Genomic DNA, 121,470 nt, shown 5'->3' on the forward strand with positions numbered 1-121,470 from the left:
TTTGTTTGAAGGCCAGAAGTGGGGGTCTAGGAAAGATTTCTTTCAGGATGGGATCCCCATCAAGGATGGGTTATAGTTGTTTAATGATACCCTGTATGAGTTCCAGCCTGGGGTGGTAGGTGACAGCTGGGAGTGGTAGTTGGAGGGGGGTTTATTTCTGTATTGAAGCAGGTTCTCTCAGGGTATTTGGGTGGCCCATTCCAAGATGTGATCTACTTCTCTGGCGGAGTGTCCTTGTTTGATTAAAGCAGATTTAAGTGTGTTAAGGTGTATATCCCAGACTTTCTCCTTGCTTCTGCAATATCTGAGTGTCTGGCTGTAGATAGCAGATTTCTTATTGTGTTTGAGGTCTGGATCTATGAAGGTAGGTGTGGTGGTCTGTGAGTTTCTTGTATAGAGTTATCTATAGGGTTTATTGTTGAAGCTGATTGTGGTGTCCAGGAAATTGATATTAATGTAGGAATGTTTCAGAGAGAGTTTAATGGACAGGTGGTGGTTTAGAAGTTGTGGTGGAAATCTATGAGCTGTCCGTCCAGAGGATGAAAATATTATTTATGTATCTCAGGTATATGATTGATTTTGTGGTGCATTTGTCCAGAAATTATTTGTGATGGCCCATGAAGAGGGTGGCATATTGGGGAGCCATCCTAGTACCCATGGCTGTTCCCATTGTTTGGATACAATGTTTGTTGTTCAGTGTAAAATTGTTATGGGTGAAGATTAAATGGATGAGTCTGGCAAAGTGTTTGGGCTGGATACCTGAGGGTTGTCTATTGTCTTGTAAATATTTGAGGCAGGCAGCTATGCCATCATTGTGAGGGATGTTAGTATATAGGGAAGCGACATCCATGGCAAGGATGATGTTCTGAGTGAGGTTGTTAATATTGTGGAGTTTGTGGAGGAAGTCAGTTGTGGTCCTGGAGGAAGCTGGACCTTTGTGTGGTGAGTGGTTTGAGGATAGTTTCTATGAGTTCTGATCTAAGTTCCCTCTAAACTGTGTGGCTGTGCAGCTGCCTATTAAGCACTGTGCAGGTGCTCAGGGCTGTGGTGGGGGGAGATGCCCAAGCCCCAGACCTGCTGTGGCATCCCGCTCCCCCAACCCAGTCCCCCAACCCAGCCTTGGACTGCCACAGACTGGAGAAAGGAGCCCCTCCCCCAGCCCGACTCTGCCGAAGCTGGGGGACAGGCGCCCTTCCCCCAGCCCCTCCCCAGCCCGACCCTGCCATGGCCAGGGGCCCCTCCCCAGCCTAGCCCCGGACCTGCCGGGGCCAGGGAACTGGTGCCCCTCCCCCTCAGCCCAGGTGCTGCTGCAGGGAGAGAGAACTGGGGGGGGGGAGCCCCACTGCATCCCAAATCTCTCATCCCCAGCCCCACCACAGAGCCTGCACCCCCAGCTGGAGCCCTCACCCTCCCGGCACCCCAACCCTCTGCCCCAGCCCTGAGCCCCCTCCCACACTACGAACCCCTCAGCCCTACCCCACCACATGAATTTTATGCACACCAATATGGAGGTAATATGTCACACATCACCTCCATATTCGTGTACATAACAAAGTTCATTCTGCACATGGGTGGGAAAAATTAGAGGGAACACTGGTCCTGATATTCCTTCAGTAAGAGTGTCGTGGCCAAATATGATGCGTCTGTCTGAGATCCCTTTTTGTGTATCTTGGGAAGCATGTTGAAGGTCCGTGTGGTGGGTTTGTGGGGGATAAGTTTGTAGAGTTTCTCTTGGAGTTGTTTGGGAAAGGATTTGATGATATCTTTAAGTTCATGGATAAATTCTGATGTGGGGTCTTCTTTAAGTTCTTTATAGTAGGTGGTGTCAGAGAATTGTCAGTTGGCCTCCTTAACCGTAGTCATCATGGTTGAGGACTACAATGGCGCCCCCTTTGTCTGCTGGTTTGATCACTATCTGGTGGTTAGATTTCAGGGACCATATGGCTGTCTTCTTGGTAGTGGAGAGATTATGGTGAATGCGATGTTTGTTAAGGACTTCATAGTCAATTTTTTCCCCTGAAGCAATCAACGTAATGATCAAGAGTGTGGTTTCGTCCATTCTGTGGTGTCCAGTCAGATGATTCTTTTTTCTTATGACTGTTGGTGGGAATGTGGTATTGTGAGTGGTGTCATCATTGTTGTGAAAGAATTCTTTGAGGCAGCGACAGTGAAAGAATTCTTCTAGTTCTCCACATGTTAGCAGGTATCAGGTTCTGTAGTGAGGCAGAAGTTCAGTCCCTTAGACTGAGATTTTGAGAGTACAGATAATTCAACGACAGTGAGAGGTAGTCTTGATTAAGTTGATGATGTTTGGGTATCATACAGTGTCCATGTGGTGAGTACTGGTACCATGGTTTCTCCTGGAGGTGGTGTTCTGTGGGTTGTCGAGTAGTTGTTGTTGGTTCCACTTTTTGTTTTCATGTTGGACGGCTGTCATCAGGGGTTTTTTTCTTGTTTTTAATTTCTTGCATGATTTCCAGCTAACTTTCCCTTTTTTTCCTCCAGTGTGTGGCAGCATGTGATGATTTCTTGTTTGAGGTGGTCACTTCTGGGGTGTGTTAGGTGCAGTAAATGATTCCTCAGTTTTCTCTGAAGTCTGTCTGCAGAGCTGTTCAGCATATCTGGAGTTGTATGTACTGGTCAGAGGATTATATATGGTGAGACTGCTGGGGATGATGTTTTGTTTTTTGCATTTTCCCAGGAGTAAATGTAGCTGATAAGTTTTGCTTCCTTTTTTTCATGTTGTGAAGATTCCATTTCAGCTGGCTAAATGAGATCTCTTCTATTGTTGTATGCTGTGTAGTTGTAACCATGTTGGTCCCATGATGTTAGGGTGACAAGAGACAATATATGTTTTATTGGGCATTGTGTGAAGAAGTACTTCCTTATGTTTGTTTTAAATCTGCTGCATATTAATTTCATTGGGTGTCCCCTCCTTCTTGTGTTATGTGAAGAGTAAATAGCATCTCCTTATTAAGCTTCTCCAACCATTAATGATTTTATAGACCGTTAACATATCCCCCCTTATTGTCTCTTTTCCAAGCTGAAAAGTCCCAGTCTTTTTAATGTCCCTTCATCTGGAAGCTGTTACATACCTCTAAGAATTTCTGTTGCCCTTCTCTGTACCATTTTAAATATATCTTATTTGATATGGGGCAACCAGAACTACCTGCAGTATTCAAGGTATGGGCATACCATTGATTGATATAGTGGCATTATGATATTTTCGGTCTTCTTATCTATCCTTTTTCCTAATGGTTCCTAACATGCTGTTAGCTTTTTTGACTGCTACTGCACATTGAAGCAGATGTTTTCAGAGAATTATCTAATGAGTTCAAGATGTCTTTCTTAGGTGGTAAGGGTTAATTTAGACCCTGCCATTTTGTATGTGCAGTTGGGTTTATGTTTTCCAATGCGCATCACTTGGGATTTATCAACACAGAATTTCATCTGCCATTTTGTTGTTACAGTTCATACTATTCCTTTATTTTTGGACTTTAATACCCCAGAAGGGGTTGACTTAAAAGGTGACCAGGCCAGAGGGTCAAGTCAGGGGAAGAGGCGGACCACAACAAGACAACCAGAGTGGCTGTGATCATGTGGTGCCAGATGTGGGGGAGAGGGTAGCTGCTACACCTCACCCACCCACCAGGAAACACTCCAGCAGTGAGTCCACTTTTTTACAAGCACGTACTTAAGTAGATTAATAGAGAATAGCCTTCTCCCACAATGAAAAATCAAAGCCTTTTCCAGCGACTGTTCATGAACTTTTGCCATTGCAGCCACTCTTTTAGACCTGAACAAAAGGAAAATGCCATGTAAACTGACTTTTATGCCCATGATCACGAGTTCTGTTCTTGACAAATGTGATGCATATAATTTGGGGGAAATGCAACTTTAAACCAATTTAATGAAAGGGGACGGGGCATCACATTGTTTACATCACTAAAAACTATTAGTAAAGGAAATATTTTATGCTACTGTAGAGATAATAGATTACAGCATGGGCACTCCAAAAACAACTTTGTGTGAAGTTTGGGTCAACTTTTTTTAGTTGAAGCCAAGAGAAGTTTTGTCATTGATTTCAGCGGGACCTCGATTTCACCATTTATGTAGATAAGAACATGATGGGGGGTGGGAGGAAGGAGAATGTACCTTGTTTTCCTTTTCTGATTAAAATGGATGACTAGGGCTAATGTCAAATTATAGGCAACAATACTCCTACAAGACTATGACACTACAGAGGTTAAAAAAAATACCAGCATCAATGGGTTCTTCTGCAGAAAGAGACCTAAATTCAACAGAACCTTCTGGTAGCCTGGAGCCACTAACCAGAAGGAGTATGGAAAAAAGGAGGGAGGTGCGACGGGCAGGTGCCTCAGGACACTGTGCTGATCGCATGCTGCTACCAAAGATATTTCGGAGGCCACTTTGTATTTGAAAGGAGAGAGTTAAATTAACAGCTGCGTTGGCTGTATACTAGCTGCACAATTATAATATGGTCTAAAAGGGTGGCACTGGCTGCTTACTGGGCATAGGACACACCCTGTCCTGTTACTGAAAACCACTGGTTGCAGCTGCTATCAGTCAAGTACCTCCCCTGTCCGCCTCCTCCTTATTGCTATTGCAAAGCCCTGGGTCCAGCCTGCAGCGCGGGACCCCGAGGGCGGGGACCGGGGCAGGGCCCAGTCCTGCTCTGCCGGACAATGTGCAGGCCAATGATCCACTGGGCTGGACCGCATGCGGGGTACCCAGGGCCCCAGCCGCCTTCTCCCTTAAGCCCTGGCCTTCCCCGCCTCTGCGCTGCGGCGGTCGGTCCCTCCTTCGAGGCCGGGCGCCTCCGCCCCTGCCCCCGCTTGTACTCCCAGCGGCCCCCGAAGTGCGAAGCACCAAAACGCCTTCCCTCCCCCCGCTGCGGTGGGAGGCTGAACCGCTCGCTCGCTGATTGGCTGGCGGTGATGTAATGGGCGAGCACATACGGGCATTTTTCATCACCTCTCCAACCCCTGTCTCCCCTTGCAGCTACCTGGGGAGGCCACCCTCTCCGCCTCCCGCGCAGCCAATCACAGGGCAGAGCGCTCTGCCGTTGGGGGTGGGGGGAAACGCTTGCTTGTTTTGTCAAAGCCGACTTCGCTCTCGCCGTCTCCTTCGCCTCGTCCCTTCGGAGGAGTGATTGGCAGGCATGCAGCCCAATGAGAGCAGGGATATTACAGCGACGTACGTGCCCGCCCTTTAGCCAGGCCGCTGTGAGGTATGGAAGGGAGATGGGATGTAATTGGACTGACAGCATGAAGAGCCTATGAAGTGTGGGCCACCAACGTGCTGTGTGGGAGGAGATTGGTGTTCGTGAAAGAGGCTGCGGCGGGAGGGGCGGTGGGTTTAACTGACAGCGACGCCCGTCAATCATGCCCAGGCTGCAGTGCCCGGGTAAAAAAGTGCGCAGAAGTAAGGAGGATGACAGGAGAGGCACTTGATTGACCGTAGCCGCGGCCAATAGCTTTCAGTACTAGGCTAGGGCACACGGCTATTGCCATCTGGGCGGGCGGAGAGAGGATGGGGCAACTGGTGAGTGGCAAAGGGGTTAACCAATGCCGCTTAGCATATGTGCAGCAGGCAGGCGTGTTGGCCAATGGGAGTCAGGAAGAGGTGGGATTAACTGAATGGCAGACATGATAGCCAATAGAATGGGGCTGCCAAAGTTGGGTTCCGAGGCCGGGCTGTTGGGGGCGGATCATTTCGCCCCGCACCCCGCCTTCTGCCTGCTGACGTGAGCGGCGGGAGGGGGAGGGCCCAGCATCGGGCGCTGGGAGAGGGGTTCCCAACATGTCGGTGCTGCTGGTTGCGTTCGGACTACGCGAGCGGGCGGCTGTTGCGGCGGGGGGAGGCCAACCCGGAGCGCCCGCAGCGTGAGACCCTGCCAGCCACACCCCACACCGGGCCAGGCCGGCCCTCGGACACCGGGGCACAAACGCTGCCCGCGGCCAGGTACAGGCCAGGGCCCGACTCGCCTCGGGGGCATTGCGAAGTGGGAGGCCTCTCCGCGGCGCCGGGAGCCCTCTGTCTGCGCGTACGGGGGGCAGGCGGCGCCTCTGCGTGTGTAGGGGGGAAGGGGACCGGCAGGCGGGGCCTGTGCGTGTGGGGGACGGGCAGGTGGGGCTGTGCTCGTGTGTACAGGGGGTGAAAAGGGAAGGCGGGCCTGCGTGTGAAGCGGGGAGGCGGGGCCTGCGTGTGTATTGTGGGAGGGGAACGAGGAAGGGGGCAGGAACGTGTGTCTGTGTTATAGGGGCCAGGCGAGGTCTGTGAGTGTGTATTGTGGGGGGAGTATGGGGAGCGGGCAGGCGGGGCCTGTGCACGCATGTACCGCAGGGGGTAGGGCAGAAGGCGGGGTGTGTGTTTTGTGGGAGGGATATGGGGAAGGGTGCAGGATGTGTGTGTGTTAGGGTCAGGCAGGGCCTGTGTCTGGGGAAGGCGGGGCCTGTACGCGCACGTGCGTGTACTGGGGAGATATGGGGGTGATAGGCAGGGCCTTGACCTGTGTGTGCTGGGACGGTGGGGGGCATGCGTGCAAGCCTGTATTGGACGGGAGTAGGGGGACAGGTGGGGCGTTTCTATATGCACACGTGTATGTGTGGGATAGGGGATCTGTGTATATTGGGGGGTGGGTATGGTGGCATGTGGGCCTGCGTTCCTATATTGGGGGTGCTGTGGTAAATGGATGGTCTGCGCAAGCATGTGTGTATGTGCAGTGGGTGGGTCGGGTAGCAGCTGGGGGGGCTTATGTGTCTGTATTGGCAGGTAGGGTGGCAACTCGGGGGGGGGGCTGCCTGTACTAGGGGGGCAGGTAGGGTAGCTACTTGGGTGGGGCCCACCTGTACTGGGGGGAGGCCTTCCTTGTGCCTGTACTGGGTGGGGTAGGGTGGCAACTGGGGGGGCTTGCCTGCACCTGTACTGGGGGGGGGGCCTGTTTGTGCCTGTACTTGATGGGGGGGGGGTAGGGCAGTAGGCAGGAGAACTTACCTGTGCCTGTACTGTGGGGTGCTGCCTGCGCCTGTACTCGGGAGGGAGGTGGGCAGGAGGACCACCTGTACTCAGGAGGAGGGCCTGCCTGTGCCTGTACTGGGGTGGGGTGGAAGGGCCTGCTTGTGTGTGTACTGGAGCGTGGGTCTGGTGGCAAGCGGGTGGGCCTGCGTGCGCTTATATTTGGGGGCGGGTAGGGTGGCAGGCAGAAGGGCCAGGGAGTAAACAGAGCTGTTTGTGCATGTGCTTAGCGGATAGGGGGGAAGTGGCCTGCATGTGCACTGGGGAGGTAGTAAGAAAGGTGGCAGGCAGGGCCTGTGGGTGTATTGCGGGGAAGGGTCTGTGTGTTGGTATTTTGGGGGGGGGGAGCTGGGGCCTGTTCCTGTTTTTTTGAGGGGGTGATGGAATGGGTAGGCAGCGGGAGGGCCTGTATGTGCCTCTACTGGGGGGTGGGCAGGGCGGCAGTTGGGAGGCCTAGTACAGGCAGGCGTGTGTATGTGCATTTGGGGACTGCAGGAGCAGGTGTTGCCTGTGCATGCGTGTGCGCATTGGAGGGGTGGGGGAAGTGTAGGCATGGTCAGTGCATGCCTGTACTTGTTTGGGGAGGCAGGGGGTAGGGGAGGAGGTGGAGCCTGTGGGGGTGTGTGCATGCGCACATTTGGGGAGGCTGTGATGGGGGGAACGTGGCACCTGTGTGTCAGTGTGCGTTTGGAGGGGGCAGTGAGAGATGGGGCCTGTACACATGTGTCTGTGTTTTGGAGGAAGGAGGAGGGGGTGCTGTGGTGGTGGGAGTCAGGGCCTGTGCATGTATTTTGGGTGTGGGACTGTGGTGAGAAGTGGAGCCTGCACATGTTTTGGTGGAACAGCAGTGGCTACAGGCAGGGTCTGTGTGTGTCCATGCATTTCAGGTGCTGCTGGTGGCTGGCAGCATCTGTGCATGTGTATACGTAGTGGGGGTCGTGGCGACCTGTGCATGTGCGTATTGGGGGGGTGGTTAGGGCCTGTGTGTGTGGCGGTGGGGTAGCAGGCAGTCGGAGCCTGTGTGTATGTGTGGGAGGAAGAAGGGGCATTTGATAGTGAGGCTTGAATGTTTGTTGGGAGGGGAGGTTGGCAGGTTAGGCCTGTAAGTGTACTGAGGTGTGGATAGGGGGAAAGTGGCACACCTGCCAGCCTGTGTTTTTACTAGGGGTGGGAGGGTAGGAGGAAGGGTTTGTGTATACTGGGGGTGAGAGTTTAGGAGGAAAATGGCAGGCTGGTTGGCTGGCCTGTGTGTGTATGGGTGGGGGTTAAGGGGAAGGCAGCAGGCAGGCATGTCTGTTTATAGGCAGGGAAAGTGACTGCCTGGTTGGTAGACAGGCTGACTTCTGATGTTTTGGAGGGTGGAGGAAAGTGGCTGGTGTGTAGGAATGCCTGTGAGTGTATGGGGGTGAGGTGGCAGGGAGGTTGGCAGGCATACCTGCAAGTGCATGGTGGGGGAAGGGGGCTGGCAGACATTGGGAGAGAGGAGGAGTAAAGTGGCAGACAGGCACAATAAAAATCAAAGATGTTATTTAAATTGGATAATTTTTGTTTTTAATTTTATAATTTTTACTTTTAAAAAGCAAACCTTTTTTAAAATAAAATCTGAATTTAATACAAAATGGTAAGGCCTGAATTTTATAACCTGTTAAAACATTTAAATGAAATAAATATGCTGAATCTATGAGCTTCTATCAAAAACTTTGAGTTAAGAGGTTTTTTTTTCTGTATAAAGAAAGAATCGGGAAAACAATTTAACCTTTGAAGTCAAGCTTTATAAATATGGCACAATGGGTCATGTAGTGTATTAAGGGCTTGTTTTGTTTAGTAAGCATACATTTTATGTCCTGTTTGGTATATTTAAATTCCAGTTACCATCCTAATGCAGCTTGCATGAGCAGACACTTAATTATATAGTAAATAAGCAGTATATCGTTCACAGTTTTCTAGCATACTAAGTGTACAGTTAATAAGAATCTGAAAATATTACGCTATGTGATTGCGTAAATAAATGTATATAGCTATAGTGTACCCTCCTAGGTAGCAAAAAGAGTACCAAATCTAGTGTAAAGGCTCTGTTTAGTTGTAAATCAACATGTATTAGTGGTTATATCAACCAGTGAGAGTGCACCTTTCTTTAGAAAATTACTGAAGTATAAATGAAAAGACTGATTAAAATTTATTTAAATTTAGGGTTTCTACTTGGTGATTTCCATAATTTGTCACCGACTTAAATCAATCCGCCCTATGGGCAGGCTTCTGTTGTATGAGGTGAGGGAAAGGAAAGTGGAAGGTAGGCTTGTGTGTGTATGCGGGTGGAAAGGTAGCAGGTAGGCCTTTGTGTGACTTGGGGTGTAGGAAGTGACAGGCCTCTGTAACTATTCCGTGGGAGGAAGAATTGTTGGGGGGGGTACTGATATGTAGGCAGGCCGGCCTGTTTCTATTCGGGGGGTGGTGAGTCAGGTCTGTGTATGTATTGGGGGGCCAGAGGTCATAGGAAGACAGGCAGGCATGTGTCTTTATTTCTGGGGTTAGATGGCTAGCTGACAGGAAAGCAAGGCAATCTTGTGTGGTTTTGGGTTTTTTTTCGGGAGGTGGTGGCAGTTAGGCAGGCAGGGTTTGTGTATGTTTTCTTTGGGGAGTGCATTGTGTATCGAGAGAGGAAAGGTGACAAGCAGGCAGGTCTGTTTGTGTATTGGGGTAGTAGACAGGTGATTTATGTATTGGGGGGCAGATGACCGCTGAGTATATCGGGGCAGAGGCAGAGATGATGACAAAGCAGGCCTGTGCATGTCTGGGTTGGAGTGGAGGTGGCAGAGAGGCAGACTTCTGCGTTTTTTCTGGGGCGATGTGGCTGGTAGATAGGCATGTCTCTGTATTGGCAGTGGTAGGAAGTCATGCCTGTGTTTGTACTGAAAGTGATGGAGATGGCTGGTAGGCAGGCCGGTCTGTGTGTGTGGGTGGTGGGATGCCGTAGGAAGGCCTCTGTGTATTGATGAGGTGGCAGGCAGGCCTGTGTGTATTCTTGATTGGCTGGCAGGTAGGCTTGATGGGTGATGTGTCTTTTGGGTGGTGGGCTGGGCTGTGTGTGGTTATCGGGATGGTAGCCAGGCTTATTTTGGGGGATGGCAAGGAAGCAGCTGTGGGCTGTGCTGTGCACAAGCCTTGTGGGGGCAGGAGAGAGGAATTGGTGGGTGGACAGGGTTGTGCGGGCATTGATATAGGGGTAAGGTAGACAGGGCTGTGTGAGCATTTGGGGCTGGGTGGAGAGGGAGGACTAGATGTGCATTTAGGACTGATGGAGGGGATGTAGTGGATAGGTGGGCATTGTAGTTGGGGGAGAGGGGAGACAGAGGGTAGGCTGGGCTGTGTGTGGGCATTTGGGATAGGAGTGTGCTGTGTGTGGGCATTTGGTGCTGGGGGGAGGGGACAGGCATTTGGGGTGGGGAGGCAGGTGAGCCTGTGTGTATTTTGGGTGGAAATTGAAGACAGGTTGGTGTATTTTTTTTTTTATTGGGCTGAGGACATCTGGCAGGCAGGTAGGGAAGCTTGTTTGTGTATTTGGGGAGGAGGCAGGCAGTCTGGTGGGACCTGTGTGTGTATTGTGAGATGGGGTGGCAGCAGGGGAGTCAGGGGTGGGTCTGAGTATGCCAGAAAACATGCACAGGCCTGCCAGCCTCCCCCTCAATACAGTCTGTAGTGGGTAGGCAGTGAGACTGGCTGGGCCTGTGTAGGGGATTTGTGTGGCTGGTGGACTTATGCATGTATTCTGTGGGGGGCAAGATGTGGTAGTATGGGTCTGTGTGTGCGCTTTTTAGGGAGGAAGTTGGGAGGTGGTCAGATTGCAGCCAAGCAGGTGGGTCTACTTCTGGTGGATTGAGGTTCGTGGTTCTTTTTCATGCCTGATGCGCGTATGGCCAACCATCCTCCAAGGGAGCTGAATTCCATAGAATCTGGTTCATGGCCTGTACAGTAACCACTCTCACCAAGCTGTCTTTCCAAATCTTGTCCAATAATGCCAGCCTCTATATGAACACTTAAGTTTTTCTCATCTATCCAGAGAATTTGATTTATTTTTTATGTATCCAATGAAACAATAGTTCTTCTCTCATCTGCAGGACATTCGAGAGCACTAGAAACACTTGTTCCTCCACCAAATGGTATTATGCAAAGATTATATTTGCAGGCTAGTTCCACAATTTTAACTACGTCATCATGGCAACCTGGCCCATACAACTGTATCGGGAATTCGTTTAAACATTCCTTCGCTTAGCACAAATATCTCGTGTAGGCAGTGACAGGAGCTCTGAACACCCTATGTTCTGCTTCCCATGAATATGAAATTTTAGTGGCTCTAAGATTTTGAAGAAATTTTTCATTTAAAATAGATGGGGCAGGCAGGCTAGTCTGCCTGTGTACTGGGTGGTTAGAGGAGTTGGCTGGTAAGTGGGGCTGTGTGTCTTGGGGACAAGGAGAGGATCTGGGGGACATGAGTGTTTTTCAGGGTGATACTAGGAGCTGGGAGGTCTGTATTGTCCTGGGGAGGGGAGAGAGGAGGCCTGTTTAAATATTGGGATAGAAGGGGCAGCTGGGATGCCTGTGTGGGGGAGAAGAATTGGGGGAAATGTCTATAGCATGGGAGTAAGAACAGGAGAAGCTGAAGGCTTATGCAGGTTGAGAAGAGGGAAGGAAGAATAGGAGAAGCTTTGCGGGAGCAGTGGCGGTTGTGAAGTGGGTGAGTTAGGAGAAGCTTGTGGGTGACTGGGGTATGTATCGGGGGAGGAGAAGTTGGGGGTGCCTTGTGTGTATATATTGGGAAAGCTGGGGGAGGGCTGTGTGTATTGTGTTACCTGCCTTGGCTCCATGCCGCTCCCGGAAGAAGCCAGCACCATCCCTGCAGCCCCTGGGGAGGGCGGAGGCAGGGGGTCTCCGTGCGCTGCCCCCATGCCAACTCTGTGAGCTGCAGGGGCAGTGCTTGCGGGAAGTGGTGCGTGGAGGCCTCCTGCCTAGGAGCCGCTGCCAGAGGTATGTGCTAGTTGCTTTTGGGAGCCATCCGAGGTATGTCCTGCCCCTCTCCTGCCCCAGCCCACACCCCTGCCCACACCCTGCATTCCCTCCCAGAGCCTGCAACCTGCATTCCCTCCTGCTCCAGCCGAGAGCCTGCACTCCTTCCCAGAGCCCGCACACCAATGCCTTACCCCAGCCTGATGAAAATGAGTGAGGGTGGGGAAGAGCGAGTGATGGGGGGTCAGGGCCTCAGAAGGGGCAGGACAGGGGCAGGGTAAGGGTCTTTGGGTTTGCGTGATTAGACAGTTGGCAACCCTGAGGCATGTATATTTGTATATGGGGGCTGAGGAGAGAGTTGGAAATCCTATGAGCGTGTTATGGGATTGGGTGTCAGATGGATGGCTTATGTGGCACGGTGGATTGATTTAAATCAAAGCAATTTTAAATCACCGTTTTCCATCTTGTTTTTGCATTTGAACTTTTCCTAAAGAAAGATTGATTCTCATTGGTTGGAAACCATTAAGACATGTTGATTAGCAACTAAATATAGCCTTTTTGCTTAAATGTAGTAGTTTTTTTGGCTAACTAAGATAATATATTATATCTATTTTAAGCAATTATATAGCTTATGTACATTTATTCAGATTCTTAATTGTGGTTTTTTAGTATGTTAGAAAATGGGTTCTGTTTGGATGGAGATTTGCATTTAAAAATTCACAAATAGCATTGAAAACTTTTTATTAAAGTATCTTAAATGTGCTGTTTACATAAGGAAAAAAATAGGTTTATCAAAATGTGTTTTGTGTTTAAAACAGTCTGCCTTATTAAACAAAAGAAGTATTATCTGTAGGTAGTGAGTTGAACTGATTGTTTCCAGTCACCATGTCCTTCAGAATTTTAGAGCTGATAGGTCTCATCCTGTCACACACTTAGGGTATGTCTACGCTACGAGATTAGGTCGATTTTATAGAAGTCAATTTTTAGAAATCAGTTTTATACAGTCGATTGCATATGTCCCCACTAAGCTGCCCATTGGAATTCTGGGTTAAGCTCCCAATGCCTCATGGAGCAAAAACATTGTCGCGGATGGTTTTGGGTACATGTCGTGAAAGCAACGCAGACAATCGTTTCATGCCTTTTTTCGTGGGTTACCCATGCAGACGCCATACCACAGCAAGCATGCAGCCCACTTAGCTCACCGTCACCACTGCTGTTAGCATTGTAAACACCTCGTACGTTATCCTGAAGTATATGCAGAGCCGGGCTAAGAGACGCCAGCACGAGGAGGATTTTGATGAGGACATGTACACAGACGTTCCTGAAAGCACAGGATGTGGCAATTGGGACATCATGGTGGCAGTGGGGCTGGTTGATACAGTGGAATGACAATTCTGGGCCAGGCAAACAAGCACAGACGGGTGGGACCGCATAGCGTTATAGGTATGGGATGATTCACAGTGGCTGCAAAATTTTCGCATGCATAAGGCCACTTTCCTGGAACTCTGCTTTCCCCTGTCCTGAAGCACAGGAATACCAAGATGAGACCTGCCCTGATAGTTGAGAAGTGAGTGGCGATAGCCCTGTGGAAGCTTGCAACGCCTGACTGCTACTGGTCAGAAGGGAATCAATTTGGAGTGGGCAAGTCTACTGTGGGGGTTGCTATGATCCAAGTAGCCAGTGCAATCATTGACGTTCTGTTATCAAGGGTAGTGACTATGGGAAATGTGGAAGTCATACTGGATGGCTTTGCTGTAATGGGGTTCCCTAACTGTGGTAGGGCGATAGATGGAACTCATATTCCCATCTTGGCACTGGACCACCTTGCCAACCAGTACGTGAACCGCAAGGGGTACTTCTCAGTGGTGTTGCAAGCACTGGTGGATCTCAAGGAACGTTTCACTGACATCAGCGTGGGATGGCCGGGAAAGGTGCATGACGCTCACATACTTAGGAACTCCGGGCTGTTGGAGCAGCTGCAAGAAGGGACTTACTTCCCAGACCAGAAAATTACCACTGGGGATGTTGAAATGCCAATAGTTACCCTTGGGCACCCAGCCTACCCCTTGCTCCCATGTCTCATGAAGCCGTACACTGGCAGCCTGGACAGTAGTAAGGAGCAGTTCAACTACAGGCTGAGCAAGTGCAGAATGGTGGTAGAATGTGCCTTTGGACGTTTAAAAGCTTGCTGGCGCTGTTTGCTGACTAGGTCAGACCTCAGCGCAACCAACATTCCCATTGTTATTGCTGCTTGCTGTGTGCTCCATAATATCTGTGAGAGTAAGGGGGAGACGTTTATGGCGGGGTGGGAGGTTGAAGTAAATCACCTGGCATCTGATTTTGAGCAGCCAGACACCAGGGCGATTAGAAGAGCACAGCAAGACGCGCTGCGCTTCAGAGAGGCTTTGAAAACCAGTTTCGTGACTGGCCAGGCTACAGTGTGACTGTGTGTTTCTCCTTGATGCAATGCAAACCCGCTCCCTTTGTTGATTTTAATTCCCTATAAGCCAACCACTCTCCCTTCTTCGAAATAAAGTAACTGTTTTGAAACATGCATTCTTTCTTCATTAATTTAAAAAAAAAAAAAATAACGGGCAAGGTAGCCCAAGTGGGTTGTGGGGAAGGACAAGGCCACGTTGTTTATTGTAGCCACACTAAAAATCAAACTGTTTGAATGACAGCCTTCTGTTGCTTGGGTCATCCTCTGGAGTGGAGTGGCTGGGTGCCTGGAGCCTTCTGGCCCCCCCCCCCCCACGTTCTTGGGCATCTGAGTGAGGCGGATATGGAACTTGGGGAGGAGGGCATGCGGTTATACAGTGGATACAGCGGGGGGCTGTGCTCTTGTTGGCTTTCCTGCAGCTCCACAGACGCTTCATGATGTCCATTTGCTCCTCCGTTAGCCTCAGCATTGCATCCTGCCTCCACTCTTCGTGCTCACTTAATTCTTTCCTGGCCTCCGCCACTGAATGCCTGCATGCATTAAGCTGTGCCCTATCAGTGCGGGAGGACTGTATGAGCTCGGAAAACATGTCATTACGAGTGCGTTTGTTTTTTTTTCTTTTCCCCCTTCTAATCTGCTATAACCTCTGGGACAGAGATGATAGGGGGAGCGTAGAAACATTTGCACCTGGGGGGAGATAAAAAGGGAGAGTAAAATTTAAGATGATACATTTCTGAGACCAAAAGGAAGACTCTTTCATAGTGAATCAAGCAATTCACAGCAGACAGCAGTCTCATTTTGCCTTTTATATTGAGCGCCTGCGGGTATGGTGACACCACACACGGATGGGCAACAGAATTCGGTTTCCAGGCAGCCGTGGTAAGCTTTTTGGTATGTGGGGTTGGCTTCTTACGCCTACATAACATGGGGGAATGTTTTGAAACTGAAGCGCTCTCCTTTCCCAGAGTAAGAAATAGGTTGGGTTTCGCATTTAAAAGGAGGGCCTGCGGTTTTCAGGTGGATGTGCAGCACACATGTACCCCCACCCCGCCGCGTGGCTATTTTCTGGGATGATCCCTTTTAGCCAAGTGCAAGCTGCCCAGCATGAACAGGGTCCTTTTACTGTTCCCTTACAAAAATTCCCCTATTTCAACCAGGTGACCATGAATGATATCACTCTACTGAGGCTAACACAAAGATATAGACCGAATGTTACTTGAATGCAACCAAAACCCAGGACCATTCGCTGCCATGCTTTGTGCTGCAATGATTCCAGAATACTTGCTACTGGCTTGGCGTGGTAAAGTGTCCTACCGTGGAGGATGAAATAAGGCAGCCCTCTCCAGAAACCTTCTGCAAAGGTTTTTAGAGTACCTCCAGGATAGCTTCATGGAGATGTCCCTGGAGGATTCCCATTCCATCCACAGACACGTGAACAGACTTTTCCAGTAGCTGTACTGGCTGCGAATGCATCCCAATTCTTCAGGGCAAATCAAACATTAAACACTATTGCTCTTAAACCCTGTACTGTAGTTACAAATGTGCACTCACCAGAGGTGCCTTTTCTAGCTTCAGGGTCGGGGATTCCGCCTTGGGAGGGTATTGGCTCCAGGGTGATGAAAAGGTCCTGGCTGCCAGGGAGAACAGATTCACTGCTTGCCTGCTGCGCGTTCTCCTCCTCCTGCTCCTCATCCACAAAATCCTTCTCCCTGTTGTGTCAGACTCCCAGCTTGCAGTGTCCATGGACAGTGATGGGATAGTGATAGGGTCCCCCGCTAAAATACCATGCAGCTGATCATAGAAGCGGCATGTATTGGACTCTAACGCATGAGATTTTGGCAAATTTTGCATTTCTTCTTTTAGATCAGAGTTCGGCCTACACAGATGCTTCTCCCCATACAGCAATCCGATCCAGTGTCTCCTTTTCGGTCCCTGCTGGAGCTCGTTTGCGGTTCTGGGGGCACTGCATGGTCACCTGGGCTGCTGAGTTTGCCACACTGTCCAAACAGGAAATGAAATTCAAAAGTTCCCGGGACTTTTCCTGTGTACCTGGCTAGTGCATCAGAGTTCAAGGTGCTGTCCAGAGTGGTCACAATGGAGCACTCTGGAATAGCTCCCAGAGGACAATACCGTCTATTTGCGTCCGCACTACACCAAATTTGACCCAGCGCTACTCCCCTCATCGGGGAGAAGTACAGAAGTCGATTTTAAGAGCCCTTTAGGTCGACGGGATGGGGTTGGTTGTGTGGATGCAGTCATTTTTAAATCAACCTAACACGGCTAAATTCGACCTAACCCCGTAGTGTAAACCAAACCTTAGACTTGGTCTATCCTACAGAGTTAAGTCAACATAAGCCAGCTTATGTTGCCCTAACTATGTCAGTGTCTACACTACAGCCTTGCTCCTGCCAATGTAAATGCCATAGTACACCGACATCATAATTGCACCTCCATGAGAGGCATAGGGCTTTTGTTGGTGTAGTTAGGGCAATGCAGTATCTAGGCATCAGCTGTTGGCTGTCTTGTTGGACAGCTGGGAGCAGGGAGGTGAGAAGCCTGTGGGACAGCTAGGCTCCTGGTGGAGAGCTGCATGGTGGTGAGAGCCAGGGCTCTCTTCAGTTGGTGGAAGCACTCTTGGTAAGGACACGCACCACTGACAGAAAGAGGGTAGTGTGGACATCAGCCACCGCAGTACTTACTGCAGTGGCTTTAAGCTAACCTAACATAGGTTGACTTAATATTGTAGTATAGACAGGCTTTTAGTCATAGATAGGAGTAAAACAAGCTTTTTTGTTTTTCCAGTTAACAGTTGGTTTCTTAACTTTGAGTCACAAGTTGTTGAACTGAATTAGTTAAACTGAACTGAAAAAAAATTCCTTCTGCACCTGCAGAGGAGACTACTGCTGTCAAAAATTGGTTTAGCACTTTAGCAAACTCAGGTTCCAGGTGCTTAGCCAATTACTTCCACCAGGTCAGTGATTTGATTCTCTTTAAAACATTGATAGCAAACATGCTGCTCAATATTTGAAATTTGAATGATTTTAATAGATTATAGGTTTCAGAGTAACAGCCGTGTTAGTCTGTATTTGCAAAAAGAAAAGGAGTACTTGTGGCACCTTAGAGACTAACCAATTTATTTGAGCATAAGCTTTCGTGAGCCTCTAAGGTGCCACAAGTACTCCTTTTCTTTTAATAGATTATGAGTTTAGGCCTACAACATAGGTTGTCATACTTCAAAAATAAAGTTTAAATTAATTTGTTTTAACTTTATTTAAAATAGATTTTTAAATTAAAAAAAAAGCCTTTACATTTTTTTGGGTGAAAAATCATTCATTTTTATCCATCCTATGCATGTGTGTATTGAAATGATGGGGCTGGGAGGCCTTAGTAGTTTTGTCTTCATCAGGCAAAAGGTGCATGCTTAACTGGTGTTAACTAACAAGGTAGAAAATTAGCAGAGATATGGCAGTTTGTATCCTTCACAATGTAGAAGGTTGGGGTAAATCTTATGCTCTCCCATAGTCCTGACCTCAACCTGTTAACACATGTGAAGGCTACAAACTGTCATGTCTTCACTAAGAGTTGTACTCCTGGGGGAATTCTGCACCAAAAAATTAAAAATAAATTATGCACACAATAATATTTTAAAATTTTGCAAAATTCTGTGAATTTTATCTGTCAATAAATAAATGTCGCTCCAGCATGGCAGTGTGGAGCACAGGTCACTGGCTGCACTGAAGTGGGAGATAACTCTGAAGCCCTCACTTCCCCTTGTACAGGGACTCAGTGAGGCTGCACCCAACCCTGACACACAGTGCAAGGGCTGGACCTGGTCCAGAAACACCCTGGGGTCCTGCCCCTCTCCACCCGGTGTGGGTGGGCATGCTCATCCCAGCAGGATCCACATGTGGAGGGGCTTAGTGTGGGGGAATCTCGGTGTGGTGTGAGGCAATCTGGATGTAAGTGGCTCAGTGGGAGATCTGGATGCACGGGGGCTCATTGGGGGTTCTGGGTGCAGGGCCAATGGGACTCTGCAGGGGATCCAGGGGAAGGCGGTTGGGGCTCAGAAGGGAGGTCTGGGTGTGGGGAGATGGGGCAGAGGATTGGGATGGGGGGGTGGGCGAGGGCTCTGTCTGGGAGGATGGGCTGGCTAAGGGGTTTGGGGTGCAGGCTGCCCCAGGGCTGGGGCCAGAGGACCCCCCCCACCCATCCCATCCCTCTCCCCGTCGGCAGACGCTTCAGGGGAGAGGCACTTATCTTCTGCTGGCAGCAGCCCTGCACGTCCCAACTTGCACCTCTCCCCAGTCCCCACGCACTCCCTACCTCTCTCCTCTCCAGGCCACTGTAGCTGCGCACCTACATGGCCCCTTTATAGCCTGCTGCGCATCTTAGAGTGAACTTAGGTGACATCATTTTGACAGCCATATGTTTCACCAACAAGGCTGGAGCATTTATAGTTACCACACAGACCTTTGCCCCTTGAGCTAATGGAATAACTGATAGGAATAGTAGGTGGTTGTCCTCTTATGTGGACCAGCAGTAGAGGGGCATGGGACACTTTGCCCCAGTGGGTTTCACAGATATTTGCTGAAAGATGAAGAGATTCAGGAATCTTAGGTTATTCAAGGAAGTGTACTCTAGTGGCCACAGATCTTTCTACCTATTCCCCTCAAGCTTGACCCCTCCTGGTTCAATCCTTGCAACCTATCCCAGTCTCGTCTCTTCCACACTCCTAGCTCTTTGTCCTGGTTGCATTCTCATTGCCTAATCAGTCAGTCTCTGATGCTCAGACTTCTCAGCCCAGTCTCCCATACAAGTTCTAATCGTATACATTCAGATTTCCCATCCAGTTTCTCCCTACTGTGCTCCCAGTTTCAGTATCCTTGCTTAGCCAGTCCTTGTTCCCCACACTCCTTCCAGGGTCTTCATCCAGTCTTTCCCCCACCCTGGCCTCTAGTTGCCTCTTCCTCCACTTAACTTGTATGTCCCTATTGGTTCCCAGTTGCTTCCTCCTTGCTCCAGTAGTTCCAGTCTTACCTTTGGCTCTTCATCTGATCTCAGCCCCTCCCCCCACTCTCCTCTCCTTGTCCAGCTAGTCTCGCTTTTATCCCTTCTGCAGTTGTCAGGCAGCTTGTGTTAGCACAGGGGAGAGATGCTTCCTGCTCTCATAGTACAGGGGAGAGATGCTTCCTGCTCTCATTTCTGGTGTCTGGCCCAATCTGCAGAAGCCCAGAGCTGTAATTGCAGGGAAATTGCTGTTGAGTTCTGGGCTGGAGCAGGCCCATTGTGGACAGAATCTTGAGGAAATTTAACTGTGAAGCTCTAGCAAATTGCCACTGAACAAAAGGCAACTGCAACTCATTTAGAGCTTATTACTGTGCCAAATGTGGGTGAAGTTTTATGGGGCAATAAAATACACATCCCTGACACAAAGCATGGATGTGGTAGAGCTTCTCAAAGAGAGTCATCAGAATTTAACATGGGCAAAACAATGTGTTTTTTCTGAATCCTATTCTCAAATGGCTTAATTGTTTTGGTTGAAGTTTTGAATTCTAACCAAGGCAGACACCTGACATGGAAAACTTCTCTCCAAATGGTTAGTGTTTGGCAAAATTATAAGCAATTGAAAGCAGGATATTTTTAATGGGAAGTGTGGGGCAGTCTTAAGTCAGTGCTACCAGTCCTGCTTTAATATGATTATTGGTGAAGCTGTGTGGCCATGTGTGGTGGAGTTGGGAAGTATGTGGGGGAATTTGTGGGCTCTGAATGGGAATCCAAGAGGGTGAGTTGAGAGACCATACTCCATACTCCAGGAAGAATACAAATTTATGAAGTGCTGCCAAGTGTGATTGCACAAGAAATGAAGAAAACTGAAAAACTTTGTGCAGGGAGGCAGAAAGGTAGAGTAGGGGACGAGATGTTGCAATTCAGGTCAATTTCAGTTCAAATTTCTTTATTGGCATGATAGGATATACAAGCACTGTCAAAGTATTGCTACTTTAAATTCCACAAAATCCTTTTTTTGTCAGAACCTTGCTGAGCCTCTGTAGACCATTAGCAATGCTATATGCATTTTTGTCAAAGATTTTTGAACTAGATACTACATTAAGATCCTGCTGGTGTAAAGATTTAGTCATTACTAAATATGGAGAAACAGTTTTCTGTTAAACTAATTGGAGGCATTAAGTCAAGAGAAGTATATCTTAAATTGGATAGTACTATCTGGAACATATATTAGATGCAATATAAATTATTTAAATCAGGAACTGTTAGATTGATAAATGCTGGCATTGTCAGGAAATGGGGTAGCAGTTTGATTCATGTGATGTGGAGTTGCCCCAATATTATTCGATTCTGGAAGGTCAGAAGTAATAACTTTTATATGTCATCTGACATTGTGCTTAAAGGAGAACATGCTATTTTCTGGTTAGTAGAGAACACTTGGCATCTTTTTTTTTCCAAGAAACTGTAGCTTTACAGAGCTTAGAGACTTACACTTCAGTATTAGAAATCAAAATCCAGGTAAGTGACTGAAGAATGGTATACAGATATGTCTGCACTGTCTGAGATGGAGAGGATGACCTTCTGTAATAAAAATGATACAGATCAGTTCACTGACATATGGACAGCCTTTACAGAAATGGTGAAATAAGTTAGTGTGTGACTTTGTTTGTTTGAGCGCTGATCCCTATGTGTATTCCACAGTGGGTAAATATGTGCTCAATGGGCCTGACAAGATTTTTCTAACAAGTAGCGTCAGTTGGTCCACGCTTGTGCAGTTGCTTCCCTGATGCTTCATACCCCAGGTATAAGGAGTGGTGCAGACCAGCACCTTTCCAGTTCCTCCTTACTGCCTCATGACGTAGGTTGGAATCCTCCAGTGTCCAGAGCTGATCCTCTTCAATGTTTTTCTTGTAAATGTTTAAAAGTTTTATGTTTTTAGTTTAGGCTATGTGTACATTTAAACTGTTACAGTTGCACTGCTGTAGCACTTCAAGGTAGACACTACAGCATTGGAAGGCTTCTCTAGTCACTGTAGGCAAATCACCTCTCTGAGAGGTGGTAGCTAGGGTGTTGGTGCTGTTGACAGTTAACTATCTCTCTCGGGGTGTGGGTGGTTCAGACCTCTTAAAGACGTAGCTATACCAATGTAACTTTTCAGTGTAGACCAGTGCTTAGTTTAAATCCTCACCCTAGGAAATCTTCTGATTCCTTGGGGCAGGATATAGATTGTCCTCTGCCTTCCAGGGTTTAAGAGTTGCATCTCCTGCTCCTTTTTGGTCAGTGACAACCACCACTGCTGCCTCTGTCTTTCAGAAACTCATATCTCCACTAAGGCTATGTCTACAGTAGCACTTTTGTCGTTAAAACTTAAGTTGCTCAGGGGGTATGAAACAGCCCCCCGACCGACATAAGTTATATCAACAGAAGTGCTGGGATAGACAGCACTATGTCAGCGGGAAAAGCGGTACTGCCACTAGTTGGGGGTGGTTTAATTATGCCAACAGGAGAGCTCTCTCCCATCAGCAGAGAGCTGCTACACTGGAGACCTTACAGAAGCACAGCTGCAGAGGTACGGCTGTGCCCCTGTAAGGTCTCTAGCATAGACATAGCCTAAGTGCAGTATCTGCAGCTCCTTTCCCAGCTGAATCTGGCAGGTGTGAGAATTCAGACTTTAGAAGCAAGCACTTAATGAGGCCTCAGTCAGATAGTTGGTGAGATGCCTCATACTTGAACCTGAGACATCGAGGAGTGCACCTCATAGTCTGATGTCTGACTCAAGAATGGGTATGGTTAGAGCGAAGGACCCTTCATTTCTGCATTCTCATGAAAGTAAGAGGCACTCTTATAAACATAAGAGTTGATTCCCTTCCTAGATCTTCTAAGAGACGGTCTCTCCCCATGTCCAAGTCAAGTGAGTTTTCTCACCCAGGATTCAAGGACTTAGATCCTCTTAAGCTTTGTGACTGTGATCAAAAGGTGCATAAGAGCAAGGCTCTTTCAGCCATTCTTTGCATAAGTAGCACCAACCTCAGTACTAAATAAAACCAAGCACCAAAGAGCCGAAGGACTGCCAATCTTTGGTGCCAACAATAGCCATGTGGATGGAGGCTCCGTCACTGGCGATGCTGCCACAACTCTGGAAGGAATCACTGACTACCAAGAGTTTCTTTACATTGACTCTAGTGGCATGGGGCAACGAGATTCAGCATTTAAGGCTCAAACATTCAACACCACTTCAGAGGATATCTTCATTCTCCCAGACTCTCATTCCCTCTTGTTGTCTGCACCGACCCTCACCAGTGAGATTCTAATCCCAGGGAGAAGCTCATCTCCCATTCCATTCACTGGCAGCAGCTTCCCAATACCAGTACTGATGGCAATGCCAATGGAACTGGACCCAACCTTTTCATCTTCTGGAGAGTCTGATGTTCCAGTGGATCCATCTTCCCCTTCACCAAGAGAGTTCAGTCTGGACAGAGGTTCAAGAGCCTCCTGCTTCCAGCCTTGTCCCTCCAAGTGGGACCCCCCTTTCAGGACCAATGGCACCTGTGACACTTTATGTTGGGCTCACTGGGGGCCACGTGACTTGTATGCACGAAAGCATGAGTCCATGTAATCCCAAAGGGAATCATATCACTCTCCCCTAAGTGATCAACCAGGGAGCCTCCTGAACCTATGGAGGAAGTCAAATTTGATCCACTTGTACCTCCAGTACTGACATGTCATCTTCCTTGCCCAATGAGGTGATTGTTCCAGTCTGGCTTTCTGCTTCAGATTACCATAAACAGTTACAATAACTAATATGGAGTATAGCAGAAGAGCTCTAAATCCCTTAGAGTAGACCCGGGACTTGCAACACAGGCTCTTGGACATACTACAGCCTATACGGATCTAGCCAAATAGTACTCCCAGTTAGAGGCCATATTGGAACTGGCAAGAACTGTATGGTGTGTATATATAGCCACTTCTGTCCCTATCCTTTAGAGGATGGAGAAGTGGTGTTTGTTCTTGGCTAAGGGAGCAGACATCTTGTTCTCTCACCATGCCCCAAGCTCCCTATTCATCCAGGCAGCCATAGAAACGTCCAGACAGTAACACCCAGGGGCCACCCTGGCTGACAAGGAGGCCAGAATTTTATACCTCTTGGTGAGAAAGGTATTTACAACTCCTGGGGGAATTCTGCACCAAAAATTAAAAATTCTGTGCGCAATATTTTGAAATTCTGCATATTTTATTTGTCAAAATAACACACAATATAATCATCCCAATTTCAATTATTTTGGTAATTTATTTCAAAATACTTGTCAGCAAGTATGTCTGTAACAATACAGACAAAAAAAAAGAGGTAATGTATTTTTAACAAATAGATTCCTTATGAGGCATATTAATACATAACTTGGAGTTATTCATTTATATTAAATACAAAAACATTTTTTCCTTCACCCTTCAGAAGCAGTGCAAAGGCTTGGGGGAGTCATGGGTAATGAAGGAGCTGAGGGAGAGGAAAGGAGCTTGAGCGTGAACCTGGAAGGTTATTGGGTGTGGGTGGGAGAAATATGGAACTGGTGACTTTTTTTGTTTTGTTTGGTGGGGGGAGGGATTGCTAGGGAGTTGGGGAGCCTCCCCCATGCAGACCCTTGCTGACCGCAGACCTCTCCCATTCAGTCAGGCACATTTGCCCTGATCCCCGTGTGTCCCTGCAACCCCCATCCCCAGGTGGCCTCATTCAGCCCCTGGCTCAGTGCTGTCACCCAAATAGCTCCTGAGCCCATGCCCCAGCCCCTTAGTACCCTAGTATGTGATTCTCCAGCAGCCCTGGGTGCTGTCTGTCCTCATCTGGTTCCAGGGCTGGGTGCTGTGATGTCATCCAACTGGGTTCTGGCAGCTGGGTGTTCTGGTGCCACGGTGACTTCTGATGGGTGAAAGGCAGAACTGCAGCACTTCTGACAGAATGTATTTTCTGTGTGTGTGTGTGTGTGTGTGTGTGTGTGTGTGTGTGTGTGGGGTGGGTGGGAATTCTACGCCAGATTGGAATTCTGCGCAGTGGTGCAGAATTCCCCTGGGAGTAATTTGGTTCCACCAGCCTTCAATTTAGAATCTCCCACTATGAGGCTCTCCTGCCAACATGATTTTTTTAAAAACTACTCCAAGTTCATGGACTCTAAAGAGAAGTTGTCCAAGGAAGATAGGGCCTGATTTCAAGCCCTTATCAGTGAAGTAAGATTGGTGGCAAGAACCTTGCTACAAGCTGCTGTTGACTCTGATGCTTTAGAGTCCATGGCGAGAGCTATAGTGATGTTCCAGGAATCTTGGCTACTCTTTTCAGGGCTTCCCAGGGAGATATAGGACACACTGCAGGACTTGCCCTTTGATGAAATCTGCCTTTTCATCAGAAGGCAAACTAGCCTTTGCATTTGCTAATGGACTCCAGGGAAATTGTCCGCTCACTGGCCATATATACACATCAGCCCCGAAGAGGAATTACTATAAACCTTACAAGCTGAAGTTCTTACAGCAGTTGTACTACCAATGTTCTTACGAGCCACATCACAAAAGGCAGAGGGTACAAAAATTCAGATACGCTTCCCCGTCTGCCTCTGCTGCAACTACCCAACCTCACCCTCCAACCAAAAGATGCTTTAGATTGGATGCTTGAGAGGTGCAAGCCAGTTTTGATGCCATCTCCACCTGACTCCCAGATCCACTTTGGTGAACGCTTGACACAATTTCCCCACTATTGGAGGGCAGTAAAGTTGGATGTTATCCACTCTGGATACACCATTGAGTTTCTCTCCCCTTCCCTCTTCAGGGTCCTCTCTTGTGAGGAGATCCTCCTACAGGAGGTAGAATCTTTCCTACACTGGGAAGCAATAGAGCGAGTAACCTTTCAGCATAAAAGAAATGTGTTTTGCTCCAAATATTTTCTAGTCCCCAAAAAGACAGGAGGGTTCAGACCAGTCCTCCTCCAACAACAACTCAGTGTCCTTATTCTCAAGATAAAGTGCTGCATGCCAATTTATTGGCATCGATTATACCATACCTAGAAAGACGCGTGGTTCACAGCTTTCAATATGAAAGATGCCTGCTTTCACATAGATATTCATCTTTTCACCAGAAAATCACTATCAATGCAAGGTACTCCCATTCTACCTCGCCGCTTCACCCAGAATCTTTACTAATATGTTTTCTGAAGTAGCTCCACATTTCAGATGGGACAGTTCCACCATCTTCCTGTATCTAGATGACTGGCTTCCTACAGGGACATGTGCAAAAGTCCATAGCATTTACCTCATTGCTGCTCCTTCTCCTAGCATTTCTGCATATCTCCGTGAACATAGAGAAGTCTACTCTGAGACCCAGATTATAGATTTAACAGGGCTAAGGTTTATCTCCCTATGGACCGATTCCAAGCTACTGACAGACAGAGCAATTTATACATAACCCTTGGACATCAATCCGGGTATGCCTTTCCCTCTTGGGTCACATAATCTCATGTATCGAATGATGATATTTGCTAGATTCCACCTCTGCTGCCTGCAAGCTTAGCTTTGAACAGTATATATCTGTGGTCTCCAACCTCTTTATGCACAAGATCACTTTTTGAATTTAAGTTCAACCCAGGATCTACCCTGCCCCTTCCTTCAGGTCCTGCCCTGTTCACTCCATTCCCTCCTCCCTCTGTCACTCGCTCTTCCCTATCCCTCAGGGGGTTGGAGTGCAGGAGGAGGTACAGGCTCTGGGCTGGGGCCAAGGGGTTTGGAGTGTGGGAGGGGGCTCTGGGCTGAGCCTGGGGCAGGGGTTTGGAGTGCAGGAGTGAGGGTGCAAGCTCTGGGAGGGAGTTTGGGTGCAGGGGTCATATGGTCACACTGCACCTAATCTCAGAATCCACTGGACATTTAATAAGTTTTACTTTTTATTAGTGTCATTTGTTTATAGATCCAAAATCCTTCAGGGATTGTCACAAATCAGTGTAACATTCTCATCTGTGGGGTGTGCATTGGTTGAGCCTGGGGCAAGGGGTTGGGGTGCAGGAATGAGGGGTGCAAGCTCTGGGAGGGAATTTGGTACAGGAGGGGGCTCCAGACAGCGTGTTGGGGTGCGGGAAGGAGTGTGAGGTGCAGGCTCCAGCCGGGAGTTGCTTACCACAGGCAGCTCCCAGTCAGCAGTGCAGCGGGCTTAGGCAGGCTGCTTCCCTGCCGTGGCCCCATGCCGCTCCTGGAAGCAGCTGGCTGCTGGCACGTCTCTGCGGTCCCTACGGTGGGAAGCCGCTCTGCGCATTGCCCCCAGCACCATCCCCGCAGCTCCCATTGAGCCCCACTGCACCAGATTGAGCTTGGCTCCTCAACTGATTCACCTGGAGTGGCACTCAGGCGAGCTCGGAGGGACTTGGGGCCGTTCGGTCAGGATCGGAGGTGACTTTTAGCAGCCCGGAGATCGCGATCGACTAACAGAGGCTTCAGGATCGACCAGTTGATCGCGATTGATGGGTTGGTGACCACTGGTATATATGCTGAGTAAACCTAGCATAAACTCTGGAGTGACAATCCCCATCAGATAAGGATCTTCTGACCTACTGGAAGGATCTGGCACAAGTGTGAGTGGGCATTCCTTTCTTATCAGCTGTATCTGACAGAAGGATAATCAGAGATGCCTCTTTGTTAGGATGGGTGGCTCACATGGATGATGGTATGGCAGAGGGCACTTGGATTCCCTGGGAAACAGGTGTTCACGTAAACCTCCTGGAACTTGGAGCTGTCGAAGAAGCATGAAGGGCATTCTTATAATTAATCCAGTGTCACCACATTCTCATAATGTCAGACGATATTACCGCAGTATTGTACGTAAACAGGGAGGAGTTGCAATCCATTCACTTCTCTGTAGACGTGACCAATTTATGGAACTGGTGTATCAAGAATCACATCACACTGTCAGCAGCATACCTCCTAGCAACCCAGAATTCACTGGCAGACCTCTTCAGCAGGCATTTTGTCATGGACCACAGGTGGTAATTGTACATTTTGAAATTGAAATTGTTCAATTTCAGTGTTGAACAGCATCTTTTCTCAGTTGGGATTCCCTATCTGAGACCTGTGTGCCTGTCAGAAAAATAGGAAGCGCATCATATGCTGTTCCAGGGGAGCTCAGGGCCAGTTCTCTAGCAGTGATGCTCACCTACTTCCTTGGGCAGACTGCCTAACTGTGTCTTTCCTCCTTAATTTACTGTTTCGAGTATTATGGAACATTCAAAATGACAGCACACAAGTCATTTTCATCATGCCCACATGGCCCAGGCAGTTCTGGTTTCCAGTTCTCCTGCATGTCAGCCCGACTGCCCATCAGCATTCCTTCCTGCACAGACCTCTTGACTCAAGAGACTGGCAAGATCAGACATCCCCAACTCAGAAGCTCTTCACCTCATGGCTTGGTATTTGGATGGGCATCTGATCTAGAATGTTCCTGTTCCCAGGACACGTAAACTGTCCTTACTAGTAATAGGAAGGACTCAACTTTTTTTTTTTATCTTGAAATATGGAAGCCCTTCTCTATCTGGGCCCAGCACTTCCACCTCTCCGGAGTAATCTCTGGCTGTGTCCTCCTTTATGAACTGGCACATCTTCCTCCCCCACATGGGGTATGGGCTCGCTTTATGAGATCACAGGCAGCCTCAGCAAAATCACTCCGAAGAAGTACCTCTGCTTGACGTTTGCAATCAGCAGTGTGGAGTTCCGTCCACATATTCACAAAACACTATGCCTTGGTCCAAGCCTCCTTGACCTTTTGCATCCTTTTGAGACAACGGTTTTGCAAGCTGCTATACCACTTGCGTCTTTGCACTCTCCTTCTCTCTCAGTATTTCTAGTGAAACATACATAGGCACCAGCCCTCAAAGAAGGAAAGGGCAGTTACTTATCCATTGTAACTGGAGTTCATCAAGATTTGTGGTCGCTATCTATTCCACTATTCATCCTCTTTCCCCTTTGCTTCAAATTCTCTGCGAGTCACCATAAGAGGAGAAGATGGAGACTTATGAGTCTGCGCCACTCCTTTTATTTTTGATATGGACTATGGCGGGAACAACTACACAGGTATGGACCAGTGCACACTACTTAGGCATGTGGAGTGCATGCTTACCTGCAGTGGAATACAGATAGGGATCACACATCTCCAAGAAATCTAGTTACAAAGGGTAAGTAACTTCCCTTTCTGATGCCCTCTCCCATCTTTCTTTTCTGTTTTTCCCTTTTTGTTTCCTCTCTTTTTATTGCCTTTTATATCACTTGTATTTAATTTTGTGAATAGAAGTTAATATGAATGATAGTTTTATCATCTGTTTGGTAACTTCCACTGTAATGTTTGTTTTATTGAATTTTTAACATAAAAGATGTGTAAAGACGCTCGAATACATCCGACAAGATATGTACAGTTCACCCAGGAAGGGGCAACATACTGTTTGGAGTCTGATTCCCCCTTTGTCAGTTTGTCAGCAGTGTCTGTTGCTGGCTGGCAACAAGATTGCTACATACTGTATTGTGATGCCATCCACTATTTCTGCATAAAAATAATTTCCATGATTATTCCTGGGGGAATTCTGTGCCAAAAAATGAATAATTCTGTGCTCAAGAATTTAAAATTCTACATATTTTACTTGTCAGTTACACAATATAATCATGCCAGTTTCAATTACTTTGATAATTTATTTCAAAATTTCTGTCAAATATGTCTAACAATATAGACAACAACAAAAAATCAGGAAATGTTTTTTGCAAATAGATTCCTTACTAGGCATATTAATACATAACTTTGAGTAACTTATTTAAACTACAATACAGAAACGTGGGTTTTTTTGTTTTTTTTTTGTTTGCTGTTTTTTTGCACCCATCAGAAGCAGTGCAAAATCTTGGGTAAGTCAGGGTAAGGGAGGAGTTGAGGGAGAAGGAAGTAATTGCTGAGAAAGAGACTGGGAATGAACCTGGAGGGTTGTTGCTTGTGGGTGGGAGAAATATGGAATAAGGAGTTTTTGTTTTGTTTGATTTATTTATTTATTTTGAGGGGGGATGGATTGTTCGGGAGTTGGGGAGCCACCCCATGTAGACCCTTGCTGACACCTGACTTCTCCCATTCAGTTAGATACATCTGTCCGCACCCCCCCTTCCATGTGTCCCTGCATCCCCACTCAGCCACCCCCATCCGCATGTGGCTCTTCACCCCCTCTCGCATTCAGTCCCTGCCACAGTTTGTGTCCCCCCCCCCCACTAGCCCTTTTGAACCCCAGTGTGTGACACCTCACTCCCCCCCCCCCCCAGTAATCCTGTGTGCTGTGATCTGTCTGTCCCCCCTCCTTGCTTGGCCCTGCCGGCCGGGCGCTGTGAGGAATGCATTCTCTCCTCCCTGTGTACTACAGACTGCTACTGCTGGTGAGCCAGCTGTCTCTGATCTGGTGCCACAGCAGTCCCTGGTGGGCGAAAGGGGTAACTGCAGCGCCTCTCCAGCAGAATGTATTTTCTGCAGACATTTTTTTGTGGGGACATGAATTCTGTGCGTATGCAGTGGTGCAGAATTCCGCAGGAGTACATGATAGTTTGGAGATAATTGCATCAGTAAAGGTTAGGGTTGTGCCCTGTTCTGTTCGAGTCCCTTGTTGATAAAGCAAATTTAGTATAGACTACTTAAAAGAATGGATTAATTTTCTATCCTAGTTCTAGTTTTATTAGATTTTAAGACTTGCTTTATATATTTGAAGACAAGAACCAAGATGTTTTCATGTGATTATTCTTCCTTCTGTTACCTATTTAACACTCTTCTCCCACGCTAACTTAAGGTGCTTGATGGAATTATTTTAAGTCTTTTTTGTTGTATCCTTCTTTCTCTTTTCCTTCTCTGTATGTTGGCCAAACATTTCACTCAGCTTCCATTTTATAGCTTGTCCTCCCCAGTGTTGGTTCCTCCTTTGTTTTTTCTGATATTTCTTGAAAGAAAATTTCTTCCAGTTTCTATGAAAATCAAATAAAGCCAACGTTTTCTTAGAGGTGCCAGTGTTTGAATGCAATATCTTTTACATGTTTAATATGAGGTTGGTAAGCAATCTTGTAGTAAGGGAATATTGAGGAAAGAGTCTTAAGTTTATGGAGCTATTTTGCAATATTTTTTTTGAACTGGTGTTTTTCTTCTAATTAAATCAGGGGAGGAACGACTGAGAATTTAGTTACTCAGTATGCTGACCTGACCTAATATGCAAATCTATTTCATTCTGGGCCCTATAGAAACTCTAAAATATTAGACTTCTCCTGGGACAATTTATCATACCAGTATTACAAAATGTCCTTAATTGAGAAGGCGGGAAGTCTTCCATTCTAACACTCGTGAACGTTACTGTAACTGTTTCTATTGCAAACTCACTTTTTAATGCAGCATTCCCAAGTAAAAATCAGTTATTAATTATAGTTTTAAAATGGTTTTCTAATATGTTAGTGCATTACTTTAAGAACAGTTACAATTCTGTACAACTTTCTGAAAACACTAATGTAGTAGTGAAAGTGTTTAATGGGATAGAATTTTTTTGGATGTATTTTGAAGATTTTGCGATGAATTCTTTTGTATGCTTGGTAGTAATAAAATTCCACATCCTCCTTATCCCACATTCTTGATTTCCAATTAGAGGGCATTCATTCTCTACTGTGGACTTCTCTTGGTGCTCTCCCACCCTACTAGCAAAAGATTTCTGTGCCTCATGTAGCTATCCTTTGGTTAATTCTTATTTTTCGTTACAGCACAACTTCTATAGCTGTCACTTATGTAAGTGCATTTCCAGCATGGATTGACATTTCCACAGCCTCATGGGGTTTTCTGCAATGTCGAGAGGAATTAATATTTCCTAAATTTCCTGAGCACTTAGTGTTTGCTGACTTTCCTTTAATATGTTTAAAAAAATCAAATCAGTAGCTACTAGCTAACAAGTCATTTCAATTGTGGAAGCTCTTGTGAAATTATTTCTTTATCCTTTGGCTTAATTCTGTGGTATCATCTGAGTTTCCAGCTTTTCTTGTTTTTAGAAAAGATATTTCCTGTATGTGAACTGGAGCTCTTTCCATCACCAAAATGGTTCTGCTTGACAGGTTGTGAATACTTTTGGTACCAAATTCCCATTTAAACAATTGTGAAAAAGTAATTACTCATAAGCTTTCCAAATTTTCTTCAATGTGGGTTTACTGATGTGTAAATATTTGCCGTATTGAGGCCTACGTTTTTCTTCATATAACTAGACTTCCAACAAAGGAGGGATAGCTCAGTGGTTTGAGCAGTGGCCTGCTAAACCTGGGGTTGTGAGTTCAACCCTTGAAGGGGTCATTTAGGGATATGGGGCGAAAATTGGTTTGATGAGTTAATTGGGGATTGGTCCTGCTTTGAGCAGGGGGTTGGAGTAGATGATCTCCTGAGGTCCCTTCCAACCCTGAGATTCTATGATTTTATGAATATGGGATTTTTACTAACTTGGAATCGCATTTTTGCAGATCAGAAACTCATTTGTCTGATGCAGTCTTCAGGGCTATCTCTTTGGGAGAGAGAAAGTGTGTGTGTGTGTGTTTCAAAAAAAACGAAAACAGTTATTCAAAGTTTGTACACTTTTTATATTCTACAGAAGTTGATTACCCTTTTTTGATGGATGTGGCAGAAACTAGTCCCTCTAACTCTTCCATGCCTGCATTGGTTCTGCATTGCTAATACTAGTTTAAAAACTTGTTTTTGTTAATATAGTAATTAAATGTGCCAGATACACAGGAAGCAATGCAGTGAGTAAAGAATGCTTTTTTACATACTCACTTTTCTGACCAAAGCTACACTTTTTATATACCAGTTGAATTCTGTTTATCAGATATTCTTCTGTTATGCTGGAGCTAGCTATTATATGTAGAAAACTCATTGCTTTGTCTATAAACATGTTTTACTCAAGGAAAAAATGAGCTGTTTTATCAGGAACTGCGCTCTTGAGCTGTTTAAAGGAGCGGAGACATAATTGTCAAATGATTAAAACTGATGGTTCTACTGAATTATTTTGAATTATGACAGAAGAATGAAACCAGTAGATTTTATTTCATATTCTCATTATGGTCCTTCCAATAGAACTTGGGTGTTTGCTTTACCTAGAAAGTGATTAGGTACTGCATTTTTAAAATACCCCTATTTGAATATGTTTCATCCTTGTGTTCAAATCATTGGCTTTGATCTTGAATTAATTGAACTATTATGTTTATCTCTTTAAAAAAATATTTAAAAACAATTGAAAGTCATTTTCCAGTGCTTTACCATGGTGACTTAACAAAAGATGCAAAAACACTACCCTTCCATATTATTGTTAATCTTTATAACTGTTGTTTCATTTTATTACCATCTCTTGTGTTACTTGAGTGCTCATTTGATGTACTGATAACAATGCTCAAAAGTATTCTGAACCTGTTCCCGTGTTTCAGATATCGTAACTTGGGAAAGGAGGTGGAGGAAACCATTCAGTCTGCTAATCGAACACCTGAAGTCTTTCATCCATAGAATTATAAGCTTCTGTCCTTGGAACTTCCAACCTGATTATTTGTGGTATTTTGTTTAATGTAGGCAGGTCTAAAGTGGACTGTGTATATTTTGTAGCCTTCTTGTCGTGGACTGTACAGTACTGGTGACTGTGTACATTAGCACTACATACAAAATATTTGGATTTTCTTGTTAGGGTAAAAGGTAATGGAAAAACATTTGAAAATTTAACAGTATATTGAAACTGCTAAGAGTGCAGTGTGCTCTAGTTGTTAGGGCACTGGACTGGGAATTGGGGGTTTGGGTTCTGTACTTGATTTTGACTTGTGTGACCTTGGGCAAATCATTGAACTTTTGCTTCCCCATAAAGAAAATGGGGATAATCTTCCTTTGTAAAGTGCTCTGAGATCTACAGATGAAGTGCTGTGTTCAAACTAAATAGTATTTTTACAAACCAAATACACAATGAATTCTGAATTTTCTCTCCTCCATAGATAGGATGAGTTCTACTGAAAAATCTGATACTTTGACACAGGATAGAAGGTATAGATTTAAAAAAAATGTCTGTAGAGCAGTTGAAACTTCCCCCCCTTACTATATTTAAAATTCGAGTAAAAATCCAGGTTTTTATTTTATAACTTGGGTTTTGTCTCTTAAACTTTTAGAAATTAAGAATTTTGTCATGGTGTAAGTGGTACTGTGCAGTTTCTATTGAATTTAAACTTTCACTGTTTTAGTGCAAAGAGAAGCTTTATCTTTTTGGCTTACCTTGTGGTAGACCAGGACTTGAGGAACGTTCTTAATTCTAGAATGATCTTGTGTGAGTAAAAAATCTGTGATTTATCAGATTTGTACCTACTTTTTAAAGTTGTAGAAATCTATATTAAAGTTCAATACCTAGATTCTAACGTAACCAGTGAAATGGAACTTGCCTTGCTTCCAAAAAAAAAAAAGTGTGCAGAATTCTAGCTTTATTATAGAAAGTGAAGTGCCTCAAAACAAAAGCTCTGAGTCTTTTCAACCATAATACTACTGGTGTAGATGAAACAATTACCATGAGAGTTGACTGTTGCATAGTGCAGTTTAATGGGTTTGAAAGAAACTAAAGGAAAGTATAATGGACTTCTTACAGGTACCATCATATTTAAAAATAAAAAATATTTTTCTTTCTGATTTTGTATACCAAATTTTGTATAATCTTTTAGCTTTAAACGATCAGTTAATTGTACACTTCAAAAAAACAAACTATCGTCTGACCCCTTTCCCTGCAAATATGTACCAGAAATTTTCTAACTTTCAAAAGTTCTACGGGTACATTTCCCTTTCTTCCATTCTCAAACCTATCGCAGGTAGTTGGGACCAGTTGAAATAAGAAGGTCTCAGGCTTCCTAAAGCACTCCGCTGACTGGCACTATTGACTTTTTATTCCAATGTATGAAGGCTCCTGACTTAGGTCACTTTGGTATATCGTAAGCTTTTCTATTTCAGAGTAGCAGCCGTGTTAGTCTGTATCCGCAAAAAAGAACAGGAGTACTTGTGGCACCTTAGAGACTAACAAATTTATTAGAACATAATCTTTCATGGGCTGCAGCCCACTTCATCGGATGCATAGACTGGAAGAGAGAGAGAGAGAATACAAATTGTAAATTACCAGCAGGACAGTGGGGTGGGAGGAGGTATTGTTTCATATTCTCTGTGTGTATATAAAGTCTGCTGCAGTTTCCACGGTATGCATCCGATGAAGTGAGCTGTAGCTCACGAAAGCTCATGCTCAAATAAATTGGTTAGTCTCTAAGGTGCCACAAGTACTCCTTTTCAAATTGTAAGAGGCTAATTAATTAAGATGAGCTATTATCAGCAGGAGAAAAAACCTTTTGTAGTGATAATCAAGATGGCCCATTTAGACAGTTGACAAGAAGGTGTGAGGATACTTAAGGAAATAGATTCAATATGTGTAATGACCCAGCCACTCCCAGTCTCTATTCAAACCCAAGTTAATGGTATCTAGTTTGCGTATTAATTCAAGCTCAGCAGTTTCCCCTTGGAGTCTGTTTTTGAAGCTTTTCTGTTGCAAAATTGCAACCCTTAAATCTTTTACTGAGTGGCCAGAGAGGTTGAAGCATTCTCCTACCGGTTTTTGAATGTTATGATTCCTGATGTCAGATTTGTCCATTTATTCTTTTGAGTAGAGACTGTCCGGTTTGGCCAATGTACATGGCAGAGGGCATTGCTGGCACATGATGGCATATATCACACAGGTAGATGTGCAGGTGAATGAGCCCCTAATGACGTGGCTAATGTGATTAGATCCTATATGGTTTCACTCGAATAAATGTGTGGACATCGGGCTTTGTTGCAAGCATAGGTTCCTGGGTTAGTGTTTTTGTTGTGTGGTGTGTGGTTGCTGGAGTGTATTTGCTTCAGGTTGTGGGGCTGTCTGTAAGCGAGGATTGATCTGTCTCCCAGGATCTGTGAGAGTGAGGGATCATTTTTCAGGATAGGTTGTAGATCTTTGATGTGCTGGAGAGGTTTTAGTTGGGGGCTGAAGGTGACAGCTAGTGGCATTCTGTTATTTTCTTTGTTGGGCCTGTCCTGTAGTAGGTGACTTCTGGGTACTCTTCTGGCTCTGTCGATCTGTTTTTTCACTTCAGCAGGTGGGTATTGTAGTTGTAAGAATGTTTGATAGAGATCTTGTAGGTGTTTGTCTCTGTCGGAGGGATTGGAGCAAATGCGATTGTATGGTAGAGCTTGGTCATAGACAATGGATCGTGTGGTGTGTCCTGTATGGAAGCTGGAGGCATGTAGGTAAGCATAACTGTCAGTCGGTTTCTGGTAAAGGGTGGTGTTTATGTGACCACCGCTTATTAGCACAGTGGTGTCCAGGAAGCGGATCTCTTGTGTGGACTGGTCCAGGCTGAGGTTGCTGGTGGGATGGAAATTGTTGAAATCATGGTGGAATTCCTCAAGGGCTTCTTTTCCATGGGTCCAGATGATGATGTCATCAATGTAGCGCAAGTAGAGTATGGGCGTTAGGGGATGAGAGCTAAGGAAGTGTTCTAAGTCAGCCATAAAAATGTTAGCATACTTTGGGACCATGCAGGTACCTATAGCAGTGCTGCTGACTTGAAGGTATATATTGTCCCCAAATGTGAACTAGTTATGGGTGAGGACAAAGGTCAGCCACCAGATTTGCCGTGACATTACTGGGGATACAGTTCCTGATAGCTTGTAGTCCATCTTTGTGTGGAATGTTGGTGTAGAGGTCTTCTGCATCCATAGTGGCCAGGATGGTGTGTTCTGGAAGATCACCGATGGATTGTAGTTTCCTCAGGAAGTCAGTGGTGTCTTGAAGATAGCTGGGAGTGCTGGTAGCGTAGGGTCTGAGGAGAGAGTCCACATAGCCAGACAATCCTGCTGTTAGGGAACCAATACCTGAGATGATAGGACGTCCAGGATTTCTAGGTTTATGGATCTTTGGTAGCAAATAGAATACTGCTGGTTGGGGTTCTAGGCGTGTGTCTGCACAGCTCTGTTCCTGTGCTTTTTCAGGGAGTTTCTTGACAGATGGTGTAGTTTCTTTTGGTAATCCTCAGTGGGATCAGAGGATAATGATCTGTAGAATGTGGAGTTTGAGAGCTGCTTAGCAGCCTCTTGTTCATATTCCAACTTATTCATGATGATGACAGCACCTCCTTTGTCAGCTGTTTCGATTATGATGTCAGAGTTGTTCCTGAGGCTGTTGATGACGTTTTGTTCAGCACAGCTGAGGTTATGGGGCAAGTGAAAAATTGATCCCTCTCTGTCTCAGATCTTGGGAGACAGATCAGTCCTCGCTTACAGACAGCCCCAGAACCTGAAGCAAATACTCTCCAGCAACCACACAACAAAAACACTAACCCAAGAATCTATCCTTGCAACAAAGCCCGATGCCAACTCTGTTCACATTTATTCAAGTGACACCATCATAGGATCTAATCACATTAGCCACGCCATCAGGGGCTCATTCACCTGCACATCTACCTATGTGATACATGCCATCATGTGCCAGCAATGCCCCTCTGCCATATACATTGGCCAAACCGGACAGTCTCTACTCAAAAGAATAAATGGACACAAATCTGACCCCAAGAATCATAACATTCAAAAACCGGTAGGAGAACGCTTCAACCTCTCTGGCCACTCAGTAAAAGATTTAAGGGTGGCAATTTTGCAACAGAAAAGCTTCAAAAACAGACTCCAAGGGGAAACTGCTGAGCTTGAATTAATATGCAAACTAGATACCATTAACTTGGGTTTGAATAGAGACTGGGAGTGGCTGGGTCATTACACATATTAAATCTATTTCCTTAAGTTAAGTATCCTCACACCTTCTTGTCAACTGTCTAAATGGACCATCTTGATTATCACTACAAAAGGTTTTTTCTCCTGCTGATAATAGCTCACCTTAATTAATTAGCCTCTTACAATTTGTATGGCAACTTCCACCTTCTCTCTGTGTGTGTATGTATGGGGTGTGTGTGTGTATATATGTGTGTGTACATATGGTAAGATATATATATATATATATGTATGTATATATCTTACTATATGTTCCATTCTATGCATCCGATGAAGTGGGCTGTAGCCCACAAAAGCTTATGCTCTAATAAATTTGTTAGTCTCTAAGGTGCCACAAGTACTCCTGTTCTTTTTCAAGGTGACCTAGTTTATCCAGTTTGCAATAGATTTTCATTTGAAGATTTGTAGTAGAATTAGGCTTCCAGAAAGGAGGCTGCTAGTCAGGATGTCAGAGACCTACTTTAAAAATCAAGAAAGCCTTCTATAATTAGGACATAGAGGCCCCTTTTCTGTTAGTGCCTAGTGTGTTATAAAGCCATTCAGCACTCCTACTTCTGTATAGATGGGGTGTATAGATGAGCCTCAATCTGAGCTTAAGTACAGGGTGATCTGTTGGCAGAAAGATCTTTTCCAAAAGGCAGACATAGTGGTCTGAACCTTAGCCATCATGTTGCCAGGTTTCTGAAGGCTTCTTGCTGTCATTTCAGTTATCCATGCTTTCAGCCATCAACTTTGTAAGAAGAGTCAAAGTGAATCTGGAGTCTTTCAAGGTATCTTTCCTCCATTTTCTCCCTGAAATGGACTACCCTTGGCCAGTTATAAAATTAATCCTTCTGTTCCCTTAAATCCCTGTTCATGTACCCTCCCTCCTTCCTCAGACCAAAACAGGATGTTGTGAAATTTTGTTGCAAAAGAAAGTGGTAATGTGAAACAGGCTCTTTCTTATTTGAAAAGAGACCAAAATAATTCCCCAATGGATTAGGTTATAAATTGGATTGGCCTATATCCTCAACAACAAAATACCTTCCTTAATAGGTGTTGAAGATCATTCTGCAAGAAGTGCCTACTTCCTTGAGCTTATTAGTAGACCCTGTTCTCTGTTCATTCCTTTCTATGCCACTTTCTGTTTTCATTGACAGATGCAGCCTTTGACCACAATATTCTCGAGGCTGCCAGTTGCCTCCTGGCTAGTAAATGATCTATAATAGAGAAGGAAAAGGTTTTGTTTTTTTTTAAACTGGGGTGGTAATTTTCTCATGGATAGGACAGCCACTATTCCAGATGAGCCTATTCTATGAAATTTGTTTAATTGGGGGCTGTTGGTCTCTTAACAGTTTTGGAAAATCTCTGCTTGTGAGCTGCAGCAGTTTCTTGTGCCACCAAAGATGAAGGATACAAAACTGGGTTTTTGAGTGAACATAATTTAGTTATAGCCAATGGGAAGGATGACTTGTAGCTGAAGAAGAACTGTCTCATGCATTTAAAATTCTCCATTAAGATGAATTAGCGAGTATAGGCAAAAATACTCCTTGCCCTTAGTGTGGGAAGGGAGTAACAAGAGTGATATGCAGATCATTAGGTTGTACCTATGAAAAATGCGTTAGTGGAGATAAGTTCTCTTCTTCCTTTTATTTGCTTTACTTTCTCTTTCCCCCATCCCATTTCTTTGCAGTTACCTTTATCCTTTTGACTATTCTTTTCAGAAGTGGGAGGAATTGTATTTGTAAGTCACCTCTCCATTTCTTCCCTCCCTCCCCCTCTTATTTGGCTTATTTCCTGTCATTGCCACTTGAAAAGAAAAGCCTTAAGAAATGGGTGCTGCCATACTTTAATTGTGAAGCTGTGTGGGTAGGTGTCATGGAATATTATGCTTGCTTCATGCTGTTACCAAGGAAACAGAAGATGCAGATTCTATAAGATCTCTAGGGGTGAATGAAAAGGCAGTTTAGTCTCGGAGAATCATGTGCAGAGAGCAGAAGAAAAGTCTCGCTCCTTTGGTGAGTAGATTGAAGGGTTGAGTACTCACCCTAAAGTTTCTCGGTTCTCCTTCATGGAGAAGGAAAAAGGGGTCAACCTGCTTGACTGGGCTATTGAGTGGTGGCATCTTCAAATTTCTAAACCAACAGTGGAGGTAAAATTACCTGAGGGCTTTCACCACAGATACAGAAATAGCTGAATCTTATCATTCAACCTACAATTCTTCTTTTCTTGATCCTGAATTTTTTCTTTTCCTACCGTATTACAGCCTTGTACGTTAGCTCAGTAGCAGTACTGGGCTCTAAGTACATTTTGTTTCCTCCGCGTATAGGCTGCATTATTTTTAAATAACTGTAATGAAATACAGGACACAGTGTTTGGGGAATAGGTTTGCTACACACACAACATACCTGAGACAAACTCAAAATCAAGGAAATGAAAAATTAAGTCATGAGGAGTACCACCCATAAGTATGCACCTTACTACTACAACTACTGTACACCACATACCTCTACAATGAAGAGCATTGGGAACCTCTGTTAGATCTGCTTATAGACTTTCTTAGCCCCCTTTCTTTAGTTAGGCTGATTTGGGTTTTCAGTGACCTGCATCTGCACTGAAGCTCTCTTTTTATGAAGGAGGTAGAACATTGGCTCCCATCCTCAGCTTCAGCACTGGTCTTGCAACTTCCTTAAGAAAAGACTCAGACACTGTTCCTGTGAAGTCAGTGACTCAGTTGACACCAACTAGACCAGGGGTTCTCAAACTGGGGGTCAGGACCCCTCAGGTGGTCACGAGGTTATTACATGGGGGGGTCGTGAGCTGTCAGCCTCCATCCCAAACACCGCTTTGCAGCCAGCATTTATAATGGTGTTAAATATATAAACAAGTGTTTTTAATTTATAAGGGGGGGTCGCACTCCGAGGCTTGCTATGTGAAAGGGGTCACCAGTACAAAAGTTTGAGAACTATTGAACTAGACCTATTTTCCAGTGCCATTTGAATTTGACAGTGCATGCTCTGGCACAGTCCTCAGACTCCTTTAGTGTTGGTCTTACATCCTGTTTTGCCTGTGCTTTCCTGATATACATTCTGCCCCTACTCCGCATATTTCCTCTGTCAGAGCTCAGTCTCCAAGCAAAAACAAGAAAAGAGGCACTATAGCTCTGATTCTGATGAGGCCCTGAAGAAAGAAGCAGCACCAGTGATCTGATGAAACCCTGGCACTACCAGCACTAATGCTGTTTTTGGTACCTCACCGCTGGGCAGTAGATGTATGGGTGGGAATACAGAGGAAATCCCTGCTTCAACCCCACAGAAAGGAATGTTTTGTCCTTGCTCACTCTGGAACAGAACTGATGACATTTGGTATCTTCCTTGATAAACAGATGTATTGTGGTAGATCCGCGCTTGGAGAATGTGTTGAACCACTGAGTCCTTAAGAGACTGTTTATGCTGGTCCCATTTCAGTCTGTTCAGGGCGTCTCCTTGAGTGTTCTTTGTCTTGGCAGATGTGGAACCGTCTGGTGTTTGTGATGATAAATACACTACATCCAAACTTTACATCTTTCTAACACAACATCGGGGAATGAGCTTCCCCTTGCTTGTTTTACTAAAGTATGATGGTGATATCTAGTTGATTTATATCATCCTTCTTGAGGGGGAGGGACTGAAAGATTATAATGTCCAATGTATTGCTTGGAGCTGTGTAATACTGAAGTGTAATCTGGATTCCTACTGATTCCAAAGACTTCAAACCTGTAAGTCTTGAAAGTGGAATCTCCAGCCGTGGTTGAAGTCCTCTGTAGTTACTACAGCCATTGGGATTGGAGAGTTAAAGGTGGTGCATAGTGGAAGTTCAAGTCTTCTAACCTTCATGATATGTAATTGCTTGTACTAGGAACTAATATGGGCTTTTTATGAAACTTAGAATGAAATTAAATAGTTCTTTATTTTTAATCAATATGTAAAAGCCTTTTGTTGTCCATAGGCATAATTTCTGGCTTTTTTTTTTATGAAGCAATTACAAGTAAGATTTAATTCAAAATAAAACACTGCTTGGGTGTGCTGTGTTACAGTAATTGGGATGTAATGCTGCCAAGATTCCTGATATTTTAAAAATGCCATGCGCTTGTAGTGGCTTTTTATCCCAGGACCTCAATGCTGTACAAGCAATAATTACACCTGGTAAAACTTGTGTGAGGGATCATTACCCATCTTGCAGGTGCATAAAACTTAGACACATGGTAACTTAACTAAGATAATGCCAGAGTAAGAACCCAGGATCCTTGACTCCTTCATGTGTTCTACCTATTAGAAAATACTACTTCTATCAAATGAAGGCTGGTCTGCTGAAATCTGCTTTCCATTGAGTGTAGAACATGCTAAATAAAAGCAGGGTTTTTTTTCTAGGGTAGTTCCTCTGTGTGCCTTAACTGTTTCCAGCAAGTAAAACTTAGTTTATTCATCCTTGCATGTATTTTGCCTTTGATTCCTTCTTTGGGCCAATAAATGTAATACAGCTTTGCTTGCCTTTTCACCCTTTCCTAACTTCAGAGATTCAGTCTTGCAAATGGTGGTAAAACTTTGCTGGTCTATAGTGTGATGGGTTCCCCCTGGAATTAGAGTACCATTGAGCCCTTTGATCTACTAGCCTGGGCGCTCTCTCACACTGTGCTGCGGTGACAGTTTGCAGACCTGCTTCCGGCTCTACACTTCTTCCAGTATTCACACAGGTAGGAATGCGCCTAGCTGTAGTTACATGCAGGCTCTCTGACCCACCTACTGCATGAACCAACAATAAAGAGGCTACAGCCAAAATAACCACCAGCTTCCCACCTTAGGACCCCTCTACTGGAGTGTAAACCCAAAGTTATACCATCTTGCGCTGTACAGGGAACTGTACAGTGTGAGGTCCTAGAGTTCGCCCCGCTCTCAAGTTGGAGAGGAAATACAACACCCCCTGGAGCTAAGATTCCCAAGCACTTCACTCCAACTTACTGGTTTAGATTAAAACATAAAATAAGTTTAAGTGATACCAAACAAATCAAAGCAGATCACCTAGTAAACAAACAAGAATGCAAACCAAGCATAAGATACTAGAAAGATAGGATATGAATTAGCAGATTCTCATCTTCTCTGATGATACAAGCTGCTGTAATGTCATTAGTCTACCCCGTCCCCCCAAACCAAAAAACAAACAAAAAAATGAAGTAGGACGTTAACCTAATACTTTTCACGTAGCATGGCATTCTAGACCTACTGTTTATAGCCTTGATGTTAGCTCTTTTCTTGATTAATCCCAGAAAAACAAGGTTTTCCCATGCCACCAACTTCACTGAATGACACTTTATTTCTTGTACTTTTGTGTTGTTGTTGTGTTTGCTACTGAAGGATTAAACAAACACGGACACATTCCCACACCTCCCTTGGGAGGTCTGCCCTGTAGTTTGTAGAACATGCAGTATTAACTCTCTCCCTACCTCATTGCATAAATGCAGATATTCTTGTAAGTCTTGAGGTCAATGCTGCAGAAGTACATTAGCCATATCTGCTACCATCCTGGACAGAGACAAAGAACAAAAGAAGGAAACTGGTCCAGAACAACTGGACCAATACCATATAGCCTTTCCCAAACTCCCCTCAACTTTGTCACCTTCCAGGGGAGACTCAGTCGCGGTTCCAGCACCTGATGACTTTCAGAATTTACTATTTTAATTAGCTGATATACTAGAACTTGAGACAACATTAACTGAAGAGAAGACCTATAAGATTTTAGGTATCTTGTACTTCACTGATCCAGGTAGAATAGCCATGCCCTTATAAGGGGAACCTAGACCCATCTGTAAAGTTCATGTCAGACCCCTGCTACTCTTGCCTCTACAGCAAAGAGAGTAGAGAAAAGATACAGTGCCACAAAGGAGTGTTGAGTAATCCGTTACCCATTATCAGGAAGACCAGTAGCCCAAGAGGAAGCTAGTCAGTTGGCCCAGTGGGAGTGACTCCCAAGGATAAAGATCGTGAAAAGCTCACTTTTTTGGTAAGAAAACCCATTCTACCTCTCTTCAATTATGTATAGCAAATTACAAAACATTATTTGAATTACGAATTGCTGACATGGGACAAGGTATTTCCCTTTCTCAACAAACTAGGGCTCAACAAACAAACAGACAGTTTAAAATTTGTAGCTGATAACTGGTAGGAGACAGTTCTTCAGGTGGCCACAGATACTTCAGACACTGCAGCTCAGTTCATGGCCACTGCAGAGACAATGTGAAGGGCATTGTGGCTGCAAGCTTCAGATATTCTTAGGGGGGTGGAGAATGTAGTTGAGGACTTGCCTTTCAAACACAGTGGTTTGTTGAGTAATTGGATTGACAAGGCATTGCATTCTCTAAGAGACTGCAGTGCTATGTTGAGGTCATTGAGGATCTGTACCGTAGCCTGAAGGTGGCAACCTTGTATACTCTTGCCAGCTTAGAGACTATTAAACCCCCTAACTATATCAGCCGTGTGGTTGAAGGGATGATTTGCAATCCATTATCAAGCCTAAATCTTTTGGGAAAAAATAGGAACATTTTGTGAAGGCTGGAGGGATCACAATATGGAAATATACATCTTGGAGGTCAAAAGCCATGAATCAGTTTTGAGCTAGCTAGGGGCTACTGTTACCAGCTTGAATCTGAGAAGGTGTATGTATTTGTTTGACCTTCTCAGATAAATATAGCATAAAGGCTTCCCCCTTTTCTCTTTTTCCAGAATAAGGAAATTTTAGGAGTAGAAATTTCTTCCTTTGAATTTCATGGCTCTAAGACAGATCAGGGAGACTATCTCTTCTTTCAGTTGGGTCTTGTGAGAAAGACTGAAAAGGGACAGGGAAGGAAAGTGCAAAAGGAAAAAATACTGGAATTGGACAGAATACCTTTTAGAGATAAGTACCCATCTATCAGTGGTTGAGGGTATTCCTGTCTAAGCTGATAAAACAGGGAAGATGACATCTGAAGGTCAGGTTCAGGGATGACTGTCTGGTTTGGTTGTGAGACTCAACTTTCATACCAAACCTGCTGTTCGGATGACTATACAGGAGGCTTGATGCCTACTGAAGGTAGTGGTTTCCTATGGGAGAAACCAGGCTTCTTTCTCAGAAAGTAATAGGTAGGCTACTGTTGGGAGTAGGCAGGTGCTCTCTTCCTAACCTGGGGTTGGTATAACCTTTCTAAAGACACTTCACTCCATTTTGACATTTATCTCCTGTATCAAAGCAAACTGGTCACTCAATCTTGAGTTGTCTCTGAAACTCATGGGTCACTTGCCAACTTGCACTTCCATGCTAATGAGTCTTCTAAGACTATTGCAAGGCTGGCTAAGATCAGTGTATGGAATGAGACTCATGGACATGTTTAATGATCCTATTTCATATTGTGGCATCAATAAATTGATGGATAGACAATGCACAGAGGTGTACCTTTTTCCACTCTTCCACTTCAAAGACAGTGATCACAGATGTTTAAGGAATAAAATGTGGTGCACTCTTAAAATACCTTTAGATACAAGGAGTTTAGTGTCAAGAGGAGATTCATGACTTCATTTAAATGTTGGAACGGGGGCAGTCAGAAAGCCTATCACACAAATTCTCACAGACCCTGTGTCTGCAATGCATTAGGTAAAGAAACTAGGTGGAGCTCACTCATTGCCCCTGTATTGCAAGGCCATCAAGTTTTGGAATTGGTGCCTGACACATGGGATAGCTCTGATAGCCCTTCACCTACCAGGTTTCGGAAACACCCTAGCTGATCACAACAGGGAATCCATAACCAATCACAAGTAGTCCCTCAAAACATCTGTCCTTATTCGCATGTGTCACCCTGGGGGTACTCTTATCATAGACTTATTTGCCACCAAAGAGAACACAGTGCTCAAAACTCTGCTCCAGAGCACACGAGTCGAAGATCCGTAGAAAATGCTTTTCTCATATCCTGGAAACAGGGCCTTCTGTTTGCTTCTCTACCCAAGATAGTATGAAAAATGAGACAGAATGCAGCACAGACTATACCAAACTCCTTATTGGCACAGCCAGTTTTGACTGACAGATCTAGTTCACATATCCGCTCAAGCCCCGATTCACACTACCAGGCTTCCAGGACATATCATTGAATCAGAATAAAATTTTCTACTCAGACTTGAAGTCATTACACCTCTCAACCTGGAAGTTGGTTGGCGAAGTGCCACCGATAGACTGTTCAGTGTTGGTTTGAGAGAGATCACTGCAGAGCAGGCTTCCACAAAGAAAATCCTGTTCCTCCAAATGGAAGAGATTCTCAATAAGGACTGCTTAGAATTATATTGATCTTCTGAAGGCTTCCATTCCCAAGATTCTTGACTACAGTAAAAGCTCTCAGATCTCTCTAGTTCAATCAGGGTTCACCTTGCAACAATTTCAGCATGCCACCCTCCAGTTGAGTCATGCTCTGTGTCATCTTACCCTACTGTTCTGAAGCTCTTTAAAATAATTTATCCACACTTGTCCAACAGGGAGCCAGCTGACTTCTTCCTAAAATCTCACTGTCCTAAAAGGTCTTCTGGAGCCCCCTTTGCAAGTGCTTTCTTCACCACCTTACTCTCAAGACAGTTTTTCTTGTGTCCATTACATCAACAAGAAGGATTAGTGACTCCCAAGCACTTGTGGCTGACCCTTCCTACGCTATCCCACAGATAAAGTGGTGGTATGGTCTCCTAAATTTATTCCCAAAATTGTTTTTTAATTTTACCTAAACCAATCAATTATTTTCCCTATTTTCTTTCCAGAACCCCACTCCACGTGAGAAATAGCATGCTCTGGATGTGGCTAAGGCCTTATATTATCTGGCTAGACACTGCTGTCCCTCAATATAGTTAAGGGACAAACTGTTCTGGCATAGAGAATATTTACATGGATTACACAGTGTATTTCTATCTGTTATTAAATGATGAGCATACTTTGTCTTGTGGGCTCATTCTGCTAGAGCCCAGGCTTTTCCTAGAAGGAGATGTAATCAGGACATCTTTCTTGGGGGGGAAACTAAGTTCCAAACAGATCTTTGATCTCTAGGTTCCACATGCCCCAGAAACCCACTTCTTTGTTTGTTTTTGTATATGGGTAGGTGAAGGTCATCTTTAGCTAGAAAAAGTGTGGACCTACCTTAGAATGCCGCTAAGCCTATGCTAGTCCCAGACTTTCACTTTAGCATGCACTGTTAGGGAATTCACTGAAGTTAAGCAGAAACTAATCCTACAAGATAAAACGTTCAGCAGTGTTCAGTGTTTCCTGTCAAAACTTATGCTTAGACAATTCAAATGACTGAAGGTGGATACTTCACTCTTGGCTTTTCTTGTCCATCTCACTGCAATTTAAAGTACAAAACCAAATTTCTTCAAACATGGCTTAAAAATAAAATTGGTTCAATTTTTTTTAAATTGATATAAAGCTCTTCAAAGCCTTTAGTATTCTGAGGGTTCTTGCTTTGATTGAAAGGTCTACACATGTACTATAGCTGTGGCTATATTTTTTGTAAAGTCTCTAATACTGTTTAAATTGCTCTAAAGGTATAGAGTGCTTTAAATAGTTGTTTGATATGCTGGGTGTCAGTAAGTGATGTCTCAAAGTGCAGTACCCAAATATTTCCTTCTTCCTTAAAAATAAATAAATAAAATGTAGGGGCAGAGTTTAAATGGAAAAATGTAGCACTTAATGCAACATCAATGTTGAGAAAACAAATGCTCAAGTTAGAATTTTCTAAAATTCAGGTAATTCCATGGCATCTTGTTTATACAGAACAAAGCATATGTTAGCACTGAGCAATACATAAATAATGTCTGAAATTTTTATATATCTTGTTAGATTTAAATGTTGGTTTGTTCATCCCATAAGATAAAGGGTGGGCAACACAGCTAAGGAAAAGTATCAGCTTCCCTTTTAGGACAATGTCTTAGGGTATGTCTACACTACGAAATTCGGTCTAATTTATAGAAGTCGGTTTTTTAGAAATCATTTTTATATATTCGAGTGTGTGTGTCCCCACAGAAAATGCATTAAGTGCATTAACTCGGCGGAGTGCTTCCACAGTACCGAGGCAAGCGTCGACTTCCGGAGTATTGCACTGTGGGTAGCTATCCCACAGTTCCCGCAGTCTCCTCTGCCCATTGGAATTCTGGGTTGAGATCCCAGTGCCTGATGGGGCTAAAACATTGTCGCGGGTGGTTCTGGGTACATATCGTTCCCTCCCTCCCTCCGTGAAAGCAGCAGCAGACAATCGTTTCGCGCCTTTTTTCTTGAGTTACCTGTGCAGACGCCATACCACGGCAAGCATGGAGCCCACTCAGGTAACCGTCACCGTATGTCTCCTGGGTGCTGGCAGACATGGTGCTGCATTGCTACTCAGCAGCAGCAACCCCTTGCCTTGTGGCAGCAGACGGTACAATAGGACTGCTGGCCGTCATCGTCATGTCCGAAGTACTCCTGGCCAGACATGGGTTCAGGGACTACATTAGAAGTGACTTGACCAGGTCATTCTCTTTAGTCCTGCAGTCAGTCCTATTGAACCATCTTATGGTGAGCAGGCAGGCGATACGGATTGCTAGCAGTCCTATTGTACCATCTTCTGCCGGGCAGGCAAGAGATAAGGATGGCTAGCAGGCCTATTGTACCATCTTCTGCCGAGCAGCCATGAGATGTGGATGGCTTGCAGTCCTTCTGCACTGTCTGCTGCCAACCAAAGATGTAAAAGATAGATGGAGTGGATCAAAACAAGAAATAGACCAGATTTGTTTTGTACTCATTTGTTTCCCCCCATCCTCCTGTCTAGGGGACTCATTCCTCTAGGTCACACTGCAGTCACTCACAGAGAAGGTGCAGCGAGGTAAATCTGGCCATGTATCAATCAGAGGCCAGACCAACCTGCTTGTTCCAATAAGAACAATTACTTAGGTGCACCATTTCTTATTGGAACGCTCTGTGAAGTCCTGCCTGAAATACTCTTTGATGTAAAACCACCCCCTTTGTTGATTTTAATTCCCTGTAAGCCAACCTTGTAAGCCATGTCGTCAGTCGCTCCTCCCTCTGTCAGAGCAACGGCAGACAATCGTTCCGCGCCTTTTTTCTGTGTGGACGCCATACCAAGGCAAGCATGGAGGCCGCTCAGCTCACTTTGGCAATTAGGAGCACATTAAACACAACACGCATTATCCAGCAGTATATGCAGCACCAGAACCTGGCAGAGCGATACCGGGCGAGGAGGCGACGTCAGCGCAGTCACGTGAGTGATCAGGACATGGACACAGATTTCTCTCAAAGCATGGGCCCTGCCAATGCATGCATCATGGTGCTAATGGGGCAGGTTCATGCGGTGGAATGCCGATTCTGGGCTCGGGAAACAAGCACACCTGTGCCGACGCCATACCACAGCAAGTATACCAAGGCAACCTTGCTGGTGGGACCGCATAGTGTTGCAGGTCTGGGACGATTCCCAGTGGCTGCGAAACTTTCGCATGCGTAAGGGCACTTTCATGGACCTTTGTGACTTGCTTTCCCCTGCCCTGAAGCGCATGAATACCAAGATGAGAGCAGCCCTCACAGTTGAGAAGCAAGTGGTGATAGCCCTGTGGAAGCTTGCAACGCCAGACAGCTACTGGTCAGTCGGGAATCAATTTGGAGTGGGCAAATCTACTGTGGGGACTGCTGTGATGCAAGTAGCCCACGCAGTCAAAGATCTGCTAATATCAAGGGTAGTGACCCTGGGAAATGTGCAGGTCATAGTGGATGGCTTTGCTGCAATGGAATTCCCTAACTATGGTGGGGCCATAGACGGAACCCATATCCCTATCTTGGCACCGGAGCACCAAGCCGCCGAGTACATAAACTGCAAGGGGTACTTTTCGATAGTGCTGCAAGCTCTGGTGGATCACAAGGGACGTTTCACCAACATCAATATGGGATGGCCGGGAAAGGTACTTGACACTTGCATCTTCAGAAACTCTGGTCTGTTTCAAAAGCTGCAGGAAGGGACTTTATTCCCAGACCAGAAAATAACTGTTGGGGATGTTGAAATGCCTATAGTTATCTTTGGGGACCCAACCTACCCCTTAATGCCATGGCTCATGAAGCCGTACATAGGCAGCCTGGACAGTAGTCAGGAGCTGTTCAACTACAGGCTGAGCAAGTGCAGAATGGTGGTAGAATGTGCATTTGGACGTTTAAAGGCGCGCTGGCGCAGTTTACTAACTCGCTTAGACCTCAGCGAAACCAATATTGCCACTGTTATTACTGCTTGCTGTGTGCTCCACAATATCTGTGAGAGTAAGGGGGAGACATTTATGGCAGGGTGGGAGGTTGAGGCAAATCGCCTGGCTGCTGGTTACGTGCAGCCAGACACCAGGGCAGTTAGAAGAGCACAGGAGGGCACGGTGCGCATCAGAGAAGCTTTGAAAACCAGGTTCATGACTGGACAGGCTACAGTGTGAAAGTTCTGTTTGTTTTTCCTTGATGAACTCCCCCCGCCCCCTTGGTTCACTCTCCTTCCCTGTAAGCTAACCACCCTCCCCTCTCCCCTTTGATCACCGCTTGCAGAGGCAATAAAGTCATTGTTGCTTCACATTCATCCATTCTTTATTAATTCATCACACAAATAGGGGGATAACTGCCAAGGTAGCCTGGGGAGACTGGGGGAGGAGGGAAGGACAAGGCCACACTGCACTTAAAAACTGAAAAACTTAGTTACTGAATGCCAGCCTTCTGTTGCTTGGGCAATCCTCTGGGGTGGAGTGGCTGGTTGGCCGGAGGCCCCCCCACCGCATTCTTGGGCGTCTGGATGAGGAGGCTATGGAACTTGGGGAGGAGGGTGGTTGGTTACACAGGGGCTGTAGCGGCAGTCTGTGCTCCAGCTGCCTTTGCTGCAGCTCAACCAGACACTGGAGCATATTGGTTTGATCCTCCAGCAGCCTCAGCATTGAATCCTGCCTCCTCTCATCACGCTGCCGCCACATTTGAGCTTCAGCCCTCTCTTCAGCCCGCCACCTCTCCTCCCGGTCATTTTGTGCTTTCCTGCACTCTGACGTTATTTGCCTCCACGCATTCGTCTGTGCTCTGTCAGTGTGGGAGGACAGCATGAGCTCAGAGAACATTTCATCACGAGTGTGGTTTTTTTTTTCTTTCTGATCTTCACTAGCCTCTGGGAAGGAGAAGATCCTGTGATCATTGAAACACATGCAGCTGGTGGAAGAAAAAAAAGGGACAGTGGTATTTAAAAAGACACATTTTATAAAACAATAGCAACACTCTTTCAGGGTAAACCTTGCTGTTAGCATTACATACATAGCACATGTGCTTTCGTTACAAGGTCACATTTTGCCTCCCCCCACCGCGTGGCTACCCCCTCAACCCTCCCCCCTCCCTGTGGCTAACAGCGGGGAACATTTCTGTTCAGCCACAGGCAAACAGCCCAGCAGGAACGGGTACCTCTGAGTGTCCCCTTAAGAAAAGCACCCTATTTCAACCAGGTGACCATGAATGATATCTCACTCTCCTGGGAATAACACAGAGAGATAAATAGCAGATGTTGTTTGAACGCCAGCAAATATACACTGCAATGCGTTGTTGTACAGTGATTCCCAAGTACGTGCTACTGGCCTGGAGTGGTAAAGTGTCCTACCATGGAGGACGCAATAAGGCTGCCCTCCCCAGAAACCTTTTGCAAAGGCTTTGGGAGTACATCCAGGAGAGCCGCGAATGCTAAGGCAAATTAATCGTTTCACATGCTTGCTTTTAAACCATGTATAGTATTTTAAAAGGTACACTCACCGGAGGTCCCTTCTCCGCCTGCTGGGTCCAGGAGGCAGCCTTGGGTGGGTTCAGGGGGGGTACTGGCTCCAGGTCCAGGGTGAGAAACAGTTCCTGGCTGTCGGGAAAACCAGTTTCTCTGCTTGCTTGCTATGAGCTATCTAGAACCACCACCTCCTCCTCCTCATCATCATCTTCATCCCAAAAACCTGCTTCCGTGTTGCCTCCATCTCCATTGAAGGAGTCAAACAACACGGCTGGGGTAGTGGTGGCTGAACTCCCTAAAATGGCATACAGCTCACCATAGAAGCGGCATGTTTGGGGCTCTGACCCGGAGTGGCCGTTCGCCTCTCTGGTTTTCTGGTAGGTTTGCCTCAGCTCCTTAAGTTTCACGCGGCACTGCTTCGGGTTCCTGTTCTTCATGCCCTGGGAGATTTTGACAAATGTTTTGGCATTTCGAAAACTGGAACGTGGTTCTGATAGCACGGATTCCTCTTCCCATACAGGTTTCAGAGTAACAGCCGTGTTAGTCTGTATTCGCAAAAAGAAAAGGAGTACTTGTGGCACCTTAGAGACTAACCAATTTATTAGAGCATAAGCTTTCGTGAGCTACAGCTCACTTCATCAGATGCATATCGTGGAAACTGTAGCAGACTTTATATATACAGAGAGAATATGAACCAATACCTCCTCCCACCCCACTGTCCTGCTGGTAATAGCTTATCTAAAGTGATCATCAGGTGGGCCATTTCCAGCACAAATCCAGGTTTTCTCACCCTCCACCCCCCCACACAAATTCACTCTCCTGCTGGTGATAGCCCATCCAAAGTGACAACTCTTTACACAATGTGCATGACAATCAAGTTGGGCTATTTCCTGCACAAATCCAGGTTTTCTCACATCCCCCCACCCCCATACACACACAAACTCACTCTTCTGCTGGTAATAGCTCATCCAAACTGACCACTCTCCAAGTTTAAATCCAAGTTAAACCAGAACATCTGGGGGTGGGGGGGGTAGGAAAAAACAAGAGGAAACAGGCTACCCTGCATAATGACTTAGCCACTCCAAGTGCTAGCAATGCCCCTCTGCCATGTACATTGGTCAAACTGGACAGTCTCTACGTAAAAGAATAAATGGACAAATCAGATGTCAAGAATTATAACATTCATAAACCAGTCGGAGAACACTTCAATCTCTCTGGTCACGCAATCACAGACATGAAGGTTGCTATCTTAAAACAAAAAAACTTCAAATCCAGACTCCAGCGAGAAACTGCTGAATTGGAATTCATTTGCAAATTGGATACTATTAATTTAGGCTTAAATAGAGACTGGGAGTGGCTAAGTCATTATGCAGGGTAGCCTGTTTCCTCTTGTTTTTTCCTACCCCCCCCCCTCCAGATGTTCTGGTTTAACTTGGATTTAAACTTGAAGAGTGGTCAGTTTGGATGAGCTATTACCAGCAGGAGAGTGAGTTTGTGTGTGTATGGGGGTGGGGGGGATGTGAGAAAACCTGGATTTGTGCAGGAAATAGCCCAACTTGATTGTCATGCACATTGTGTAAAGAGTTGTCACTTTGGATGGGCTATCACCAGCAGGAGAGTGAATTTGTGTGGGGGGGTGGAGGGTGAGAAAACCTGGATTTGTGCTGGAAATGGCCCACCTGATGATCACTTTAGATAAGCTATTACCAGCAGGACAGTGGGGTGGGAGGAGGTATTGTTTCATATTCTCTGTGTATATATAAAGCCTGCTGCAGTTTCCACGATATGCATCTGATGAAGTGAGCTGTAGCTCACGAAAGCTTATGCTCTAATAAATTGGTTAGTCTCTAAGGTGCCACAAGTACTCCTTTTCTTCCCATACAGCGATCGGATCCCGTACCTCCCGTTCGGTCCATGCTGGAGCTCTTTTGCGATTCTGGGACTCCAGGGTCACCTCTACTGATGAGCTCTGCATGGTCACCTGCAGCTTGCCATGCTGGCCAAACAGGAAATGAGATTCAAAAGTTTGCGGTTCTTTTCCTGTCTACCTGGCCAGTGCATCTGAGTTGAGAGTGCTGTCCAGAGCGGTCACAATGGAGCAATCTGGGATAGCTCCCAGAGGCCAATACTGCCGAATTGTGTCCACAGTACCCCAAATTTGGCCCGGCAAGGCCGATTTAAGCGCTAATCCACTTATCAGGGGTGGAGTAAGGAAATCGATTTTAAGAGCCCTTTAAGTCGAAAATAAGAGCTTCATTGTGTGGATGGGTGCAGGTTTACATCCATTTAATGCTGCGAAATTCGACCTAAAGTCCTAGTGTAGACCAGGGCTAAAGATGTTATGGATAGTTTTATCCTCAAGTGAATTTTTGTTTTCAATAGATGTCCTCAATCAATACTGATTAGTTTGGAGAACTCTTGACCATTAGTTTTCCTCAGTAAAAGAGATTATAACTCTGGAGGTTGTAGTAACCGTCTGCCTCATCCTTGTCTTGTTTAGATGCAACCACATGTTGAATTACTTGATACTTTAGGCTTATCTGTGTTTAAATACTTGTAGGCCAACCAAATCTCCATCTACCTTTCAGCCTAACAATGAAAATCAAACACCCAAAAACTAATAATCAGCTCATTCCACCCATGCAGCATTTGATTACTCATATAAGGCCACCTCTGTCACTCATGTTGTTTTGCAAGAATAAAACCTGCACATTGTAGCTGTCACTCTGAGCAGGATCTGGTGACCTGTGATAGGGATGAATGTTGAGAGCATTATTGAAAAATACCACAGCTTTAGCAGCTTTTTTTTTTTTTTAATGTCCCTCTGTACCTGTTCATTTTGGATATTAATGCATAGGTAGTTTGCAGGAATTTATAGAATTAGACATCCATGGAATAAGATGGAGGTTCTCTTTTAATAAAAGTATTTTTAGAGTAATCATTTATATGCCTTGATTTTTTTAAAATTTCTGCTTACGGAATTATACATTTTTCCAGAACTGGGTTTGCATGTCTCGTTCTTTAAATTGTTGTATTTTTTTTTTGTTTGTTTTAAGATACCTACAGTTAAGTAATACCTTGGCAGTCATTTTATGTTCTGTGGTGGTTGATTTTAATTTTCTGACAGTTTAAGGGCTTTATCTCCTGAGGCAGTTTTAGGAATTTAAAGAAAAAAATCTTTGAAATCTATTAGTAGTTAGAGCATATCATATTTTGCATATTTACATGACTTGTAAATGTCCTAGTATTGTTTTACTTGTTGCCTGAATGTTTTAACAGCAATTAAGTCTTATTACAATCACCATGTATTTTTTAAGCAAAAAGAATTCTAATATGTTATTTTGGATTAATTATATTCTGTCTGCTTATGAAACGCTTTGGTATTCTAGTCTCCATGAATATTCAAAGGGAAGGATATTTAATGTATTTGCATATAATTCTTTTAAGCCTTAAAACTGAATGCTATGAAAGACTGTCTTTTATACTTCTGGTCCCACAATTTATAATTATTGATTTAGCTATAGCTGTTGAATAAGTATTTGAGAGCTTTTCCACGCATTGGTTTCTGAGGACTGGGAATGACTTTTGGGTATTACTTCTTGTTACTGTGTGTGTGTCTTTCTTGTGAATATTTCAGTAGTTAGTGCATCGAGGGTATAGCACGGGCGTTGCTTGGAGAACTCTGCTTCAGCCAGAAGCCAAAATATCCTTTCTCCTTTTTAGGAACTCCTAGTTCCAAGCAACGTAGGCAAAAATGTTTGTTGCTTTGCTAGATTGGTGCTCTGTTTCTGCACTGACACTGAACAGTGCGAGGGCTAGGCTGTGGCCACACACCCTTCACTCTGGTCATCAGAGCTGAACAGGCATTTGGGTAGTCTGCATTTGCATCCATTTTAAAGTAATGAATATTCCAGTAAATCTTGTACTCCCGCCCCCCCCATCCCGGGTGAAACTCTGGCTACTTAGCCGGATTTTTTTTTCTTGGGGCTTTTGCTGCAGTCTGGTTCCTTCCACCAGTGTACTAGTCTTGGTAACTTTTGTGGAACAGAACCATGTTTGATATAAATATATTATTTTATATTACTCATCTCTTTTCTGTTGTGAAAATGGCATTTAAAGTATTTTTGGAGTTAATTTTTTTTAAATGTATCTATCAGTTATGCAGTATTGTAGCCATGTTGGTCCCAGGATATTGGAGAGACAAGGGGGAGGTAATATCTTTTATTGGATATACTTCTGTTTGTGAGATAGACAAGCTTTTCAACTATACAGAGCTCTTCCTCAGGTCTAAGCTGACCTTAGGCTGAAATTACACATTTATTTGAGGACCCATCCCCATAGTGGTAGGCACTTTACAAACATCTAACAGAGACAGTCCCTGTCCCAAATAGTGTATAAATTAATTATATATACTCAGCTCTCTCTCTAGTGTCTCTTCCAGCAATAGCAGTTTTGTGCTTTAAAATCAAAATATACCCCATACATAGAACTCAATCCTCCTAATTCACAGGGATAAAAGTAAAGAAAGAGCTGTTGAAATATGAAAGCTGCCTTTTATCAACCTAATAACTTAAACATGCCCAAATACCACTTGACACAAACTAATCTACCAAAAACTCATATCAGCTATATTCAGTCATCAGTGAATCTTGAATGTGTAGATTAACAGGTTATACTGATATTTTTGACAACCGGGCTAGGAGTTTTAATACAACCAGTGTATCAAAAAAACAAACCCTATTCTAGTCTTAAAATTCAGTTAATTCTTTGTATACCTATCTGAGTAAATAGCTACTTTCTTTTTTTCTCTCTCTCTAGGAAATTTCAAAATAAAGCAGATGTTGCATCGTGCACTGGTATCTCAAGGTTTTCCAACTTACTCTATTCTGTACGTGTTGGCAGGAGGAATGTAAACCTAATGCTCTAGATTTAATGCTGGAGGAATTGGCTAGAGGTGCAGTTAACAGGTAAGAACAAATTCTGCCGTTTTGAGGGAGGTAAGATGGAAAGGTAACCTGAAATCTTAACTTGGTGACTAAGGTAACACTCTTTGTTGTTCAGCTGTTTCAACTTGAAATTGACTAAGGATTTATAATTTAGCATTTCTTGAAACTTGTTTTGAGTTTAATTGATATTTCTCATTCTTAAATGTAGTCGTCAATATTTTAATGTACATTTAACATTTATATCCTGGGTATATGTTGCAAACAGGTAGGTCATTTCAGCTAGACATATTTTTCTGATTGAAGGATAATTAAATTTTTGTAAAACTTCCAATGGAAAACATTTGTAGTAAGTGGAAAACTCTAATTAATCAGTACACTGGTTTCCCACTAATCCAGAATTGATGGGTTCTTGCTCTCCAATAAAGATTGTCCTCTAGCGACAACTAGTAAAAACTCTTGAAACATCTTGGCGTCACCTGGCTGAGATCAGTTTACTGTCTCCTTTCCCTTAGTGTCTCTCTTGCCTTAAATGTGGCAGTTGTGGCAGTAATGTGAAAGTTTCCTTTTTGACTCAGTTACAGAACCTTCTGTAACTTTTTTGTTAACTATCCTTCGTAAGTATATTGTAGATTCAACTGCTGAAAAACCTCTGCAAGGGGAAAGGTATCTGAGGTGTTGCGGACTTCCCCAGGTCATTGTTGCTGGTTCTCGTTGAAGTTTTTTTGTTGAAGAATTGCCACTTTTAGGTCTGTAGCTGAGTGACCAAAGAGACTGAAGTGTTTTCCTACAAAAAAATTCAAAAACAGACTCCAACGAGAGACTGCTGAATTGGAATTAATTTGCAAACTGGATACAATTAACTTAGGCTTGAATAAAGACTGGGAGTGGATGGGTCATTACACAAAGTAAAACTATTTCCAAATGTTTATTCCCTCCCCCCCCCCCCCCCGCCACACTGTTCCTCAGACATTCTTGTCATTGCTGGAAATGGTCCACCTTGATTATCACTACAAAAGGTCATCCCCCCTGCCCCCCGCTCTCCTGCTGGTAATAGCTCACCTTACCTGATCACGCTGTAGCTCACGAAAGCTTATGCTCCAATAAATTTTAGTCTCTAAGGTGCCACAAGTCCTCCTTTTCTTTTTGCGGATACAGACTAACATGGCTGATACTCTGAAACCTGTCACTGAACTTCGAATTTCCTGATTTTATGATGGTTTTTGCCATAATTTTAACTTCCATGTAGTTTGTTTTATCTACAAATTACTGATGCACAGTCAACTATAGTTACATCTTAAAATTTGCCTGGGAACTTCTTTAACTTTTTTAAAAACTGGAGTCCCAAATACTAAAGAAGAAACACAGAGAGCTTTTATGCAATATTTCTAAAGATTTGAAGATATGTAGTATGAACCTAAATCATTAAAAAAACAAAACAAAAAAATTTAACATCATTCACTGGTGCACCAAAGCAGGCAAAGTACACTAATCAGTGAAACTGGGTTTACTGGTTGTTCTGCAACTGCAGAACAGCACAAGGTAGCTGAAGCAACCTGGTGAATATCTCCTTAATTTGCAGTTGACTTACTGTTTTAGAATGCTCCGTTAGTGAGACTGGTTCCACATGAAGTGGAGCGGACACAGAGAATCCTGTCCCCAAGCCACAACTTCTGTGGACTTGAAGGGCTCCTCCTGCACATGTACATCAATTTCCCCTGCAGTGTTGCTCCAGTGTTGTGCAGTGGAGCAGATTCAGCAGTGCCACAGAGAATCTTTCATATACAGTAGCCCAAGCTAGCATGTGACCACAGAATCTTTGAAGACCAGTGACATTCAGGCCAAATAATTTTATCCTTGATCACTCTTGACATGCGTCTGGTCTCCCTCATACCACTGTCCTTGCAAGCATTAGAATTATTGCATGTAAATTAGGTGTAGAGGAAGAGGGATGTTCTTCTTTGAGTGTTTGCTCACGTCGATTCCATTCTAGGTGTGTGCGTGCCCGTATGCACCATTGTCGGAATATTTTGCCATAGTGGTAGCCGTAGGGCGGGCTCTGGTGCCATCTGGAGTCCTGCACTCATGTGCTGGTATATGAGGCACTGCTGGCCCTGTGCCCTCTCAGTTCCTTCTTACTGCCTGTGATAGTTAGATCACCTTTCCTCTTGCATTTGCAAGTGTGATAGCGGTTTCTCTGTGTTTCATTGTATATAGTTCTCAATACTTAATGTTAGTAGTTTTTATATAGGTTTAATAGTTAGAGTCCCCGTTAGGGACCTCATCCCAGAGACGAGGCAATTCCCGGTCCCCGGGCTTCAAGTCATACTCAATCTGCAACAAGCCTGTGCCTATTAGTGACCTCCATAACAACTGCCTAAAGTGTTTGGGGGAGTTGCATGTGAAGCATGTGTTGCAAAAACTTTCATCAGACTCCTCATGAAGATGAACCTCATGTTCCAGAGAGGATGGTTCTAGACTATTCTCAGTGGTAGAAGAGGACAGGACAAGGAGTAATGGTCTCAAGTTGCAGTGGGGGAGGTTTAGGTTGGATATTAGGAAAAACTTTTTCACTAGGAGGGTGGTGAAACGCTGTAATGCGTTACCTAGGGAGGTGGTAGAATCGCCTTCCTTAGAAGTTTTTAAGGTCAGGCTTGACAAAGCCTTGGCTGGGATGATTTAATTGGGGATTGGCCCTGCTTTTGAGCAGGGGGTTGGACTAGATGACCTCCTGAGGTCCCTTCCAACCCTGATATTCTGTGATTCTATGATAAGACGAGGTGAAGGTAATCCTGATAGCTCTGGCTTGGCCTCGCTAATACTGGTTCGGCATTCTGCTGAAACTCTCCATAGCAGCTCTGTTAAAACTACCGCTGAACCACACACCAAAATCTGACCACTCTGAACCTGACAGCTTGGTTGCTGCATGGTTGAATGCAGAGGGAAAGGCGTGCTCGGGTCGTGTTCAACAGGTACGGATGGGTAGCAGAAAGCCCTCCACCAGGGCGACCTACTTGGCCAAGTGGAAGTGGTTAGCATTTTGGGCCTCGGGCCAAAATCTTTTGCCTGAACAGACCTCACTCCAGTTGTTCCTAGACTATCTTCTGCATCTCAAGCTCCATGTCCTGTCACTTTTGTCGGTCAAAGTCCACTTGTCAGCTATTTCAGCCTTCCACCCTCCAGTTCAGGGCAGGTCAGTCATTGCTCAGCGCATGATGGTCCGATTTCTAAAAGTTCTGGAGTGGCTCTGCCCTCAAGTCCGTGACCCTGTCCCACCTTGGGACCTGAACCTTGTGCTGTCAGGGCTCCTGGGTCCTCCCTTTGAGCGGTTGGCTTCTTGTTCCCCCTTTCTTCTCTCATGGAAGGTCTACTTCCTGCTGGCAATAACATCAGCCCGTACCGTCTCCGAAATCAGAGCCCCTTACATCAGAGCTGCCCTACACAGTGTCCTCTAAGGACAAGGTTCAACTACAGCTGCATCCAGCCTTTTTGCCCAAGGTAGTTTCACAGTTTCCTACTAACCAGGATATATTTTTATTGGTCTTCTTTCCAAAACCTCATAAGTCAGATGAGGAGCGTAGGCTACACTCTCTGGTCATCAGGAGAACACTAGCCTTTTGTGTTGACAGGACTAAGTTGTTCCATAAGTCGATGCAACTCTTCATTGCGGTGGCAGACAGCATGAAGGCCTTCCTGTTTCTGCTCAGAGAATTTCTTCATTGATTACCGCCTTCATCAGTTTTTGCTATGAACAGGCAAACATGCCACCGCTGGTGATCATAACCACCCATTCGACCAGAGCACAAGCCTCGTCAGCAGCGTTCTGGCCCAGGCGCTGGTTCAGGACATCTGCAGGACCGCTACCTGGTCATCCATTCACATGTTCACGTCCCATTATGCGATTACCCAACAGACCCGGGATGATGCTGGCTTTGGTAGAGCAGCATTGCAAGCTGCACAACCATGAATGCCAAGCCCATCTCCGGGGATACTGCCTGTGAGTCCTAGAAGGGAATCGATGTGAGCAAGCACTCTAAGAAGAAAAACTGTTACTTACCTTTCGTAACTGTTGTTCGAGATGTGTTACTCATGTCCATTCCATTACCCGTCGTCCTACCCTTCTCTCGGAATTACTGGTATGAAGGAACAGAGAGAGCATAGGGCCAGCGGCGCCTCGTGTACCGGCGCATGAGCATGGGAATCCAGAGGGTGCCAGAACCGGCTCTATGGATACTGCTAAGGCAAAAAATTCCGACAATGGAGCATGTGGGTGCGCGCACACCTAAAATGGAAAGGACATGAGCAACACATCTCGAACAACAAGAAAAGGAGTGCTTGTGGCACCTTAGAGACTAACCAATTTATTTGAGCATAAGCTTTCGTGAGCTACAGCTCACTTCCTCAGATGCATATCGTGGAAACTGCAGCAGGCTTTATATATACACAGAGAATATGAAACAATACCTCCTCCCACCCCACTGTCCTGCTGGTAATAGCTTATCTAAAGTGATCATCAGGTGGGCCATTTCCAGCACAAATCCAGGTTTTCTCACCCTCCACCCCCCCACACAAATTCACTCTCCTGCTGGTGATAGCCCATCCAAAGTGACCACTCTTTACACAATGTGCATGACAATCAAGTTGGGCTATTTCCTGCACAAATCCAGGTTTTCTCACATCCCCCCCACCCCCATACACACACAAACTCACTCTCCTGCTGGTAATAGCTCATCCAAACTGACCACTCTTCAAGTTTAAATCCAAGTAAACCAGAACAACAGTTACGAAAGGTAGGTAACTGTTTTATTGGCTCTCTTTGTCACAGTGAGCTCTCAAGTTATTTATAGTCCATGTAATTAACAGTTGTGTATCTAATTGCTGTAATAGCTTAATTGTAACGTAATTTCTTGAGTGCAGGCTATCTTTGAAGATTGCAGTTAATTTTAACTGTGTGGAAAGTAATGAAATGCCAATGTTGTTCCATTGTTAAAGTCATTCAGGACAAAGAAAAGACTGGCATACATAAAACTGTTTAAAGGACCCAGTTCTTAATTAGTTTAAAATATAAACTAATGGATTTACTTGCAGATTATCAGACAGTTGATTCTTCACTTGGAGTAAAATGTTGTAAATTTGGAAGGGTGTACTGTATTTTTCAGACGAAACTAAAGTTGAATCCCTGCGTTAACTGCAAAATAGAATGCAACTTTAGCTATGTGATTACCAGCATTTCCATAATGTTTTTTTCTTATTATTGAACATGGAGATAAAACTTATCTCCTTTTTATAAAGTGCTATAGATGAGAAGTGATATGTAAGAAGAAGATGCTGCATGTGATACTGCATGCCCACTTACGTTAATTACCAGGTAACAGTACGGTGATTGGTGTGTAAAATCAAGTAATAGTTTTAAGTTCCTTGACTTGTTTTGCTTAGTTCAAATGCAGACAGGTGAGTAGTATTCATTTTTCTAAGAAGGACTTAAGAATAAAGTGGAATGTGTTAATCGATGTTTTATAAACTTGTTAAAAACAAACCAAAACCTTCTGGTGTATTATTAGTGCAGAGCATACTGTACTAGTTCTGGGCCAGGGATTTAAATGTTCATTTAGCTCCAAATGAAATATGTTTTCCTTTAGGAGAGTATTCTTTTCATATTGCCTGCTACCCCGAAATAAAAATATCTAATAACCTACACTGTATTTTGTGACAACGAGACTTCAGATACATTGGTTGTCACTTCCATCTTCAGTTTACAAGCATAGAGTTTTTTCTGTAGAAATGTCAGCCTTTTTTATAGTAGGAACACATGCACTTTGTAACAGGCAACTCTGGCACTGCTTGTTTTTTTCCATAGCACTAACTTATTCAAGATTACTAGCCCATGGAGTGAACTCTTCAGAGGAAGAGAATTATTCTTTCATAGCGTGTTTCCAAAAGATTGAGACTAGGCTACCCTAATTATATTAAAAGAAGGTTTGTTGTCTTTGTACGGATTGTAAATCATCAGAGCATTAATTTACTTCAGAATAGTTTATTTGAAACTCACAAGTTATCTGAAACTTACTGATCAATAAATACATCAAAGATTTACTGTTGATAGTAGCTTTTCAAACCTGTACCTGATGATTTAAGTACACTTTTTGCCTTGCAGCAAAACATCCTATAAGCAGGTTGTTTTTTTTTTTTCAGCCTCTTAACTCTGAATATATGTGGAAAGCAACATGCAGGTATTTTCTTTAAACATAAGGTTAACAATTCTTTTCCATTCTTCCCTTCCCCCTCCAAATACCTAAACCAAAAAGCCTCACCAAGAATATGCTGTAACTAAATAACAATAATTGGTTCTCTGTCATAACATTATATAACTAGTAATTGGAGATAGGGATGGAGATTAGTAATTTTGCTCTTCTTCAGTGGAATTGCAAAATGCATGGGGCCATCCATTGTAATGTTACTTTCCTCATTGATTTCACCTTGGCTCTCATCTCCTGATGAAGGTGTCTTCAGGAGCTCCCAAAATCAGTGCACTCTTCCACATGAATCAAAATATTTTCCTTTTTATTTTTTCCTAAATCTTTCTAAATGTCTCCCCCAATCCATTAAATAGTGCCTAGGTATTGTAGAAGCATTTTTTGTAGCTCATGGCCATTAAAAAAAAAAAGTCAGTTTCCAAGACTACCATTTTCTGCAGGTAACCATCTGGAGATCCTTTAGTGAGATCTAGAAGGCCTCCCCTGTCAGGGATTCCTGCTTCTTCCATCAGTTTGATGGCAACCTGTTTGATTCTGCCTAAACAAGGTCTTTTGTAAGATCTGTAAAATGTTGCAATTTGGCATCTCTTCATATTTTTACTGAACATTGTATATATGGGTATAGTAACCTCAACCTTCCATAACAACTGTAAGTGGTCTGACTTGCTGAAAGAATACTTCCAATTGGCATATGTGTGTGGCAAAATTCAACAGTTACAAGACAGGCAGAATTTCAGCTTATATATTTTCTCATCTTATACATTTCTCTGTAGTTCTATATCTTCACAGTTTATATATAATGAGTTTTTGTTATTCAAGCCTGGATAGAAATTCCATGCTTGAATAATAAAAGTATAGCAGTAGGAATATACTACTGATCACCTGACCAGGATGGTGACGGTGACTGTGGAATGCTCACAGAGATCTGAGCATTTCTGGCTATAAAACCTGAAAACCCAGTAATAATGTGGGAAATCAGTTATCCCCATATTGACTGGATAGACATCACCTCAGGACGAAATGCAGAGATAAAATATCTAGACACCATTAATGACTACTTCATGGAGCAGCTTGTCCTGGAACTCCAATGGAAGAGGCAGTTCTTGATTTAGTCCTAAGTGGTGGAGTACAGCATCTTGTCCAAAAGGTGAGAACTGCTTGGTAGTAGCGACCATAATGTAATTAAATGTGACATCTGTGTAGGGCAGAAAATACAGAAGAAACCCATCACACTGGCATTTAACTTCAAAAAGAGGAATTATGGAAAAATGAGGAAGCTAGTTAAATGGAAATTAAAAGGAACACTCACAAGAGTGAAGTGCTTGCAAGCTGCATGGAAACTTTTTAACAACACTGTAATAGAGACTCAAACTAAATGTATACCCCAAATTAATTAAAACAATAAGAGGACCAAAAAATGCCACCATGGCTAAACAACAGAGTAAAAGAGGTGGTTAGAAGCCAAAGGGCATCCTTTAAAAATTGGAAGTCAAATGCCACTCAGGAAAATAGAAAGGAGTATAAACTGTAGCAAGTCAAGTGGCAGGCCAAAAAAAAACTTGACAAGCAACTAGCAAAAGACATGAAAACTAACAGCAAACAAATTTTTTAAGTACGTCAGAAGCAGGAATCCTGCCAAACAATTAGTGGGGCCACTAGATGATCAAGGTGCTAAAGGAGCACTCAAGGAAGACAAGCCCATTGTGGAGAAGCTAAAAGAATTCTTTGAGTCAGTGTTCACTGCAGAGAATGTGATGGTGATTTCCATGCCTGAGCCATTCTGAGCCAAATTGTCTCACTTCGTCCCCGCTGTGCCTCTTCCTGCCCTGTTCTGCCTCCTCTCCCGAGCACACCCCACCGTCGCTCCGCCTCTTCCTGCCCCACTCCTCTCCCTACCCCTCAGTGCCGTCTGCATGCTGCTGAACAGCTGGTTACTGGTGGGCGGGAGGGGGTGTGGAGGGGGAGGAGCTGGCTGGTGGGACCGCTGGTGGTTGCTGAGCACTATTTTTTTCCCATGGGTGCTCCAGCCCTGGAGCACCCATGGAGTCAGCGCCTATGCTTGGAGTCAGCGTGAATAGTTCTCTGAAAACATCTGCACAATGTGCACCAACAGTCAAAAAGCTAACAGCATGTTAGGAACCATTAGGAAAGGGATAGATAATAAAACAGAAAAATCATGCCATCAAATAAATTCATGGTATATACCCACCTTGAATATTGTGTGCAGTTCTGATCAGACTCTCTTAAAAAACATGTATTAGAATTGGAAAAAGTACAGAGAAGGTCAGGTTCTTTATGAGGAGAGATTAAAAGGACTGGGACTGTTTCTCTTAGAAAAGAGATAGAGGTCTACAAAATCATGAATGGTGTGGAGAAAGTGAATAAGGAGGTGTTATTTACTGCTTCACATAACACAAGTACCAAGGGTCACCCAATGAAATTAATAAAAAGCAAATTTAAAACAAGCATAAGGAAGTACTTTTTCACACAACATACAGGCCATGTCTACACTAGCACTTACATCCACAAAACTTTTGTCTTTCAGGGTGTGAAAGAACCCTGTCTGATGAGCAACATAAGTTTTGCCGGCATAAGTGGTCATGTGCACAGCACTATGTTGGTGCCGCTCGTAGAGCTAGTTTTATAATGTCGACAGGAGAACTTTCAGAGTAACAGCCGTGTTAGTCTGTATTCGCAAAAAGAAAAGGAGTACTTGTGGCACCTTAGAGACTAACCAATTTATTTGAGCATAAGCTTTCGTGAGCTACAGCTCACTTCATCGGATGCATACCGTGGAAACTGCAGCAGACTTTATATATACACAGAGAATATGAACCAATACCTCCTCCCACCCCACTGTCCTGCTGGTAATAGCTTATCTAAAGTGATCATCAGGTGGGCCATTTCCAGCACAAATCCAGGTTTTCTCACCCTCCACCCCCCCACACAAATTCACTCTCCTGCTGGTGATAGCCCATCCAAAGTGACAACTCTTTACACAATGTGCATGACAATCAAGTTGGGCTATTTCCTGCACAAATCCAGGTTTTCTCACATCCCCCCCACCCCCATACACACACAAACTCACTCTCCTGCTGGTAATAGCTCATCCAAACTGACCACTCTCCAAGTTTAAATCCAAGTTAAACCAGAACATCTGGGGGGGGGGGGTAGGAAAAAACAAGAGGACACAGGCTACCTTGCATAATGACTTAGCCACTCCCAGTCTCTATTTAAGCCTAAATTAATAGTATCCAATTTGCAAATGAATTCCAATTCAGCAGTTTCTCGCTGGAGTCTGGATTTGAAGTTTTTTTGTTTTAAGATAGCAACCTTCATGTCTGTGATTGCGTGACCAGAGAGATTGAAGTGTTCTCCGACTGGTTTATGAATGTTATAATTCTTGACATCTGATTTGTGTCCATTTATTCTTTTACGTAGAGACTGTCCAGTTTGACCAATGTACATGGCAGAGGGGCATTGCTGGCACATGATGGCATATATCACATTGGTGGATGTGCAGGTGAACGAGCCTCTGATAGTGTGGCTGATGTTATTAGGCCCTGTGATGGTGTCCCCTGAATAGATATGTGGGCACAGTTGGCAACGGGCTTTGTTGCAAGGATAAGTTCCTGGGTTAGTGGTTCTGTTGTGTGGTATGTGGTTGTTGGTGAGTATTTGCTTCAGGTTGCGGGGCTGTCTGTAGGCAAGGACTGGCCTGTCTCCCAAGATTTGTGAGAGTGCTGGGTCATCCTTTAGGATAGGTTGTAGATCCTTAATAATGCGTTGGAGGGGTTTTAGTTGGGGGCTGAAGGTGACGGCTAGTGGCGTTCTGTTATTTTCTTTGTTAGGCCTGTCCTGTAGTAGGTAACTTCTGGGAACTCTTCTGGCTCTATCAATCTGTTTCTTTACTTCTGCAGGTCTCTCCCATTGGTGTTACGTGACTAAACAACTGCTCTTATAGCAGCACAGTTGTTTTGGTACAGGAATAAGTTGCTCTGTGTGTGCCGCTATAAGCTTGTAAGTGTAGACATGGCCACAGTCAACCTGTGGAACTTGTTGCCAACAGATGTTATGAAGGCCAAAAGTATAACTGGGTTAAAAAAAGAATTAGATAAGTTCATGGAGGAAAACTCCATAAATGGTTATTAGCTCGTATCGTCAGGGACACAACCCCATACTCTGAGTGTCCCTAAACCACTGACTGCCATAAATTGGAATTGAGATTGGGTGACTGGATGGATCACTTGATAATTGCTCTGTACTGTTCATTCCCTCTGAAGCATCTGGCACCGACCACTTTTGGAAAACAGGATACCAGGCTAAATGGGTTATTAGTTTGACCCAGTGTGACCATTCTTGTGTTCTTATAAGTTTATTTATAGGACTGAGTTGGCCTAACAAATAGTTAAGAATAGCCTCACACTTAGTTACATAGTGATGACAATTAAGATTTATTAAAAAAACTGGGTTAATCTTGTTTATTTGTTCAGCCTGCTAAAAGTATGAAAAACTTGTTGATAAGAAAACCCATTTCTGCAGGTCCTGGGAAATTTGTTTAGTTAGTTTCTTTTTATTATGGAGTCTAATTTAAAGCGTCAAAACAAAAACATCTCAGTGGGGAAAATAAGAAAAATTAAGAGTCTCTTGATCAGACAGCTTCCTGAGATGTCAGTTCTTTGGCTCAGTTGGCATGAGTTGCTCTGTGTGTGTTTTTACACTATTGAGCAGCAGTTTTATAACTGAAAATCAGACTCTATTTCAGATAAGAATATAAACATGATGATGTAGACAGGCTGAGCAAAACACTGCACTGGTATGTCACACTAATTTGCAAGTTACAAGTAATTTGAGGCTTACAGTCTCAATTTCTGTGTATCCAGTTTCCTTGTTTATGATATGCTAGTTAATAGCTTTTATATATGAGGGTCATTGTATTATGTCTACAAAGAGTAACAGTAAATATGACATACTGATCCCTGTGTCACTTGTTTTTATGTAAAGTTGAATTGCATGCAGTCGCTGTGCTGTGTGCCAAACTTTTAAATTGATAGCACATACCTGCATTTTAGAAGCTGGAGGTACTCTTGGGACTTCTGGCATGTGGGGAATTACTGGAGGCTGTTTGGAATTGTGGGATAAATGTATTAGCTGCCTATTTCTGCTCAAATAATCTGTGGTGAAATAACTAAGGAGTTTGACTTTTTAAATTGTCAACTTCAGTTAACACCCTATTAGAATGAATGGGGCAGTTTCATAGTTGTTGTTCTCTGAATGCTTGTTCATGTCCATTCCAGTGTAGGTGTGTGCTCACCTAGAGCACCGCTGCCAGAAAGTTTTTCCGTCAGTGGTATCCATTGGGTTGACTCTGGTGCTCCCTGGAGTCACACATTCATAGCGTCGGGATAGAGGGCCATGCCGACCCACTGCCACCTCAGTTCCTTTTTACCACTTGGGATGGTCGCTGGAATTACTACTCGTTCTTGCCTCTGCAAGTACTCCTCAGTGGACTTTTCTCTCTCTTATTGTATATAGTTGATTTTAGGAATTATGTTTTCAGTTATTAGTAGATAGTTAGGAGTTAGTGAACCCCACTAGGCAGGGTTAACTCTGCCCAGCACCGGGGCATGCCTTGGTCTCTGAGATTTAAGCCTTCTCACCTGTGCCAGGAGGCACTTTGCTTATGGGAATTTTGCGTGACCCACTTTTTTCACCTCAAGGCCTCCAACTCATGGCCTGGAAGCTCCATGGCTGAACCCCTTGGAACTAGTATGCTCTGAACCAGTTCAAGAAGTTCTTTTAGGAAGCAGAAAGCTGTCCACTAGAGCTACATATGTGGCAAAGTGGAAAAGCTTCTTGATCTGGTCTGCGGTCATCAGTGCCATTCTGGACTACTTGCTACACCTGAAGCAGCAATGGCTATCTGTGTCATCAATTAGAGTCCACCTGGCTGCAGTTTCGCCGTTTCACCCATGGGTAAATGGCCTGTCCGTTTTTACAAACTCTATCTGTAGTCGTTGTCTCAAGGGGTTTGACAGACTGTATCCCCAGGTACAACAACCAGTCCCACCCTGGGATCTCAACCTGGTATTGTTATGGCTCCTGGGTCCTCCATTCGAACCATTGGCAACATGTTCTCTGCTCTTCTTGTCCTGGAAGGTGGCCTTCCTGGTGACTATTATGTCCCAGAAGGGCCTCGGAGATTAGGACCATTATTTCAGAGCCTCCATACACAGTATTCTTCAGGGACAAGACCCGGCTGTGCCCTCACCCAGCCTTCCTCCCAAAGGTGGTTTCACAATTCCATAGTAACCAGGATGTATTCCTTCCAGTCTTCTATCTGAAACCACATGCCAGAAACAGGAACAGCGACTTCATTCCCTGGATGTCAGACATGCACTTGCCTTCTATGTAGAAAGGACTAAATCATTCTGGAGAACTTCTTAACTCTTTTTGTGGCAGTTGCACACAGGATGAAGGGTCTCTCAGTCTCAGCCCAGAGAATTTAATCATGGATCATTTCCTATATTTACATATGCACCTGGCAAAAGTCCCTGCTCCTGCCTGAGGGTGCATTCCACAAAGGCCTAAGCATCTTCACCTGCATTCATGGCACAGGTTCCTATCCAGGACATCTGTAGAGCGGGCAACGTGGTCTTCAGTCCACACTGTTGCGTCTCACTATGCCGTCAGTCAGCAGACTGGAGATGATGCTGAGTTTGGCAGAGTAGTGCTACAGTCTGCTTGTCAATGAACTCCGAATCCTCCCCCACAGCTACACTGGAATGGACATTTTCAACATACCTCGAAGAACAATCGTTACAGAAGATCCGTAACTGATTTTTCATGCTATCTTCATATTCAGGACGACACCATTGTGTTGATTACATGTTTGTAGTTAGTTTCACAGCCATAGTAGAAAGATTCATTTTAAAAAATGAAGGCTTAGATTCTGGAGCACATATTTTTGACAAGGGATTGATTTCTCTTCAAATTGCACATCTGAGGAGTACACAGCCTTGTGTATACAATAGTAGAGCACATGCCCGCTTAAACAAAACCATGTTTTTCTTCCTTGTTCATATTAAAACATTCCCTTTCACTTTTTAATAGCCACTCAAAGGAAAGGAACTTACTATGTTTAAAGTTTGGACTACCTCATCAATCATTGCTCTACATCAAAGCAGAGGATTAATCTGCGAGAGGATTTGCTGAGAATTTCTACATTATATAACAAAACCCTTTCATTAACTTTTAATAAAATATGAGTTTTGCCAGTCTGATGATAGTAGAAGGTTGAAAATTGTATTACTGTCTTGAAGTCAAGTTGGAAAAAGAGCATTACTATTAATATTACATGCAAAAAACTGTTAAGAGACCATTAATGTTGCAAAGTCAAGCACTCAAAAATTAGTAAACTCAGAATTAATGAATTCTGCCTTGTTATGTATATTGCTTAACACCACAAAGTCTGATTCAGCCTGGGATATAATTCTGTTCTCCTGAATCCAAGTCTAGCACTTAGTTGTAAGAGAACATTTTTCTCAGCTTGCAAATGTCTCATTCATCATTCATTCTGTGCACTGAATAATGGGGCTCTGCAGAGCAAATTATATGTGGTAATTACAGACTGTATCATAATGCATATGCCAAAATGGAGATATGTTAGTTACACAAGCAACTTTAATGGAGTTTCCTAACGCTTTTGTGTGCTTGATTTTTCAACTTCAGTATTTAACATTTTGTATATCAACTTTCTATACATTAAAAAAAACCAAACTAAAAATTAGAATCCATCATGTGGAACCATATAGATCCCACTGCATGTGTCGTTAGCAGTGTTAGTACCCAAGACCTTTAGGTACCTGTCACAAATTCTTAGAACTTGAGCTAAAATAGTAATTGGTAGCAGCAATAAGCAATTGTCTTCCATGTGGGAGGACCTGCTATTGGAAGGGAATGCAAAACCCACTTCAATGGATTGCACAACTATTTGCTAGACAGCGGAACAGTATTGGCAATCAAGATTCTATTTCAGGCTCAAGGGCAGAATGGACTAGAGGATAGAGCAGTGGTTATAGACAGAACATCTGAACCCACAGATTTGGCATGTTCGTTCTGAAAGACAGTTTGGTTAAATGGGCCTTTCATATTAGAGCTGTAGGTTTTTACCTAGTCGTGCCAGTACTCATCTTGTGCAATCTGTTATCCCATCTGTGAAATGGGGGTGAATGATGATTGTTTGTGTCTTGAGAGGGATATGAATGAGCCCTGGTTCAATAATAAGACACATGAAGGGCGCAATTAGTACTTGGTAGTGGAAGAGTTGAAACTAAACTTCACGGTTGCCTCCTAGGTTCTAATCCAGTGCTTTTCAGCCAAAGGTTATTTTTCAGCTACTGCTTTGCCTCGCTACAATACAGGGTCATGTAAGGGACTCCATAAGGATAGAAAACATGCTCAATGCTTAGGGAGTTCCAAGGGAGTCAGAAGTTCAAAGATTTTAGCAGCTGACCTCGAACCAGCTCTGTTAAGCATGTACCAATGGAAATTTTTCAGGGCCTTAATTGGCCAAATCTGGATAAAAATTTTTATGGGGCCAGCAAAAGACCTCTCTTGAGCCCCAAGACTTTCCCTGTGCCAAATTTAAGGCTTTTGCTCCTAAGTATGGCATTTCTAGACCTCTTCAGGATGCCTGGAAATAAATTAATTTTGGAAACACTACCTATTTCCTCCTAATTTTATAGTTGAAAACCATTGCACGATTTTTGCTGATGGCAAAAACAACCATAGAAACTTTCAGCCAGAAATGTTAGTTTGACAAAGTTGTAAGCAATTGAAAACAAGGAATTTTATTGGAAAACGTTAGGAAAGCACAACTATATTTTATAACTGTAACTATTGCGACCTGCTCTGCCTATAATGCAGGATCAAACTTGATGGATCTTCTATGGCTTTGTCTTTACAATTAATACACACACAACTTAGTTGTGAACCAGTTATGGTGGTTGTACACACCACATATCTGACAAACCCTTGTGGCTGTTTGGTGACAGTGGTTGTGTTGTGAAAGGGTAGTTGAGTGGGTGAATTATAGAAAGGCAATTAACGGGATTGATGGAAGACTGGTTTTGCTAGAGGAGCAGAGTTAAGGGTTGTGGGTATGTGATCTATAAGTGGGGAGATAGGAAAGTGTATATGTTGCTGAATGAAAGAGTGAAGTGTGTGTAGTGTAATATGGCTTAACTTTTAATTTCCATATGTTCATCTATTTGTGTCAGGTATGTTTAGGGGAAACAACACTACTTGCTTCCAAACAAGGGGTTTTGAGAGTGTTAATTTTTTGGGTTTTTTTAAATTGTGCACACCTGCAGGTGGGGAGGGGGGTATAGAAGTGCAGCTGTTGATAGAATGTTATCCATTTGCAGCTGACCATAAATCCCTCTGTTTGTAGCATAAAATCTGACAGAAAAGGGACATTCCTAACGAAGAAAGTCTTGTGTATGCCTAATCCACTCAATTCGATTTGGGTTTGCCCTCCCAAAATCCAGCAGATTTATGTGCATATATAATCTTTCAGTAATAATGTGAATTACAGCTGCAAAGTATGCTAAATCCCATATTAACAAAAGAAAATCCTACCTGTTGGACCAGATGTGCTCAGTATCCACCTTTACCAAGTTTTGTGTAGCTAGTACTCTTCTCCTTTGTCACAGTAGTGCTTTGGGCTAGTTGCACCAGATCCCTTTGTTACACCAACAGGATTGTGAAGCCAGCACATTAGTATACTACTGGCACTAGTCTTCTTCAGCTCAGTGAATCATAGAATACCAGGGTTGGAAGGGACCTGAGGAGGTCATCTAGTCCAACCCCCTGCTCAAAGCAGGACCAATCCCCAGTTTTTGCCCCAGATCCCAAATGGCCCCCTCAGGGATTGAACTCACAACTCTGGGTTTAGCAAGCCAATGCTCAAACCACTGAACTATCCCTCCCCCCATTAGCACTAGGCCCACTTAATCACATTAGTGCTGTGCAAGACCAGCACCTGGGACTTCCAGTGTTGGGACATCAGCAGCTGGGGTGGTCAGTGTTGTACACTTCCTCCCACGCTTTCAGCTCCAGCATCATGTTGGCTTTATCTGCTGGTTCCTGTTGTTGTGCAAGTGCCTTCTTGGCAAATGGCATATCAGGCTATTGGCCCAATACCATTTTCTCTCTGGTGCTCATTAGTTAGTGCTTTGGGGCCTGGTAACATCAGTGCCGTGCCCATCACCCCTCTGACACCTTGCTGAGTGGGCACAATGTCAGAACTTGACTGACTTAGTTGGTGCTTGCATCTGACTTCAGTGCCTCACTTCATAGGGGCTCGTATTTTCTTGGCATATCCTCATCCTTCTTGAAGGATGAGAGGAGCTGGGTTCTTCTTGGCGGTTGAGAGGATGGAAGACTCAGTCCATGCAGCCGCGTCATTGGTGTCCTTAGGATCCATGTAATTTTCCTAATGAGTCCAGTTTATTATATCAGGATGGTTGATTGGAATTGAACCCTGGTACTTTTGGCACACGCTAGGATTTTAATTAGGATCCTAGGCCATTACTAATACAATTGAAAGTCAGCTCCATCTTGATTGTCCTATCTCTGTCAGCTTGGCCTATGGTGGAGCAGATATATAGCCACAGTGCCTTTAAGCAGATGGCCCAAATCATTCCAGCCTCTCGGAAGCAATCTACACCAGAGGGATTTGCTTTGTAGGTAGGTGAGATGAGAGGATTGCAAATGGGCCCATGCAAATCCTGTTCTTTTTTTAAAAAAGGAAAAAAAAAAAGCTACATCTCTCATTGCAAGGCTTTACAACTGCCTTTGTGTTACTGCAAAATAGGAGGAGCCAACTGGTAGGGTTGGTGGACATGCCTTTTAACAAAAAATAGTTGAGTAGAAGGTGGTTGTGTTTTAACAGCTTGGATTCTGTAGAAAATAGCAGGGAGAGCCTAATGTTTCTTGGTATTTAATATTTTTGCCTGATGTTTTGCTCAGCCAGGTCATAGATAAACATTAATGTTAGTTACTTTTATATATAGTTATGGAACACAGCTTCTGTATTTAAAATCTGATTTGAAATTCTATCAAAAGTCAATGGGTGCGTGAACATCTTTAACTGGTTTGTTTGTTGTACTACACTGGCATATCTTTGTGACTGTAGATGTGAATGTTAATTCTCATTACCTATTATGTAACTTTGCTAAATAGGTTTGTAATTGGCAAGATGAAATGCTTATTATGTTGACCTGTTTTACAAACTGTATAATGCTCTTAACCTAAAGGCTATTAAAAGTCCTAGAGCATCATAAAGAAGTCCCATAGAAAAAGTGATGTGCTCTGCCAGTTGTTTCTCTTCTCTTCAACCCCATTAAAACTATTTAAAAGTTGAAGGGATACCACCTGCATAAACCTTAATTTAAAAAAAAAACCAAAAACCTTTTTTGTTAATAGCTTAGCTGGGGGGTAGTAAAAAGTAGAGAATAAATTGGTCAAGGAGTTTACAGCAATACCTATCAGCTTTTTGGAAAAGTTTAATCTACATCAGTATCTAAATAAAGATGCCAAGGTTGTCAAGGTTCCTTCCCCACTCTGAACTCTAGGGTACAGATGTGGGGACCTGCATGAAAACCTCCTAAGCTTACTTTTACCAGCTTAGGTTAAAACTTCCCCAAGGTATAAATTAATTTTACCCTTTGCCCTTGGAATTTCCACTGCCACCACCAAACTTTAACTGGGTTTACTGGGAAACGTAGTTTGGATAAGTCTTTCCCCCCAAAATCCTCCCAACCCTTGCACCCCACTTCCTGGGGAAGGTTTGGTAAAAATCCTCACCAATTTGCATAGGTGACCACAGACCCAAACCCTTGGATCTTAGAACAATGAAAAAGCATTCAGTTTTCTTACAAGAAGACTTTTAATAGAAGTAAAGGAATCACCTCTGTAAAATCAGGATGGTAGATACCTTACAGGGTAATTAGATTCAAAACATAGAAAATCCCTCTAGGCAAAACCTTAAGTTACAAAAAAGACACACAGACAGGGATAGTCATTCTATTCAGCACAGTTCTTTTCTCAGCCATTTAAAGAAATCATAATCTAACACATACCTAGCTAGATTACTTACTAAAAGTTCTAAGACTCCATTCCTGTTCTGTCCCTGGCAAAAGCAGCAGACAGACAGACAGACACAGACCCTTTGTTTCTCTCCCTCCTCCCAGCTTTTGAAAGTATCTTGTCTCCTCATTGGTCATTTTGGTCAGGTGCCAGTGAGGTTACCTTTAGCTTCTTAACCCTTTACAGGTGAGAAGATTTTTCCTCTGGCCAGGAGGGATTTTAAAGGGGTTTACCCTTCCCTTTACATTTATGACAAAGATAGAATCCAATGGACATACCCTGCTTGGCAAAACATCCTAGGACAGTGGTCCCCAACCTTTCTGTGGGAATAGAACATTCCTATTCCCAACAGACTGTGGCGGGAGCCAAACACCCCACTGCCAAAATGCTGCCAAGAAGTGGCAGCGGAAGGAAGCCTCGCCGCTGAAATGCCTCCGAGAAACGGCAGCACTTCTCGGCGGCATTTCAGCAGGCAGTTCTCAGGTAGCCGTGCTCAGCGGCGGCATTTTGGTGGTGTGGTGTCCTGCGGGCGCACACAGCTGCCCCAGCAGGCGCCATTGCGCCTGTGGGCACCGCGTTGGGGACCCCTCCCCTAGGAAGTATAGAATCTGGATGGGAGGAAGGGGAGTGAGGGCTCTGAATGGCACAGCTACCATAAAACTCCATTTACAGAGGGAAGGTGCAAGATTTTGTGGATTCTTGGGTAGTGGTGGCCCTGACCTCCTTCAACTCATAGTGCAAAGCAAACTATAACTGCCCAAAATGTGTCATGGGGAGGGCAGCCAGTGTGGTATTATTCCCACTCTCATTTGCTGACTTTGTAGAAACGTTCCAGGCAAACATGAGGCTATTCGTTCTTTTCAAGTTTAGTAGGTAGATAGAGGCATAGGCATGGTCAAGGAATCAGTCATTTTTCATGGCAGCATCCTATAGTAAATCCTTCCTTAATTCTTTCAGGTTCCTGCTTTATGCAACCAGCCACCCTGGAAATGAAAGGGAACTGTCCCTGACATAGTCAGAGAGGCTATGGCATCATGGCTTTTGGAGCCCTAGGAGGAGCATAGGATCCTTAGGATTTGGGCATCTGGTAGTTTGCAGGGGCACTTCTGCTCATTCTGTGGAGTGATAAGGCAAGTCTCCTCTCTTCCCAAAATCTCATAGTATTTTAGTTCTAGGTGAACTTTCCAAGCAATTTTAGCCTTTCCACATGGACAGGCTTCTGTGGGAAAGCATAATAAAGCCTTTCATTCTTCATCTGTACCTAGATTATTAGTTCAAAAATCCCACATAAAAACTGGAGATGTATACCTAATTCTTCAGGCAGCCCATACCTCTGGCATTTTAGGCAGTTCTTTAGCTCACAGGGCCTCACTTTTCTGTTACAACTGGTGTGGTTAGTGGAACTTCTGAATACATAAGGTATTTATTACATAAAATTAAGATACTATCTGGGGGGGATTTCTTTTAAATTACCAGGCATGTCTTTTAGAATATGGAGGACAGAACACAGAAGTTAGTCACTTAAAATATATAGTCTGAAATTGTCACAATACTACGTAATGTCATACTTACTATTTAATATCAGTAGCTTCCAGTACTCTGCTTAATGAAAAAAAAATTAGCTGAGAAGTTTTTGATTTGCAATATATATGAGGATTATGTAATTAAAAGGAGACACCTAGGTGTACCTTAAAGGTTTAATAACATAATACTGGCAGGGTCATGTTCCTGCCTTGCAGCACAAGATAATCTAATCCTAGAACGAGAGAGGAGAACATGAGTGCAAAAAAAATAAAAGGGGGGGTGCGTGGCACTTTTAACCTTTAAATTAGAGCTTGAACATGGATATTGCTTCCTGTAGATTTCCACTCCATTCACATTTCTTCCTTCAGTAGATATTCTGCCATTTGTGCACTTGGGCCCTCAGGGTTGATTACAGAAAACTCTGCCTTGATCTGTCTGTTTTTCAATTCTGACAGTATCTGCCTCAGGACTGTATAGACCATTTAAGAAAAGGGTGGAGCTGAATTATGTCATTTAGTCATACCAGTTTCTATCAACTCTAGCTTGACCCTTAGTTGAACTTGAAACTTTTGTGCTGAAGGGAATGGTAATGCAAACAAGAACTGAAATGACTTGGAAAAGAAACATATAAACCAAGACAATACAACATAAAACTAGAACAATAATTAATATTGTTTCTCAGTAGAGCACTAAAAATCATTGTGATAATCAGAGTGAAGATACGATTTCTATCTAAAATAAGGCCAGTAAAAGGACATTGTTTAAAAGGAAGGTGTATGAACTACAAGTTCGTTATTTGGAGTAAATTATATGTCATCTTAAAAGGTTGCTGTCCTTGTATGCATTTAGTTATTTTATTTTAAATAGGTCTTCTCGAATTAGAGTGGAAGAACTGTTTTTGTTTTGTAGTTCTTGATTTTTCCTAATACTGTGAATGGTGTGATTTATTTGCAGGATGATAATTTTAATTTAGGCAAATATATATTTTTGAATTTTAAATTGCATCCAAAATTAGTTTAAGAAATGTGTTTTGGAAAAGTTAAAAATTGGAACTGCTTACACACACAGGAGGCCAGATTGTTCCCAGACTTCTGTTTAAGCAGGGACTTCTCTGAGGATTCTCTTCTGGAAATTACCCCCATCATCTTGTTGGTGGGTGAGGGAGAAGGATTTGTCCTCAAACTCCTCTTGGAAAAGTTGCCCCCAAACTCAGTGTTCCAGTAGTAGGCCGGCCACGCCTTACCAGTGTTACTTCTATTCCCCTGCACTATGCAGAAGTCCCCTATACTGGACAGCTTCTGGGGAGCTATGGAGAAAAATTAGTGAGAGACTATACTAGCTTTTCCTGGTAACTTTTATGGAATTAGAGGGACGTGGACTGGGGAGGAAGGGATGGTGCTACAGAGACAGAAAAGCTGCTCCTTCCATTTGAAGGACTCCTTCATTTATATATGTAAGTGAGCATGAAATGTTCCTAAGACAAAGGTAAGCCCCCTCCCCTCCTTGAGGACAGTGGCAGGTAAGCTACCAAAATGTCTAATTTGACAGGATCATAATTGGTTACATAATCATGTTACAATATGTTAGGATTGGTTAGTTAAATTTCAGGAGAATGATTGGTTAAGGTATAGCTAAGCAGAACTCAAGTTTTACTATATAATCTGTAGTCAATGAGGAAGTGACTGGGTGTGGGTGGGGGTGGGCATGGGCATGTGGGTGTGTGAGATGGGAACAGGGAATGGGGGTAAGAAAATTGGAATCATGTTTTGCTAAAGGGGGAAATGGGAACAGGGAATGGGGGTAAGGAAGTTGGAATCATGTTTGGCTAAGGGCAGGAATGGGAACAGGGACACAGGTGTAAGGCTTTGTGGTGTCAGAGCTGGGAAGGAGGATACTAAGGAAGGAAACTGGAATCATGCTTGCTGGAAGTTCACCCCAATAAACATCAAATTGTTTGCACCTTTGGACTTCGGGTATTGTTGCTCTCTGTTCATGCGAGAGGGACCAGGGAAGTAAGTGGGTGAAGGAATAAGCCCCCTAACAAAGGACTCCTTCATTTATATATGTAAGTGAGCATGAAATGTTCCTAAGACAAAGGTAAGCCCCCTCCCCTCCTTGAGGACAGTGGCAGGTAAGCTACCAAAATGTCTAATTTGACAGGATCACATTTAAAAAAAATTGAAACAGACCTTTTTCCCCCATAGCTGACCTGAATAAAAATGCATACTTTGTTGTACACACTTCGTTATACAGTAATTCACTGACTGTACTGTAAGAAAAGCCACAAGGAATTATGTATGTATTGTTTGACAGATTGCTGTACAAGACTTTTGTGGGATAATAGATTTATAAATAACATTTTTTTTTTGTTTTCCAGATTCAATATTAAATAAACATGGGTGCATTCTTGGATAAACCAAAAACTGATAAACATAATGCTCATGGTGCAGGGAATGGCTTGCGTTATGGCCTCAGCAGTATGCAGGGATGGAGAGTGGAAATGGAAGATGCTCACACGGCTGTTGTAGGTATTCCCCATGGCCTAGAAGACTGGTCCTTTTTTGCTGTCTATGATGGTCATGCAGGCTCTCGTGTGGCAAATTACTGTTCAACACATTTATTAGAACACATCACCAACAATGATGATTTTAGGGCATCAGAAAAACCAGGATCAGCTCTTGAGCCTTCAGTGGAAAATGTCAAGAGTGGAATCAGAACTGGCTTTTTGAAAATTGATGAATATATGCGCAATTTTTCTGACCTCAGAAATGGAATGGACAGGAGTGGCTCAACAGCAGTGGGAGTTATGATTTCACGTGAGCATATATATTTTATCAACTGTGGTGATTCGCGTGCTGTTCTCTTTAGAAATGGACAAGTGTGTTTTTCAACACAGGATCACAAACCTTGCAACCCAAGGGAGAAGGAGCGAATCCAGAATGCAGGAGGTAGTGTAATGATTCAGCGTGTTAATGGTTCATTGGCAGTTTCTCGAGCTCTGGGCGACTATGACTACAAATGTGTTGATGGCAAAGGCCCTACAGAACAGCTTGTTTCTCCAGAGCCTGAGGTTTATGAAATTTTAAGAGCAGAAGAGGATGAATTTATCATCTTAGCTTGTGATGGAATCTGGGATGTAATGAGTAATGAAGAGCTCTGTGAATTTGTTAAGTCTAGGCTTGAAGTATCAGATGACCTGGAAAAAGTGTGCAATTGGGTGGTCGATACTTGTTTACATAAGGTATGTAACCATTTTTCCTAAAAGTTGTTATACAATTGTTGATCTTTAATTATTTAGATGAATACAATACCAGTTAAAAAGAAGAATTTCAGTTCCCTCTGGTTGTAATTCAGGTAATGCAAATAGCTTGCACTTCCTTCTTGTTACCCAGAGAATTCTTCATGGTTGAATTGTAGCGTGCAGCACACACTGTAAGCTTCGCTTGAATGTGGTGGTGTTTTTCCAACCAACAACATCTGCAAGTCTTGTGCATGTGGAATGACTACTACAATATATTTAATGCTTAATTGAGCCCTGATCTTGCACTGAGCTCCGTATAGGCAGATTCAATATAGGGCACTGATGTCCAAATTCCATGTGAATAAGTTCATACCGCTTGCAAGATTGGAGTTGAATTTGAAGTTTTAGCCTCAATATTCTGCAACTCTGGAAGAGGAGGGAATTTTTTGACTCCCAACAGCTATCTTTTATTGACTGCGAAAGGTGAGAATCCTTTTAGGCCTGGTGCAGAAGGAAACTTCAAAAACAAAGCCCTTTCTGCTATGGTATTCTCTCTACTCCACAGTCCTGTTGTACTCCTGCAGGAGAGTGGGTGTGATGATGGGTGCTAGGAACTGCCCCATGGTGTAGGTCTGAACAAAAAAGGCGATGTAAGGACTAGTAACCCTGGGTTTACCATATTAGTTTGGCTACTGGTGGTTGTCACAATGTTCTCTACAGATTTGCAGTGCAAGAATGGATAATCTCTTGAAACCCTCTTTCAAATCTTTATGCTATATAGCAGCAGCTAGGATACCTATTCTTCTTCCAGTCCTTACTAAACTCCTTTACAAGCTTCTGGGACTATACAGCATCAAGAGTTGCAATTAAGTTTATACAAACATGGGAGGAAGAGGAAGGGAAGGCCAAACTTTTGATTAATCAGCTCTGTGAGGGTATTAGTATACACTCTGGGAATGGGTGTACAGTAGTAAATTAAATTAGTGCTGGGATTACAGTTTTGCAAATTACTACTGAGCAAAAAGTGAAGTACAAGAGAGAGATTCTGAAAGAAAATAGTGTTGATATGTTTGCACGGTATGTGTTGAACTGTAAGATCAGCTGGAAATGTGTAAACATTTCCAAGTGGAGATTAAATTAATATTAAAAATTTGTAGTTCTGCATAATTTGCAAGAAAATTGGGAGTTCCAGATTAACTATATATTAGTGGCTGACCTGGGGAGGTGGATCGAGAAACGTTATGTTAGATCTTGGCCATATCAGTGATCGTATTCATTTTTGGAACTTCATAGCATCAAAGTGAAATGCAATTTAGGCAGTGGCACAAATAGAATTCAGATGAACAAATATATTTGAAATGAGCTGTAGTGTCTCACCTGAGTATTTTCATAGAATGAAATATTAGCTTTTTTAGTTTGTTGTTGGTTTGGGTAACAGTTAAACAATTTCTTCATTTTAACTTGTGGCCTTTTTGTCGTTACCTTTTAAACAAGTGAAGAAATGCTTAATAGTGATATATTTATTATTATTTGTAAGATAATATATAAAATTTCAAGACTATAAAATCTTTTTCTACATGAAATATATTGCAGCTAATTAACATGTTACAAATGTGCAATAAAGTAATTGTGTTAACAATGGTTCATTATATCTTAGAACAAGCGAGAGTGATTAATAACAAGGAAGGCAAGAGGTTTAAAACTAAGGATCCCTCTCACGTACTTTTTTTTTTTCCCTCCACTATATAGGGAAGTCGTGATAACATGAGTATTGTACTAGTTTGTTTTTCAAATGCCCCTAAGGTCTCAGATGAGGCAGTGAAAAAGGATGCTGAGCTGGATAAGCACTTGGAATCACGGGTGGAAGGTAGGAAAACCACTTTGTGTATTAAAAATGCTGCTGTCTTCATAATCGTAAAAACCTAATGGTTCTCAAGTTTTAAATGATGCTGTGCCAAATTCAGAGCTGATGTAAATAGATAAAACTCTATGGATTTTCATAAATTAGGAAAAGGTTAAAAATTGTTTGGGGTTAGCTAACCCTGATAGAACCAGTATCTCTTCCTTAATTTATACGTAAGTTAACACCTTGTACCTCTGCTTAGTTGGTTGAAGTCAGTCACAGGCTTCACCCTAGGGTAGACCTCGACCTGTTAAATTGTGGTAAAATGTTAACCTGTGCCTGTGGTAAGGAAAAGGTTGGGGTTAGCACTTGATTTAAGCATAACTTCTTTGCCTAATCTAGGGAAATCTTACTGAAGTTGGTAGAGATGAACTTGCTTATATCATATTCTGAATGTAGCCCATTATATTTAAACAATGCATGCTAATCAAGCCTATAGGGAAAAATAGCATTTAGGAAATAATGGCTATTGTCTCCCACCCTCCTTTTTTATATTTTATGTTACACACAAACTTTTTCCTTCAGTGATTATTCAGCATTATTTTATCATGATGCATCTTGCTATCTTTTTCTTCTGATGGCAGAAACACCCTTCTTTTGTAAGCTATGCTGCCACTGAGGTAACTTGAGTAATCTCTTGTTTTTAGAGAACATGTGCCTCATATCAGCCATATGTATTGTAGGATATATTGGTAGTTTGGTATTTTAAATTATTATTGCAGCAAATACTCAGACTGGCTCTCAAATTGGTTTTCTGTTTGTCTCCTAAATTTTGGCATAAATTAGGTATTACTTGTTCAACAGATAAATATAGATTCTAAACACTTTATCATTACATGATATTGTAATCTCTTGCTAACAACTTATTCTATATTTATGGTTGCGAAAGCACTTTTGATTTACTCTTTTAGATTCTATTTCTAATGTTTCATTTCAACCCATAGGTGTGGGGTTGGTTTTTTTTTTTTTTTTTTTTTTTAAGGTTTGAAGGAAAGTTGTTTTTGAGTTAATGTGAAATAAGCTCTTCATGCACTTAAAATTGTTCAGGCCCTTTTAACATTTAAATAATTCAACCAATTTTTTATTTTAAAACTTTGAAGTTAGCATATAAATAGTCCTCAGTGAAAAATGCATGCTTTGCTAAGACTTTAATTTTAAAAAAGGGAAGAAAAAGAGGTTTTATGACTGAAAACAACTATATGCGCGAGTGCATTCTATTTTCCTGAAGGGTTTAAGTGTGCGCCAAGTGCAAATACTCTGTTATATGTGTATGTATAAGCGTGTGTGTATGGATATCTGCATGCAGAACCCTATCAATCAGTGACTATGTTAATTTCTACAATTCAGAAACTTCAGTAAAGTTCCCCTCTCTCTTTCTCTGTAGATGCAGATTTGCATAACTGTAGGGAGGATTAGTGAGAAGCATGGGTTGTGTGTTTTCAGTACATTGATGATGGAGCTTTATAGCTCCATCTTCACTGACTTGGCTAAAGATGTCAGTTGCATTACTCAGCGTTTTGGGGGACAGTGTAGGTAGAGATCAGGGCTACCTGTCTGAGGCCCAATCCGGATAAGACTCAGGTGAGAGAGGTTGGTTGGGGAAGGCAACTGGGAGAGATGGTGGTGGGTTATGTTGGTCTTTCTGTAAGTATGTGCCTTCTGTTTGTTGACCAGTTTCACAATCTGGGGTCTGATTAGAGTCATGGCTGCTACTCGCTGATCAGGTAGCCGCCACAGCCAAGTCAGACTTTGGATGGTTGGTAGGCTGTTGGAGTTTCTTTTAGATGCAGACTTTGCAACTCGCAGCCAGCCTTTGTCACTTCAAGATTAGACTGTGAGACTGCTTCTTATATCTATTTGGAAACTGCAGCTAGTGCAGAATTCAGTGGCTTACTTGTTTAAACAGTGTTTCCTGCCAAAGGCTTATCAATGCTGTGCTCTACAAGTAGCAAGTCATACAAGCAAGTACAAGTAGCAAGTCATAAAATCTGCACTGGCTACTTGTTAGTTTCAGGTTTGATTTTAAGATGTTGGTTCTGACCTGTAAAACCTAAATGGTCTGGAACCTACCTGCTTTTAAGAGATCACCTCTCTCAGCCCATTGTATATTGCTATAGTTCAGGTTACTGGAGATGCCTGAGCTGAAACCCTTTCAGTATGAGAGAGGGCATGATTGGCAAGATGTTTGCCATTCTAGCCTTGGACTTGTGAAATGTGTGTCCTCTCTAGACGGATAAGAACCCAAGTAATGTTACCTTTCAGGGTGTGCTTTTCTGTTTGGAGATGGGTGTTGGGTAAGGATGGGTAATGGTGATGTAGGAGTCTGGTGGATATTGCTTTAATTCTTGTTTTTATTCTTCTATTGCTGCTTTATTTAGCTTGATCTGGGGAAAGTGATGGTGGGTCTATTCAATGTATTTTAAAAATATTGTCAAGTGGGCTAGGATCATTGGATGTACATGCTTTTATTGTGTTGTAGAATAGTAAAAATCAAAATAGTAAATAGGGTTAGAGATAACTAGTAATTTTTTTACTGAAAACAAATTTTTTTTACTGTCGATATTAAGGAGAGAGATTTTTCTCAGACCCTTGAAAATATCTAAAAGAAAAGCATACTACTAACTGTTGACAATTTATTGTGTACTCACTACAGTAATGTACCGGACACAGCATTTTCTCGTGGCTAGACCATATGCCTGGCCTTACCACTGTTAACCTTGTGCAAATCACCTAACTTCTTCATCCTTAAGTTTCCTTATATGTAAAGCAGAGGTACTATTACTTTATAGGGATGTTTTGAGATTTGTTTTAAAATGCATTGAGATCCTTGCATGAAACTTGCTGAAGAAGTGCTCAATAAACATTATTATTAAGCATTTACTTGCTTAGAATTATGCAAAGTTAGTTTTGTGAAAATATCACAACAGGGGTAAGCCCCCTGGCAGGCCAGGTTGGTTTGTTTACTTGCCGCGTCCACAGGTTTGGCCAATTACGGCTCCCACTGGCGGCGGTTCGCTGTCCCAGACCAATGGGGGCTGTGGGAAGCAGCGCGGGCCGAGGCATGTGCTGGAGCGGCAAACTGCGGCTAGTGGGAGCCACGATTGGCCGAACCTGTAGATGTGGCAAGTAAACAAACCGGCCCCAGCTTACCCTGGTGGGCCGTGGGTCAAAGATTGCCGATCCCTGTACTATTATAAGCTACTGCTTTTTGTTTATAATAGTCCACCAGATTTAATTTTGGACAGAAATATATATAATTCAGATTTTGAAAGATAATAGACCTATATTACATAAACATAAAATAAAGTCTGAAACCCATGACCTTTATTTCAAATATAGGGGAGTATTCCTTTTGATCTAATACTATTTTGAAATATAAATGACTTGTAAGCCAGAGTATTCAACAGAAATAAGTTATCCAGACATTTGTCCGTCCTATTATTTCAGTTGTTTTTGGTTTTCCCACAGGAGTTCCCCCTGTCATTCAATGTTCTGTACGTTGGATAAAGTATAAGACCTTTAAGTGACATACACTTGACAAGGAATGAGAGTTAGTAGTCAAGGAATTTATATCCAGAATAGAAGCAAGTCAAGAAAACAGAAGACAAAGCGGAAGAACCCACAATATTTCGCCTCCCTATTTTTCTCCCAGCATATTTCGTCTATCCTCAATAAGTTCATTATCTCTCTATCCTTTTGACATATGTCTATTGATTCCTTAATAAAGTGGCTGAATTCTGGTTTGAGAGATTGGCTGCCTATAATTTTACTATTAAATTTTTTCATCAAATATTTATAGGACAGAAGTAGACATTTTGTTGGAGCTTGAAGTAGACATTTTAGATGGTTTGTTTGCTATCTGAGTGTGGGAAAACTGTCTTTGTTGAAAAAATTGTTTGACTCCATTGCAGCTGTTGTGCCCAGAAAACGTATATAGCTTGTCTTTAAAACTTTACGTTGTGACATGTATTTAGTCTTCAGTGAGGAATATGTTTGGTGTCAAGTTTGGAAAAATTGGTTGAATATAAAAAAAAAAAAAAAAAAAAGGCGGCTTTGTAAATGAGAAGGAGCCTCTTTGTAAGAAAATATCAGAAGAAGGCTAATTGCTCTCACCAGTTTTGCATGCATTTTTGGATACGATGCACTCTGGAGAATAGAGTGGAAGAATTTGTAATTTGTGAAAGTCATTTAGTTGATTTTGCAATCTAATACACTTTATAGTCCCAGCCTGTTAAATGGAAGAGTTGTGTTGCCAGTGGGAGAGTGCCTGCTGACCCACTCTTTTTGTTTGACTTCCTGCTTCCTAGTGGATTTTTTATTAGTATTTTTTCTGTAGGTATATTCTTGATGTACTCGTGGCCTGTTATGATGGTCAATAAGACTGTGTCTTCCCGTGATCCCAGTCACTGTAGAGATTGTTTTCAGGCCCAAATTCAGCAAGGTACTTAAACATGTGCCTAACTTTCAGCACATGACTCGTCCCATTGATGCCAGTGAAACTACTCATGTGCTTAAGTTAGTCATGTGCTTAAGTGCTTTGCTGATCAGGCCTCAGAGCAGTGTATGGATACATAAAGATTTGCCTATCCAAACAGAGTGAAATATAACGGACCTTATTTGAAAAGAAATTACTTAGTTGTCAACTGAAGGACATGAGTTCACTCAATAATCTAAGGTCTTTGATCTTTGAGAGGTGGTGGTGGTCCAGTGGATTGCAGTACGAGTATTATTTTGTTCTTTGGAATGAAGAATTGGAAAGTGGTATCTTCATTGTTCAACCAGTATTTTTAATTAACAGTTCTTTTGATATGAGACATGATCGAGTAGTGAATAAAATAAATATGGGGGATTTTAAGGAAAAGCTTAAAGCTATTCTAAACTGAAATCTGCAATTTTTGCTTCCGGCCACTGTCCAGGGAATGAGAAATATCAGCCAGTTTACACTGCTCCTCTCCTCCCATTGCTCCTGTAACCCAGAAGACTTGGTTGTTGGGCAAAAACCCACTGAGATATGGCAGCTGGTGGGGCACAGTCCTGCTGTGTGTCAGGCTCACTCGACTCCTCCTTAAGACACGGAGAGGAGGGGGGTCAGAACCCTTGTAAGACCCAACCCTTGCTAACCAATAGGCAGGTATGCTCACCCTGTTCAAATTCTTCTACGCCTTTTAAACAGCCCCTTGGAAATCAAATTCCCAGCCCGGCTGGCAGAAGTTTTTTGTAGAGGAAGTCTTCCCCAGTTGCACACAGAGGCAAGCCAGAGGGTTGCTATCAATTTCGCTCAATGTGTCCAGCCACAGTATCTGTATCAATTCAAAAAGCTTCCAAAAGTTACAGCTGTGAAAAAACTGATTATTTTCAATTCACTGCTTGGCACAGGATTCTCAATCTCAACAATGATAATTGACAAGACTTTGGTCAGCTTTTACTCTACTTCAGTGTGACAAAATTGAGTAACATCAGAGATACTGTGAGCTGTTTGTCTGCAGGCTTAAGAATACACAGCATCAGTTTATAGTAAGTTAATATTTTCAAGGTTCATTGCAACCATAAGGACTAAACACCTTTTGTGTGTGTGATGGTTTTAAAAAAAAAAATTTTAGGCTTGCAGAATTTGCTGGCACTCACCAGGGAAAGCTCCCCTCTCTTCCCAGGAGAGTGGATTTTTTTTAATGCTCTCCTCATACACCAGTAATCAGAGTGTACCAAGAAAGTAAAATTCTATTTCCGTGATGCAGACAATGAGGGGAAAATCATGCAGGACCTGGACTAATGTTTGAGAATGGAGCATAATAAGTAATTGCAACTACAGTTAAGTTACGTGTGGTATTTCACAAAAAGACTAGGGTAGGATTTACTTGCCATGAGGAATCAGATTTTTCAAACGTTAGGTGTTAAAAATGTGCATGTAATTTCAGACTAATTTGAAATTGCAGTTGTACGTGTGGTGGTAGTGGTCTTTTATGTTCCATATGTATATTAAAAATTGCCTCAGAGTGACTAATTCTGCCCAGCTACATAGAGGCACTCTCCCATATACTTTGCAGAAAAGCAAAGACGGTATCATAGCCCAAGTGTATGTGAATATATAGTCTTTATCCAAAGGATGAGGTCAGGAGCAGACAATAAAAAAAGACCTAGCAGAGAAGAAATTCAGATTTCCAAGATCCAACACTTCATCTTTCTACCATTGCTTACATATCAGAAGAACTTGGTCCCACTCAGCTACTGGTCCACTGTTTTTGTATGGGAGCAAAAGTGACCTCTGCTTCCCACTGAGAAGAATTAAGGAGGGAGGAAGTAAGAAGAGAGAGTGAGTGTTTGAGGAGGGACAGAGTATGGTGGAATGTGCAAGAAAAGAGAATAATCTATTCTGGGGGTGAGAGGGAATGGGACGGGGAAAGAAAATATAAAGATTTAAAGGATAGGAAATACTGGCTTTGTCATTTTGTTTGTTTGGGTTTTTCTTATTTTAAGATTTTTTTCAAAGAAAAGGAACTTAAGGAAAAGGAGAGAATGAAATAGGAACATGTAATGGAGAGGAGGAGGGAAATTAACTTTTAGGATGGGTGAATTTTATTTCCTTTTAACTTGTTCTCTACCAGATGGACACACAATACATTTCTTCTAATCACATTGGTCATTTATTGAAATTACATTTAATAAAACTAAAGTGTTTACAGGGGAAATACAATGGTAGTTGCGCTTTCAAATTTTAAAATGTTATCTGTACCCTCAAAGAAACAACTTTGTAGAAACTGCCATTGAGTACTGGATGGCAAATATATGTTGCCAGTTAAAATATTGTGTGAAAGTGCACTCAACAGCAAAAGTAAAAGCAGTATGGTTTTGTATTTATTTAATTTCAAGATAGCGTTATAAAGAAAAGATATGGGATAATTCTGTTCAAATAAGTATAATAGAACTTAGAACTGTTAGAATGTAAAATAAGACACTAGATTGCAAAAAAACAAAAACAAACCAACAAGATTGTTTCCTAAAAGGAAGACTGGCTTTGCCCCCCTGTTAAGTTACCACATAAATCTTATCATGACACTTTTATTAATATCTACTTATTCTGCCTCCGTAAAGTCTCTTAAATTGCAGAAGTTGTGTAAAGTTAATTGTGTCTAATAAGAATGATGTAGCATTTGTTTTACTTATGAAATACCCATGTCAAAAACATTCTAAATGTTGTTTTTTTAAAAGAGTTCTTCCATGGTGTATTAAACTGTGATAGCTAAGAGGCTACAAAAATTTAAATTACTTTCTTTTTTATATGTGAGATACTGGCACCTTTCAATAAAAGTGCTTTAAATAAATATTGTTCTGATGTGAGTTAGAAAAATACCAGACCTTTTGACTGAGAAATATACTTCCTGAAGCAAAGCACTTAAGTCAACTATTTCCATTCCCAATAAACATACTGCTCATAGAAATGACATTTTTTTCCACTCACGACAGAAAAGTTCTGTAGATTTTAATGGGATATTCTAGCTCAATTTGATAACCAAGACATTACTTTTATGTTGGTGGTTATGTAGTGTGCTAAGGATGGTGGTGTGGATATAATCTTGTGTCTTAAATTACAGTTAGTCTTTTACTATAAAACCCCAAAGTAGTGAAGAGTAAGGTTCTTGTCAGGTTTGCACACATCATTAAATTGTGTGGTATGTAATGGTCTGTAAAAATCAAGCTGTTCTATGGCTTACTAGTAAAATTCAGTGACCCTGTGTGCTTACAATTTGATTTGACTGTTACATATGGCTTTCTCAAGTGTTCAGTGCACTGCTTAGAAATCACTTACACTCTCAGCTGGGTCTGAGATTGTTTTTAAAGGGGGCTGTATACTGTAACTCTTGTAAAGCTACTTTTGTATCATGACATGTACAGAGTGTTCTACCATATTCCAAAGGCACAAGCTATGACTACTGAAGTGTATTTGTAAGGTTGCATTTTATGGATCAAGGTCAATAATTCATTTATTCAATAATGAACATGGCTAACTATCCGATGAAGTGAGCTGTAGCTCACGAAAGCTCATGCTCAAATAAATCGGTTAGTCTCTAAGGTGCCACAAGTACTCCTTTTCTTTTTGCGAATACAGACTAACACGGCTGTTACTCTGAAACCTGTCAAATATTTTAGTTTCTCCATTTTTATGGGAGCTCTGCAGATGATTCATTTACAAAACAAACAACCAACCTTGGCAAACAAGTGATGTGCATGAGACAATTGATTTGGGGGGTGGAGGAGAAGTTAGCTACGTTTTCTAATATTAACTTCTTTAGAAATAGTACAGTGCATCAGCCAAGTGTTTTTAAGAAAAGCTACAGATGAGGCCATAGAGGGAGGAAAAACAGGGACATGACTCAACTTTATTTAGTAAATGAGTTAATTATTTGGAGAGACGCATTGTGGTGTGGGGAAGATAGTTATTTTGTTTAATTAAAGAAAGGGAATATTTCTTCTAAACAGATAGTTGCCGTGAATAACTTCAGTTATTTTTTAGTTCACATCATATTCTGGTAGTTGAATGTTGGCTTGATTGATGTGGTGTGTTTTGTAGTCATTTTGTTGATACTTTTCATGATACGGAATGGCTTTTATTCTGCTTGTGATATATGAAGCAAAGGCTGTCAACTACTGGATTTATACAGTAATGGCTTGGCTCTTTCCTGTCTGACGTATCTTCTCTCTCTCTATGCCATACTGCTGCAGCTACGGTCATCAGAGGCACTTCAGCTGGAGTCCCATAGTTATAAAAGACATTGGCAGGGCATTCTCTGTGAGTGCTACAAGAATCAGGAACTTACTCCTCCTCTTGGTCTAAAATGTCCTGTATTTTATGACTTTTTGGGCATACAGCAAAAGATACATTTGATAAGATTTTTGAAGAGAGCTGGAGGTATACTTCCTGAAATGACACTAGGTTGGAAATGAGTTGTTTTTGTAGCTAGCTAGCTAGCTGGCTGGCTGAGAGAGAGTTCTCTTTTGAATGTTTGTTTTACTGCTGGTGAGGATTTGTTTTAGTATTAACTATGTGTTAGGGTGCCCAGAGTCTTGTATAGGTGTCTTTATTATTTAAATCAAAACAAATATTTTATTCTTAATTGATTGCATATACACTCTGGATTTAAAGAACACTTGCATCTTTTGGTTCCAAATTTTAGGCTTTGTTTAAAAAGTTTTAAAAAGTAATATGCTTGTTTTTATTTCACATAATTGTCTTTCTTGGGTTGCAGAGGTTTAAATGATTGTGTCCTAGTAAGTAAATGTGTTGATGTACGAGACAGAATAGATTCCAACTTACTCAGCCTTAGCTAGGTTGGGTCTGTGGGAATACAAAGGATCTTACTCTGAATATACCAAAAAACAAAACAAAATCTTACCAGAAAGATGCTGTTTTTATGCAGTCACTTTTTAAAACTAGAGTGATGCTATAAAATTGTCCTGTATAAGTTTACACGAAGTGTGGTCAATAATGAATTACTCCTAGTTCAAAACTATACTTTGAGTTACTTTCTGTACAGTGAAGTTGCCAATAACCATAAGACCATAACATGCATGTATATTACAGGCTAGCATGTAACAAAAGTAATACCCATGTTCTGTTTTACTTTTAAATTCTTTGTTCTCAGGTTTTCCAGCACTGAGCTGACTTAGTTGAAAAGAGAATGTTTCAAGTACTAAATAATGTGGATTAAATAATTCAATTCCGCAGCAGGAACAGAAGCAGTAGATAGTTAATTTCACCAGGAACTTGATTAGTAAGGTTATTTTCTCCCACTAATCATAAAAAATAGCTTTTCTCTTGGCCCAATTCAAAGCCTACTAGCCAGTGTAAAGTGCGTTAGAAAGTAAAACGGCTGTTACAGAAAATGTTGGTAGATAATCATAACTTTAACTTTTTTTAGTTCCTGCTTGAGGAGTGGAAATGTGGTTTTTTCCCTCAGATATATCTAATAATTTATTGTACAGCTATATTCTGTTTGTGTTCAGTTCATTACTGTTTGTTCCCTTTTAATGTACACATAGCTAGAAACTTTAAATGCTTCCGTTTTTTTAATCTAGTATATCCTGTACATTACCAATCCATCTGGAATTTGGCATGAGGTGAAAATAGGCAAGAAACATCAAGTCTCCTACCTGTGGCTGAAATGCCTTGCTTCTAAAATCTGTTGGTAGAGTATATGTATACTCTACCACACAAAAACCTACAAGAACAATGGAGCAGCAGTTCTGTGGAAAAGATAATATGTGATCATTTAATTAAACTGTACCATAGTGCATACGTAGAAGAAAGCCAAATTGAGGTTGCACAAGCAACCTTAATTCTGGCATTTCCTAGTTTTTGAGTGCTTGAGTTTACAGTCTAAAAATGTTGTTTTCAGATAGAGAGAGAGTGTGTGTGTGTGTGATTTCCTACATTTTTAAAAAGCAAACTGAAAAAACAGATTCCATCATGTGACAACATACTGACACCCACATAGGTCAGCAGCAGGGTTGGGAACCTTTAGATTCACTGCACAGACTTTTGGCACTTGAACTGATGGCAGTAGTAGGTTGTCATCCTCTGTGGACCAACACTAGAAGGGATGGGACGCTTTGCCAGAGAGTTTCACAGATGTTTGCTGATAGTAGAGGAATGGTGAAACTCAAGAATCTTGGGTTCCATTCCCACTCTAGAGGGAAGTGTTCTCTGATGGGCACAGACTCTTCTGCCCATTCCTCCAAGCATGACCCAACCTATCCTTGGATCAGTCCAGTCTCTTCCCCACCTCTGGCTCCTTGTTCCCATCTCACTTCTCAGGTTTCTCATTCCAATCCCAGTCTCCTTGCCAACCAGGCCTGCTCTCATAGAATCATAGAATATCAGGATTGGAAGGGACCCCAGAAGGTCATCTAGTCCAACCCCCTGCTCAAAGCAGGACCAATTCCCAGTTAAATCATCCCAGCCAGGGCTTTGTCAAGCCTGACCTTAAAAACCTCTAAGGAAGGAGATTCTACCACCTCCCTAGGTAACGCATTCCAGTGTTTCACCACCCTCTTAGTGAAAAAGTTTTTCCTAATATCCAATCTAAACCTCCCCCACTGCAACTTGAGACCATTACTCCTCGTTCTGTCATCTGCTACCATTGAGAACAGTCTAGAGCCATCCTCTTTGGAACCCCCTTTCAGGTAGTTGAAAGCAGCTATCAAATCCCCCCTCATTCTTCTCTTCTGCAGGCTAAACAAGCCCAGCTCCCTCAGCCTCTCCTCATAACTCATGTGTTCCAGTCCCCTAATCATTTTTGTTGCCCTTCGCTGGACTCTCTCCAATTTATCCACATCCTTCTTGAAGTGTGGGGCCCAAAACTGGACACAGTACTCCAGATGAGGCCTCACCAATGTTGAATAGAGGGGAACGATCACATCCCTCGATCTGCTCGCTATGCCCCTTCTTATACATCCCAAAATGCCATTGGCCTTCTTGGCAACAAGGGCACACTGCTGACTCATATCCAGCTTCTCGTCCACTGTCACCCCTAGGTCCTTTTCCGCAGAACTGCTGCCTAGCCATTCGGTCCCTAGTCTGTAGCTGTGCATTGGGTTCTTCCGTCCTAAGTGCAGGACCCTGCACTTATCCTTATTGAACCTCATCAGATTTCTTTTGGCCCAATCCTCCAATTTGTCTAGGTCCTTCTGTATCCTATCCCTCCCCTCCAGCGTATCTACCACTCCTCCCAGTTTAGTATCATCCGCAAATTTGCTGAGAATGCAATCCACACCATCCTCCAGATCATTTATGAAGATATTGAACAAAACTGGCCCCAGGACTGACCCTTGGGGTACTCCACTTGATACCGGCTGCCAACTAGACATGGAGCCATTGATCACTACCCGTTGAGCCCGACAATCTAGCCAGCTTTCTACCCACCTTGTAGTGCATTCATCCAGCCCATACTTCCTTAACTTGCTGACAAGAATACCAAGAACTTGCTGACCCCTTGCCAACATTTTATACAAAACATATTTAATTGAACATCATTCCACAAATAGAATTTTAGAATGTCTGTGTTCCTAAAACTCGTCATCTAAGTGAGCTACTGCCATCTTTGGTATTAATAAGAGACATGAGCCACGGTGGGCAAACAGGGATCAAGGAGCATTTTCCAGAAGCTACTAAAAGTGGTGCCATCAGCAAAACCTCGCCACCTCATTATATTTGTGTAATCATTACTACAGTGTTTTTGTTTTTAGGATTTTACAAGTATCTCTGAAGACAGTAGCATGGTATAATTTTTTTCTTGTCTACTATATAACCATTTTTATGGTTGAAGTATTTATTTTTATGTGCTCTGTTTTTTCATACTGTCTCTTCTGTTCCCTTGAAGTGTTCCTCTGTCAGTCCAGAGCCACTTCTGCCTAAATCTTGCCAATTCCTATCTGGAGAGAAGTATGTAAAAATTTCTCTTTTCTAGGCTCTAACTTTGGCCTTTTAAAATCCAGGGCTGGAATCTAAATGCCAGTTTTTCTGCCTCCAGCAGCAAACTAGCACCTTCAATAGTTTTTCTCATCTAATCACTTAGAATATTTTTCTTGGGTGGTTCTTTTTTCTGCTGCCTTCTCTCCTGGGTCCCATTCCACACCTGTGGGACCCAGTTTCTGGTCAGCAGTTTCTTCTTCTCCATATTGATTCACAGTCGGTGGTGGGATTCTTCAGTGAGGTGCAACAGCAGTTGTGTGTTGTCTGTTACCAGCTACAAGCATTTCCCAGCTAAAGAGTGGTTTGAGTAGGGTTTGTCAATCTGCCGAGTCTCCAGGTACAGTGACCACTTCTGTTTGATCAGTCTCTGCAATGTAGCTTAGTCTGCTTCCCCTAGTATTCTTTCCACCTGGACTGATCTCCCATTCCTTGAAACAGCAGTGCTCAGTAGGGCTCCAAACTGTATCCCAGACCCCATCAGGTTCCCTCCTGTTGTTGGAACAAATTTTCAACCTGTCAGGTGCAGCAATGCTGAGTCTTTGGTGGGACAGCACTGTTCTCCAAGGTCAACAGAAAGCAGAAGATGCATGAGCTGTTTGGGTCGTCCCTAACACCCCCCCCCCCCCCCCCCCCGGTGTATCTCACCTTTCTGAGGAGACCTACCAGTCCCTCACACTCTCTTTGTGGAAGCCTCACTCACCTATCCGATCTCCTTTGGGACTTCTGTGGCCTCCTTCAGTAGGTTCAAGAAAATCAAGCAACATGGATCCAAGAAATCTCTGATTTCTTATTTTCAGAAGAAGGAAAAATTGCATTCTTATGCTGTTCTCCCTTCCACAAAAAGCACAATTTTTAGGAAGATAAGACAAAGCCTAGTGCACCAGGCTACTGCTAAGGAGACAGATAATGTAGGCATACCCCAAAAGGAATTCCTTCCAATTAAAGAAATCTGAAGAGAAGCTGTCCTTTACTATAGCAGAACATTGGGAAATATTTATGGATTTCTTGTAGTTATGCGCAGAGTGCAAGTGATCAGCATACCTTGTATAAGGTCTAGAAGGACAGTTATGCAGTTTGCCTTGATACACAAGCTGTCCTCTTAAGAGCAAAGCTTTTAAAAGGCTAATCTTGCTAAAAGCACTGTCTTTCACAAAGACCTGCTTGATACGTACATAGAGCAGTCTCTTAAGAGACTATAAGGCTTTCTGGATCTGCCCTAAAAATCACTAAAACCTGTTTACATCTAAGGTATCTCTCTCTCCTTTATTCCAACAAGTCCCCACCCTGTTCAGATGCTTTTATTCTCCTTGTGTTTTGTTTATGGTAATTTGCATATACCTGATAATAGATGCAAGTGGTATGACCTTGCCTTGTAGCTGCTCTGACTTTTCATATGAGCAGTCCTTAAGGTAAATTAACAGATAAACCAAAGTTGTTTTATTTTCTGCAAAGAATTCATGTAACATAGTATACATACATAGCAATTCAAAAATTTCAGATTGCCAAAATGTTTTAGAAAAATATATCTGGTTATTTGGAAATGCATTCTGTTTACAGAGCACTTACTGCAACAGGCCTCGATCCTAACTGGGCCTACATACCACCATATGAATAATGTTGCTTATGTACAATGGGGAAGTAAGAATTTTCATTTTGAAATTTAAATCTTTTTCCATGCTAAAGTAATAGTACCTTGGATTTTATTTTACTGTTTGCAGCTGATTCATTTTTAACTAATAATTAGGACTTCTTTTGTTTTAACCAGAAATTATGGAGAAGTCGGGTGAGGAAGGAATGCCTGATCTTGCTCATGTAATGCGCATTTTATCTGCAGAGAATATCCCAAATTTACCACCTGGGGGTGGTCTAGCGGGCAAGTAAGTACGGTGCTGGAACAATTTATGGCTTTTAGTAATTATAATTTTGAATATAAGTACAATACGTTTCTTCATTAACTGAAGACTTGGCTATCTTTAGTAGAGAAGATATACAAACTTAAGTTACTAAAACATTTAAAATTGCTCAGTTTTTCATACATTAAACTAGTTCACTGTCTGCACTATAGAAAATACAGGCAATGCTTTCTATTCTGCCACTACCAGCCCCCCACTCCATCCCAAATAGGGGGAAAAAACAGACTACTTTGATACATAACATATTGGTTTACCATCCCATACAATTACATGTAAAGATATAAAATTTGGCATATTTTGCTTTTTAGTTCTTTATATTTGTTCACTATCTATAGAAAGTGATAAAATAGAAAATTGAGCAATTTTCATGCTACTCTGAACTTTTGGCTTCAGGGCCCAATGTGTACTTGGGTCAGTGACAGCGTAGCTTGCCTCTTCGAAGAAAAATTGCACCTATTTTGCTTAACATGTCAGCCTGAAAGTTTGAAAGGTAGAAAGTACTTTCCATTATTAATATTGTGAAATGTTTTTTAAAATTAAAATTAGGAAAAACTGAGATAAGCCTATGGTGAGACACCAGTTTTTTTGTAAGCCTATAGATGGGACACCAGGTTTTTTTGCTAATAATTTTTTTGTGTGACTGGCAGTATGAGCCCAAGAGAGAATTTTAGTGAACTGTTGTTCTGGTTGTTTAAGTCATTATTAAGCCAAGGTACAAACCTGTTTACAATCTTCTGCATTGGGATTCCCATACATGGCATCATTTCCCTGCATAAGACTCAAATATACCAATTTTAAAATATATATTTTCACATTTCACAGTGTGTTTATGGTAAGAATTGCAGCTCACCTTAGGAATTCTTAGACTGCTGGGCTAAGCCAAAAGTTTGGATTTATCCCAGAACTCCTATAATAACACCTGGGACATTCTGCATGTACATAGTGGGAATTTCTGAAATGTTCAAGCAACTCTGAAGATGTAGCGGGATAAAAACCTGAGAGGAGAGGAGGGCTGGGAAGCAAAAATTCAGAATAGGGAAACGTCGGTTGCATACAAACCTAAGCCTTGAAAAATCCTTCGTTACCATTAACTGAACTCTTTATATGCAGGGTAGACAAACAGAAGTTTAGACATGAAATATCTCTCTTCATTTGAGTGGTAGGGTGTTCAAATTTGTACGGCATTTTTATGCTATATTACATTTTTTTTTTCATTTTTAGGCGTAATATTATAGAAGCTGTGTATAACAGGCTGAATCCACACAGAGAGAATGATGGGGTAAGTTTTACTTTGGGGTCTTAGGCTTCACTAATAATGAGGAAACCATAATACTTCAATGCAGGTGGCGTACAGAACAAAATTTAAGTAACCTGTATTTAAGTATGTATGTGTTTAAATATTTGATATATATTTTAATTGTACATCACTGTTCTAGAACTTTATTGTTAAAGGGACAGTGATTTGTGTATGATACCTAGTTCTGATTGATTAATTTTTAATATAAATGACTGCTTCTGCTTTTCATTCAAGACCATGGAGCCACAATATGGGGACTTACTTTAGGAGCTGTTGTTAGTTTAAATGTACTCTGGCTTTGAAGTAAGTAATGAGATTGAAATTTTGTTACGTGCCCTGTACTTGAAAATCTAGTGTCAAATTCTGTGTCCTTGTAAGAATCATATTCATTTAGAAGATTTCTGTTGAGTGTGCACTAAGTGAAAAGGGTCATGGTAGTGATACTGGCTATGCTTTTTTAGCATGTTGCACAGATGATTCCAGTGAAGATTAGTGTATTTCAGTTTTGAAGATCTTTTGTGAAATGGCCTAGAACAGTATAATTTACACTTGATTGAAAGTAACAAATTCTTTGTTCATTCCTGATTTAATTTTTTAAATGAATTATTTACACCTATCTGTTCAACTCCTGGACAGTTGAGCTTTCAAATCTTTAAACATTAAATTACACACACAAAAATACAACACTATGAAATATAGTGGGTTTCTGTAACTGTTTAAATTACTACGTTACTGGACTGAGTAAGGAATAAATGTGAAATTTACAATTTACACTTTTTTAACATCTGTTTTACAAAGTAATTGTAGCAGTCATTCTATGTCAGTCAGCTCCATAGTGACAGATTGGTTTAGAGACTTCATGTCTAGGAGACTAACAATTTTTTTTTTTTACTTGTTTAGAGAGTAACTTTCAAAAAGTGGATAATTACTCATTGCTTCGCGAAATGTTGCCTCTTACCCACAGGGTTCACTCCCTAAGCTAATTTGTAGAGCTGCTACCCTGTTCTCTAAATGGTCCCCAGGAACCATGCATGCATGAGATGCCTAAAAACAATTCAGTTGGCAAGTGAAGGCTCTGGTGAGAGGGTGGGTAGGGATGTCAGATTTTATTTATTTATTTTAACTACTTCGAAATTATTCTGAATCTAGTTGTGCATATAACTAGCCTCTGTAATTACATTATCTTATTGTTATCACTGTCTTTCTTGCCTCACTCCATCTACTTCCCTTCTGTTGGCTGTTACCTTGATATGGTGTGTTGTCTTAAGAGTGCATGTGCAATTGCTATGTTGGCAGCTGTATGCCAGCAATAAAGTTACTGTAAAACTTTCTTGTGTAGATATGGCCTTAGATTGCAAGCTCTTCAGGGCAGGAACTGTCTTTCTATGTGTCTTTATAGAGCCTAGCACAGTTGGGGGCCTTGATTCTGATTTGTGCCTTTGTGTGCTATCACAATACAGATAAATAGCTAATGGTTTCATTGTCACATCTGTCTTTTTAAAAATTAAAATTTGTGGTTTGTTATTATTTTTTTGTCTTGGATCATAAAGGTTACAGTTAAATTTTACATCCTTAACCCCTTCAAAGTGTGCCACAGTTCCTTCCAAAGTATCCTCAAACATCTGCTGTTTCCTCAGTCCTGCAAGACAATGCATCCACCCAACCCACCATGACTCCTAACAGTTGGAATACTACATTTTCTCTGTGCCTCAGTGTCTTTTTACCCACTTCCAAAAATGGAAATGTTTAGGATTAATTAAAGCACCCAATTCAGAACATTTGCAATGAAAAGAAAAAATCTGGCTCCTCTGTCAGATAATTATAAATGCCTGATGTTGCTGCAGCATATTTGTGACAGAGCAAGACTTTCAAAGGAAAACACAAAGGACCAAATTGTTATAATTTGTGTAGCTCCACAAAGGTAAAAACCACAGTAAACAAATATGTTAAGCATTCTCTCAGCTACTTAGAATCTCAGGAAATGTCTTGGACCTGCTTCATTAGTGCTTAAATATTATCTATTTGTATTTTATTAAACTAATTGTTTAATTCTTGCACAAATGCAGATCTGGCGGGCATAGTAAAAACAAAGGGAGGGCAGGCTTACTATTAAAGGTTATATTTACACTGAATACCGTATTATGCAAAAAGTGTGGACAATACAGTGCAATGCACTTTTTGAGCTATGTAAATATAGTTTTCTTTTCTGCTAGAATTGAATTAAATCCCTATATTAAGGGAAATCTCTGTGATCTTTGAGTATTGGAGGATGGCTGATAGCCCAAGAAGTCACTTAGACCTGAGACTGCAGTTTAATGCATCAGCCACACTAGGTAAAGGATCGGGTTTAATCCTCTGATAGGAATATCTACTTCATTTGGCAACAGCATTATTTCCCTTCTCTGTCCTTGGCTCATATGTCCCAGAAAGACATAAAGGGAGGAGAAAATTCAGTGCTGCCAGAGCTGACACCTCTTTATAGTACCTCAGTAGAGGAAAGGTACTTACTTTCCTTTCTCGTTAAGAGAGGCTGAGTCTAGTAGTTCATGTGCTGTGCTGAACCTGATAGTCTAGGTCAGTGTTTCGCAACCTTTTTGATACCAGGGACTGGCTTGCTGCCTTCCTAAACTGTGTCAGGCAGGGACGAACTCTGGTCCATGGACCGGTCATTGAGAAACACTGCTCTAGGTCACTGTTAAACTCGCTCCCCTAGCCACTGGACTGTCCTTCAGTCTCCTGAGCTAGATGCTTAGACAAGAAAACTGAAGAAGGAATAATTCCATTATTAGTTAAAATGCTTCTGTTCTTCTCTATATTGTGATAGCATAACTGGAGTGCCCCTGCAAACCTGCGTTCAATCAGATACCAAAGCAGAGGGCTGGATACATACAACACACCCAGTTGGTGGTGGCTTGTAAAGTGTGTTTCAAAATGAAATATCACAGTGCTCCCAGTATGTCATGTTATAGCAAAAGCAGAGCTTTATATTAAAAATTATGGGCCAGATCCACAGCTAGTGTTAATTTGCACAGTCTGTAGCTGCACTGATTTTACACTGCTGAGAGTCTGACCCTATTTTGGTGAACTGTGTTCTTACATATACTAAGAAAAATGTTTACATCTGTTTAATATTTTTCTATATGCAATATTGCTGTAACAGTCTTTGAAACTCCTTACTTATGACAACATTCAGAAATCTTCAATCATTCATTCAGTGATACATAATATATTTATCAACATTCCATATAATTAATTTGTACTGTATTGATAGTCATTATATATAGATGTGATTTGCATTGCATATTTTAATGTACAGTCAACAAAATATATGGTGTGGGATAAAACCTGAACTGATGAAATTATAAAGTAAAAGGTATTTATATGAATTATTGCAGTTGAGCGGATGTCTAGGTTGTAACAATATACTGTAGTGTGAACAGCTTAAATAAAAAAAAAGTAATCTTCATTTGATGACAGTGATCTTTATAGCTTGATGAATCAAGAATTTTCAGAAAGCATCTTTTATCAATTATTTTTTTCAGAATACAAATTTATTTATATTTCTCACAAGTATAAAGGCTTTTATTTAAATTGTAGTCAAGCTCAAGAATTTTGTCCTCGGGTGTAGTGCACTTTCTGTGGTAACTGTTTAATTTCTGAAATATATTTCTGTTATATAATAACTTAGGAGCAAATCCTTAACACAGTGCACAGCCTATATATGCTTGCACTGTACTGGAAGAGATCTGTGGAGGAAGGAATCCTCCCTGTAATGTTGCAGGGTTGTTTTGTGGGTAGTATTGGAGCCTCCAAGATGCAGTAGTCACTGGGCTCCAGTGCGCTCTTACATGGTGTGGAGTGGAGTAATTAGGAGCTCTGGCTCATCACTGATCCCTAGAGGCATGTCTGGTTACCAGGAACCCCTGTGTAGCACTCTTGTGTAGTAATTCCACCATTTCTGCTGTAGACAAGGATCCCCATAGATAGGAAGGCGGAGACGAGATCTGCTCCTTAATAGCGCTATAAATGTATGTGGTGCTATATAGTGCTCAGTGCCCAACATGTAATAGACCCTTGCACCAAAAGATTTGCCATCTAAATGAATAGTATAATGTAGTTCTCCTAACTTGCATTTGATTTTCTCAATGCTGTAGCTAAAGGATAAAAAATATTTGAAGAGGGTTACAGTACTACCAGAAAAAATCATTAGAGGCTAGCTAAAATGTAATAGGAAGAGTAGTTATTTTATTAATTTAAAAAAGAGGTTGGATTGTTCTCAGATACTCTATTTTTTTTTTAAATGGCTGTATTTTTCAGTTCTTCTTTATACTTACACTATGTACTGATTCGGGCGCAGTCTACACTAGATTGATGTAGCTACAGCATTCTGGGGTGTGAAAAATCCACACCTGAGTGACATAGCTATGCCTGATGTAGATGCTGCTAGATTGATTGAAGAATGTGTCTGTCAGCCTAGCTTATCATTGCTTGGGTAGGTGGTATTCCTACCATAATGAAAAAACCCCTTCCGTCTCTGTAGGCTTCATTTACACTACAGGGTTGTGCTAACATAGCTATTGCACTGTATCTGTGTTCCTATAGTCCCTTATTGTAGCCATGGCTTGGGCCATTGCAGCTGGCTTCCCTTGAATGTAGAAATGTGAACTGTCAGTACTAGCCACCTGGGGAAAGTGTTTCAAATTTCACAGGACAGGAAGCCTCAGTGGAGTTTCAAATATTAACATTTTGTGTTCTCTGAAATAAAGATATTTTACAGTTTTATATTCAATAACAACAAATTTTGAAAATTACACCCACACTTCAAAACCAAGTTATTCGATTATTGGAATTGAAGGGTAGAAAAGAGATAATATGTTATGGCAGCCAATATTTTCATGAACCCCCTAGAATTAGATATCGTTCAACATTTGTAAGGTTAGGATTCCAAGTTTTCAGATAGCTTACAATGTTGATTACAGCTCTGAAAGCTCTCAAGAATAGGGGCCTCTAAAATCAGATCAGAATTGAAGGAGGCAGTTGGAAAGCATGAATGGCAATCAGGATGATTTGCCTTTAATGTCATTTGTAGTGAGACTCACCAGCCTTTCAGTGATATCTAGCTACTATTTTTAGCGTGATAGTTTGTGAGGCATCAATAATTAAAATATCTTCTGGTCCCTCAAAGCAACAGAGTTGTTTTGGCACTGATCCAGAACTTAAAATAGCCAGTTTGGACCTCAGATCCATGCAACTTTTTACCCTCGCAAAGGCACACTAATCACCATCACAGACTAAGAAGAGGTTTTTTTGGTTTGCTTTGTCCATTTGGTTGAAGTGGTCTGCAACACTTCTGCAGCTTAGGTGGAGGGAGGATTCCTTCCCACATCTTAGGACACAATTCAAGATGGGTGCCTAAATTTAGGTTGTTGGCTTTGGCTTTAGCTAGATATTCTGGATATTCATTTTTCTGACAGCATCTGAGGGAAGAAGAATTGCTAGATCATTGGAGTTTTTGTGAAACAGTATCTTTGTGATGCTGATTGGCAATAGCTTGGCCCTCTATCCGCTGCATTGTACACATGAAGAAAATCAGATTTCAAATGTCAAAGGATTTTTATTTTGCAATGCTTATCAGTTAAGTGAATTCTGATACTACAGCATCCATTGTTGGCAGTTAACATTTTTTAATTAAGCTGTTCACATAGGGTGTATATTGCTACTGAATCAGTAGTACTTTACATTTTAAGATATTGACTCAGTGGCTAGTGTAAATTTAAATGGCCGAGTTCTTCATTCTTTGGCTTTCACTGAAGTCAGTGACAGTTGGCTTTCACTGAAGTCAACCAGACAGCTATGTGCATCAAAGGACATAGTTTGAACTAAAGGCCAGTTTATTCCGGGGTCATCTTTTTGATATTGTTCTTTGTGCCTTGCATAAAGTAGATTGAAATGTTTGTCAATACTGTAAGTCATAACAGAGGCAATTTAAAGACAAGGTATTTTCTTAAATGCCCATTCTAAAATAAATAAATAAACATGGATCAAATAACTTAATTTTAGGATGCATGTTGCTAACTTAAGGTATTTTTATATATACATAGGAGGGCATAAAGCTCAGATCTTTTCCTCAATCAGAAATGACTTTTTATGTAATGTATTTTAAAATATATGTATCATTCTAAAATATCCTAGTTTAACTACTGATTTTGGGGTCTTGAATCTTAAAAAAAGGACCCTGGCGAACCCGAGGAAAGTGGAACACAGGGGAAATTGGTGGAAGCTCTCAGGCAAATGAGAATTAATCATAGGGGCAACTACCGCCACCTTCTGGAGGAGATGCTGACTAGTTACAGGCTAGCTAAAATACAGGGAGAAGAGTGCACTGCTGAACCAGCTACAGCATCTACTTCTGATAATCTTGCTGGACCCAGTGACCCAGTGGCAGACACCCAAACAGAATCTGAGAATCATCTTGCTGAAATGCAGAGCTCTAATGAAGATTCAGGGAGAAATGAGATGAGTGATAAACAGGTGTAATGTCTTTGTGTTTCGCACAGTCGATTTGATAGCTTGACCTAGCTGTTCTAATGTATTCATATGTCAGCACATCGTTGCATCAGTTCTAAAAAGTTAGTTTGTTTGTACCTACATTTATATGTACAGACTTTTTATATGAAAAATCTTCCTTTTCTGAGTAATTTAAAAGTTACTATTTACTGTAGTTTGGATTAATAAACAAAATGTAATTACGTTTTATATTATGTGTAGCAGGAAGCAGGACATCTACATTACTGGTAGTTGGTAGTCTTAAGGTTTTACTTTTTTTAAAACCCTGTGACGCCAGTGATAGGAATTTTTGACAGATGCAAAAGTGAGTTTTTCTTTGTGTTGTAAGTGCATTCCTAGTGAATGCTGAATTTTAATACTTTACATTACATATATTAATTGGCATCTTAGTCAAATACACCTTTTGTTCAAATTTATTAATTGAATTATTTCACAGCATAATATCCTACATATTGCATGGTTTTTTTTTTAATTGTATATAGTTCACATTATCATAGTTACAAAAATAATTATTCACTTGTTTTAGGATTTGTTATGCCACTTTTGTTTTCCTCACTGTATGGTCCTTTCAATTTAGACTGTATCCTCTGTTCAGTGTGAATATCTTACTTATTTTCTAGAGAACTGTATCCTTCACTATACCATAGGTTATAGCATAATGTATATCAGACAATAATATGTACTTAGAATTAGTGTTTAGTGTGAAGCTCTAAAAATTTGTTTACATCCAAATAAAAAATATGATGTGGAATAATATCTGTATGCATATTGACTTTATTTAAGTAATTTTGTTGATATGATGCTACCTCAAGCTTTTTGGAAGTTCATTTGAAATACTAATTATTTAGTCAAGGTTTGGAAATATTTGTAGCTACTGTTAATAACAGACAACAAAGATCGTGACACTGTTTATTAAACTAGCTATTCCTACAAATATGCTGGGAGTTTTTATCATCATAACTCTAATCTGTGTTCTAGCAATATTTCATAATTTTAAATTAAACACTGCAATAAAATTGAGGTAAACGTGCTGTTGTATTTTAGGTTCTATTCCACCTTTTTTGTGATATTCCTCTTCATATTGTGTACACACATGCACATACACACATTTAAGTAGATTCGTGTATTACTATGTTACTGTGAATCTAACTGCCTGTAGTTTATTTCTGAAATGCCATTGTCAAAAGTATGCCATTGTCAGCAGTGACAAAGGTATTTTGTCACAGTTCCTATTATATATTTGGTTGCAGTTATTGAAGCACTTGCACAAAATTATAGCTTTTATCATCCAGCAAAGGTGTAAATAAAAGTTCACTACCTCAGTGAGTAAGATCCTGTGGGAACCTCTTGCTAAATTTGGATTATCTTTCAAGAGTTCAGAAATCTCCCTTAGTGTTTCACAGATTTTTATGGGTTTTGTTTTGTTTTGTTTTTTTAAAGTAGTGGTTAGCTGATGGGTTGATGGAATAATACACTAGGTGATTTGTTTAGGATTTTATTTATATTCATTGCAGTGCATTATTTTTATTGCATTCATATGTTCTGTAAGAGAAAAGCATAGCTAAGCTTTTAATCAGTTAATCATGCTGCTTCCAGAGATGAATTCCAGAGATTCTGGGGACAGAGATATATATGGAAAAAGGGATTATGTGTATGTGTGTAAATTAGTATAGAAAACGTGGCCATTCCTTTCATTCTTTACTTGCTCGTTTTCCACTTTATTATGTTGTTCAAATTCAATTAATTATGGATGTAGTTTTTTGTATTGGTGAGTATTAATATTTTTCCTCTTCTTTTCCTGTAGGGTGCTGGAGATCTAGAAGATCCGTGGTAGCCTTACAAATCTACTAAAATGCTTTTGATTCTGGGGGAAAAAACTTAATCAGTTTTCTTCAATACAAGGGAAAAAATTTGGTGGATTTCCAACATTTTGTGAAATGGGCAGAAAGATATTAGAGTTTTCCATCACTTGTTTATTTTTGTGTTTTCTGATATTGCCACTCTTAGTATTGCCTGTATTACAGTATCTTTACCAGCCTCAGGCATACTGACTCCATCTTTGTTGAACTTTTAGCCCTAAAAACCAAGGAAAAAGTGATTCTTTTAGCAGATCAATATATGTACCTGAGGTGCATGGGATTGTAGTTGTACTCTGAAGATACATTATGGTTTAACGAAACTTAACATATAAGCATGAAAGAGTACAAATAATTGTATGAGACATTACTTATTTCACTTTACCAAGTTGGAAGGCTTTTGCAGCTCTGTGGCTTGGAAGTAATTTCAGTTGGGCAATATGGAATAGGATTTGTATTTTTTTTTTTTTTTAATTTCCAGTTTTACCTGTATTACCAGACTGTTAGGTTTCCCTACAGTGTCCAAATTGTGATATGTTGCCTACTGCTTGCTTGATGATAAATGTATTTGGCAATAATAGAAGAAGATTTTAGGCGTCTAAAACTAATAAGAATTTTACGCACGTGTACAACACATCCTTAAACTCTTTCTAGGAAAAAAAAACTTTTAAAACCAAACTGATTAATTTATGGTTAGATGTAACTTAATTTGACATCTCACTCACTGCTGCAGGTTTTTTTTAAATGCTGAAAATTTGCCTTTATTATAATGTAAAATGTGATTTTTGTTCCACATGTGGTTTTCTATAGTTTCCTCTAATTTTTCATCTTAAGATACAGACAGAAGTCTTGTGTAATATGAATATAATTTTTAATTGTTTGCATTATTTTCAAAGCTCAAATTTATCACTTTGAGATTACTATAAATACAGTTAAAATTATCTATTTTAAATCTAAGAAAATATTAGAGATATTTTCATGGGTTCAGTGACCTTTCATTTTATAAACAATGGGCATGGTACAGAGTGGCTGTCATGTAAGGTACTTGAAGATTCTTAGTTTAATTCTATTTTTGCAATAACCTTGATTTTTTTTCTGAATTCTTTTGAGTTGTGCATGTATTGAGTCCAGTAGATGCTAAAAACGGAGAAGAGTAAAGTATTTATCAAAAAAAAAAAAAAAAAGCTATTGGGGAGGGGAAACAATGAATGTATCCATCTGTACATGCTTTACATGCTGTGGATGCCTTGTAAACATTTTCCTATTTGTTTAAACTGTGTTTCAGCGAGGATGTAATTGCCCTTGTGTGTAGTTTAAGCTAATGACAGTCATCAACTGGTTTTGTGTGAAATGGAATTCATGCTATTTTTCTGTAACTTTATCCCCATGCTGAGTCTGTAAAAACACACACACACGCTCACTGGTGCCTATGGGCAGCTTTCCCAATCATTTTGATTCATTGTGTATCTGATTTTTTTTTGTTTTGTTTTGTTTTTTGTTCTAGAGAGGATTATTGCCACAATATATTTTATTTATTCATTAGATTTTAGCCTTGTAAGTTAAATTGTTCTAAATGATGATGTTAACAGATATTTGTCCCTTTGCTGGGTTTTTGGGGTTGTTAAAAGATAGGGAATGAAGAATGCAAAATGGTTTATTGTTCAGACTGTCCTCTCTGGTCCAACCCTGTACTGATAGTACCTTCCCAGTATGATATTGTGATGTTTCATACAATACAGTGAACATAACCAACTTGTTATCTTCAATAAAGGATTGCTAAAACTGTGTGATACACTGCTATTTTGTGCAGAAAGGATTTATTCCGAAAAGGTAGAAAGTTTGATTATCTTTGCTTTTGTGTAATTTTAAATATTCACTTTTGGTTTTGCTGCCTATATATGTATATTGACAATGACAAGACTTCAGGGTTAGTCCTTTGGTGACATACAAAACCAAAAATCTCTGAATAGGTACTTCTGTCACAGAATGGTACAAACAGTGGGATGAATTTGGCTTTGTAACTGCCATCAAGCTTTCACCTTAGTTTAGTTGTAATTTTACCTATTATTCTAGAGTTTGGAGAGTGTGAAATCAAGTCTGATAAGAACATCAGATGGAGTTTAAAAACAAAAAAAAGTGATCAGGATTTGAATTTTAGCCATAAATTCATGGAAGATCCCCAGCTGCATCTGCAAAATTGAGACAAACTGTCCAAATGTAACAGCTTGACAATCTCAGGCTAAATCTGTGGCTTCCAACAGTGGTTTAATACTTTCTGGTGAAGTACTAGGTAGAAGTTACTCTCTAGCAATAAAAATAAAAAATCTCCACAAAGATGTTACAGGTAAATAGTAATTAATTTTGGCCACCTATTAAATGTTTACACTGTAGTAGAATGGTGTGGGAGAGGGTGAGAATAACAAGACGACAATTTTGTTATTTCAGATGCAGAGCTTGTTGTAATTGCATGGATGAAGTTTTAGTCTGGAATACAGATACCTGCATCTCATCATTGTCAAATCAGAAGCCATTTTATCTGATGCCAGATTTGGCCCATTTGTGCAGACTTCTGTCTGTCACAATAATCAGGGCCATTTTTCTCAGAAGAGATCTTAATCCTTTCCAGCAGTTTCCCAGGTTGAGATTCTAAAACAGGCGTTTCACATAAATTTCAAATCCTGAACTTAGTCAGGAAAAAGTGCAGCCATAGTGTTCATGAATGGCTCTTAGCATGACCCGGATTCTGGGCCAGAAAACATTTAATTTTATAAGCTTTGTTTTATTTTATTTTGGTCAGATCTGTTTGTAGAATGCAATCTTTGTCCTGAACAATTGATTAACTAGCAATTTTAATTCCTTTTTACATTGCAGTAGGAAAACTTGCATTTCTTCTGATAGGCCCCATTTCTGCAGTGACTTATATTTATACTTAACAATGTATTGTGAATAGCCTTATTGAAGTCAATAGGACTACTCAGTTTCTGTAAAGTAAAGCATGTGTAGAAGGCTTTGCAAGACAGTGCGTTAGTCCATACAACTACTTCACAAATGTAAAATAGGTCGTCCTTTCCCTCAGATACAGATGTTTATGCATCTGCTTTTTCAGGAATTATGCCATTAGACGTTCTTGTGCTTTTGGTTGTTGGGTTTAGTGTGTGCTTGCTGGTTGGTGGCAGAAGATTAGATGATCTGGGGTCCTTTCTGGCCTTAAGCTCTGACTGTGACTTGGACACCAGATATGTTTTGTCACTAGGGCTGTCAAGTAATCGCAGTTAACTCACACGATTAACTGAAAAATTTAATCGTGATTAATTGCACTGTTAAACAATAGAATACCAATTGAAATGTATTAAATATTTTTGGAATTTTTTCTACATTTTCAAATATATTGATTTCTATTATAACACAGAATACAAAGTGTACACTGCTCACTTTGTATTATTTGTTTTGATTACAAATATTTGCACTGTCAAAATTATAAACAAGAGAAATAGTATTTTTCAATTCATTTCATACAAGTACCATAATGCAGTCTCTGTATCGTGAAAGTGCAATTTACAAATATAGATTTTTTTTTTGTTATATAACTGCACTCAAAAACAAAACAATGTAAAACTTTAGAGACTACAAGTCCACTCGGTCCTACTTCTTGTTCAGCCAATCTCTAAGACAAGTTTGTTTACATTTACGGGAGATACTGCTGCCTACTTCTTATTTACAATGTCACCTAACAGTGAGAATAGGTGGTCGCGTGGCACTTTTGTAGCCAGCGTAGCAAGGTGTTTACATGCCAGATACACTAAATATTTTTATGCCCCTTCACGCTTTGGCCACCATTCCAGAGGACATGCTTCCATGCAGATGATGCTCCTTTAAAAAAAAATACATTAATTAAATTTCTGACTGAACTCTTTGGGGGAGAGTTGTATGTCCCCTGTTCTGTTTTTCCCGCATTCTGCCATATATTTCATGTTGTAGCAGTCTTGGATGATGACCCAGCACATGTTTGTTTTAAGAACACTTTCACTGCAGTTTTGACAAAATGCAAAGAAGGTACCAATGTGAGATTTCTAAAGATAGCTACAGCACTTGACCCAAGGTTTAAGAATCTGAAGTGCCCTCCAAAATCTGAGGGATGAGGTGTGAAGCATCCTTTCAGAACCCGAACCACCAAAAAAGAAAATCAGCCTTCTGCTGGTGACATCTGACTCAGATGATAAAAATGAACATGCATTGGTCCGCTCTGCTTTGTTATTGAGCGGGACCCATCATCAGCATGGATGCATGTCCTCTGGAATGGTGGTTGAAGCATGAAGAGACATGAATCTTTAGTACATCTGGCATGTAAATATCTTGCAAAGCCAGCTGCAACAGTGTCATGCAAACGCCTATTCTCACTTTCAGGTGACATTTTAAACAAGAAGCATCTCCTGCAAATTGTAGCCAAACTTGTTTGTCTGAGTGATTGGCTGAAGAAGGACTGAGTGGACTCGTAGGCTCTAAAGTTGTACATCGTTTTGTTTTTTAATGCAGTTATTTTTTTCGTACATGATTCTACATTTGTAAGTTGAACTTTCATGGTAAAGAGATTGCACTACAGTATTTGTATTAGGTGAATTGAAAAATACTTTTTTGTTTTTACTGTACAAATATTCGTAATCCAAAATATAAAGTGAGCACTGTACACTTTGTACTGTGTTGTAATTGAAATCAATATATTTGAAAATGTAGAAAAGATCCAAAAATATTTAAATAAATGGTATTCTATTGTTTAACTGCTCAATTAATTGCATGATTGATCAAGATTAATTTTTTAAATCACACGATTAATCGCTATTTTTAAATCACTTTACAGCCTATTTATCACACCTCAGCATACCCAGAATTATTCTTTTAGTGAACATGCCTCTAAAGTGGTTGTGATCTCAAAATAACTTGGTTTTCTTTTATAGTGTTAAAGTAGTTGAAAAACATGCTCATCTTTGACTTCCACCTTGGTGTGAAAAAAAGCTAGAGGTCTGACATTGCTTACTCTAATCACTAATTTGTTCATTTATTCAATCTAAAGCTGCGTTGGGCAGCTAACTAACAAATGTGATTTTTATTGTATTCTTCTAACAATACCATAATGGAAATATCCTGAGACAAGGATGAAGAGAATTGTGCATGGACTCCTCATGGGGCGAAGTGTCATTCCCACTTAAGAAATTTGTGTTCATGCTAAAGAAGTACAACTCACTTTGCTTGCTTCATATGTGAATGTTTTCAGATAGCTTGTAGCTTGTCATGGAGTGCACTGGAGATTGTATTGTCTGGATCTGATAGTTTTGATTTAACTATGAAAATAAAATAATCAGGTGTCTTGGTTAAGCATATAAAATGAAATAAGGAATAAAACAATAAGAAACTAATGCAACTGTTGCTACACTATGACCCCATTCCTGGAAAGGAATGTTTACATTTACGTGTACAAGTACTCCTCTTGACTTTAGTGGAGCTACTCATGTGCTTACGCATGAGTCAGCCTTTGCAGATTGGGCCAAAGTGCATATTAACTTTATGGTAACTTTGGTTATCAGGAATCTTGACACAAACACTAATGCTAAATTTTGAAGAATTTGTGGTTATTGCTGCTAACGTATTGCAATAACATCGGTCCATATCCATGCATACAAAGACAAGAGTCCCTGTGCTGTGGAGCTCACAATATAAGAGAAGCAGCATAAGTAGGAAAGGAGAAATGACACACTCAAAGTATTTAAGTCATCAATACTCCAAATGCTGACCCACCTTGCCAGTTGGCTAACTTCTTGTGGACACCATGCATGAAGTGAGTTTTGAGGGGAAAACTTCAGCTGAGAGCCTACTCATGCCATTAGCCCCAGTCATTGATCTGATCATTTAGTATGAAGTAAGAAAAATGTGTTGGATCCTCAAAGGCCAAATCCTGCAATTTTGGTAATTAAAAATTCATAACGAAGTCAATGGGAATTTTGGATCCGTGTGGAATGTGGATTCAGCCACAGGTGATACTTTTGAAAGAGCTTGTTGCGTCCACTTTAAACTGTGACATTTACTATTTAGTTAATGGAAAATGTACTCCAAATTTTAGTTTTACACTTGTTCATTTAAAAACAGAAAATGGGAGAGAACTTTGAAGTTTTAACAGACACAATATGAATCAACTTCACAAGTCCTACATTTCCTTTTAAGGTGTCAGGTCGTCCTGGACTGAAATGACATAAAAAATGGAAGCGCCAACAACAAAATTAGATATACAAAACTTAACTTGTGCCTTTCCTTCTAAAATGAGTTCTGTTACCCATCTACAAGCATGTGGATATAATTACAATGCAGTATTTTAAACAAAAAAAAGGACAATCCCTCAAAGCAAACTACCTCCAACTCAGCTTCTGGGCAGGTGTTTGCTTGAAATTGCCTTCTAGGATCCCTTCAAAAGTTAACCATTTGGACTGTATTCAGGTAGGGATTGCAGACAATTCCAGTAAAATCTTTCCAGTGGTATCCAGAGCTACAGATAGATCTAAATGTATGATCATGAGCCACCTCTTTTATTACTAGGGGATATCATGCTTGATTAAAAGGAGTTTAGCCTTGTGTGCGGCGGAATCAAAAAAGCTAACAGAGTGTTGGGAATCATTGAAAAAGGGATCGATAATAAGACCGAAAATATCATATTGCCTCTATATAAATCCCTGGTATGCCCACATCTTGAATACTGCATGCAGATGTCGCCCCATCTCAAAAAAGATATATTGGAATTGGAAAAGGCTCAGAAAAGGGCAACAAAAATTATTAGGGGTATGGAGCAGCTTCCGTATGAGGAGAGATTAATAAGACTGGGACTTTTCAACTTGGAAAAGAGACAACTAAGGGGGGATATGATTGAGGTGTATAAAATCATGATTGGTGTGCAGAAAGTAAATAAGGAAGTGTTATTTACTCATAACACATGAACTTTGGATCACCAAATGAAATTAATATGCAGCAGGTTTAAAACAAACAAAGTGTTTTTTCACACAACATACAGTCAACCTTTTAACTCCTTGCTGGAGGATGTAAAGGCAAAGGCTATATAACAGGGTTCATAAAAGAACTCGATAAATTCATGGAGGATAGGTCCATCAATGGCTACAAGCCAGGGTGGACAGGGATGGTGTCCTGAGCTCTGTTTGCTAGAAGCTGGGAATGGGTGACAGGAGATGGATCACTTGATTACCTGTTCTGTTCATTCCCTCTGGGGCATCTGGCATTGGCACTGTCGGAAAACAGGATACTGGGCTAGATGAACCTTTGGTATGACCCAATCTGGCCGTTCTTATGTTGATTGTATGCAGATAGAGTGGTACCTATCTAAAAATAATAGTAATAAACGTTTACCAAGTTATGCTGGTATCTGAGATACTGCAATTATTTATTTCCTACTCAAATTATTAGAGGGACATAACTGCAGTATCTGCACTTGTGTGGTAATGGTAGATAAACACTGATGTATTTTTTTTATTATTATTTTTTTAAAGTTAGTCACTGTCAAGTGCTGCTTCTCAAGATGAGCCAAAGGGGAACCAGAGCCACATTAACACCACAAGCCACATTCTTCTTAGAGTACATGTAGACGAGTGTGTGTTCCGCGAGCCAGAGGTGGAGACTTTTTCCTAGCAGGGCCCATAGAGGGATGGCACTTATGCCTCGTGCCTGTAGCCCCTCCCCCGGCTATATGAGGTGGCGCTGCAACAACCTCCCTTCAGTTCCTTCTAACCACCCATCTGCTGGAGTCGGAGCCCTGTATGGTTGTTGCTTCACAACCTCATAATTTACCTCCTGAGCCTAGTTTTATTGCACATAGTTAATAGTGTTAGAGTAAAAGTTATAGGATATAGTATAGTGGTAGTGGAAGTGTTTCCCAGTGATACCCTCTCCAAGGTTCAAGCACTGCCCTTCATGAGGAGTGGCAATTCCCAGTGGTGACCCCCCACACACACACGCAGTGCCTGGTCTGCCTTGGCAAAGCCCACCTTAAAGAGTGCCGATCGATCTGTAGCTTGTTCAGAAAGAGGGCTTGGGACTTTTGCCTTAAGCAGCATCTTCTTGAACAGGCCATAAGGCCTGACCCAGTACCAGTGCCTTCTTTGGGCTGCAGATAACCCTCGGGGTATGAAAGTGCTGCTGCCTCCCATTTTGGGGTGGAACTTTCTCCAAAGAGGTACAGGAATTGTTCTCCATTGTCAGTGCCAAAGAAGAGGTCACATAAGACAGATTGTGAGTGCTCCAGGTCACAGGGCAAGTCTGGTGCTGGCTCCAATACACGGGTGCCTCTGACCCTTCCTCAGTACAGGGTAGGAAGGGCAGACACTCAGTACTGTCAACTCTGTTGCTGGCTTCCAGGCATCCATCAAGTCCGGTACTTACAGGAATGATGCCGGTACCGACAGTGAGAAAGTGATGTCAGCATACCATGTTGCAGCAGACCTCTATTCTGCCTTTCAGTTCCATCCTTGCTGCTGGTCCAAGACTTTGCAAGACTGAAAACTGCGATGGCACTTTGGCATTGCACCAGGCAGCACCCCAGGGGTTGGTATGGACACAGAACTGGAGACAGTACAAGGTTCTTTGGTGCTAGGCCCTCCCTCGGCACTGATGCAATCGACGCCACAGATGGTTCAGTGGAGGTTGTTGCTATCCTCAATGTTGAGGCACGTGGGGGCTCCAGTACTGTGGCACCAGCAATTTTGGCACCCCTGGTGCTGACTACCTTGAGAACACCGATTCTGGCCTTGTTCTGGGCCCACAAATGAGCTGGATCACTTGTTGGTCCTGTCTGCAGTCACTCCTCCCATGTCTCTGAGGTCCCAAGACACCTTTGCTTCAGAGTTGTGATCCTCCTCCTCCCACTCCACTTCACTTCAGATGAGTATCACAAACCAGCAAGCTTTGCTGGCCAAATATGACTTTTTTTCATTTGGTTGGCTGATGCCAATTTTGAGGAGCAGTTGCCTGAGGCTTCCCAAAATGAATTTTGGGCATTTGTCACTGAGATATGTTTGGTGGCTAAAATGTCTCTGCAGTTTGCCTTTGATGTGCAGACACTTATGCCAGGATGATGGTCTCAACAATTACTATAAGGGCAGCTTCCTGGCTCCAGAACTCCGGAATCGCACTGGATGTCCAGCAAGAAATTGAGGACTTGCTGTTCTATGGCCAAACCTTGTTTTCAGACAAGACTGTTGAAACCTTGCATTGATTTAATGATTCAAAAGCTACGCACTACTACAGGGCACAGCAAAACAGCCATACAGGCCGCAATACCGTTTTGTGCAGCCCTTCCCACTGAGACAGCAAGATTACCCCAAGAAGAGGGATAGGTCTTACAAGAGGAAGCATTCAAGCTTGTGGCGTGGCTGTGCTGCAGACTTTTTCCTTTGGCACCTGCTAAGCGTCCATTTTGATTTGGTAGTCCAGAGCACTGTTCCACTTCTTCTTCTTCTTCCCTTGTCTCTCTTTCTCTTCTCTCCTCCTCGCCCCCCCCCCCCAATCCTTTGGGGACAGGCTGCCTGCTTTTACGATGCCTGAGTCTCTATTGTGTCCCACAGCTCAGTCCTACACACTGTCAAATTGGGTTATGCCATCCACTTCCTCTCAGTGCCCCTTCCCCACCCCCATCTCTGTCACTCTGCAGAGACCCCTCTCATGAGACACTACTCTTTGAGCAGGTCAGCTCTCTGGTAGTGTTCAGAATGGTGGAGGAGGTTCTGAGAGTACACTGAGATTCTACTCAGTTCTACTCCTGGTATTTCCTGATATGAAAATCCATGGGCAGGATGAGGCCCATCCTTGACTTTCATGGACTCAACAAATTCATCAAATACGTGAGGTTCCACATGATCAATCTTATCAGCTGTCCGCCCTGCTTTTCTCAGAATGACTGATTCACTGTTCTGAACCTTCACGATGCTTACTTCCATGTGGCCATTCTACAAAGTCACAGGAAGTTTCTTCACCTCATGGTAAGAGACTGCCACTGTCAGGTAGCACCTGAGGTTCTCTGATTTCCCTCTCTTCCCCCTCACCCCCCCGAGCCTTCACCAAATGCATGGCAGTGGTCATGGTGTACCTCAGGAGGCAGGGAATCCGTATCTTCCCCTACCTCAATGATTGGTTGCTGAAGGGCACCTCCAGAGAGAAGGTTGTCACCCACATCGACACCATGCTATGTTTAATCATAAGAACATAAGAACGGCCATACTGGGTCAGACCAAAGATCCATCTAGCCTAGTATCCTGTTTTCTGAGAGTGGCCAATGCCAGTTGCCCCAGAGGGAATGAACAGAACAGGTAATCATCAAGTGATCCAACATCCCCTGTCGCTCATTCCCTGCTTCTGGCAAAGAGAGGCTAGGGACACCATTCCTGCCCTTCCTGGCTAATAGCCATTGATGGACCTATCCTCCATGAATTTATCTAGTTCTTTTTTGAACCCTGTTATAGTCTTGGCCTTCACAACATCCTCTGGCAAGGAATTCCACAGGTTGACTGTGCATTGTATGAAGAAACTTCCTTTTGTTTGTTTTTAAACCTGCCTATTAATTTCATTTGGTGACCCCTAGTTCTTGTGTTATGAGAAGGACCAAGTAACACTTCCTTCTTTAAAATCATGATTGATGTGGAGAAAGTGTAGACCTCAATCATATCCCCCCTTAGTAGTCTCTTTTCCAAGCTGAAAAGTTCCAGTCTTATTAATTTCTCCTCATACAGAAGCCATTCCATACATCTAATAATTTTTGTTGCCCTTTTCTGAACCTTTTCCAATTCCAATATATCTTTTTTGAGATGGGGCAACCACATCTGCATGCAGTGTTCAAGATGTGGGCGTACCATGGATTTATATAGAGGCAATATGATATTTTCTGTCTTATTATCTATTCCTTTTTTAATGATTCCCAACATTCTGTTCACCTTTTTGACTGCCGCTGCACATTGAGTGGATGTCTTCAGAGTACTATCTACAATGACTCCAAGATCTTTCTTGAGTTGTAACTGCTAATTTAAACCCCATCATTTTAGATGTATAGTTGGGATTATATTTCCAACATACATTACTTTGCATTTATCAACATTGAATTTCATCTGCCATTTTGTTGCCCAGTCACACAGTTTTGAAAGATCCTTTTGTAGCTCTTCGCAGTCTGCCTGGGACTTAACTTGAGTAGTTTTGTATCATCTGCCAATTTTGCAGACAGCAGGGGCACTCCCTGGTGTTGATCAAGGACAAGAAAGGAGTGGCAAGCAAAGAACTCGTGCTGGGCCACTTGCCCTCTCTGGAGCGGCAAGGGGCAGCCTCTCCACCAAGGGCCCTGTTCCCTCCTAGGGAACCAGCTCTGACTCCTGGGAGTGGTAGGGGACCCCTACATCTGGTGCTACCTTCGACACCGGAAGCGTTTCAGGCAGCGAGGGACTTTATGGCCCTACCAGCACCGCCTACATCGTGGGATAGCCTGCCAGCTGCAGAGTCAGCAAAGGCACTTCCCTACATGGAGCTGCTTCAGTGGTCACTTGGTTCCCAAAGTCACAGCACCTCTTTATCACACCATGGCCTCGATCTCTCGCACTGCGACTGCGATCTCTGACTCCTGCTCCCCAGGATGCCAGGGCCGTACTCCAAGTGATCATCCATGGCCGCATCTGAGAAGTGGTCCACAGCACTGCCTGCACCAAGGCAGGAGCCAGGCTCAGGCTCTGACATTGGTACCAAAGGGCAAGTGTCCACAGACATAGGAGATGCCTCTGATTTGTAGTGGGCCAACGCCATTACAAATTCACGGCACTGCCCTTCGGCCTTTCGTCTGCTCCGAGGGTCTTCACAAAGCATAGTGCGCTAGTGACCACTTAACTGAGACGTCGAGGGGTGCAGATCTACCCATACCTTGACGACTAGCTTGTGAGTGGCAAAGCACAAGTCCAGATTCTAAGCATCATCAATCTGATGCAGGCCACCTGTAGGGATCCTGGGCCTGCTTATAAACTAGCAGAAATCAATTCTGTTCAGTGGATAAGAGTTTATAGGAGCAGTACTTGATTTGACCCAGGCCAGGGCCTTGCTGCCAGAGTCCCGGTTCTGAGCCATGTCGGACCTCATCACGCATGTCAGAGCCTATCCCCTCATGACCACCTATGTATGCCTCAAGCTGCTGGGCCATATGGCAGCATGTACTCAGGTGGTCTGTCATGCGCGTCTATGCCTCAGACCCTTGCAGACATGGCTGGTGTCAGTCTATGCTCCCAGCAGGCACAATTTGGACCTGGTGGTCACAGTCCCATCTTACATCCTGTCATTCCTGGCTGGGTGGACAGACCCTTGATTGGTGTTGGAAGGAATTCCCTTTGTGGCCCCATCTCCATCGGTGACGTTGATCTCTGGCGCTTTGGATCTGGGGTGAGTAGCCCACCTAGACAACCTCAGTACCCAAGATCTTTGGTCACAGAAAGAGCATTCCCTCCATATAAATGTCGGGGAACTCAAGGTGATACGCTTGGCCTGCTAGGAGTTTCTTCCCTGTCTGATGGGCAGAGTGGTTCAAATCCTGATGGACAATACCACCGTGATGTTCTACATCAACAAGCAAGGTGGAGCTTGCTCATCAGCCCTGTGCCAAGAGACTCTCCGGTTATGGGACTTTTATGTACAGTACACCATTCATCTTATGGCTTCACATCTCCCAGCGGCCAGGAATGCACTGGCAGATCTCCTTAGCAGGTTCTTCTTGTCTCACCACAAGTGGTCACTCCACCCAGAGGTGGTCAGCATGATCTTACAGAGGTGGGGGACTCCTCAGGGGGACCTGTTTGCGTCCAAGGAGAACAGAAAGTGTCAGCAGTTCTGCTTGATCTACAGGGTCTCCAGAGGTTCCCTATCTGACACCTTCTTTCTTCCGTGGACAGAGACACTACTATACACCTTCCCACTGGTCCTCTTGAAGATCAAGTGGGACAGGGCAAAGGTAATCCTGTTACCTCAGGCATGGCCATGTCAACACTGGTTTGGCACACTGTTAGAGCTTTCAATAGCGATCCCGTTAGAGCTTCTTCTCTGGCCAGACTTACTCTCACAGAACCACGGTTGTCTGCTGCACCTGAACCTAGTGTCCCTGATGGCGTGGCTGCTGCATGGTTGAATGCAGAGGAACAAGCATGCTCGGCGCAAGTTCAGCAAGTCCTGATGGGTAGCAGAAAGCCCTCCACCAGGGCGACCTACCTAGCCATATGGAAGCACTCTATATTCTGGGTCTCAAACTGAAACCTTTCTCCTTCCCAGGCCACAGTACAATCCATCTTGGACTACCTGCTACATCTCAAGTACCAAGGGCTGGCCCTCTTGTCAATTAAGGTTCACCTGGCGGCCATCTTGGCCTTCCACCCTCCAGTCCAGGGTAAATCAGTCTTCTTTCATGACATGACAGTCAGGTTCCTAAAAGGTCTGGAGAGGCTTGACCCTATCCCACCTTGGGAGCTGAAAAGCTCACAGGGGCCCTCTTTTGAGCCGTTAGCTTCTTGCTCTCTGCTGCGCTTCTCATGGAAGGTCTCCTTCCTGGTGGCAATTACTTGAGCCCAAAGGGTCTCTGAGATTAGAGTGCTGACATCAGAACTCCCCTATATGATGATCTACAAGGACGAGGTCCTGCTGCGGCCCCGCCCAGCCTTCTTACCAAAGATGGTGTTGCAGTTCTACAATACTCCGGACATATTTCTTTTGGTGTTCTTTCCAAAATCTCACAAACCAAGCAAGGAACGTAGGTTACATATTCTGGATGTTAGATGGGCCTTGGCCTTCTGCATCAAAAGAACTAGACAACTCTTCATCGCAGTGGCAGAGAGGATAAAAAGGTCTGCCAGTTTTCTCTCAGAGGATCTCTTTATGGATAACCGCCTGTATCAGGTTCTGCTGTGAACAAAGGTATTGCCACACTGCTTATAAACAGTGCCCGCTTCTGCAGATTTTTCATGTTCATTTCCTCCCTTATTTCAACATTTGTAACTTTTTATTTCTTGCTTAACAAATAAATATATCAGTGATAATATGAAAAGCATCAGTCATCTCATAAGAGAGAGATTGAGACCATTCCCCACAGGGAAGTAAGAAAAATATGCAACTTAGACACCTTCCTGGCAAGGGAATCTTAGTGAAGATATCTTAGCCAGTTGAGCCAGCTTGATTAAATAGGCCCAGTGCCTTAAAAAGAACTCTTTATATATAAAAGATGTTTTAGAAATATTTGAACAGTGCAAAAGGGGATCCCAATAGGGAAAATTTGAGAACCCTTGTGCATGTGGACATAACTACAAAAATATTAAATGGAAAGTTGTACAGTAACTCCTCACTTAACGTTCTCCTACTTAATGTTGTTTCAAAGTTAAGTCGCTGCTCAATTAGGGAACATGCTTTTTTAAAGTTGTGCAATGCTCCCTTATAAAGTCGTTTGGCTGCCTGCTCTGTACACTGCATGTAAGATTTTGTGGAAGAGCAGCGATTTTACAAGGGAGAATTGCACAAGTTCCTCTTCTCCACCTCCTCCCCCTCTCTCCCAGTGATTCACCCACTGCCAGACAGTTGTTTGGTGGCGCTTAGGACTTTCTGGGAGGGAGGGAGAGGAGTGGGGAAGCCCCACATCTCCACTCCTCCCCCTCCCTCCCAGAAAGTCCTAAGCCCGCCAAACAGCTGTTTGGCAATGCTTAGGACTTTCTGGGGGTGGGGAAGGAGCGGGGATGCGGTGTACACAGAACAGAAGGTGGAATGTGGGTGGGAAGAGGTGGGCCTGGAGTGGAGCAGGGACGGGAAGAGGCGGGCCTGGAGCATCCCCCAGCAAGGTCGGCATCTGTTCTTCTCCAGGTAAGCCTCACTGCTGCTGCGAAGATGCTTCCTAGCCTTCTTGCCTGCAGCAGGCTGTGCCTGTGTGGGGTAACCAGGGGCACTTCCCAACCACAGAACAGTACTGTACTGTACAGTATATAATGCCTTTTGTCTGCCCCCAAAAAATTTCCTTGGAACCTAACCCCCTGCATTTACATTAAATCTTATGGGAAAATTGGATTAGTTTAACATCGTTTCACTTAAAGTTGCATTTTTCAGGAACATAACTACAACGTTAAGTGAGGAGTTACTGTATATGTTTCATTGTGACTTGTGAAGTATAGGATTATATTACACAACAGTGACTCTAGAATCTCTTCTCCTTCACCCCTCAGTTCTGGACTGGTTGAAAGACTTTAGTGTAGCAGCTATGGGAAAAGCTGCTGATATATAACAAACAGAGGCTGAGAATTCTCAGGAATATTATTTAGTTATAGGCATGTCTGTCACTTATCATTGTAGTTTAGTTATAGGCATGTATGTCACTTATCATTGTAGTATCTGAGTGTTTGAATACTGTGGAAAAAGATGAACAAAAATAAGTATGTACTACATTAATACTAATTAAACATGGGCAGAATAATCCCTGTTGTAATCCATTGCTTTCAGTGGAGTTCCACAACGGATGAATTTGGCCAGTGATAGGGTGACAAGATAAGTGTGAAAATTGGGAGTGGGGGAGGGGAGTATAATGTATATAAAACAAAGCCCCTAATATCATGATTGTCTCGATAATATCTGGACGTCTGGTCACCCTAGCCAACGATGTCCAAAAATGATAGACTTTATGTAGCAACACAGGGAGAATGAAGTCTGGCTTGAAGAAGAGTTCTGTGTAAGCTTGAAAGCTTGTCTCTCTCACCAACAGAATTTGGTTCAATAAAAGATATCCTGGGACCAGCACAGCTACAACAACACTGCATACAGATTTTTTTTAGGCAATCTTTCCCTGCAACCCGTTGAAAAACGCACTTGAATGGGCAATTAAATCCTGCCAGGAAATGAGTCTGACATTCCCACTGAAGAGGCAGATGACTTCTTGAACTTTCACCAAACAGAACTCTCATGTGCACAAGTGGTTGCAGGATTGGACCCTTAAACTGTGTATATGAAATGTCTATGAAAAATGAAACCCTTTTTTCCTCTAGTTTAATTGCTCATGGATTACTTTTGCCTGCAATATTTAGAATAATCAGCAACCATTTGATAAGTAGTGCTGGAAGGGAATTTAGTTTTCTTTTTTCCCCTTTTCATCAGTATTGCCCAGTTAAATTCAACTGTGTTGATAAGGTAGCTTGGAATACCACTGCAAAGTCAG

General features: G+C 42.3%; 1 protein-coding gene across 5 annotated transcripts; it reads left to right on the forward strand.

Annotated features, from left to right (window-relative positions):
- Window positions 1-5,130: 5,130 nt before the first annotated feature.
- Window positions 5,131-107,027, forward strand: PPM1B (protein phosphatase, Mg2+/Mn2+ dependent 1B). 5 transcript variants are annotated; one of them, XM_078852289.1, is made up of 8 exons: window positions 5,131-5,251; window positions 55,932-56,080; window positions 78,365-79,228; window positions 80,978-81,095; window positions 95,363-95,474; window positions 96,732-96,789; window positions 103,039-103,338; window positions 105,179-107,027. In XM_078852289.1, the coding sequence occupies exons 3-8, from the start codon at window positions 78,383-78,385 to the stop codon at window positions 105,206-105,208; spliced, it is 1,464 nt and encodes a 487-aa protein (XP_078708415.1). In that variant the 5' UTR covers window positions 5,131-5,251; window positions 55,932-56,080; window positions 78,365-78,382; the 3' UTR covers window positions 105,209-107,027. The 5 variants fall into 5 exon arrangements, with proteins under 5 accessions (XP_078708415.1, XP_078708417.1, XP_078708414.1 ...); XM_078852291.1 differs by lacking the exon at window positions 5,131-5,251 and adding an exon at window positions 5,762-5,985 and having other exon boundaries at window positions 81,032-81,095; XM_078852288.1 differs by lacking the exon at window positions 5,131-5,251 and adding an exon at window positions 5,763-5,985.
- The last annotated feature ends 14,443 nt before the right edge of the window (window positions 107,028-121,470 follow it).

This window comes from Lepidochelys kempii, chromosome 3 (assembly GCF_965140285.1).
Source record: "Lepidochelys kempii isolate rLepKem1 chromosome 3, rLepKem1.hap1, whole genome shotgun sequence".
NCBI classification, from domain to species: domain Eukaryota; kingdom Metazoa; phylum Chordata; order Testudines; family Cheloniidae; genus Lepidochelys; species Lepidochelys kempii.

Excerpts from the sequence above, each read along its gene's own strand:
- PPM1B (XM_078852289.1), top strand. The coding sequence starts at position 78,383 with ATGGGTGCATTCTTGGATAAACCAAAAACTGATAAACATAATGCTCAT. Across the intron at positions 81,096-95,362 it reads CTTGGAATCACGGGTGGAAG|AAATTATGGAGAAGTCGGGT; the intron begins GTAGGAAAACCA and ends TGTTTTAACCAG. Across the intron at positions 95,475-96,731 it reads GGGGGTGGTCTAGCGGGCAA|GCGTAATATTATAGAAGCTG; the intron begins GTAAGTACGGTG and ends TTTCATTTTTAG.